Consider the following 144,179-nt stretch of genomic DNA (forward strand, 5'->3'; position numbering starts at 1 on the left):
CGGCAGACATTGGAGACAGATGGCCTAATTCATCATCCACCAGAAATGAAAAAAAACCCAAACTGTTCCAAGCATTACACACAGAGCAATGATTGTAAATTCCACAACTGTGGAGACCTGCCAAGCCATTATGCACACACCCATACTGCAGTCACTGCGCATAGCTCCTGAAAGGTGAAATCAGGAGAAACTACAAAGCATAAAGGGTGGTCGGCTCTCAGGAAATTGGTTCATAAAATGATTATCCAAGCCCTGGTGGAAAGAAAAACATGTAGAAGTTAGGGACTGACCGGATATTAGTTTATTCATAAACAATGCATTTATGCAACATGTAACTAAGTCATCCGTGTATGTGATTCTAGATATTCTTTACCTAACTAGCTTCTTTCAACACCTTTTTTTTTTTTCCCCCTCTCTCAATAGTTTCCCCCAATTGGACCTGCTTGATTGCGTGTCCTGCTAAATAAAGTTCTGTAGTCACCAAGCAGAGTACCTCACAGAACCAGCAATGCTGGTGATGCTGCTTGGGAGGGATTGCATGCAGACCTAACAGAGGTTTCCCTAGACCACGTTCTTTGGTTTCTCTGCAAAGAGAATGAAGGAGCATCCTGGATCCTGCCTTGGATTTTTTTGGCACCTAGAAATTCACAGAGAGCAAGGATACAGAGTGGCATCAGTAATGCTGTTTGTAGCACAGGCTGAGTGCTTTAAGTGGTTTTGGGAACACAACTTCCCTACAAAGACAACAGCAGCCATTGAGTTGCTGAATGTCACCAAGCAAGTGCCAGAGAGCTTGATCGCAGCCTTTGTCCAGCTCTTTAGCTCTCTTTCTACAGAGGCCAACATCTATGCACTACACAACAAAGAGTTATTAATACAACCTTCACAATCAGCCAGTGTAAAAACCCACACGTAGATCCTAGGGCTCCATTCAGGGATTCCTTACGAGCACATGGTATGAATAACTCTGCAAATTCTTGTCACCAATCTGAAACTGCAACCCACTGAGCAGTCCTTCCTTTTACTGCCAGGTGACCTCAGAAGGATCAGATGGGAGAAGGGGCTTGTTCTGTGCAAGCAGGTTCAATAAGCAAACACACTTGACAATATAAGTGTCCTTATCTGACTGCCAGTCTCCAAGTTTGCGATTCTAGAAGCTCGCGGTATGCCAGAGAACCAGCACAACACATCCTTCTGCTACCTCACAGCCCCCAGAGTGAAGCCGCTTCTCTTGAACTCTTACATAGTAAAGATAAAAAAAACACCCTGAATGCCTGGCTGTCCTGGGAACCTCCTCCCCAGTTTTATTGCGCCAGCTGTAACCATCCATGCTTTCCCCTCGTCTCGCTGCACATACCAGAAATCAGCCCAAGCCACTTCACTCAGCAACTCAAAAAAAAGGAGGAATTAGACAAAGCAGAAGTGTACTGCGCTGAATATCGCTAGCCAATCCCTGTTCTGACAGGGAACATTTTACTCGCTGTTGGAAGAAGTACTCTACATCCAGAGAGTGCTCCAGCCTCCTGAGAAAGCGGTAAAAGAGAAGGAACTAAAAAGCAGTAAGCAAGCATTCTCCTGTTTTCCCTGCTTACTCCAGCTACCCATCAGACTATTCATGAAAACAAAGTCCTCCTCCTCCATCCAGTTTGTGGTCTCCTTGCTTTACCTTTACACTGGACACTGAGGGAATATTTAGATGATCTACCATGAGCATCTAATCTAGGTGTGATCCTCTTACAACTTGGACCCTTGATGTCTTATGTTGCAGATGGAGGTATCTCCCCTAGGAGACAACTCCAAATGGTCATTAGGGGTTCAAGTGACTCGCACTAGTACAACCCCAGTTATTTTACCTCCCCACACCTTTTGCAGGAGCACAACTGTGTGGATTCCCTTCTCTTATTTACCCTGAAATTTGCAAGAGACCTTTTGCAGACTTAATCTAAATACACACACCATTGTGCATGAAAGCTTTTACATATATTCCATAAGTACAGTTGTGACCACACCTTTTAGTGTCTCTTATTAAACAAGGGATTTGAATGTTGCCATGCTTCAGAGTTGTACATCCATCTACCTAACTAGGTACCCACCTGAATCTCTTTCTTTAGCATCAGAGCCATCTTAGAAACTTCAGCATAACTATCTTTGTGGGTGAGAGTATTCACAACAGCAAAGAGGCCGAGTGATTTAAAACTTGGGCTCAGGAACACTGCCTGGTCCACCAGAGCATTTTTCTTTTAGAAATTTGTTCTCTGAATGAACCGGAGAACAAACCCAATAACGTCCAGGATCTGGCACCTATCAAGGAAGATCAACTTGAACCCCATCCTCAGGCTATGTCACCTTGGGTAAAGCCCAGGGGAAATCCTGAGGACCAAAAACACTGCAGCACTGACTCAAAAAGTGGTCAAAGAATTGTCATGCATAAAACAAAGAGGCTTGGCAAAATACTGCGTTTTTTTGAAAGGGGCTGTAACCATAATGGTGATGGGTGACTTGGTATTTTTTCAAGATAAATAATCAACACTGTAATCCATCAAATACCCCAAAACTGTTATCTAGTGACGAATCTACATGATAGTGCTGTAGGCAAGTGCAACTGGGAAAAAACAACGTTAGGACTCCAGAAGTGTCACGGTCCATGTTTTCTGAGCATTTTAAAAAAAATTAAAGGGTGGATTTCAAAATAGGTATTAGATACCACCACTGCGCATTATAGTAACTGTGTAAATGCTCCCTCTACATTACAGTGCTTTTGTCATCTAAGCAAGAAAACCCCACGCTGTTCAGTCCCAGTTCAGACAAAATATTGAATACAGCACTAGGCTAAAGTGAAGAAGAATATTTCCTTAATATACATCTTTATATATTCTAAATATATTTATATGTATTATATATTATTTTAATATATTGTAATATATGCTATCACATATAATATACATATATATTCTAAAATTTATAAAGCCCTCCTAGCTGTTATGGCAGCAACCCTAGTAGAGTTTTGGTCTCTGCAGTATCTCTCAGTCTGGAGGTAATTACAAAGCAGTGGGAATGCAATTTATTCCTAAGTAGCTGGTGTTGCAAACTACAGCTGTACTTGAGAGATTCCAGCTACTCAGTATTTACAAGTTTGAATTCTAAACCTGACTAGAAATTCACTTACAAGCTCAGGCTTCCCTGCAATTTAAGCAAGGGGGTGAAGTGTTTTCCCCTGCACTATGAGGGCCTGTATCCAGCTGGCCAGATGCTGTTCGGGTGATCTGAACACTGAATATCATGGATGCATTTTTATCCTTAAATTTTTAAGTAGAAAAAGTTGAGCTCTTCTGGAGAGATAGAGGCAGTTTTTCATTGTGCTCCAAGATCCAGCAGCATCTGCCTACAACCTTTAGTCGTATCAACAGCAATTAGATGACGTACTTCTGACTCACATGCTCTCTCTGGAATGCCTCCTATTTAAAGCATAGTATGCGCAGGTGCTATATCATTGAGGTCCTGCAACCCCACAAACATCTTACCAATACATCCTCTCAGGCATGGCTGCAGAATTGGATTCTAAATGCTGATCCTACCCGACGTAAATCTCATTTCTAGAATGGCGGGAACTGTCAAGCATCAGAACCCGAGAACTTGCATGTTAATTCTCATCTTTACATTTCCACACAGAGGAATGAAGCTCTCTCAAATGCAAGCCATGACTACAGTAAGAAGTAACAAGTTCTTCTTTGTCTTAGCCAATAGAAGTTTGGAGGTATTTCAGAAGAATAATGTAATTCTCCTAGAAGTGAAGTGCAACATGAAGTGGCTGCTGATTCAGTAGCACTGAAAACTGATGCTCGGCTCAGCATTGTTACAAGAATTCTTAGGCTAAGTGTATCCTCTCCGAACACAGTTAACAGCTCAAACTACAGCAAGAGAGGAATGCAAGGACTACTGAATAATGATTTTGTCCATCGTTGTTGCTGCATTATAGAATAAATGTTTGAGACAAAATACATAGGCAGAAAACTAAAACGCTGAACTTGAGGCAATCAAGGCTAACAAAAGCAAGAGATGCCTCCTCGTGGTTGCAGTGAAAGGTAGCAAACGACAACAACCAGAGAAGGAAAGAGTAAAAACTGCACTTAAGTAAGAGCAAGGCAGAGTAACTAGAAATAAGGATCTCAGCCTAACTGCCTTCTCTCTGCACTTCAGCTGACTGTAGGAGGGAGAAGAGACATCATGCCAGGACCGAGGTGTAAAATGCCTCCAATTAAAATAACCCCCGAATATGCTTATAACCGCACTAAAAGGAAATGTTACGCATTTGCTTTTCTATAAAACCAAATCCACTCTTTTATAACCCTCTTTGAAAAGTAAGATAGTATCACTAGTGAAATGAACTTAAGCGCACATGTGAATAGATTTAATTTTGTTACTGCAAATGCTTTTATTGACTATTAGGGAAATAGTAGAAACATCCATTGTGTCTAATAAGGAATGAAAGCAGATGCTGGAAATAAAGACCTTCCAGGGTCTAAGGTTACCTTTCCCTAGGAAAATATTTTGAAACAATATCTGAAGACTCTTAGCTTATAAAAATCAGCATGGCTCCACTAAGAGTAAATAAAAAAATGCCATCCCCCCCCAGGTGAAGAGCTGTTACCTATTAGAACCTGGTGCTCCAAAAGCAGAGCAGCTGTTCCTCTGCAGTGCTCTCATGTGCCTTATAGATCAGTACAGGCAGATGAGAGCAGCTGAGAGGATCCTAACAGTTCCCACCTTCAGCAGTCTGGGTAACTCATTCCATACTTCCAATTTGAGGGAAGAATTTTATCAGAAGCAACTCGTCCCCTCTGTTCATCCCTGCCTTGGGAATCATCACCTCCCACACCCATAGGTTCAGCTGCAAGGAGAGAATGATGACATCATGCACTACAAAGAATTATTAGTCATTTCTCATAGATGAACCAGATTCTTATATTTTTGTGATAATTTTTCAGATTTTTGGGGTTTTTTTACTTTATCTGTACAGTGTTTATTATTTACATAAATTTACACATACATTTTTCTGGAATGGTATAGTTCTACCCAATAAGAAAATTTTAACAAATTATTAAAATCTTAAAGGCTTCTACAAATTTTTAAGCAAAAAATGTGATTTATTCCCATTTACTTACATTCTTGTCCATGTAAAACTATTTGCAATTTGCATTTCTCTATTTGTTCAGGATCCTCATGACCACTGTAACAGTATCCGGAATTTAAAAAAAAAAAAAAAAATCCACAAAAGCTTTGATTTTACCCTCAACCTAAACAATAAAGCAAATTTCCTTTTTGCATTTAGTCCAGTTTGGCTCCATCTCCTGCCCAAAGTTACAAACTACATCTTTGTAATATTTACATAAGATTAAAAATATGAAACTCAAAGGTGTTAATCTTACAAAGTACTTGAATGTCTCTAAAGATGAAAACTACCATATCAGAAACTATCAGTGATTCAGCTGATGAGTTTCACATATTGATAATTAAGAAAATGAACAGTTGAACACCTACACTGGAGACATTCAGCAGCTACATTACATCAATATTTCCCAGATGACTTTCAAGCTTACAGTAGGAAACACAGCCCCAGGTGGATATCCAGAAAACAACACTTGTGTTCAATTGGAAGGACAAGTATAAGCAGAAAAATAGAAAAGAAAAAAAAAAGGTAACATTCTCGAGTTTCCTACTTCTGGATCATACCACCAGTGATTTTTTTTTTTTTCCCCAGTGCACTAGGGCAATAGAAGTTGTTCTCCTGATACCAACCCAGAATACAACCACCAGCCCTGCATTGTCATGTTTCTGAGAAACATCTGCCAGAGACGCTATGCGAATCCTGCAGTCAATACATCTAAGCCCAGGCTCCCTGGGCACAAACAGTAAGTGCACCCAGGATTTCTACAATTTCTGGGATGTCCTACAGTTCAGAGCAAATGTATAGTTTCACTGAATTCTGCCTTAAACTTCCAGGTGGAAAAATCAAGACACCCATGAAGAAACTCACTGACACTAACTCTCAACAAAGCGTATTATTAAGACTCCACCAATAATTTAAAGCACTAGCAGATAGGAAAGGTAATTGTAACCTACAGCCATGAGTGGATGAGATGAACCATCACAAGCAGAACACAACAAACACATACACCCTAGAAACCTATCACTCTTATTGCTGCATTTTGCATCACATCTTCAGATTTATGCAGCAATCTGAAGTTATTAGGGGGCAGACAGCAAAGAAAACTTTTCTGCCACTCCTGACCTGCGATGGCGTGCTCCTGCCCCCCCCAACCTGACCTTTACTTCTCATAACCCTGCTCAAGTGAGAACCACCAGTGGCGGTGGCAATGCATGCACCTGGTCAGGATGGCTGCATCCCTCTCAAAATGGATTTGGAGACAGATAATGACACAATAGCCAAGGGCTCATCTGAGCAACGCACCCACCTAACCACAGTGCTGGTCAATGTCCGACTCAAGCCAAATTTGGAAGAAATCAACGTCTGCAGTTGGTACGCAGATACGGCTATTAGTCAATCTCCCACACAGCAGCGGGCTGCATGCCAGGATGTCCCCTTGAGTAAGCACACCTCTCAAGGTTACTCCTCCAGGTTGAGAGAATCCTTATTGCATCAGATACTCGTTAAGTGAATTGGGAATAAGCACGCCAAAACCCTGTGAAGATCTTAGCCAAGTGATATAAAGGATGATTGTGCACATATAATCCTTTAGACATGAACTGTTGGCCAAGTCTGGGACTAGGATTGGATCCAGCCGCATCTAGGCTCCTCTCTGAGGAGGAGTTCAGAAATCAAAAGGGTCCTCTCAGAACTGCAGAACTCAGCAGGAGGGTCTTCCTGGCAGTTTTGTCTGACCCCATCCTTTATGCAGTAAATTATCAAGTGTACCTTGCCATTGAGTTTTGTTAAACCATTGCCACATTTACCATTGAACTTTGTTAACTTTGTTATTAATGAAATACATTGTTGCTTCTCTCTTGCAAGTGAAGTGCATCTCTATCACTCCATCCACGGCCAAAACCAGGCTGGGAAAACCAAAATCCTCCTTTAAGCTGTATGTACTAGCATTTTTTTCAAGATAATTCTTCCTCCTTTGCACAAGGAATTTCCTTAAAACATACAGCAAGGGATGAGGTTCTGGTTTCCCTACTTTCATGCAGTTCTCTCTCATGCAACTTATTTTCCAATATAGTGAACTGGTATGGATTTTGCTAAATAATCCACCTTACTCCATCCCTCTTTGAGGCCCTCTTCAATTCTAATAATTTAGCAACCTGAGCTTGCTGTACAGCATCCACAGCACCACACAAAGGCTGTGCTTTGACATCTGGAGATGGTAGAGGTGCCATTATTTCAGCCTTTCCCATTCCAGTCCCATGCATGCCAGCACTACTGCTAACACCCTCAGCTCAGTGAATCAGATGAAAGAACCAATGCCATTATGTTTTTTTCACTCTAGCAGTATGTGGCTGCACAACAGAGGCATCACAGCATTGAAAATGAGCATGTGGGATGGGGTATGCTCATAGGAAAAGAAGGTATCAGTTTAGAAAGCCTCTCCAGAAATGCCACTTCTGAAGGACAGAATAAAGTTTAGTAATCATTTAGGTTTAAACAACAACAACAACAAAATAACCACCATCCCCCCAAACTTACCTTGAAAAGGGATTCTGAAAGTCTTGATAAATCTCCCAAGTCTTGTGCAAGTAGTTCTAAACCTTGGTCTTCAGCAGACAAGAAACCGAAGCAATAGCTAAAGGCTTGTCTATTCTTAACCTGCATAGTATCCACCCAGTGATCAGTTGTGTTTCCACCAGCTTGCTAGTTACCCCTTCTCCTACTGCACTTGATAACCAATGTAAATGCTACTCAACCTAAAGGAAAATTCCTAACGCAGCTGAAATTACTGAAGTTATCCAGCTGCATTTAGCCTGTTATGCTGAGCACTGTACACACAAAAAACCATCCTCTGCTCTACTAATCTACTCCTACTTTAATGAGATTATTTGATAAAACTAATGATCAGTCTTAAATGGATTTTAGTATGACACTTCTTAATAAGCACAGTAATCAGCTTCATGGCCTCTAAACTGCTTATCTCTTCCAAAATTCAAACAACTGTCAAGCTGATGCCTTAGCACCGGCAAGCCTGATGAGTTAGCTAAGAGCACAGCCTGCTATTACCACAGGCAAGTTATGTATCTTATGATTGTCACAGATTACAGACACTTCAAGTGTGTCCTTACATGTACTGGATCAAACGGCATGAAATAAGTAACCTTAGCTATGAATAATCCATGGCTAGGTTCTTTAGGTCCTTCTCTGGACTCGTTTCACCTATAAGCAATTCAGGAACGCTTTGCTCTGCAGTCACCCTAAACGCAAATTCAGAGCTCTGCATGCAGAGGACAACTTCCAAATTCTTCAGGGTTCTCAAATATAAAGTCTATTCACATGCTAAAATTTTTAGAGGTGTTGGGGTTACTGTGGCTTCAAGAGTTTGTTTCATGTTTTGTACCCTATCCTCTCTTCACTGAGAGAAGTCTAATATGTGGCTAGTGAGTCCCTAGAACTATAGGAAGCTTTGTGTAAGGTACAACATCCTTCTGGTTTAAGGCTTACTGCAGGTAGTAATTTACTACACGATTGTAATTCCCTGGGGAAGTTACACCATATCAACTTTCGTATTTTTCTCTTACCCTGCCTTATTTGGCAAGTATATGCACTCCTCAGCTCAGGAGACTTGCAATTAGTTCACGCTCTCCTTCCTGCCCTGCACTTCCTCAAGTTCTCAGTGGGGAGCAAGGGTGCTTGCAGATGAAAACCTATCAGACAGCTTATTCTTCTGCTTCGTTGAAAGTGCCCTACAGAGTAAATGCAGTATACTAAGTTCACTATTTCGCACTGTACTATTTAAATTTACATAAGGTACTGTTTAAGGTTATTTTTATGTATATACACTATTGCAATACCAACTGATTTTTTTTACAGCTGCTTTGCTATTTGAGAAAATGGTAACACCTTACATTTTCCACAATAACACATTGAATTATTCAATACCCCTTTGCCAAAAGCCAGACAGTAGGAAAAGATTCAGAGTTTGATGGCTCTCGGTTGAAGTTACGCTGATCCTTCAGTCTGACGGGATATGACTGAGGAATTGTTACACTAGCCAGGGTGCCAGGAAGAAAAAAAGAAAAAAAAAGAGAAAGGGCTGTGATTTGTCTTGATACAGTTTTAGGGTCTTTTCAGACTTCTCAGAATCTCCTGATATTTACATTTTTTCAATTCAATAACCATAGCACTAGGAATTTGGACAAGTGCAGATCTGGGGTGGTTTTCTGCTGGCATTGGCAATATGCAAAAAAGTGACATGGGCTTTAAAGAATTGCTTTGTCTCATACTTCTGAAATATGCAGTCCCAGCATGACCAAATAGTATTTACTCCACCTGAGTGGACTCCTCTAAGACAATACAAACATAAAAAAGTATACAAGTTACAGCGATAAAACCAATCATTTTAATTGAAGCCATTTAAAAAAACCATGTGAGGGAATATAAATGGTAAAATTATACTTAAGGAGGAATAGCTAGCACTTTCTGAAAAGCTTTAAAACAGCAACAGACACTTTACAAAAGATTTGAGGGAAGAGAATAAAATTTCCAAACTACAGGTACTGTATAAAGGTAACATTAACAATTATCTTATAAAATACAGCAACAGAGACAAAATGGATACTCAAGCTCCTTTGAAACTAAGCTTTCTGGGGTCTTGGTTAAAATGTATGTTCAAAAACTATTTTAAACAAGGACTAAATACTTCATATTATAAATTTACAGGTCCCTGGCATAAACAGCACTATAAACATCTTCCAAACAGCAGTTAAGTACAATTTCATTTAACCATGCGTGGTATCATCTTCTACAAAATCTTTGGCCATTTCTGCTGTGATCACATCAATATGACTAACCTGGTGGAACAAAAAGAAGTATACAGTTATTACAGTATCATTTGCACAGTAAGACAGACTTATTTCTGAAGACTCCAAGACTCAGGAACAGGCCTATAATCAATTGCTAATTTCCTTTAAAGAACATGACAAGTGACATCTGTAGATATTTAAATTCTTTTTCAGGAAGGAGAGAACTTTTACACAAGACTGCAATGTAACTAGAAATCCATCACTGACATAAGACTGATTCACTTTGAACTCTTGTTAAGTCAAGTCTCAAATGCACAACCTGATAAGATTCTCAGTAAATGCCGTAACTAAAACATATTTACCTTGTTTCTGAATTTTACACCATAGAACTTGTCAGCTGACTCAAGCAGTTCAGGCCTAAAAGTTGTTGTAATAAACTGAGCATGTTCAGCTAGTTCCATAATCATATCTAAAAAAAGAACACAAAAATTCTTTATTAACGTAATCTTTTCAGTAAAGCAGGAAAGGTCTTAATATGAGATGGGCAAAGAGTTTGCTATTCCTTAATTCAAAATGAGGGTTTGGTTAATAAAACAAAAACCCCACAAACCAAGACAGGATCCATTCCAGTATCAACTCTGACAAATCCAGCCACTCAGCAAAATCAGCGGGGTATTAAACTTCTATGATGAAAAACAGGAGTAAGCACTTCAACAATGAAATTAAAAAGTTCTTTTAAAAATCAAACAACACTTCAAAATAGGACTATTTGCACCAGACTGAAGTGTAATAACAAGACCCTTTGACACAGTCAACACAGTGCTTCTACCTAAAACCAAGTTCACGAAAGCTTTGGAAAGAACATAGTTAAATTCTAACACACGTTGGGATATTTAAAAACGTGCCTTTATGATTAAAAGCTTTTATCTTAAGCATCGGGGATGAGAAGACAGACTATCACTTCAACCACAATGAAAATTAATAAAGGTAGACAGTTACCTGAAACAGCTTTTCTGTGCTGAGCATCCAAGGCTTGGTCAATTTCATCAAACAAGTAAAATGGAGCTGGATCACATTTCTGGATAGCAAATATCAGAGCTAGGGCCACTAAAGATTTCTGGCCACCTGAAAGTTGCTGCATTTCTCTCATTTCACCCTGCTTCCCTGTGAATGATACCTAAGAAAACAATGCAACAGCAAGATGATCTCAAAATATTAAACCACAACATCACTTGCTATTATAGTAAATAAACAGGACTAATTAAACACTGCCTTTTAAAAATATCATTAGAGGGCAATCTAAATGAATGTTCAGAGTGCTGAAACACAAATATTTTTCTTTACCCTTATGCCAACTCCAGTGAACTGGTCTACAGATGGAACACTGCTCTGAGATCCAGATCCTCGTTCGCTCTCAGTGCTGCCTTCGCCTTCATCCTGGGACTGACTGCCCTCCACATCTCCTTTCTTCATCACTAATGTGGCCTTGCCACCAGGGACTAACTTCTGGAATACTTCACTGAAATTTTTTGACACCTGAAAAGGAAACAGTCCATACACCAGCTCATTTTTACATAGTGAAATCAGACACAGACAACAGCTGTTTCTGCATGATCACACCAAGGGTCTGCTTCAAAGCAGAGATTCATGTTCATTCTTAAGTAGAAGTGAGACACCTACGCTATACAGACCTTGGTTTAAAAACACCTAAGCCAACTGTTCTTGTAGTATGAGAGTTTTCGCAATTTTCCCCCCCCCAAAAAAGGGTAGAATTGAATCATAAACCAGCAGCAAAAGTAAGTATGATTTATTTCAGTAAACTTCAGATTAGATCTCAGTTAAGCAAATGATCTTTTAACAGAAGACTTCACACACTTGGTAGTTTAGATACTGTGTTAACATTAGGAATTACTTCCACTAAATCTGGAGAATGGATTTAGTGCACAGGTTTTTTACCAGGCATTCCCCAGAAAGGGTTGTAGGTAATACAAAGAGATTCACCAGAAAGGAAGTATTTAAGAGGTTTAAAGCAAAACTAGAGTTACAGTACAACCAAGATGAGCACCTATTTAAAAATGTTACCCTATTTCTTTTTCAGTACTTAAAACACCCCACAAACCTCAAGTTACATGATAGTGCCCTTCTATTATCAATGCTTCTTCCCATACAATTGCTACATAATGGGACAATTTGATTTCTGCACCAGTGTCTTTACAAATGTTGCCATTTTGTTACCTGTTTGAAAGTCAGCTGAATAGCCTCATATTTCCTGAGCTCAAGGACATTCATCAGCTCCATGATGGATTTGTACCCTCTGTCCAGTTCCTCTTGTCTTTTTATCAATTTTTCCTTCTGTTCTGAGAAATTCACAAACTGATCTAAAGCTTTTTTATTAACATGACTGTATTTCTTCAGTTCCGTATTGCACTGCTCCAGTTTGCGGAATAACTGTAAATGGAAAAATTAACATATCAAAGCGACTTGCAATTCTACCCACATTTGACCCTCAAGATGTACATGACACCAATGTTTCAGGTCATGAAACCAAGCACACTTATTACCTGCTTTAAACTTAAAGTCTGATACTTTTCAAAAGCCTCCTGTGGAAGTGAACCCAACTCTCTGATTTTCTTCATACATTCCTCTTTCTTTTTAAGAAGCATGCCTTGCCTGTTAGTCATTTTTTCGAGTTCTTTTGTATCATGGTTAATGGCATCCATATGCTCCTTTTCCATGTTCTTCCAGCGTTCCATGCTCTTTTGAAGCTCTTTAATTCCTGCTTCTGTTTTGTCAATGGAATTATCCAGATCTATTGGGTGAAAGCACAAAACCCAAAGCGGTAAGCCTTACATGCCTGCATAAAATCAGCAATTATCCAGTCAAGTATTTATGAAACAAAAAGATAATCTAAAGAAAAAAATCTATTAAGGAGTAGAAAGTTAGTTTTAAGACAAAAAAGCTGAAAATCTCTCTTTTCTTCCCCATGAGTATACAGTTTTTAAAATCCCTAACACACTAACATCATGTTGTTAAAATCTAGAAAGAGAAGCAAAAAAAGTTTAAGCCATATAGATATTTCCAGTTTGACAGCAACTTACATTTTAGATAAGTTAGACAAAATTCAAGAACAACTATAGAAGATCATGCTTGTATGAAGGTTGCTTCAAAAGCACTATGCCCCAAAGTCAGAAGGCTGTTATCATCAACACATACTATTGGTATTACAGTATGCAATTGTGGACACTTTCTCCTGCACAGGATGTGCACAAAATTTTGTTTATCTTTGGGACTAAGTGTTGAAAATCTGTTACCTACTATGTAACTACCACAGCATATTTGAAATTAATTACTTCTCATATTATGGTCTATTTCTAAACCAAAATATGGTATGTGTGAACTTTCAAAACCCTGGAGAATTTTCTTTCAAAAAACCGATGCTACTAACCATCTGATCGTGCCAGTGTATCTTTCACTCGTTTGTTGATGGCCTCAAGCTCCGACGTTGTGGCAGTAAGAACTGTGCCACCTTCTGTTTCTCGAAGCTCATTCAGCTCCTATGGGACAAAGTAAATGCCAGCAAGCTTCAGCATGGAGTGGAACAAAAGTATAAGCAAGTTTTCTTCTGCTACTCTACACATAACTGTATTAAATATTTTAGTAAAGGTTTAGAGAATAGTTAGATTTTTGAACAAAACTGTCATTATGACGGTCCTATTTATACATAGGCTGTGTATTTGGAGTAGAATTTTTGTCAAAAATTCACATGCCTAAAATACTGTGTTGAAATTTAATAAGACACCTAGCTTGTACATAGGGAAGCAAAACCTATCACAGATAATGCAGGGTAATGAATGAGTATTTATCAAATATGCTAAAGCCCTGGAAATAAACCAGAAACAGATTGCAAAAGTACATTTAAGAGAAAATCCTTACTTGTTCCACTTGGTCTAAGCGTTTTCTCAGATTCTCATTGAGGTATGTTTCAACTCTTGTGATAATACCTTCTAGCTTAATCCTCTCATTCAAAAGCTGTCTGTTTTCCTGGGAGAGAGAGGGGTGGGGGGAAAAGTATATTAATTGCTTTAACTGACTCCTAAACAACTGTTGTTTCCTTGTTTAAAAAAAAAAAAATTGGGATAAAAATACCACTCTTACACAATGCTATGAATTAAAACATCACACAACTCTTTGGACTGTAGTTCTAATTTTAACAGCTAGAAAGAACAAAATGGTAAGTATTTTTGCAGCTGTCTAGTGTAAAAATCGACCATACAAATCAGTTTAAGAAACTAAACTGTACTAGCATTTGAATCCAATTCTTAAACCCAGAAGAGCTTTACAGTATACTTTAGTAGAATTTTTTCAACAACATGGGTATCAGACCAAACCTTAGTGTTTGTCTCATCTACCATGTGCTTAAAGGCATTGTTTTATTTTCCCCATACTGTGCATCATTCCTTTCAGATGATACCTATTTGTATTTATTGTTGTAAAGTCCAAGAGCAGGAACAAGGAAATTGTGATGACTGCAACACAAATAGCCATAATTCTCAGACAATACAGCTAGTACAGTTGACCCAGCATTTGAGGAAAACATGCAAATAAACTTTGCAGATGAGAAAACTCCAAATGTGCCTACCTACTACTGATGAAACACTACATTCAGAAGTGACTTTTCATACAAAAGGACAAAAATAAGTTTATTGGGAAGAAAGGTACCACATTTAATGGTAACACATTTCCATTTCCTTACTTGCTGTAGTTGTCGAATTTCATCATTAAGAGCATCCACACGTTTCTGATCTTCAAGACTGAGCTGAGACAACAAGTCAGTCCCCAATTCTGCTTTTAGTGATTCTCTAGTTGACTCCATAGCGTGTAAACTGGCCTCCAAGCTCTGCAAACTGCGTTGCTATGGAACAGATATTAGACAGAATCATTCCTCGAAGCAATCTGTAGATTTACATGAATTTCACTTTTCTATTTAAACATATTTTTATGATATATCTCTAATCATCTCTTCATATTTCATATTATGTTAACCCAAAAGGAATGCAAGTTTATCAGTTATATTAATGAAACAACATAAAACCAGTAACAGATTTCAATATCCCCATACTATACCTTCGGCATAAATGTCTTTTCAGACTGCTGCCTTTTCTCCTTCAGCATTTTCATCTCTGACAAAATACTGTCTCGAGAGGCTTTGAACTTTCTCTGCTGTGTCTCAATTTGCTGCATTTGGTTCATTAGCTGATCAATCTCATTATTAATCCATACTGTGGGCTAAGGAAAACTCTGTCCTTGTTTTAGAAGGCATTTTATACCTACTAGTACCTTCAATTTTTATTCTATTTCGCATATTCAGTTGCTGTCAAAATAAAAAACAAACAAAACCCCCTAGAAAACAAAAATATTTAGTTGTACAGGAGAAATCAGGAACCATCAACAAAAGTAACTTCAGCACCATCATCAACACCAAGAACAAACGAGGAAAGCATCATTTAGCTGTTAATTTTACAAACACAGCACTCAGAACACGTTTGAAACAGTAAGGAAGACTCAGACCTCACAAAATATAGAACAGATGCTTACATCTAAAAAGAAATATCAGAACAATACAATTATCCCTTACTCAATTTTGAGGCAGAGAGTGTAATTTGTTGATGCTGATTTTGATATAATGGCTTAAGTCATGATGCAGAGCTCACAGAAGATTCTGTTTTAATTTATGTTGAATCTCTAACATGTTACTCGTACTCCAATGTATGTTTTAACACAGCATCAACTTAAATGCCCTAAAAATTAAATAATTCCCCTAAGCACTTCAGTATGTACTTAAACATTTTGGCAAAACTGAATGAGCTACAGAACAGTAAGTTAGTGGGAATGGATATTTTACTTTCAAAACAACTGAGGTCTGTGTGTGTTACGTACTAAAAGTTACTGTCAGACTGCAGTAACAGCTCTTATTACAGTCACTGATCTACCACAGCTGAAGGGTATGCCACAGAGCACCCTATCCACATCCCCTATAGATCCCTCGTCAAAAAGAAACCCAGGCCTAAAGATTCTGACTTAAATGATAGCAAGAAAGATTTCCCAGTTCCAAAATAGCAATCCTGTTAAATTTTAAGTTATACTGAAACAAAAGGGTCTAACAGGTAATTGAGGAATTTAACTACAAGCAGCAGGAATTGGAGTTTCCGTTCCTAGTTACAAAAAGCAGACTACCTCTACAATGCACACTGGGATTAGTGTTAAAATTAGGTTCTGCACAAATCCTTTTAAAACCATATGCCTATGTATCTGTGGTTTAAAAAATAAAGATATAAGGAAGGCGAAAATGCCATGCTTAATAAATACTTAATTATAGATACACAAACTGAGTCCTGCACCTTGCTTACAGGTGATTCATTCCTGCTGATGCATGTAAAGCCAGTTAGCAAATTCAGTCCAAAAGTCACATTTAACAGACCATTTTGAGTTTCTTCCAACGAGTTAACAAGACATAGGTACATACTTTTAAAGTTTTGCTAATCAGCTGTGGATCTAAGCACAAGCTTCAAGTGTTCTGCTTATCTGCTGCCCCAAAAATGTCTCATGCATTGCTGCAGGCCAAAAAACCAAAGTAGTTCAATTCAAAGGACAGAATAACCTCAATAATGGAGAAGAAAATTGTACAGACCTCCCTTGCCCCTGAATTCTTAATATTAGATCTCAAAAGGACACTGTAGCATTAAAGGGATTAGAGAAAAAGGTGACAGTTATTTGAATTTCTATACAAAGAGACTGAAAAGACCAAGACTGTCAAGCAAGTCAGAGCTTAATTATAATGTAATGCTCTCCATCTCCTCCCCACAGCATAAGTGGACAACGTAACACATCCATTCAGGATATAAGTACTAAAAATAAAGCATGAGTCAGAAGAAGCAGTGAAGATTAGAGATAACAATAATATCTGGTTATAGCAGTTACAACAACAAACTCTAGAAGGAATAGAAAGCCTCATAATTGAGAGTTAATTTCATCTCTAAGCTTTAAAGATCAATATTAAATTTTAACAGGGACAGATTAGTGAAGCTCCCTTTTCCTGGAAGCCTACAGTGCCAGCCACTCTCTGAAGCAAACTATTGCACAAGGTGCTCTTTGATTACTGTTTTTCAGTCAAGTTTTCCCATTATGGAAGTTTTACCAAAAAATTAATAGTAGTGGTATAGAAACTATTTCTTAACTAGCTGCATTATTTTTACAAGAGAATGCAATTCAGACAGATAAACAATGGATATGTTTTCAAATCTGTTATTTTCACTGCTTGTATACAGATTTCCATGTACAGAGTTTTGTGCTTCTGTTTTGCCACTGCCTTCTTTGTTACTAAAATACCTACAGTAACATATAGAACCAGGTTGCACTAGCAACAGTTGAAACAAGTGTGACAATTAATATGTAACATTAACAAAAGTTAGTCTCCTGTTTTTCATCTATTACTGTAACCACAAAACAAAATCTTTATCATCACACAACCTTTCCCCAAGAACAAAAGGATATTTTCAATGTTTCTGCGTAAGTTTTCATTGAGTTTTGCTTCAAGTTCACCAAGTTCTTCTTCCGCCTTTCTAACATCTTTTTGCAATTCAAGCCGAGACTTCCTTGTGTCATAATAACCTCCTGTCAAAGCACCACGATGGCTGACTTGATCACCTAAGAGCATAACAGAACAAGACTATAAACTGCACGCTACATGCTCTCCATAATGTTCAGAGCAGTCTCTATAATACAAATTAGCGGATTAACTATAACACTACTATATATACACTATGTATAATAGTGTGTGTGTGTATATATATATACACACTAACTATAACACTAACCTACAGAAGCACTGCATCAGTATCAGGAATCATGTATGCATGTTTACAGTAATTATGGAAATGTTTATTTCTGTATTCAATTTAAAGTGCATTTCCTTTCTCAAGGCCAACACAGACTGCTATGATCACCTTTAAGCATCAGCTAATTTTTGTTTGTTCTTAATTAACTTCTGAAACCATGCACCTTGAAGGAAAAAAAATACTTATAGTAAGGGAAAAATGCAAATGCCTAGCACCACCAGTTTAAGAAGAAAAAATCTCAGATGATCTGTGAGTGAGGAAACAAAAGAGAGGCTGAGTAATTAGCAGCATCTGTGGCTTGTAAAGTATGCTGTTGGTGAAAAATTAATCACTTTCTCCTCAGACAGCCTTAGGAATTTTTTCAGATTGACTTTAAGAGACAAAAAGACAACAATAAGCCTGCAGGGAATCCGCCCTCCAAGAACTCACAAGTAGCAAGAGATATAGATTATTTTAGAGAACATAACATTCCAGAATGCAGAAGAGTTCACCTTGCACTTATCAGTAATTTAGGCCATATGTACACACTGTAAACACTGGTTTAAGTTTGTGGAAAACATCATAAATACTCCAAGAAAACAAATGCCTGTTAAATTGGATAAAACAAATTGGATGAATACAAACCTGATTTGCTTTATAATTCTCAGGATGGAGATACATACCTATTAACTTCTAGATCATATAAAAATTCCATGGCTTATGAAGAAATTCTGTATTTTTAAGCACTGTACTTAACCAAGTGCAACCTTATACATTTCAGTCAAGTATACTATTATTGAAAATAATCTTACTTTGACAACACTAACAGACCATGTTTAATGAGCCTCGCATTCCAGGGATCCTTTTTCAGAATAACTTATGAAATAGCAATATTTACCTTCCAGAGTAATACAATCCATAGTGAAAGCTCTGGCCAGCTGAGTAGACACTTCCATGCTACGACAAATTAGTGTCTTTCCAAAAACGTGTTTGAAAGCTTTGTCAAATCTTGGATTGTATCTCAGTTTGCTGATCATAGGAATAGCATCCTGAAGAGACAGTGATTTTAATAAGAACACATTAATACAAATATGGCAATTATATTGCAACAAATTTATCCACAGAATTCAAGAGAGCCCTGGGGAAAAAAAAAAAAAGAACTACCATCAAAAGTAAAAATAAAATACATGCTAGCCTTATAACAAGAATTTCTAAAAGTTTAGCACATCTCAAATTCACTGAATATTAACATTGGCTTCTCAATCAGTAAACTTCTGGAATGAAAACTTCTGGAGTTGTGTATGTAATTATTTACATACAGGATGTCAAACTCTGAACTCAAAAGCACAATATTGTTAATGGTACTTTGGAAATAAACAGCTGTCAGTTGGTAGAAGGGTGACACATGACTGAACATTCCTAAGACAAACATATAAACACTCTATGGAAATCAAGTGCAAGATTTGGCAGTTTTAGCTTTTCATAGCTAGGCTTGAGCCTTAAGTCAACTAAAAGTCTAGCAGCAATCTCATCTGAGTATTAAACTGTTACTGAAACAAGTTGAGTAAATATCATAAATTGGCAGTAAATTTTTTTCCTCCAAAAAAATTATTCCTTTTTGTAGAGAGCACCCAAACATTAACCCAGTTTTACTAGTAAAGCCCTCCCAACATAAGCACGCTAGAAGTCTGATTGTTGTTTCCTATTTCTTTTTCCCTATATTTATCTGAGGAAAAAAGAAAAAAAATCTATTTTTAAAGAACTTATTCTACCATGATTACTGTAGGAAGCAGTTAACTTGTATACAATTAGTTCACTAATAAAATTTCAAGTAAGAGCAGATACTTTCTTGAGATATATTTCAGAACTACTTTTTAAATGGTTGTCACTGAAGGTTTATTTATGCACTTTTAATTATAAAAATACAACTCATTTCCAGTAACTTCGAGGAAAAAGAAGTAGAATTTTACAGCCTTGGCTGTAACATGTAACACAGCTCTTCAGCTTTTGTCCATGGCAGCACTTCAGCTTAAAGAATTACAATTGAGTAATTCAGGTAATTATCAATTATCAGGTTACAATAAAATTCTACTTCTTTTTAGGATCATCTATTTATTTGTAAGGTGAAGTTAAACTTTAAAGAGCAAATACCTGGTAGGAAAATATTTTCCTGTAACAGTTGGGTTTTTTTAATGTTGAGAAGCATACATTAGAAGCAGTATTTACTTGCAGACATTCAATAGCAAAGCAAGTGGTGGGCAATAAACAATATACACAATTCAAAATATGAGGTTTTGTAATTACAAAGTAGAGGAAGGTTCAAAAGGAACTCTTAACTCACATTAGTCTCAGGATAAGCAGTATCTCTAACATCCAGCTTGTTCAGAGGGAGGAAAGTAACTTCTCCAGGAAGGTTCATTTTGTTAAATTCCATTAGGATCTTTGTACTGACCTCATCAGAATCCACAATGTGATAAAACAATCTAATTGAAGCACAACAACAAATAAGCAAAACTTCACTGTGCTAAAAGCACTAACATGTTTGTATGAGAACAGCAAGCATGCAGATACCATTAAATAACATATCAATATAAAGCTGCATTGCATTTTCTCTTCAAGTCTGTGCCTTAGAATAAGCAAGCAGATATACTCTATTCACTTCCATTAAAATGGGATCAGCCAAGAATCTTACATTCCACCCTCCAGTCACAGGAGCAGCTCAATACGCATACAGCGTCACTGCGTACACGGCCTTTTTTTGGTTCAACTGCAAACCTCTGTCCCACATGCTATTTCAATATACAATACACAGCCCTCTTAGCATGGATTTACAGAGTTTGCATCTTATGCCTTTGTACACAATCAAGAGAGAGACCACATCTATCTCCCTGTGCATGATTGGGACTAGCAGCAGAGGGATTGAAATAAGGGATCTTTTTTTGCAAACTGAACTACAGTTTGCTTGTTACTGCTTTTTCCTGTGTCGTGCCTTTTTACTATGGGACACGACAGGATTCAGAGAGAAGTGTGAAGTACTTTGAAGAGATACCCTTGTTCACACAGACGGGGACGTTTCAGATGAGAGGCTGCTTTTCAAGTTGTGGTAGCATCAACATTTCTATGTGATAGTTTGCAAGATCGTGTCACCTCTGTCCTCTTTCCTGCCCTTATGCTACCACCTACATTTCATTATAACAAGGATTTGTATGTCTACTCATGAATTGGAATAGGGGACTGAACACACAAAAAGACAATTTAATTTGAATTGTCAGATACCGCAGGAAGTGCATAGTAAGTGCCCCAACAGGCACTTATTTCTAGAACACACATTGCACACAGACTCATTAATGCTCAACATCTTTTCAGATAGCTTTTAAATAGCAGGTTTTGACAGTTCAGAGACCATCCTCACCCATGAGATTTTCTAGTGTCAGTGAAATAATTTTTATTGATTGTTATCATAGAAACATCAGCATTGCTTACTGTAGAATTCTCCACACCAGGAACCACCCATTTTATTCAATATAGCATAGCGTCACCACCAATCCATCTGGTAAATCTCAGGAGTGTGGGTCTGGGGCCTTTTTGGGGGGGTGTTTGTGTGGGTTTGTTTTAGGGTTTTTTAGACAAGATCGAGAACAGCTAGGATTAATTTTTAAATAGGTAGAATTCTTCTTAGTTCCTTCTCAAAGGAGCAGCAGTTTGAACATGCTGTATGTCCTGGTTTCTGCTAGGATAGAGTTAATTTTCTTCCTAGCAGCTGGTATAGTGCTGTGGTTTGGATTTAGGATGAGAATGATGTTGATACCACACTGATGTTTTAGTTGCTGCCAAGCAGTCCAGATCTTTTCAGCTTCTCATATTGCCCTGCCAATGAAAAGGTGGAGGGTGCCCAAGAAGCCAGAAGGGGACACAGCCAGGACAGCTGACCCAAATTGGCTAAAGGGATATTCCATACCATATAACATCACGCTCAGCATATAAATGGAGAGTTAGCCAGGAGGCAGGGCAGCTAAGGAACTAGCTGAGCATTAGCTCCAGGTGGTGAGCAACTATGTGGTGCATCGCCTCTTTTGTATATTCTTTTAACATCACCATCATCATTATTCTCTTCCTCTTTTGTGCCATTAAACTGTCTTTATCTCAGCTGACAAGTTTTACCTTTTTCTTTTCGAAATTCTCCACCATCTCACTGGGGGAGGGGGGTAGCGAGCTGCTCTTTGGGGCTGTATGGTTGTTTTAGCTGCCTGCCAGGTTAAACCACAACACTGTAATAGAAGGCACTTTGACCAAAAAAAGGACAAGAGCTCAAGTTCAAAAGAATAAAACTTTCAGTAGCAACTGGCACCAACAACTAAGTTTTAATGCAGCAGCTGCTTTAACTTAAGTAACACTTAAAAGCATGTCATTACCTGTTCCCTGCAGTAACTTCAACACAGGTGTAGAAAGCTGGCTCGCATTCAAAGTTATTCATCACAATGCCATGATAGCCATTTAGAACATGCTGGTTAATGCCTTTTCGACGAAAGTGCTCCAAAACTTTGTTTATGCTGTCTATACCATTCAAAATGGCCTGTTAAAATATAACTCATTATTGTACTGCAATTAAAAGATATAGGAGTAATATCCATTTTACCTTTAACTTTGTGAAGTCATAACCTTTTTTACCAAGTTCCTGCTAACTAACTTACAGCTCTAACAGAACATACCTAACTAAATACTTGAGTCTGCCACTTTTTTAATTAAAAAAAAAAAAAAAAAAAGATATCAGAAGATATTTTAAAAGTATTCAATTTCTACCTGGTCCTGTTACCTCCCCTCAATTACCTTGAGCTTTACAAAACTAATTTCCAAATAGTTCTACAGCTATAAATATTTGAAAAATTTAGCTTACAAAATATAATTAGTCCATCTTAATTATGACAGTAAGACCATAACCAAAAGTATCTTTCAGATATTACTATGACTTGTCCTTTAAGAATGAGAAGAAATCTTCCACAACGAATTCTCAAATACAAGGTATCTTACCTTTCCTGTTGCTGCTCTGAGAAGCTGCTGTTTCTTTTCTAAATCCTCCCGCTTTGCAGCAAGAGCTTGTTGTTCTGCATTCTCTTCTCTCCACAGATAACTACAGAATGAAAAAAATTAAAATATTTCAAGTGTGAATGAAGTCTGAAGATTTTAATTATTACTGTTCTCAAAGACTGCTAAACTAACAGGCAGGTGAAGTGCAGGAGTTCATACATGGCTATATTTAAAAAAACATACCTACATGCCATGTTAACAACTACACAGTTGGGGTCCTTCACATTAAGTGAGATTCAGACATATTTCAATTAATTACTAACTTTCTTTCGCTCTGTAGTTCATCCTTTTTATTTTTCACTTCATAGTATTTTCTGTCCAGTTCTTCAACACGAGCCTTCACTTCATTAAGATCCTGGTCCAGTTTCTAACACAAAGAAAAGAACAGCATGAAACTACAGCTGTCTAAGTTCAAAAAATTTCTTTTATTTAATACTGCATTACTACTTACTGTTCAGAAACAATTCCTAAAAGCATTATTACTAATTTACAATGAACTGCAGAAGCACTAAGAATAAATACATCTTTGTAAGGGAGCAGTAACAAGGTGAAGTTATCAAGTAGACTGCAAGGCAGGCATCGAGTTGAACTGTGCATCCAGGTATTACAGTGAAATGGCTTACTAAGTCACAGTAAGAAACAATCAAAACAGTAACTATCATACACATAACTATTGGCAATTGTGCTCTGAAATAACATTTGTGATAAGAACATACAGACTAGTCTTGCATACCATGCCGTACAGCTATCAGTCAAAAAACCTTGGCCAGCTCTCTAGCAGTACCAGTACTTTACCACAGCTGCTGTCAACAGCATGCTGTTTAAGCCAATGTGCAGACATCATCCCCTTGCTCTTTCAACACTTGCTATTTTCAAAGCAGCTCAGGGCTAGCACTCAGACAGTGTTTTCATAGTTATCTGTGCACAGGAGGACTAGCTGTGTTCTCAAAACATAGCCAAGTCTTTCCAACCTAACTTTCCAAGCTCTCCATCATGTTCACCCATGACGCTTCCCCTTTGAACAAGAAAAAGCTATACAACTCTTAGCCTAAGTCAACCTTCCTTAAGGAGAAAAAGAAAATCAAGGTATGTTTATAGAAGGAATCAAAGGCCACCTCAAATTTAACCTCTTCAATTCCTACTGAGCAGTACAATACAAACAGTCAGTGGTAAAGGCCATTTCTTTCATTAACCAACTCAGAGAATCATTACTTTGCTAATGTGGGCCCCATCCAAACAGTATTTTAGCAGAACACCATTGCCTTGTACAACTACATTCCTAGGTTTTGGTCAGACTGATCCTCAATTTCGGTAGATATATCACACAAAGATCAAGAACACTGTCTATCAGCACAAGCACAGTAGCAGCATTGGCACTGGATGCTCTCCTACCATGAGTGCAGGGGTTTTCACTCCTGTAGCTCCTAGCAGGAGTAGTATTTTTGGATTGTACTGCTGTATTTGCAGTGTAAAAGCTGTTCTGAATGGCAATTAAAATCTGAAAGATTTGCAGATAATACTGAGGCAGATTAATCTTCTAATGTGGATAGAGATGCAACTTGTAACCAGCTGCAATCGTGGTGCAAAGATGCAGTTTAAAAGACAGTCTCTTTAGGGAAAGAAAGAGAAGAATGAAAACAACCAACACAGACCATAAATTATTACCTACATAAAAAGGCCATGTTCAACAGACAAAGGCAGATCTAAGCCTCTTCCTGAAAACTCAGGCTAAACACTTTGGGGTAAGTACTAGAAAGTAAGTCAACATATAGAGTGAAGTTAGATACAGTGCTAAAGGGAGCTTAGCGTTTATCTGTAGGTATTTTCAATAACACATTATTGAAAGACCACATCCAACCACAAGGTCTCAGATTCCTTATAAATAGAAGTATACTTCTCAGTTTAACCCTTCTCTCAAAAATACTGAGAAGTATAAGCTGAAAACTTACACTGTACTGTTCCAAGTTTTTCTCCTTGTTTGCCTCTGTATCCTCTAAATCCTTGTGTATCGCTGCAATCTGCCGCTTCTTGTCATTGATGGCTTGATCCAAAGACTTCAGTTCTTTCTTTATCCACTTATCCCTTTCTTCTTTGGAAGTAAACTGGCTTCCTCGACCTTGTTTTGCATAAAGATCTGTTCTTTCCTGTGTAGCCTGTGCAAGTCTATTTTGAGAAGGCAAAGACATGCTGTATTATAAAGAAATCTTTTATTTATTAAGAGCAAGTATTAAGAACTACCGTAAGAATTTTCAGGAAGCATCAAACCAGGCTTTACAATTTAAGCACCAAATCAGTAACAAAGGATGATGTTACAAACAATAAAAATCACCCAGACTTCACAAAACAAAGTTGACAATAGCCCACAAAAGTGGTTAAGCTTAAAAATTAATTTCACCAAATACTGTTCTCCCCCAACAATAAAATAGGCTTTTTACAGACCATCTGTAAGTACATATAGCTACCCCATTCTCAAGCAAGGAGTACAACTCTGAGTTAATTGCACATATGGATAGTATTGATAGTATCTTAGGTGTTTGTTGTTTTGGGGTTTTTAGTGCTTTGAATCCCTGTTGTAGAATGCCACAGACCTGGCAATTCCCCTCTCTTCTTTTTCTTTTACACTGTTGAATTTCGGCTCCGTTTCTGCTAATTCTTTCTGCTTCTCCTCAATTTTCTCAAGAAGCTTTTGCCTCTCTTTTAACAGTCTTTTCTGAAAGTCAAACAAAGCAGTATTTGAAGTTAGGTAATATCAGGAACTGTATTATTAGATAAATACACACTTTGAAAGAATAATTTAATTGTAAGATTGCAAGATGCCATCTGATACTTATGTTATCTGACACTATGCTGTTTCAACACTTAACAGAAGTTAACTCAGTTCCAATTGGGACAGCCAAGAGGGATGAAATGAAGCATTCTCAAGAAGATAAACTATGCAAGCAAGGAAGGTCTGTACAGGCCAAACAACCTAGTTCAAATTAGTGTTACAAACAAACAAAACCCTCCTTCCCAATATTTGCAGCAATCAAGATCAAGAGAATTATAGGTGCTTGATTTTGCAACAAGCAAGATAATAAATAAAGGATCATAAGACAGGAGTTTATGTTTACATCCCCTAGAATCACACTAAAGATATCACAAAAAACTAAGAATCTGCCTAGCAAATCTTAGAAAATCGAAAGGCCGCAGTCTAAACCCAAAACTTTGATGTATGAGTATACTAGCTTGTGTCAATGACATTTTAAGACTTCATCACTGTTAACATACCCTTTGTTCACTGTTGCCAGCCAATTCATCTTGCAGGTCTTTAGCTTTCAGCTCTAATTTAGTCCTCTGTTTAATCTGCTCCTGTCTTTCAGCACTAAGTTGTTCTTTCTCTTCTTTCATTGCCGAAATCTTTGTCTTCAGTTCTCGAACCTGACGTTCTATCTCCTGTGCAAGTTTAAGTATGTAGTATCTCAAACACTGCATGCACATTTCAGTATCTATCGAAACTTACAAGACTGTTATGTAGATCAAGATACACTAAAAGTGTGAAAAACTCCTGTTTCCAAAACAGGAGGAAAGCATAAAATAGAATTTAACACAGTTTTAGACCACCACACCTCACCCCCGCAAGAAAAAAAAAACCCACAAAGCAAAACATACGTCTGAAGAGCCCTTGTTAAAACTATTTTTACCTCCATTTTATCTCTAGCATCTTGCTGTGCATCTCTTAGCTGCCTGGATTTCTCTCCACTTGTCTCTCGTTTGGCAGAAAGCTGTATGGAAATATCACCAATAGCTTAAGTAGCAAGATTCTGTTTTAGCACTAGTTCCAGAAAGAAAATAATTTGTTACATTAGTGAAGAACATTGACAGGATTCTATCAAGGAATGCAAGATGACGTTGGCAAAAAGGAAATCAACGGCTCATGTAATATTTTGTATTAGCCAAGATATTTTACCTCATCAAGCTTAGCTCGGGTTTCATTAAGCTCCTGATTATAAATGGTGTATTCTAATGCTCTCCTCATTTTATCCCATTTCTGGTACTGAGCCAACTCTTCTTTCTCCTCTTCTAGGGTATGCAGTCGCTCTTCAATGTATTTCAACAACTCATTGATCTTCTCTCGCTTGCCCTCTTTAGAAAAGATGACAAGATTGAAGTTCAATTAAACACTGTAATACATTCCTACACCTTTGAAGGTACTGAATCTCCTCCAGTGATTAACTATTTGTCAACAGTTATGAAATGTGAAAATGAGAACCCATGCGCAGAAGTTCCTCAAAAAGACATCCTAACAGCAGAACTGTTGATACTAGTTATGTAAGGCAACACAAGTGTGTACTCTCTTGGCTCACACACTTAGAATAATTAAAGACTGTACTACATAAACTTTAATGTTTGCATAGCAGCAGGTATTCTGATTTTTGGATCACTGCCAGCTGACATCACTCATGTGTTTTGAATAGTACAAATATCCCCATTAGCCTAGCTAAAAAGTTTTATTACTAAAAGCACATATGAAGTCTCTTAGTAAACCTTCTGAGAATTTAGAATTTAAGGAAGAAATATGACATGCTCTGTATCGTCTAATATACCATAAATAAAATCTATCAAACAATTAGCTTTAGTGAAAAAGCCATAAAACTTTAGAGTTACAGAATTACCATGGCATAAACCACTCACTTCTTAAACTACTTTTACCTGTTTCTTTCATTAGTGAAATACTCTCTTCTTTACGTTCATCATATACTCTGGTACCAGCTACTTCTCTTAGTAACTTCAGCCTTTGAGAGTCAGGAGCTGTGGCCATCTGGTTGATCTGAAAATTCAAGATCTATAATTTCAATAGCCTGCTCTGGATGTATGGCTAGCCACAACAGATCAAAGATTGCACTTTTTTTTTTTTTTTTTTTTTTTTTTTTGCGCTGTGCCTGCTTGCCTGAGGTTTTGGCAGGAAGATTCAGATACCTAGTATATACCACACTGCTTTCCTTTTGAGACAATTACTTTAGGATGGCAAATATTCTGCTTGTAATGAATTTTGTTGGTTTTCAAATGCTACCAGTTATTGATAAATGTCAAGATACTAGCATTACATAAACAAAAGAAATCATTACCCACTCAAAATTATGTTAAGAAAAACTCCAAGTTTGGGCTTTTAAGTCCTGGTGCTAAACCAAATAGTTTAAACACCCCCATAAAGCCACACCAAAATGTAGTGGTTATAAATCTCAGAATAATTCAGGTCATGAAACACTCATTAATCCAACATTAAATCAGTCATATAATTAAACCCAATGCAAAACTCACTTTCGTTCAACAGAATTTCAGTGGTGGCATCGTATTTGTAAGGTAACTGTTTCTAATTTGTACTATATTAAAACCAGTATGTGTATTTTGGCTGTAAGACTCATGTACCAATCCCCACTATAAAACACAAAGGACTTTCCAGCTGAAGTTGTTTCTTCCAAATACACACACATTCAGCCGCTTAGGAAAATGTATCTTGATAAACACTTCAGACACTGCACTGCTGGGTCAGCCTTTCTGCCATCTAGCACTCCTTGACTGTCCTGCATTCCCCTTTTAAGTACACCTTTCAGTAACCTTTTGGAGCCAGAGGGTTATCAGTGTCTCCACGGTGTCCCACCCGTGAGCCATTACAAGTAATCTGTCCTTTGTCTCCAGACCTGGGTGTCCTTTGAGAGCTCTGGTAAGCGCTTTTAATACAGACCATGCTGTGAGTTCTTTCCACGCTGTGTATTCACTTTTGGTGCTTCCACATGTTTTCATTCATCCTTCATTGACATTATTTTAGCTTCTCAAAATTCTCTACTATTACTTTACTGCCTCATCTTAAGGCCCAGAAATCTTTGAATTTACACTGAAACGGTCATAGGAATTAAGTAGCCTTTGTATTTAAGCATGCAGAAAAGCATGTGATTGCAAAGATTACCATGAAAAAAAAACTTTTCTAAGTATCATCATTACAGACTTTAAAACTTTTTTTCTTAAAATTGACATCAGCTACCGAAACAGTGATATTTGCAAAAGCGGCATCTACAAGAACTGTTTCAAACTAAAATGGATTTAGGTTTTGGCTTACTTCTGCAATAATTGAACTAAGTTTGGCATTGAGAAAACATGATACTCTTGATAGTAATTTCTTCCACTTTGTAAAAACTAATCTTACCTTTCCTTGTTTGACAATATAGTAGGGATTACTACGGGAAAACCCAGCACTTTCAAGAAGATTCATCACATCATTTTTCCTGAAATGTTATTGTGAATATATTAAAAACACTTAAAGTGACAGCTGTAAAAATTCAATGAAGTATCACAATACGTCACATACTATAATCAGTGTGCAAAGCATGCTCTGTTTGAAGAAGCTTTATTTGATAATTGCTAATTCTAAAATGAAAGAGGAGAATAAAAATGGAAAATATCTAAAATACTATAGCATTAGAAAGATATTAAGAAAGAAGCACCCTGAAGCAAAGAGGAGGCAAATAGAGGTAAAGGTATCACAGGAAAGATATGAAACAACCTGGAGTCTGGTAAGTGCTCTATTTTTAAAAGCCCTGAAAAAAATATTATATAAACAGTTAAACATCACATTAATGAATGGATTAAATTGTAAATTCAAAGTCTGCAGTCTATTTAACAAGGACTGATGTTCTTGCTGTCAAACTACTAGCACTCGATATTACACAGCTAAATTAGTATTGCTTATGGAACTCATGAGAATTAATTTACTTCAGGCTAGAGATGCAAGTGTATGGTGTGACTAGAGAATTTTACAGCAATACCACTAGTCTCATTCAGCTAAGGAAAAGAAGTACCTACGTCACCATTTTCTTGTCCAAGAAATATTGGTCCTTCTTGGCTCCGATGACTCTGCGAAGTGAGACTTCCTCTTTATCAATCTTAAGAAAACAAACTCCAGTAAATTTAACTGCTTGCAGTAGGTATGTATAACTAATCCAGAATGTTTACGAAACTTTTTACCAGAACTGACAAAAAGCAGTTACTGTACTGAAGATTTCTATAATACTGAGATACTAGAGTCTGAACCGATCGTCTATTTCTGAAGTAGTATATTCAACTTACCGGTAACCTGTTGTCCGAGTTGTCAAAAATAATTTCCACAAAAGCTGAAATAACACGAGGACCTGTACCTTCCTAAGAAAGGAGATATTTTGGTTAGGTAATTCCCACCTTAGAAGAATTTTGAGCTCATTCATCTCCCCCTTTCCCTGACAATCCCGCTTCCCCTTTCCTTCCAAGGATTTGCAAGTCAAGAGCATATGTATGATCCAGTACATGTATTTTTATTTCTGGCAATCTTGGAGACACATTCACTGATGTGCATTATCAGCATAATGTATTACTTTATAATAAATTCCCTTTTGCTAAAGGGAAGCAAAAAATGTTTAAGGATGCTTCCAAAATAATTGGCTTAAAAATATTGTGCTGGGTTTGGCTGCAATAGTTAATTTTCTTCATAGTCACTAGTAGGAGGCTATGTTTTGGATTTGTGCTGAAAAACAGTGTTGATAAGACAGGAATGTTTTAGCTATCACTGAGCAGTGCTTAACACAGCCAAGGCCTTTTCTGCCTCTCACCCCACCCCACCAGTGAACAGGCTGAGAGGGGACACAGCCAGGACAGCTGACCCCAACTAATCAAAGGGATATTCCATATTGTATGTCATCATCTCAGCATATAAAGATGGGGGAAGAAGAAGCGGGGGGGGGGGGGAGACAGGGGGACGGGGAACATTTGAAGCAATGGCATTTGTCTTCCCAAGTAACCATTATGTGCGACAGAGCCCTGCTTTCCTGGAGATGGCCAAACACTTGCCTGGCGATAGGAAGTGGTGAATTAATTCCCTATTTTGCTTTGCTTGTGTGCACGGCTTTTGCTTTACCTATTAAACTGGCTTTATCTCAACCCATGAGTTTTCTCACTTGTACTCTTCTCATTCTTCCCTCCATCTCACTTGGAGGCGAAGGGTGAGTGAGTGGCTGTGTGGTGCTTAGTTGCTGGCTGGGGTTAAACCACAACAAATATCCATAGCCCAGCAATTTACCATTTTTGTAGTAACATTCTATGCATTAAGGTCATTCTTTAGTCTTGTTGTTATACACCTTGACTTACATGCAACAAAGCCAGTCTCTGCTCTGGGCGAAGATGACTAAACTCATCACTGAGGACAAACTGAATTGCTGTAATAAAATAAAGGAACAGAAGATTTATTTCCTTCCTTTAGGGAGATATGCAGCAGTTTAACTCAAAACATACTGTTTTACTGTTGTACAGTACAGTCATGCCACTGCTAATATCTTACATGTTTCTTCATTAAAAACCTTCATCTGCTGATCTTTATCACTCAGCCTGCTGTACACTAGAATTTCTCTGAAGAAGTCTCACTGTCACCACCTTACTACTTCACTGCATAACCATTAACAACACTGCACAAATTGGGATTCATGATATTTCCTCTACAAATACATAGCACACAGGCTAGGTTAAAAATATGGCTACAATACTTAACATTTGGCAATTTATAAAGACCACCATCACAAAGGCCACTCACACTTTTGACCAGCATCTTTGTTCCTCCACTGACGCTCCCACCCGACAAAATCCCCCTCATACAACCTTTTAACGTATGGTTAAGCTGTGCCATACTGCTATGGAATCAGCTTAGAATTTAGCCTCTAAGAATGTTTAAAGTAATTGCAAATATCACAATCGGCTTTCAAGAAGGGTGACTTTTAGAATCAGCTTCCTCCTGTAAATACTTTTTTGCTACTTAAAAATCTTAGAAGGCCCTTAGTAAAAGAAGCCAAATACTGGGGAAAAACCTGAAGGTAAGTATTAAACAAGTGCATTGAGACCTGCCTTTCATAGTTGTTAAGTAATGACCAATCTGCCAGTTCTTGAGGAGGAACATTTGGTACACCAACTTCTGGCAAAAACAAACAAACCTAGTATCATCAGCATCTCCATGCTATTATATTAAGAAATCCATGCTTACCATAAAAAAAGTTGCTTTTTCCAGATCCGTTTCTTCCCACTGAAAATTAAACCAGAAAATAGAACCTCAAGTTAACATGAGTTAACATAGCAATGTACATTAAATTTTGCATACAAATATTCAAGAACAGAACCCAAATATAACACAGCCAAACAAAATCTCAAGGGAATGAGGCAAACTTATTAGGTGGATCGCTTAGTCATTGCCTCTGAACAAGAGAGCTGTCTTTTCCCTACTCAAACATATTACAATGACTTATGAACTCCAACACTATTCCACAATGAGAATAATGGTTAAACCAATAACATTGCCATCCTTTTCAATACTGATCCCCTGGTGGGATAAAAACAGTAGACATAAATCAATTTTTTTCTGCTCCCACCAATTATTTTTTATATTTAACCAAAGAAAATCACTTGCCCGTACATTCACGTTGACTGTATGAACTTCAGGTAGAGGAAGAACTCAGTACTCCACTTGCTAATTCAGCAATGTTTTGTTTTAAAGAGACTGGAAGAAGTACTATTTCTATTTAAAAAACAAAGGTATAAGAACACTGCACTACACTAAGATACAGCAATCTTAGCGTTCATTCTGGTGTGTTTCAGCAAGGCTCAGTGTCTTATCTTTAAGATCATCAGTATTAATTTCAAAACTGCTTGCCTTCCAGCAGCAAGCAATGAGCACCGCAGGCTTTTCATCCCTTCCTGCCTACATGCCCTCCAGATTCACCTCATCCTCAAAACTACTTGGGATTGCTATGAGGTCTTGAAAAAGGCAAAAAACAGCAAAGTTGAATTTCTCCCCCTTTCAAAAACACTAATACCTGGACAAAGTTTTAGCTCCTGCTAAATTAACATTACATAATAGGACATGCTATTCAAGTCACATGCATGTTTGGTTTTTTTCCAGTCCCAGAGTAAGTCCTGGCTACTAAATTTATGTCCAAAATTCACTGTTTTCAGCAGTCTCAATGCTGCTGCACAATCACCAAAATCAATGCAAATGAAAAGACAGGACCAGGCATCCATGAGCAAAAACAGGAAGAGGTGTGAGAATGGTGGACAACAACATGCTGTTAGATGAGGTGTTATTTATGAAACTATACTTTGAAATTAATATTATACTTTTTGACAGTCCACACTCCAGAAATTCATTTCTCCCGAGCTGGAAGAAAGAGGATCGTCAGCAGTTTATAGTAGCTAGTGTGCTTACTTATCAAAATAATCACACTTGCATACAAAAAAAACCCATCTCATACAAATTCTCTCCAAGGATAGCCTTTAAAGGGGGTCTGACTGATACGGAGATCTGCACATACAAAGGAGTTTACAGACCTCGTGCAATTTCTGAAGACTTGGACATACTATTGTCACAGTAATACTGAACGATAGCATTACTTTGCTGTAAGTGGAATATGTCCCGTGACATGTTACAGACGACTGAAGAAGTTTCCAAAACAGAAAATATAGTCATAAAATGTAGGCAGAATATTAAAAACTATAAAGGACTTTAATGTGAACATCATCTGAAATAACAGTGCAACTCTAGTCAGTGTTAAAAGACAAGTATCAGAACTTACCAATGACATTGTGTTTTGAGCTGAATGGGTCCACAATGGTTTGGTCCCTGTAGCTTCGAAAGCCCTGAATGATTACCTAATGAGAAGAGTAAGTTATTCTAACAAAGTTCTCTCTGTTCTTGAGCAGTTTTTGAACTATAACATTTTCCAGAATATTTACATCAATTATAATATACTTGATCTCCCTTGACCTTCCTGCACACACTTCAACCTTCCAGCTCGAGATCAGCAACTTACATCATAAAACTTGCCCCTCACCTAAGCATCACTTTAGGGGCAGATTTATCTAGGCCAAAGCACAGTGAACAAGAGAGATCCAAGAGTATTTTTGTAACAAACTACAGAAAAAGATGCATTTACATCAAATATTACATACAGGAAAGAAGACCCCAATATAACAAGCACTTTTCCTAGTAGGGCCAAATTTATATGTAATTTATTATGCAATCCACATTCAGCTTAATTCTATTTGCAAATTCTCCAAGCGGAGCAATTGCAGACTGCAAAAACTGTATCAGACACTACCTATTTTACATGCAATACAGTCTTATATCGTTTTACTGTGCAACCTAAAGGGAAAAGTAAAAAAGCAAGCTATCTTGGTTGTAGAGAATTCACTTCCTAAATAGACAAAATACAAACCTACGCAATTAACCTCCGAAGCCACACAGCAATCATCTAGAAGCAGCATATCAAATTTCAACTACTCAATTTCAGTAGTAATTTGAGGTTTGCCAGGCCCAGTAACATACAAGGTACAGAATGACAATATCCCAATACTTCACAGCAGCAAAACTGATGCAACTTCCAGCAGGCACATTCCAGCATTAAACAACTTTTTCCAAACATTAAAGCTGTGCTGAAAGACTTCACAGCAGCTCTGCTCGGTAAGACATCAGAAAGACAGCAGCCACCTGAAAAGTTTTGATGTTTGCAGATCTTTAAGCAGGAACGCTTACAAAAGGACTAGAGTTGACATTTAATCATTGTGTCCTGTGCCCAGCTCTTCCTCAGCAGAAACAAGACATTGTTAAAATAATGCCAGTGTTTCACCATGATAGCTATCAAACTAAGAACTTCTTGTTAGGAAGACAGCAAAATGTCTTACAAGATACTTCTCAATATTATTGCTGAAGTTTAGAATGTAAAATTATTTAACTTTCTTTTGTTTGTAACGTCTATGGTCCCATCACCATTTTCTATTTTTCTGAACATGTCATCCCTTCTCTCATATCTTCAATATTAAAACAGCCCATATTCCAGAAGATGAGCATACCAGAAGCATACCAAGATGAGCTTCTTGGTATCCAAGAAGCACACACAAAGCTTCAGCAAAAAGCCTAGAAGTAGTGCTGTGGACATTAAAGCAAGCCTTTTCCCCCTGCTACAAAAGCCTACATTAACTGTACACCGGAGCAATTCAAGAAACAGTTACCTTCAGAACCACATTCATATTCTGTAATAGTCTAGTAGCACACTATACAAACGGTGGGGAAAAATCCTGTCCATAAAATTTACTAGACAAAAGACTGGTACAAGAAAGTACCCTAATTTATTCATGTCAAGTTCGGTCTTAAGTCCTTCTCCCACTATGTGACAGCCCATTATCAAGGATTATCACAGAAAACTCCTCTTACCATCTGTTTATACTAATAGATTAAAAGCATCTCAGGAATAATGAATGAAAATGTCATACCAGACAGCAAATCAAAACACTTGAGTTTATAAAAATTGAAATAAAATGAAACTCAAAAGGCATTAACTAACTTTTAGTCAGAAATCACAGAATCATTCTCTTCCTGGGCACTACATCTTCCTTGTCAAATCCTCTTTGCAAAATTATTTCATAACTGGAATCTGAAGCTAAGAATACAGGTAGGCAGAAAATTACTAATCCTTGACCATCAAACATAAAATCTAAGCAACAGCAGCTATTCTGGAAAAGGAATAGTTTACCACTTCCTGCAATACTTTGCCTATCTAAACCTTTTTTGAATTGCAGCTGTCTATGCACCCTCTCCTTGGGCAAGATACATTTCTCACTAAGTATCCGCACTGCATTCAGATCTAAATCCAAAACAACTGTAATGGAAGTAATTAAAGATTTCAGAATGTAATGGACCAAACTATAGAAAGCAAGTTTAAGACAGTGTATTAACTGAAGACTATCCAGTCACTGTGACTGTGAACACAGACCTGACCCCACCTCCCCTAAAAAACCAGTCTGCCTCATGGAGGCAGATGGAGGCTTTGGCAGTTACAGCAAGCTCTGCTCACTTCCAGTGGCTTTCAAAGGAAAAACAGGAACAGCAAATCTTACTCTAGTCTTGTCACCAATTCTAGGCCAGAGCAACTATGTTCACTCATTCTGATTTTGAAAAAGAAATTTATTTTTAAACAAAAAAGGCAAACAACACTGCTTCCCAATTCAGCAGACTTAAAGAAAAGAATGAAAAGAATGGCAAAAAAAAAAAATCGGTCCCCATTACTTTTACAGTTTACCTATAATATTCTAAAAACATACAGATTCAAATAACTAAGGTACTTTATTCTCATAAGAACCTGAAAGCATCTACAAAAGGTAAAAACAACCAATCACGATTTCTTGGATATTACTGTCAAAGCACAAACTTTTACCACCCACATACCCGGGCACCACAACAGTATGATACAGGTAGACACTGAACATCACTTTGCCCCACTTTCGAAGTTTTTTCCTAGATGGCTTCTCACTTCACCCATCCCACAATTCTGAAACATCATAACTTCTTTATTGCCTTGTATAGCTTCAGATTAAGATTTAAAATAATTTTAATCTTGAAAGTCTAGGAATTATTTCTGGGAAGCAACACAGTAAGGGACATTGGTCGAACTAAATTCACCCTCATCCGTTTTATTCTCATGTCTACACCTTGTTGTGCTCTCTTCTATAGCTCCGAGAAGAGCACTGGTTATTGACCACCTCCATTTCTTTTTTTCCAGATGAAACTTCTCCTGTTCCGACTTAATTTCCACTTCTTACTCTATGTATCTTCACTACTGTTTACTTTTGTGCAATTCAAATCTGGAGAACACGATTTCTTAGTCAAAGACTTTAAAGCAACGTGTACACCTGCAACGATAGTGATTTACTAAAACATGATCAAAAGGCATTTGCAACACTCCCTAGTCAGCCAAACCGTTGATGAAAACATTATTTCTATGTAGAACATGCACTTTCAAACATGATGAAGTATTCTTCTTCATAAAGACAATCGTAGGGTCTCAGAAAGCCAGGTAAATTTTGAGTCCACTGAGAAATGAGAATCCTAGTAGGCTTTGTATGAACACCCATAGGCAGCGGTACGAAGGCAGCCATAAAAATTCTATGCTGTGCAACACAATGCACAATACGACTGCAGGGATATACTACAGAAGTAACATTAATGATCGCCTCAATCTTAAAAACTGTTTGAAAAGGGTCCATACAAGGCCCTTCTTAACTGCACGTTAGCAGCAGATTGCTTGTGAAGGATGAAGTATAATAGGTTAAATGGCCCATGCCCGGGGGCCTAAAGCATCACCCCAATACAAACAGTAACTGCCCGGAGCAAGGGGCAGACAGAACCTGTTTGAATTGAAACCCCCAATAGTCCCATCTCTCCACTGAAACCGCACGCAGATTTAAAAAAAAAAAAAAAAATGAGAGCGAACCCACAACTTAACAGCTGAAAGATACCGCCTGACAGCTGAGGAGTGCCCCTTGTTTGTGTACGAACCCCGCGTGGGTACGAGCCTCCCGGCCTTGGGTCGGCCGTCGCCTGGGGGGCGGGGACACCAGGTCCAAAGGGTCCCCACAGAGCCGGCGAACAAGTCCCGGGTCCAAGAGGGCCTTCCCCCAACACCACTGCACACCTGCAATGAATGAAACCAGCCGCGGGACCCGGGGGAAGAAAGGCACCTGCCAGCCTACACGGCGGACTTGCTCCGCGGCTGGGCCGGGGACGCTGACCGTCCCCCTCATCAAGGGCCGCGGTCTCCCCCCCCCACGCCCCCGGGACAGCGACGAACCAAGCAAAGGCCTTCTTCGGACCCGCCAGGAGCCAGCGGGCCTTTTGCTACGGGTCGGGACCGAAGTCTGCCGCTCGCCCGGAGGTTAAAGATCCCTCAGCGGCAGGGCAAAGCAGGCCGGGCCAAACCGACCCAGCCAGGCCCAGGCCGCACCGCAGAAGGCGGGAGGCTTGAACCCCGCGGGCTTACCTGCTTGATGTACATGTCTGCGAAGGATGGGGGAAGCTCCCGCCCCGGTGCTTCCTGCCGTCGCTCAGCCCGCCCTCACGTCTCTTCCCGGCACAACTGCTCAGCGTGGCCCACAGGTCTCCGCCGCCACCTCCTCCCGCCCCTTCAGCCTCCCCGGGCTTCCCAGCACAGCGCCCCGCTCACCCCTCACGCAAACAAAATGGCGGCGGAGCCTCCCCCATCCCGACCCGGCGCGAACCATTCAGCACCAGGTGGAGGGGGAGATGAGGAGCAGAGAACACGTCCCTGCTCCGCCAGAGAAGGGACACCGCAAGGGACAGTCCGAATTCCTCTTTTTTGAGCTTCTAAAGTGCCTCACTGACCTTTTTGGAGGTGCTCTGCAGCGGGGAAGGCGGGGGACACTGCCTCCCGTAGCAGTAGGAGTCCCCCCAGGGAGTTGGCAAAAGTGGTTTCTCCCACCGAGGGGCGGGTTGGGCGCCAAAGGCAAGTGTGAGCCCAGCGGGAGAAAGTGGCGGGGCGGGAGGGGCTGTGGTGCTGTGTGCCTGCAGGGGGCGCTGCCGGGGGCCGTTTGGCCCCAGGGAGAAAGGAGCTGTAACCGTGTGGTGTCCTTTCCCGAGGCGGAGGGGCACTACAAGTGGTCACACAAAATGTAAAATAAAACCTTCATCTTAAATGCTTTTATTCCAGGATTTTTAAAAAAACAAAACAAAACATTAATTAGTAGCATTAGGACCTGTGGCTGGGCCCCAGCATGCCCCCTGCCCCCGTGTGCCCCCTTGCCCACCAGGCCGGAGGCTCCTGGCCTGCCCCAGTGGCTGGCGGGGCTGGCGGCATAGGGCCCTGGGTTGTGGATTTCAGTCCCTTCTCCAATTTTTAGCTTATTTACATCCGCTTTTGCTTTCTGTTCCCACCATGCCGACTGCAGTCCCTCCAGCAAGGCAAGACGAAGTCATGTGGGACAGGGCCGAGCAGCCTGCAGGTGCGGGGGCGCGGGGCCCTGCAGGCCTGGACGCCTCCGAGAGTCGAGCGCTGCGTCCCCATGAAAAGCCTGGACGAAGCCATGGACGAGCCCAGGGTTAGCTGAGTAACAGGAATGGTGCAAAATAGTCTAAGGAAACCAGCAAGATTAGCTTGAATCTGTACCCACTCCTTTATCTCACAGAGAGCCACTATTCAGCTCCCCAAAGGAGCTGTCAAACACACAAAATAAGCAAAATGAAGAGAAACATTAATTTTCTTCTAATCTCTTTCAGTTACAGTAATTTCAAGTGTTATTGTGACAACAGTAGGGGCACGATGTCTCAGAGAAAATGCAATTTTCAATTTGAAGGTACTCCAAAAACACATCTGTAGCCAACATTTCTATACATGTGATAGAATTCCTGTACTGATCCTCTTAACACTAATAAAAATTAGATTTAAACAGAACCTTTTAGTTCCTGTCTCTCCTAGAATAATAGGTGGATTAATTACTTTCCTTGCTCCCCAATCCCAACCATTCTTAACTGCCATGTAATTAAATGGTTTTACTAAAGGCCCATCAGGAGGCTATTGTAACATATTTCACCTGCACCTTTAAAGAAATGGTTCATTGTTTCTTCAGAAAACATAGTGCTTAAAAAAACTAATGCGTTTAATGATTGCTCCACAAACAAATTCAGAATGAAAATTTCCTGCCTGATTGTTCTGTGTTTACTTTTAAATAGCTCAGTTCAGTGGCACTTGGGGGGGGGGGGGGAATATTTTCTCCATTTGCGTTTTTAAAATCCCCTTCATTTTAGGATTTTGGGGAATTTTAAATCCTTAAATGAGTCTCACAACATCTCTCTGGGATTGGTTTGTATAAGGGAATTTACTTTTCACTTTTTCCCAGGCAAAGTGAATTACAGATGCCAGTACTTCGGGTCCCAGCTGCCTGGCCCATCCAAGGGGACTCACTGGCAAGGGGAGAAGAGAGTTATAAAAAAAAAGGGAAGTCGAATTCCCCACTTTTCCTCACAAAACACTCAATCAATCCTATACCTGGTTAAAAGAATTATTTACATCAATTTTTGTTTTAATATTTACATGTAAATAAATTGCACAGGTTTACACATTCTAGATAAACTTGTAATTTTCAGAATCACCCCGTGAAGCACTGAAGCGAGAGAAAACAGCGATATGTTTTATGGGTTTGAGACTGCATCGGCACCACATGGCAGGCAGTACAGTCTGACCTCTGCTGAAACACCTCAGCGAAGGTTTTGTCCCAACAAGCAGCTGGGATGTCCCCTCACTAACAACCTTCTCCTCCTGCTAAATACCAAGGGTAGAAGGACCATCCTGTGTTACTCATCCCTGTTTCCAGGTCAGTAATAGGCATAGAAACATTTTAAAATTGTCAGGTTTTAAAGTTCATTTCTCTTTGTCTTCTGCTTTTAGAGGTACAGGATGCCTTGAGTCATGTTTTTGAGCTTTCCTTTGTAGTTCAGAAACTTGTTTTCACTTAATCATAGACTCCCAGAGCAAGGATTTAATCTTCCTCCCCTAAAGAGAGGAGCTCAGAGTCACCAGGGTGGTCATCACCTGAGGAAAATTTTGCCTTTTCTCTTGACTGCTGCACTGACGTCATTGTCCCTGGATGCACGAAGTCCCCTTGAGAACCCTGGCTCCAGTCAGAGCTCTAAGAGCCAAGATCCCACAATCTGCTGGTCCATGTCTGGTGCCTCAGGCAGCTTGCTGTTGTGGCGCACCAAGAAGTGCATCACCCTCTATGTGATCCAAAGGACTTTGGATATACAGCATACTCCTGCAGTTTGGAGATGACTTATGTGTGTGTACAGATGTGCACAGACGCCAGGTTATATTTATTCATATGAATAAAATCATGTCTCACCGATATTTCGTCAACAAACACGCCCACCAGTGTGACGTGCTTGCAAAAATAGCAACTGTACTCATTAAGGATTAAGTGGCAAATGATTGTCTAGTTCAAAGAGTGTTTCAAATGCATTTATGGGCCCCTGCATACAGGTTTTGTCACATAGTTTTTAGAGATTTGTATTTGAGGGAATGGAGGGGTGGGGTAGGTGTTAGATTTTTTGTTATTCTTTTGATTTTGTAGTCCATGATGAAAATATGCACCCAACCCAAGGGTGATGTGTGTCATTTTTATTCTGTCAAGCTGCCTTGGCTGTAGGAGTGCAGAAAGCTGGCAGCTAGTAAAACAGCGCTTTATTCAGAACCTGCAAACATATAATCAGTGCTCGCTACGCGGGGAGTGCACCTCGCTTCAGTAGGTGCTGCAGAGCTTTTTATATGGGCCTGTTTTATAAGCAGTGTTTTGCTATAAATGCACTGGAATTAAACAGTAGCATTAGAAAGGAGAAACTGGGAACACTGCTTTAATTCATCTTGGCTTTATCAGCATAAAAATACATCAGGCATTTCTTTCATTAAGCTTAACGGGAACATATAGATGGGATTTCAAGTCTAGTGTGGGGTGGTTTTTTTTTTCTCTTCTCAAATAGTAAAATTTCTCTTAGAAAAGACAGGTTAAACCTATTGTGGCAAGAAAAAAAAAACCTTTTAAGTGTACTATTAACCTCTTCTATTGGCACTTTCAGTTGTTAACCAACTTGTGTATAGGCTGCTTTCATTCATGAATGGCTGCAATCAGTGAGGTATTTACTGCCATTTTTAAATTACTATAGAAATCAGTAGGCTCATCACAACATCAATCACTTGTACTTCATCACTTGAAGTCGGTATCAAGTGGCAGGGGACGCTTCTCCTTTGTGTTGGTTGTGCAGCAGAATCTCAGGAGCAAACCAGAGACCTGGGCTTTGGTTAAACACTTTGCCTAGACCCTGCAGAAACCAGTGTTTGATGGCACTCCGAACACAGGACCAGATACTCTGATACTCTTAATTTCAGCTTGCGAAACAAAGGCAGTGAGAAAGTATCTTGCCCAAGGTTATGCAGGGTAGCTGTGGGAGAGCCAAAAATACCTCTCCTCCTACCCAGGTCAAGCACGAATCCTAAGGCAGCAAGGCCATAGCACATCTTTCGCCTATGAATTCAGTGGAGATTTTAGCAGGTGAAGTGAGAGAAACCAGCCCTTTTCTCGATAGACCTGGGCATGCACATCGGTCCCATTGCGCTCAACCCACCGGGCTTTCGAGGAACAAGGAGCACTTATTCTGAAAAATATGCAAGCCAGCCACACATAGGTTTCCTTTCCAATATATTTTTTTCTCTTGAGCAAAGTTACTGAGCTCTTTTGCTCTCAAGCCCTGTAGATCCTGTGCCTTGCAATGCAAGAGTCTGACCCCTCACTAAAACCTGCAGAAATGCCTGTATCTTTGCGAGGGGACAACTTCCTGTCAAAAAACTTAGAAGAGGAAGCCTCAAGCCTGCAAGATCCTTAAAAAGCTCTATTTGATAAAGGGTGGATGTAATTACAGGTTCAGACGCTGGCTGTACAGCGTTAGCTGGTTATATCTGCATCGCAATGGCGGGCACCCGTTCCCACCACCTGCAGACCCTTTTCTTGCTCTTTTTTGTCCCTTTTCCCTGGCTGCAGCCGCAGTGGCCCCAGAGGGGTGCCGGGGGTGATATGCTATAAGGCTTCTATATACAAAGTGCAATAACGGCACTTGTTTCTGTGATTTGGGAGCAATCTGGTGCTGCTGGCTGCAGCTCCCTTCAGAGGAGGAGAGCAGAGTTCCGCAGTCGCTCCCGCCAGCCCAGCCCCGGGAGGCAGCCGGGCAGCGGGCAGCTGTATGCCTCCGCTGCCCGGTGCCGTCTGCCCATCATTAGCTCTTCTCTGCGAGGCGGCTGCCATGCGTTTTATAAGCTGCTGGGGGTGGCAGGGCAGCCGTCCCGCCAGGCCCCAGGAGACCTGCCAAGCTCTCCCGTTATTTCCTCACAGTGGGTGCCCTGCCGACCATGAAAAGCACCGGAGTCTTTTTTTAGGTTTTTTTTTCCTGACTCTGTTTCTATTCACTATAAACAACTCAAGAGAGTCAGGCAGTTTCTTTTTTAAAATAATTTAAAAAAAGTTTCTCTTTATGATCCTTTGAATTTATAAAGGTAAATAATTATTGTTGACTGTTGAGTATTCATCCATAAATCCATTAATCCAACAACATTTTAAGAAAGCTAACATGCTTGTCAAGGAGAGAGTGGCAGGGTAAAACAGCAGAGTAAAATGAACCATAGAAAAAGGTCCCTTTTAAAAAAGATGTATTTTATTATGAATTAATCTGCTACAGGCTTATTAAAGGAAAGCAGTTGTTCTGTTCATAGTCTTTCAGCCAAGCCTCTCTATGAATAAAATGTGGTTGTGGTTGAATTAATTTCACTTGGTTCACTAATTTTATAAAGCAAGCCATCACACACACACACACACACGAAATGAATTACACCCCTGGGTGCCACGGCAGGGCCGTGCTGGCAGCTCTGCCGGCAGGCGGCGTGGGCCAGGCCAGCTCCCGCCATGGGGCGAGAGGGGCCACATCCTGCCGAAGGGTAGAAACCATCAATGTTTTTTCTTTGCTCTGATGCAAAGAGCTTTGTTGCACTTGGAAACTTTGTGAAAGAAACTATTGCTCTGCATTTTTTTCTTGTTTAACCCCCAGACAAGGGGGGCCCTTGCAGTGGGCTGTTTATGGGCTTAGCAGTGCTAGAGGGCACCCCCAGATGCACCCCCCAGACCTGTTTTCAGATGGGTCACGAGAAAGGAGAAGCGAATCGGGGATGTTGGACCCCACAGAGCCGTTGCACGTGGTGGCTGCCCCAGCAGCGAGGGTGGCAGCCCACAGCACCCCTTGGCTTCGGTGGGGGCTGCCCTGGAGCGGGGCTGGGTCAGCACCAGCTCACCGGCATCGGGGCAGCAGGGTGGCTGCTTTCCGGGCATGCACGACATTCCCTGGGGGTGGGGGGACACCTGCCCACTTACAAGCAGGGCTCAGGGACAGCCCTGGGAGGACAGGATCAACTGGTTCTCATCAAAGTAAATCATAAGCAAGGGTGATCTCTGAAGACCTGCCTAATCCCAAACAGCAGGTGAAAGATCACCAGCTCAGAGAGCAGCATGAGCCTGGGAGATCAGGAGATGAATTAACAACAGTCAATTTTACTTTCAAAGAATCTCCTTGTGTTCAAGCGAGCAGTAAATGCAATCTTGGCAGTAAGAGAGCCACGCAGACATAAACGTATACATCCCATCTGCTGGAATGGCTGCTTGCTCTGAAGCTGCATCCACAGAAAGACTGATTATTTGCTGTTATGAAAGAGTGGGTGAAGGACCGAGGGGAAGCGGTGGTGCCTGTCCCAGCCGCAGAGGTGTTGCTGGTTGGATGATATCATTGACCAAAGGGATATTTTGCAACCCCTTCCCAGCAGTGCCAGGACACAGACTAACCAAGGGCCACAGGGACTCCTTGGGGGAATTGGCGGGCGGATGCAGAGAAGTGGCTGAATGTCTGCGCCCAGCGTTCATGGTGAGCCAGGCTGCAGGGCAAAGGGCAGAGAGAGCTCATGTGGGTCTGCGACCCATGCCACCGTGTTTCAGGGCAGCTTTTTCAGTCTTTTTGGCTGGTAGAAACAAAATTATGTTGACAGAGATGCCAGACTGGACATCTGACTTCCACAGAGCATCCTGAAATACCAAAAAATCCCTTTCCTCCTGCCTCTGCTCATTAGTACCCTGGAAGGAGGCGGCTGTGGTAAATTTGTAATTAGATTAGAACAAAAATCATGATTTTGGCTGATTGCATCCATCCAACAAAGTAATATGCATCCAAACTGATGAATCACATCAGTATCACATTGCCTGGATTTTACCCCCATTCGTCTGCAGCCTCTGGATCCACAAACAAATGTGATTTTCTAACTGGGGCACCAAAACGAGCCTCAGGAAAAGGCAGACTCCTTTCTGCAAGGCATTTTCACACTAAGGCAGGTGAGCTGCTGGCCTTATGGCATCTGACCAACTTTCACATGCTGCAGCAACTTCACCTGACACCGGGTGGCCTCCCTTAAGTGTGAAATTTCCTCCTGTCCTTTGAAGATCAAAGGACAGCAAAGATAACTTCCAGCTTTATCATGGAAACTAAAACCACTGCCCCAGGGATTATCTTGGACCTCCCTCGGGCTCAGCGTTAGCACTCATAATTTCTCAGGCTCTTCCCAGGCTGAGCCCAGAGGCAGCAGGACATCCTTCTCCTGTCACACCCAAGCTGGCAGCTTTTCACAGTTTGATCCAGATAATGGACATATTTTTTTATCTTTTCCAGCCCTTCAATGAAGCATCTTGCTGTTTATTCTACACGACCTCCCCTGGGCCCACTGTGCCCGCTCTCCTCTGTGTCCTCAGCTTCCTCCTGGAGGGGGGCGGAAGAGAAGGAAATGGAAAGAGAAACCGAGATGGGAACACTGAAGCGTCTCAGCATCCTCCTCTGCTGTCTGCAGACATCTCCCACTTCTCCCGATGACCTTTCCCCAGGATCCCGCAAGCCAGCGCATCGAGCAGGGCAGTAGTCAGTTATGCAGAAGCCTTGTGCTTCTCCCTCCCTCCTCACACACACAACCAAGGTGTTTCCCCATCAGATGTCACATTCAAGTCCAGAAAAGCTCCTCACAGCTGGGTTTGGTAATCAGAACCGCCAGGAGCCACTTTAGCACTTAGTAGCACAGAAAACAACATACCCTCCCCTTCTCCCTTCTCCCCACCCGTGGCCCCTGATCAATTCTCTCGAGCATATCTGCCTGCATATGTCACACTGACTGCCAGAAAACCAGCTGCTCGTCACAGCTGGATTTCCTAAACTGAACCATGTCAATGCTTTAGCTCCCGGTAGCACACAGATTTCTTGCCACCCACCCAGGGCTCCCATTGCCTGCTTCCTGGCAGAGCGGTTGCTCTGCCCCACGGTGGTTGTCTGAAAGCACTGCCCGATTGGTTTTGTTTTTTAACTAACTAAAACGTTATATCCGGGGGGGGGGGGGGGGGGGGGGGGAGAAACCCACTCAACAAACTCCCTCGTGTAACATGGAACATATGGCCTTACAAACACAGTACAATAAATACATCATGATAACGAGATTTTGTGCTTAGACTAGCCCTTGTCCATGGGTCTAATGTGCATTGCAAACATATGAAAAAAACCTCATGCCTTTGTCAGAATGAGATCGATATCATTATCCCTGATGCAAGGCAGGATGCAGAAACATACGGATAAGCCTGCGAGAAACATTTAGAGAGAAATTCAGGTCCACTCTAGCAGCAAAATGCTTCTTGCGTGAGCAAAGCCACATCAGCAAAGCTTTGCTTTGTACTAACAGAGCAGAAACATCCTCTGCAGGAGAAATGAGCTGTGCTGTGAAAAACACACTTTTGCTGCTACAATCCTTTTCTATATATTCAAGGGATCTGTCTGGCCAGCTCAGTCAGTCCAGGCCTCACTCACTTCCTTTATGCTTTTGACAAACGCGACTGTGCCAGCAGGATTGTACAGAGCAGCTGCATTGCTTGCCCTGGAAAGCCAAGGGCAGAGCCCACGATCGATCCCGGGCTGCCTGACCCCCTCACCGGGCTCTCCCTTAGCCACAGTAATTACACAGGGCAACGCGGGCATCTCTAGGGAGATTGCGGCGGGTTGAAAGCATCTCTAGGACAACGAACATGCACAGTTCTGCTCTATGCCTGTTAGAAATCTGCTTCATCTTGGCCAGCCTCGTGGGGCCCAGCCGGATGGCAGTTAATGGTCACGCTGGAATTCGTGTCAATTGATTTTCCATTTAACTTGACTTAACATGATTGGAGGCATTACAGCAGAGAGGATATATATACCCATTGTTCCAGTTTGAGTCCTGTAGACTTCATATTCCATTTCAATGCAGCAGCAAGTTTAGTTCCAATTAGAACAAACAGTTCCTTAAAATAAAGATTTAACGTAAAGTTTCATCCAGGGCCTGATCCAAAGCCCATTGTGTTCTGGAGTCGTCCTCCCCACTGAAGGCAATAGGCTTTGGATCAGGGCCTGGAGGCAGCTTGCAATGGATGGCTAATTTAATAACGAGAGATGACTCACTATCAAACGCCGTCTACTTTACAAAGGAGTCTCAGAAATGGAGTATCTGTGTGACAGAAATAAACCACTATTCACACACACGCAAAAAAAAGAGAGCCCATGAAAAACTACATTATCATTTCTCTCAGGAGACTTAAGCCTTGTCCGATGAATTGCTTACTCATGTGAGTAACTTTACTAACATGAGTAGCTCAGTAAAGCCAAGCCTGGAAAAATGGTTATGCCAAAGGGGTTTGAGGTCTTTATCAATTTTCCTATCATTTCTGAGCATCTAACAGTCCCAGCAGATCAGACACCTTTATGTGCTGCCTGTCCTGAAATCCTAGTCGTGACCGCAGCGAGCCTGGGCTGGGGCAGGGACCCCTGTGTAATGCAGCTGTAGGCGTTTCCCACTTCTGCTCATATATAGCACGTCAAATGGGTCCCATGGATCCCATTCATGCTTGTCTCCTAGAGGTGCTTTCCACCCGTGGTCTCCCTACCGTGTGTCCTATTCTGACGTATGGAAAAAACCCCTGACAGAAATATGAGACTCCCTTTGGGGCTTTGTGCTTCTTTCTCCCTTTCTGTCTACCACAGTCACTCTTGGTCTTGAGTTACTAACTTTCTGGGTTTGTTTGGTGTTTGTATAGCTCCTAGCGTAACAGGTAGGATTCTCAGGAGCTACAAATAACAGCCACTGACTTCCATGGGGTAGGCTAGTACTTGAAAGGGATATCTGGGGGCCATAGATCCTCTTTAATAACTAGACAAAGCTGGAAGAAGTGCTGAGCATTTCAGCTATAACCACAGAAGCCATTTCTCTTGGTAACCTTTACATTCCCTGCAAGTGTTCATAGGTGGGATGCATAGGGATGCAGCACCGCTGCTAATAGAAAAATGAACCCATTTGGTAAGCCTTACTGAGATGTCAGAGTACTTTGAATTTTGAGCTGAAATAAACAGATTGAAATGACCCCATAGTTTATAATGCAATGGTAAAACACAGTAGGACTTTACAACTGAGGCCCCGGTGTCAGAACTTAATTTGATTTTCTCTGATGACTCAACCTATTTCACAAGCTATTTTCATATTCCTTATATAGGGAACTTACTCATGTCTCGGTAAAAGCCTACGATGCGATAAAGCCAAGGAACTGTAATGTGTGGTACTGGTAACACCTCCCACGCCAAAAAAAATTCTACTTCCATATTTATGTGGCTTTGCGAATTGGTTCCTGCCTTTTTCTCCCCAGAGAGTGAGCTGGCAGCATGTCTCCTCTCCAATTAACATGAAGCTGTGAAAAGTAGAGATGGAGGGTCAAATTCACCGTGCCTGGAGCCTCACTTTTGCCACGTTACAGGCACATTTGGACTTTTGACTTCCTGGCAAGGCAAGTGTTGTTTTTAGCATACAAATAACAACGCTTGCAGAATACCTTGTTCATTCACACTTTGTCTCCTGAAAAAAGCAGCTCGCCACCAGAAGGCAAGAAGAGCTACCTACCTTGTGTTGCTCAGGGACAAGGGATGGATACCACAGTATAAACTCCCCATGGAGCAGGTGAATTTTACCTGGGTTTTACTGGTCAGGATGTAATTTCTGCCTTTTGGAAAGTCCTTTAATCAGAGAAGCAGGAGAAGCCTTTGTAACTAGCACAGGCTGCACATCGCACCAGCAAGTGTATGGACTAAAAGAACACATAGGGACACTTAAGGACAACACCCACACATCCACCCCCACCACAGATCCCTTCACAATCTGATTTGCAACCATGTAAAGACATGTATTTTTTGTGGCAGTTTTTTGAAGAGTTTGTCTGTCTTGGAGGCAGAAATGAAAGGCAGCCTGTGCAAAGCAGAGATGGGCTGAGCAACAGCACTCACACTTGCAACATGACTGCTCTTTGCACGCCTAAAAGCTATGTGACACAAGCCCTCTTCAGTCCCACACCAGGATCTGAAACAGCTCCTGAGTGACACCAAGGAGTCCAGGACATAAGAGTACACCATCAGGAGCGTCAATGGAGATAGATGTTCGTGTCCCAGGGCAGTCCTGAACCAGCACTTCCATGGGCAGCAGAACCTGCAAAATCCCCTTTCTGTGACATTTCCTCTCATCTTCTTTGGATTCAGGCATCATAAGGGATAAGCTCTAATCAAAGTTTTGCCTAAGGGCAAAAGATCTTTCCCTCACTTGCATTTTCTGATGTCTGAAAGCATCCTGCTTTCCCCTTGCTGTTACAGCTGCGTAGGTCTCTACTTTCCATCAGAACTTTGGTTTTGAGATCCCTACTCCTCCACCAAGCTTAGCTGGCAGATGGACACAGGCACATTGAACCAGCCACTTCAGCCCCCATCACTGTCAACCCCCATCCTTCAGCTCTGACAGTACCCACAGGTTCAAACTCACACATCTCATCTCCTAGCTAGGTGCCATCGTGATTTGTCACCCTTACCTTCACACGTTGGTGCTTGGGTCCTCAGCTCTTCCTTGCCCGCAGGAGCAGCATGGCCAGGGAGGGAGGAGAGCACCTACTCTCACCTCAGAACCCTGCAATCAGATGGCTGTGATATCCCCTCAGAAAGGTGGGATCTGAGCTGGTGGCAGAGGTCTTACGTTAGCACTGAAACAGCAAAGCAGGCACGGGCCCAAGCATGGGAGCTCATCCCTCTGGGAGGCAGCATTTACATCCTGCTTTGCCCTGGATGCTGGGGCTTCCTTCAGCCTGCAGGGAGGAGAAGCAGGTTGGAACCAGCCAAGCAGAGGGGAATGGTGCCCAGGGCAGCAGCACAAACCTCAGGCTTCTGTGCCCAGGTGTGACAACAAACCCCTTTACAGGCTCCCACAGGGCTCTGGCCCTCCATCCTTGCTGAATCTCAGCTCAGTGTCTCCCCCAGCCAACAGTATCCACCAACACTCTGTGCTAAAGCCCAGGATCAGAGCTCCTCTCCAAAACCAGAGCAGCTGCCTTCCCTCTCTGCTAAATACCTGGCTCCTCTGCCTGGCCTGTGATCTTTTTCCAGCTGCTGTAGTCAAATCTGCCAAGGCCAGCAGTCCCTGCGTTAACCCCTTCAGCCCATTGCCTTGCGCTTTGCGGGTTCCCGTGGCAAACATCATCGGCTCTGCAGAGGTTTCAGCTTCTTCATCCTTGAGAAACAAAGCTGGTCATTCCCCCAGTTTTATGCTGTTTTAATGAGACTTGTTGGCTGCTCTATTTCTGTCAATGTTGTAGGTCTCTGTGGTCAGGATGTGGCCCCTCTTGCTAAGCCTACCAGCCTTTCTGCTTGGAGGAGCTTGTGGGGGCTGAGATGCCTTTTTACTGCAACCAGCCATGGGTTTCCAGAGAGCACTTTCCAGAGCAATCAGATTTCTTAGCAAATTAATTGTTCTGCTCTTATTAGATCACCTGCCTCACCTCCCCAGCTGCTGGTTCCCATGTTCAGGCTTCTCAGACTACAGGCAGGGCTGCTGCCATGCCCCCTTGACACAGGGAAGAAATCTAAGGCTCATCTCCAAGGTCAACTTTTCACATGTCTCACCTGTAACTTTGTAAGAAGTTACAAATGGGTGAACCCCACAGGGCATAGATGCTTTGTAGTCGGACATCTACCATGAATTTTTCAACTCAATAACTTGGAAATGCAGATAAGTATGCAGCAGTGATGAGCCAGAAAGAGCCCCAAAACTTTCAGCTGAAAAGGTGTATAAAAAGGCTCAGAGATGTCAGCACCTCAAATTATTTTTTTTTTTTCATTAAAAAAGTGAAAAAATTAGCATTCCCCATATACCCTGGTCCTTGGTGTGACACTTGCAGGTGGCCCATGGCACCCTCCTGTCACGCCAGGGACCAGGGCATGCAGCATCCCATGGCACATGCTCAGGAAGGAAGTGGGGGCCATGCCTAGTTCAGATTTTCATCTTCAGCAAGATGGCAAATCTTATACAAAACACACATGAATAAAAACAAAAGTGCCTGCCTGGCTGCTGGGAAGTGACACCACCATGACTCATGTCATTTGGTTTAAAATAATCCTCCCCCTCACCTTCTCCCCTGCATAGAGATGTACCTTGGAGGCTTACAGCACAGAACCCAGTGATGCTTACCCCCCCTCTTCTACCTCCTTACACAACTTTTCAACCATGGAGTTTCTCAGGTGACCTCTTCTGCCACCGAGTTCTGCCAAAGCACTTTTGCAGCTCACTCCAAGTACAACAAACAGCTTTCTTTTCCTGGCATTTTTTGTCCTTTATTATTTTTTACACTCCATAAAAACCATTGCAGGTTTTCTTTCACATTCACGAGATCTCCTGGAAATTATTGCCATTTCCCATACATATTACATATTAAAAAAATAAAAAGGTCAACAAAGAGCCAGCCACTCATCCCAAACTCCCTGCAGACACAGAAGCCAATATAAGCAAGAGAAACTGTTTCTCATGGACAAAGGCTGACTAGAGGTGACCACACACACTTAAGCAAGCCACGTAACACTGAACAAGACCACTTGACCACACACGTACACATCGTAAACACTTGGGAACGGATGGAGAAAGAACTGGCTTGGAGCTGAGCTTGTCAGGTTTTTTTTGGTGTAAAACCCAGCAGTTACAGTGTTATCTGATGGGAAGTAACTGTGATGAGGATTGTGGAGACATTCAAGTATTCTAGGGCTGTTCTTAAATAACAGATGGGAGGATAATAGCTCAGCAGGGTAGCCTGATAGCTTGGTTAAGTCCCCTGCTTTAGTTAAAAGCACATCCAGTACAAAGGCAAATGCAGAAGTACAGGAAATGCCACACCTGAATGGATCCATGTCTGGTTTGGTATCCAGTTACACTGTGGTCAATGGACACTTCACAGGCTGGAGCAGGAGAGGGGATTTTCACCTGGTTGTGCAACAGTGTCCCAGGAAAGGAGCTCCCTCCTGCCACCCCAGCCCTTTGCTCCCTGAAACATGACACGGGAGGGGAGGAGGAAAACCGGAGGAAAAAAGCTTAAAACATTCACTCCATCCATCTCTGCAGTTGCAAAGGTGGTGCTTTTCGGTTTGCTTTCTTCCCCACTGCTGCTGCTTATTGCTTGAAACTTTAAATAAGGTCTTTTAAAAAAAATAAGAAGGGAAGGAGATGGGAACTGAGAACATACTAAATGGATTTCTCATTGCTCCCTAGGAATCTGGAAATACAGTAGTGGGCGCACACTGTGGATAAAAACCTAAAAAAGCACTTTTTTTAAAAAAAAGGACAATAAAAGTTCAGAGAAACCTGCCACACTTAGAGCACTTGTGTCTTACAGTCACAGCATACAGGAAGTATGACCCATGACAACCACGCCATCTCAGACTAAGTTGATGAGGTTTCTCTATTGCACATTCATGAAATGTTCTTGTTGGGGTCACAGTTCAGACCAGAGGACTGTGCCAGCTCCAGTCTCCCCAGGGTGTTCAGCAGGATGAAGATGCCGTCATTGGGCCGAGTTTCAGCTGGTGGACAGGAGAGTGGATGGGCACAGAACTCAACACTGAGGTAGGAAAGGCGAAACACGAGCCTTCAAAGTTTTTGCCTAATGTCAGTTCTTCTGCAAAGAAAGATGCAGCTTCTCTTTTGCATGAGGTGACAGGGGGGCTGGGAGTGGAAGACAGGATCTCTGACTCGTATTGTAGCAACTGGCCCATGAAACCAAAGTTTGGTGAGATCAGGCTCCGGCGCTGCTTGATGTAATCGAAGGCTTCCTCCAGGCGGAGCTTCTTTGTCTTCATTAGATACGCCATACAGATGGTGGGAGAGCGTGAAATCCCTGCTTCGCAGTGCACCAGGATCTTGCCCCCCGTTCGTCTGACATAATCTAGGGGGAAAAAAGTCATTGCAGACGTCAGTCGTCATTGAGGATGGAAAGGATGATGTGACATGCACCCAGAGCTGGAGGTGGAGTATGGCACACAGCCACTCCACTGGCAAGGAGAGACTTGGTCTTCTGTTGGGTACTAAGGGTAACACAGAGATTAAAAGGGAAGGAGGACATAACTCAGCCTGAGATGGAGCTGAGCTGCAGATGACACTTTGTTTCAGAATCTGTGGATTCTGATTTGGTTCTTTTCACATTTTTTAGGAAAGTCCTTCCCAGTCTCCTTTCCACATGCCTATTTCTCTTTTGAAACAACTGACTTTTCAGAGCACTGTGAGACAGGGATCAGGTATCTTGGCAATCCTTGTGTCTGCTGTACCTGCATTTCTCTGCCTGTGGCTCGGAGTGCTGACCCAAGTCCAGCCTGGCCAGCCCTTCTGCTGTCAGGTCTTTCAAAAGCTGCAGGGCTGCCTTTCTCTCATCACCTTTGCTAGAAAAACAGGACTTTTCTTTCAAGTCTGAACCTAACTCCCTGCTTGGCTAGTAGCAGCAAGTGGTGGTACCAGGAGCTGAGCCCCTGGTGGGTACCCTTGGGTGGAGAGGCTGAGCTCATTCCCTGGGGCCTCACCACAAAACACACAAGGACTGGGAGGCAGTTGCTAATTACAGCCTGGTTAAAGGATGCTTGGGCTTAAGTCAGGATATAAAAGGCTTATGCAAAGCACCCGTTTTACACAACAGGAGCCACTGTGGTTACTCACACAACACAATGATTGTTATTAGATTAAAGAGAACATGCTTAAAATAAGCCCTTTCCACACAAAAATACAGTTCAAAAATAGACATTCTCTGCCCTGTTGCCTTGAGCAATATGTTCAAGCTCCAATTTATGGAGAACTGCGTTGAGTGTAGTGCTCAGTGCCATGCACTGAAACAACACAGAGCTGAGCAAGTTATCATTTGCCTGTCTTCGATTGTCTGCCAGGAGACCGGTGCCACCACGATCGGTTATATTTAACTACTGCACAAAATAAGGAAGACATGGATTTGAGTCATCCCCAGCATCTACACCACACGCCCAGTTTTAAAAGAAAGTGAAAACTAAGTCATCAAAATCTGGGAAATTTCCAGACTCAAGTATCAGAAGGGGTTGGGGGTGGGACAGAAGAGTGAAATAGCATTTCCCTGAAAACTGTGAGAAGTCCCTTACCAGGAAGGGGAAAGGCTCCCCTCAGATCAGGTTTTTGTAATTCTGCCTGCACTGTTGAAGGACTCAAACTCAGCTGAGCTATGAGTCCAGCGAGTCTGTTACTAGGGTTTTATCCAGTTTCCTCTTGAATGTTCCTGGAGAGCAACAGCACCGATTTCACCACCACACCCACCCAGGCTCAGGCTGCTCCACCTCACTAAACCACCCTGTGCCTCTCAGGGGTGAGCCTCTCCCTTGTGCTACCTGGCACGGTTGGTGTGCTGCTCACCTACCCAGCCTAGTGTAGGAAGATTTGGGAGGGGATGGCCCAAAGTTTTCTACAGGTCTTTTTTTTTATTGGGGTATTTGATTAAAGCATGAGATACCGGCATAATCAAAAGGAGAAATGGAAAGAGCTCTGTGGTAAGGAGAAATGCTGAATTTCTAAGACCCTGGCTTTGGGATCTCTCAGCACAGCAAGGCAATAAGCTGACTCTGCTTCACCTGGCTTTTACAGGGTCTGGCATCCAAGTCCAAGGAATCAATATGGTTTTTTCCCCTTTACAAAAATCAATAGACTTTGGTGTTATTCAACCATACGTCTTTGCTCCCTGTAATGCTGAAGTTATGCCTACACTTGCCTTGAAAAGCAAATAACACTAACCAGCTCACTCGCCTTGTCTGCCTGATGGCAGTCAAGAGGAGTCATTTTCCTTCCTCAGCCTCCCGGCTTGGAGAGGAGGAGAGACCTTGTTCTGAATGTCCCTCTTCCTTCCTTGTGAAAATTCGTCTGCCAGGAGAGGTGCTGGGGAAGGGTTAAAGCTTGAACTTTTGCTGTGACATCTAGGAACATGTAGAAAATAATGTGTCCTTCCCACTAATACATAAATGGATCTAAAATACATGAAGATCTGGAAATTTTTTAATTTGGTCCTACCAATGAAGTCAATGGCTTCCTGGAAATGCGAGCTGATGTCCGCTGTGTGACTGTCTTCCACCGGGATCCACTTGTAGCAATACTGGTCTTTGAAGGACTCCGAGCTTTTCCTGGAGACGTTGAGCAGGGCTGTGATGTGCAGGTTGGCAAGAAACTCACACTTGGAGGCGTGGTAGGCACTACCAAGGTAGAGAAAAGGCAGGATTTCAACTGGACCACCCTGGAAGAGAAGGAACAGAAACATGTAATTCCTTTTCAAGGGTATTTGAGTCCTGATTCCCGAGACAGAGACAAGGGAGCCTGCGTGGGTGCCTGCTCCCTCCCTTGCTGGCATTTCTGGACCCCAGTGCTGCCGGCCAGCGAATCACTGCAATGGCAAAGCCCACGCAGGAAAAAGGTTTTCATTTTCTTGTCCATATCTGTGAGGTACCAAGCCAGATCCAGCCCACTCGCATGCAGGGTGTTTCTGGCTTTGTTTGAAGCACTGCCCCTCAGGATGCACCCAAAGCACTTTCATATGTGAGGCCTGTTCCCTCTGAGGCTTTACTGAAATCCCCGTGAGGTGGGGAGCCACATCCAAGCAAGGAAGAAGAGGAGGATGGAGGGAGTGGCTACTCTAGCTCAGCCCCTCCACTTATACCTCCAAAGGTGAAGCAAAAAGAAAGAAAAAAGAGCAAGGCTTTCTGTATCCCCAGACCTCCCGGGGGCACAGCACCCACTGTGTCACCCGCCCCAAGATGTCATCTCGATTCCTCCTTCCTGAGTGCAAGCAAAGGCTGGGTGACGAGATTGTGAAAGAAAAAAGCCACCATCTGACACAAGAGTGTCGGATCACAGGTAACTTTCCATGATGCACAAGAGCTGCTGCCAGCCCCCAGCTGCTAAAAACCAGCTTTCCAGCCCCCGAAGCTGCCCACCTAGAGGGTCCCACGCACTGGGGACAGCCAAGAGTCGCCGGTGGTGGAGGAACAGAGCCAGGGACAGGAGGTGCCCCCAGGGGAGCAGAGAGGCATCACACAGGGGCTTCCCCCCCGCCAGGAAACGCACGCCCCAGCGGAAGCAGCCCGACCACAGGGTGACATCAGGGTGACATCTCGGAGAAAATGTATTCCCCAGGCTGGGCAGGCATGGGGGGTGTGACGACTTCCCCTGTGGAAACCCCACTCCCCCGGCCCAAGGGCAGCTCAAGAGCCACCGACTCTTCTCAGAAATGGCCCCAGGGCCCCCCTCTGCCAGCACCCTCCTGGGATCTTGGAGGAGGCGTGGGCAAAGCATGCTCCTTCGTCTGCCAGAAAAATGACACTTCTGGCAGCATCTCCCCTGTCTGTTTTAAGTCTCCTGGAGAGGCATGAGCTGCTCGTGGCTCATGCTGCCTGGCTGTGTTATAAAGACAGGTTGCAAATACAGTTTTAGGGCTAGACAGGTTTTTTTTTTTCCTTCTGCTGCCAGGTTTTGAAGCCAGGCAGAGGTGATGCTGACCAGCAGCACGCACAGGCTGCCAACCTGGACTGCGACAACTTATTGACAGCCCGTGGCAGCATGAGGGACCCCGGCACGCTGCCAGCCTCCAGCAGAGCCCAGTGGCAGGAGGGAGAAGACTCAAGGGGAAGGTCAGCTGCTCTGGCCGTGACACACACCTGGTCGTAAGCGGGTTTGTGGTTGGCACTCTGCTTCTCACAGTGGCTGGCTAGGTTTCTCTCCGCCTCCGTCCTCTCTGGGGAAATGAGTTTTCCATCCACGCAGCACTCAGGATATTGCGAGTTAAAGGTTTCATATCCTCCTAGGGAAGGGGAAAAAAGAAAAAAAGAAAAAAGATAAACATGAATGCTTGTGCTTCCAAAAACTGATTTAAAGTGGAGGAGAAATGAAGCTCAGGCACTTGCAATGTGTTGGGATAGCGACGCACGGCAACAGGCCCTGGGGGGTTACTGAGGGGTAGCCCTCCCCTGGGCAAGCAGGTTTGTTTAAAAGGCTTTCGGCACCGGAAGAAAAACCTCCGATACCTCTGACAATCATTAACTTGCCAAAAGCTGGTGGATCCAGATTAAAACTGTTAGCGAATGTAATTCTGTTGAGTCTAGCAACCATTAACTCCAGTATAGCGAGGACAAAACTCCCTCTCCCAGGTTTTATATATGAGCACTATTTCCAGCGTTTGAGATGGGGATTTCTATACTCAGTAGATACCATCTCTACATCTGTTATTACTATATATGCTGTGACAACATAAGAAATGTTTTATTTGCATTTTTGAATGGACATAAGCACAAGAGGAGGATGCTTGCAACTGTGTCATTAATCACCACAAGACAGCAAGGTAATGAAGACAGTCCCACTGAAACCAATCTATTAAATAACAGCTATAAAACTTAATGAAATCCTGTGACAACAATTGACAACTGAATAGCCCCACATGAGCTATTCCGCATGGTTAAGTACTGCATTTGTTTCATTCAGTGCGCTGCTAATGAAAAGGAATTAATCCTATTATTACATTGTTACTCAAAGTTTGTCATCAGCTAAATCATTGCTTGTTTCCAGACTGGGAATATGCTGCACAGAAGAGCACACAATCTCCAAAATAAGTGTGAACAAGTCAGGTAGCAGAAGTAGCCTGGAAATGTCAGTGGCATGCCACACGTCTGCCACCTGTGCTTTTTCAGAACAAAAATGAACAAAGTCTCTCAAACAGCTAGATTCAATAATCCTTCAGAGTGAGGCCCTTGAGTAAACAAGGCTCAGAAAGCAAACCCTCTGATGTGATTCATTCACCTGCAACTGTTTTGCCCTGATAAGCGGTGTCAATGTGGGTGCCCTGGTGCAAGGAAGGGTTTCGAAACAAAGGAAGCACTGAAGATCTGAGCGGCCACAGGGCCCCCACCGCCTTCGCTGCCAGGGCTGCCCGGTACAGCTACCTCTGACATTTCAGCCCTGTAATGCCGGTGTCTCATTTGTTTGCAATGTTTGAGCAGATGTGTGCTCAAATTCATGACGTGCTACTGGCGCCCACTCATTCCTGCCGTGGGGTCCTCATGTTGCAAGCGGCTGGCATGATCCAAAGCCCACTAATGTGATGAAAGTCTGTTTTCCATGACGGAGGGCAGGAGGGTGACTTTGCAGTCAACTGGCACTCAGCACCTGCACCTTTTTTCCTGCTTCCTGGGCCCCAGCCACATTCAGCCAACCCACTCCAGAGCTTTCAGTGCAAGGCAGGTGGGTCAAGCACCCGAGTGACTGTGGAGACCACAAAGAGGGGGTTAATAAAATGATATCCACAACAACTGGCAATGTGAAAAGCCAACAAACACAAGCAGCTCTCTAGATTCCTCTGCTCTCTATCTGCCCTTCATGGGGTGGACTTTTAATCCTCTTGTTTTGCATAACTGACCTCATCTCCCCTCTGCCCCCAAACTACTGCCATCCCATAGGAAAAAATATGTCCAGTTAATATAAATAGCCATTATCCCTATTTACGCCCCATGTTGTTGTTTTTACTCTTGAATGAACACAGAAATCTGCCCCAGCCAAATCAGCGTGTGTGTTCGAACAGACAAGCATGTCTCATGTCTCTGGGGCAGCTAACACATGCAGCTGGTGAATGGTTAATTACAAGCCTTGGGGATCAGGATATTTGCAGGCCAATTCTTACAGTGAGTCATCTTCTCATCCCATCCTCCAGCAATCTCCTCTCTTTACCCTCCCCACTCAACCTAGCTTCCCTGAGGTCATTTCTGCAAATACTAGATTGCTCATCACAGACAGCTGAGCTGCGCTTCGGTTTTAATCAATAAATAATAGAATCCTTGTCAGCACCAAGGGAGGATCTGTTACTTTATCTTTCTGCAAGTTCTTCCCCTGCCACACAACTGCTCTCGCCCTACTGGGCCTGAGCTCAGAATGAAACTGCACCTACACAGATGAAAGATGTGACACTCAACCCCTAGAAGCCAGAAAGCGAGGGAAGAAACAGGGCCAGCACACAACTTGGCATGCAATTGCTCTGCAGTAACTGCCCTGCTTGGGGCTGGATCCCCAGGACGCTTGGGTGACCACCTTACCCCTTAAGTAGCCAATACCTCCTCTCAGCTCCCCCACACCTAAGGAAAATAGGAATATAACAGGGGGAAACCTCAAGGGGTTTTTTTTCCTGGTGGTTTTACAGCCCCTTATTTGCACGGTCGGTGCTATAGACTCCCAAAGGATCCTTTCTTCTGAGCAGCGCCCAGAGTGCTTCAGGATGATTTATCCCCCCACTGTTCCAGAGCTCTTCCACCGAGCTACAACAGCTTCCTGGGGGTCCGTGGCCCCAGTGAATCAGCAGCACTGCCCACTGAGTCACTGGCTCCTCGGGCCACACCAGATCTGAAATGGAGCTACAGACTTTACGGGCCCGATCCCGCAACCCCGAGCACTTCCAGTGAAGCCAAGGGGAACAGCAGCGTGAAAAGGGAGAAACTTTCTCATCCACTGAGAGGAAATCTTTCTAGCTTCAAGTCAACAGGCTCTCAAAAAAAGGCACTTTGCAATACACACAAGATACAAACAGAGCCTACATCAAAACCCCACCCCAGATAAACTGCCCACAGCCACAGTCACCACTTCAAAGCGTGGGGCTGGTACGTGAAGGGGGAAGGACGATCCTGTGGCTGAACGAGCAGGCAGAACTCACAGTCAGCAGAGCTTAATTCAGCCCCTGCTTTGTCACAGTGTGACCCTGGAGATGTTTTTTCATCCCTAGTTTAATGGGGTCCCTAAGGATTTGCCTGGCCCAGCACAGTGCAAGTATCCCTGCAGAACTGGTGCTTTTGGGGCGACTGTCAGACCGGCGGTGCCCGGACGGAGCCAGGGTGGTGGCAAACCGCCCTGGGAGTCTCCCTCCCGCTCGGTCCCGGGCAACACGCGGGCTGGAGGTGCCTCTGTCCCGGCGGGGATGCCCTCCGGGCGCTGCTCGTTATAGGAGGCACAAACTAGGCACATCAGGACACGTATCAGTGTGATAAAAGGCTTAATAAAAGCGCACTAACCCTGGCCGGTGAGGACACAGGGGCAGAGTTTATTCAAGAAACATGGCCTGGTTTGCCCCTCTATTTATGACCACCCCATGGCCTCAGGATATGGCAAGGGGCTTGTTTGGGAACTCCTGCTTCGGCGTGGCCCCGGCAGCCGGGTATGCGGTCTATGGGCGGGAGCGTCCCCGGCCGGCCAGTCCCCGGAGGGAGGGAGGGGGCTGAGAAAACAGAGAGGACAAAAGGACAAAGGCACTGCTAGGAGAAGTGCAGGGTAGGCAGGGGTGGGAGGACAGAGAAAGGGCGGGCTGATTATTTTCTTTTTTATCGTTTTATTATCCCCGGGTTACACAGAAGGAAAACAAAGAACTGCAATCAAAGGGCTGTAACACACGTGGGGGGAGGAGGCATTTCTGTCCCCTGACAAGCCCTGGAGTTTCGGCTATGGGTTTCCCCTGCCAGCCCCGATATGTCTGATGGAGAGATAAGCCTCTCCGCCCCGGGTGGAGGAGCGGGCACCGACCTCCGGGTTTCGGGCGCCCAACAAAAACCGCCCAGTGTCACCGGATGGAGAGCGGAGCCGTGGCCTCGGCTCTCCTCTTACCCACGGGGCTGATTTTATTTTCCACACAGCCCCGATCTTTCTCGTCCCTCTCTCCCTTTGATAATCTGCAACTTTTGCTCTTCTTCCCTAATATTCGTCACTTTTCATCAGCCTCTTAAACGCGCGGCGGGGGTGAGCGGAAAGGTATTTGGGCTCAGCCCGCAGAGTCTATCCGGGATTTATTTCCAGTGGGTGGAAAAGAAACGAAATCCCGGCGTTACCTCCCTGCCCTCCACCAATAATCAGGTTAACTGCGGGGCGAGGGAGGAGAGGGGACGGGAGCATCGCAGGGGCCACCGCCGCCCGGGGGGAAGTTTCGAGGGTCGATCCAAGCCGCTCCCCCCCAGCCCCTGCCCCCCCTTTCCCCGCCACTCCCTCTCACCTTTTAGGAAGCAGACCCTGGCCCCGGCCTCCGGCAGGCTGGAGAGCAGGGCGTTGAGGACGATCTGAGCCGTGCTGTCCTTCTTCAGTTTCTGCCAGTGCCCCGTGCCCTGGTCCAGCACCACCACGGCTGCCAGGCGGGCGGTCCCCGCCGCCCCCTCGCCGCCGCCCAGCAGCAGCCGAGCACGGGCCGCCGCGTCGGGCACCACGAAGTGGAGCGGCACGGCCCCGCCGCGGGCCCGGCGCATCACCACCGAGTTGAGGTTGACGTTGAGCGAACCGCGGAGGCAGGAGGCCGAGTAGGACAGGTAGGGCCGGCAGTCCAGCACCAGGCAGCGGGAGGGCTCCTTCCGCAGGAGCTTCCTCAGCTGGCGACAGTCGAGGGATGTGACTTTCATACCGGCCGTGGGTCACGACCCGCCGTAGCCGGGGGCAGGAGCGGGGAGAGCGGCAGGAGGAACCCCCTGGGGAGTCCCGGTGCTAGCGCGGGAGCTGCGAGGGAGCGCGGAGCCGCAGGGGCTCGGCCGGCTGCGACAGGACGGGGGAAGACGGACAGAGGCACCGCGGCACCGCGCCGAGCCCGGGCAGGGAATCCCAGCCGCCGCCACCGGGCATTTATATGAATGGGAGGCCGGGCTCTGACGACACTGCCCATATAAGGGGAGTGACGCGCCCGCCTTCCAAACATGGGCATCTCCCGCCCCGTGCCATCCTTCGCACCGCCCCCTGGTGGGGATCCCCTCCCTCCCCGGCAGCGGGCGGGGGTTGCGGCCGCGCAGGCAGCGTTAGTCAGGCTCGGAGGCAGAGGAAGCTGAAAAACGCCGCAAAAATTCTCCAGTCATCGGCCTGAGGCTCATCCCAGCATCACCGCTCCCCCTCCCCAGTCAGCGAGGAGAGCCGGGAAGCGTGCCGGGGGGGGTGTGGGGGGGGGAGAAGGAGGGGGGAGAGGAAGAAGATCGGCGCTGGGGTGGGTTTCTCACACCAGGTTGCAAAGCGGGTTTCAATTCCCTTTATCTCCTCACCCCCAGCAAAGCCTGAGCACAGGCAGGCCTGCCTGCGAGGGCACTGCTGCTCAGGAGCTGGGAGCTGCCTGCTCCTAGACCCCCTCGGAAAGAGCTGGGTCCCCTGCCTGGGCTGCAGTTTGCATCAGGGCAGCTCTGGTAACTGAGGGTAAGTGTGAGCTGCCTGGGGAACATCCTCGAGGATGCGGTTGCCTGGCCCAAGGTTTACAGCCTGGCATCAAAGGGGGAAACAAAGAGTAACAGCCTGGGACAAAGCAAGATGTGCCATTCCTGCCGAGTGAACGGATGCTAAGGAGGCACGGGTCAGGGATGGGATGGCCACCTGCAACAGAAACGTTGCTGGCAGGGCTGTTTGGTAGGGTCTTATGTCCCTTTCCTTGGGGCAAACTTCTGAGCTGCAAGACTGTGCCTCAAGACCTGCAAGACTGACACTGCAGACCTCAGTCTGCACCTGTGCCCAGAAGTTACGACAGTGAGACGCACAGGAATTAGGAAATTTGGCACTTGTCCTTTCCTTGTAGATAAGTTTTGCAAAGTGACGAAAAAGAGAACTGGAAATCCCTGGAAGAAGTTAGGCAAAAGGATGAGCTCCAGCCATGCTCATCACAGCCCCAGCAGATTACAGTGGAGCTCTCAGAGCAGGGTGTCATTTATTCTGATGGTGCCCTGAAAGTATGTTCACCTCAACAGCAGGCAGGAAGTGCCGTCCCTGCCTCAAATTGCCTGCAGCTGAAACAGAGAAGCATGAAAGAGACTGCGAGAGGAAAATGTCTAAGCTGATTGAAAGAATAGCAACTCCTAGTTTCGAAGCACCTCCTCCTCTTCCTCTTTCAAAGCCCCTGCAGCCACCAGCTGGCTCCTTCGAACGTGGCCCCCCTCGATCTCCTCCTCTGAGTCAGTCGGGGTATGAAATAGAGCAAAAATAGAAATAGCTTGTGGGTAGGGGCAGATGTCACAGAGCGTCTTAGCGTGGATGTCGTCTTCACCTGGCCACCGCTGTCATGACAGCCCGGCTCCTTCCCTTCTTCTGCACCCACCCTGGGAAGCAGCTGGGCATTGCCTTCGCTGGGTTAGATGTCCCCACGTGCCAGCGTGGTCCCTGCCAGAACTGGTTCCCCTCTATGAGAAGCATCACCACAGCCATGCCAAAACCCTTCAGAACATCCCATGGGCAGGCCAGGTGCCCCCCTTCATTTTTCACTAGGTGGGCAATCTGGCACGGGCAGGGGCACAGTGACTTATTCCCACTCGCACAGGAAACCTCTGGCACCGCCAGAACACAACCTGCCTTTCCTGCCTCCCAGCCCCCAGTTTCAGGAGCCACTTCTTCCTCCCCAAGAAGCAGCCCGGCTTCCTCGGGGCTCGGCCCCCAGTAACAGCCCAGCTGGCAAACTGGTCCCAGTCCCACTGCGGCACAGGGAGGGGAAAAGGGGCTGTGGACAGATGCTGGCGTGCTCCTCCCTCTGGGGAGGAAGGAGGGGGCCAGTGCAGTCACACCACGGCATCATTTCCTCTCAGGAAACTCAAGTGCAATGTGGAGGGGTGGGAGAGAGAGTGTCCCCCCCGCCCCACTCCTGGCTGAAGTGCTAGTCTGAAGGAGGGGGCACATCATACCAGTCCAGAAGACAAACTCTCTGGGGAATACCCTAAGTTTGGCCTGTACCGATGGCAGGGTGTATATCACCAGACCTGACCTGCAGCTGACCTTCCTCTTAGTACACACCTAATGCTGAGCATCCAAACAACTGCCTCTCAGTAGATTACAGCTCTGCTTTTGTTTCTTAATGGAGTGAGTCATGACCACCTTTTTATTAGAAGAAAATAACAAGGCTAACAACAGCAGTACTAATGCTTCCTCCGCTGCAGGGTGCTGGATGCAGAGTGTCCCTGACTTCTCTGCCCACCAGCGAAATGACTCGGTTGTACTTGGAAATAGATGAGCAATCGGGGCTGATGCTGTCAGGGCTGTGGGGTGGACACGGATACTTTTCCCCGCTGGAGCGAGTCCTTCGTTTGTCAGGTGCTCCCAGCCCGAAGGGAGAAAGGAGCTCGATTCCTGTAAATGGAGGGGGTTGAGAAATTTAAACCACCCTCTGCTTTAGGTAGGAAACTCCCCTCCTCCCTGCAGCACTTTGCATCAATCCCCCTTAGGTTCTGCTGCATCTTTCTGCTCCTCCTCCCGCTTCCCCTTGATAATGTCCCAGGGTCTTTCGTCCTTTGTCTCGGGCTTTTATCGGGGCTTTCAGATCAGCTGGTCCTTTCCTTTTCTTCCAGGCTGTTATTTCCCCTAACCTAGCTCATTCTTCCCTTCTCCCCTCCCCACCTCCTCCGGCTCTTTGTTTCTGCCTGTTCTCAGTGCCGCAAAGGGAAACTTTCTCGCTGCAGCTGGGGAGGGGTGGCCCCAGCTCCTGGGGGGCACAGCTGGACCCCCACCCCAGATAAAAGCTCCCAGGGCACAACATCCATGGGGTAGCAACTAGCAGGCATTGCTCAAGATCAAAATGCTGCCTTTTGGAGAGAATAAAACTCAAAAGGAGCTTTAAAAAGGGGCTTAGGTGAATAAACGAATGCCATTTCTTCGGAAGCAAAAGAGGCAGGATCAGCCAAGTTTCTAGGGCTCGAGTTGCCCGAGCTGAGACAAGGGACACCCTGTGCCGGGTGCTACAAGTGTGCTTGTCACCCCAAAGGGTTAACCCCAAATCTCAGCAAGACCAAATGTAAGAGAAGGCCAGTGAGCTCTCTCGCTGCTGGAAAGGAGACTGTGGGGAAGGCAGATGAAGGGTCACACGGGAGCTGGGTCAGGGAGGTGGCATAGAGAGTAACCTAAATGCCATGGTGTCCTAGTCTGGGGCTTGAGCTGCATCATTTCCCTGCTGGGGCACAATCCTGAACCCGCATCCTCCAGTCGGTTGTGAAATGCAAGAAATTCCTCAGATGAACAAAGCATAGCACAACACAGCAGAGAACACGGGTTGGCATTTCTTTAACGTTATTAAGTTTTCCGTAACATCGGTTTCTAAATTTGGAGTGGCTGATGTCAAAACACTTGCAGCACAAGCAGTGAGATAAGTTTGTGCAGGCAAATGGAGAGCTGGAAGACAGGTAAATTTATACCCAGGGCTAAGGACAGTTGAGCAGCAGCAATAGGAGACTGTCAAGCTGAGGACACATCGGTGTCATGGCTTGGTCACTCTTGACAAAGTCTAACAAAACAGATCAGATCATGAACTAACATAGCCTGGTTACGAATTTGTCTCAACAGAATAACCCATTGTGAAAAGTTGATTCTAGAGGGTGAAAAGCACTATCAGACACAGACTCTGTGGCAGGACAGCCACCCCCCCCTCACTTTATGGCGCCATAGATGTGATTTGATGGTGAACTGGACAGCCCACCCCACCCCAAAAACCTAATAAAAGGTTTAGGAACTGCTTGGGCATTTTCAGCAAAAAAGACTTCATGCGGTTTTCACTTTAAATCTACATTCTCTAACAAATCCATAATAATAAGTGACTATTCCCAAAGAAATAGAGAAAAATGAATGCCACAAACTATACAATTAGGAAGAACCAACCGAATTTCAGTTTATTGTGGCCCCAGTGTCTCTCAGACCTATTTTATATTCCCAGCTCTGCTGCTGTAAACCAGAATTAAGCTAAATGGTGCGTTGGCTTGAATGGGAATTGCCTGCACTCAGCAATTCTGCAAATCAGGCTGAAAGGGAATCTCAGACTTATGTCTAATTCTTACCTGACTCATGTCTACGTGACTTCACTGACTGCTGCAGGCTGCTGTCAACAGCCGCTGTCAGGAGTGAAAGAGGAATAAACCAAACTTCCCATCTCCTTTTAGAAGCCGCTGTTCTTTCTGTTCCACCAGCTGATGACTTACTCCCGTGTACAGATGGACAGGCAATTTTTAAAACCGGGATTCCTGCTATCTGCACAATCAAGTTTCAATTGCTCCGCTTGCCTGACGTGGCCCAGAGCATCATGAGCTGTATTGATGGAGCACTTGCCAGACACAGTTATGAATGTAAAGAACCCGTCTTCCCATTTGCAACCACGTACTATCCCTGGGGTAGCTGCAGTAATTGCTTACATGGGAAAATGATTTGTGTAGTTAGCTGCCTTTAATGTGAGACAAAGCCCTTTTGTTCTTTTATCAACTTGCCAGTTCTCATTTTTTCCTCTCTCATTCTTTCCTCTTCCTGCTGCTGTTTGCCTGCACGCATTTCTTGCCTTCTCATCCTGTCTCTTCCCTTTTCCTGGATGTATTTCCCAGGAACCTGCTCCTCTTCCACGCTGGCAGATCTCCCCCCACTAACACAGCCGTTGTCAGCCTGGCTGGGTTTTCTCCTGGCCATTGCTCCCCATCGGTACCCAGCCAGCCTCCCATGCTGCAAATCCTAGTCCTTGTATGTGGTTACTGCTGCTATAGACTGTTGGGAGCCATCACATGACATAAAATAGTCCCACACACGTCATTTAATTGACTATTAGGACAAGCATATCTTGGAAAAATGCTGGTTACTTTGGTCCAGATCTTTTGGAAAGCAAATCTTATCATTGCTGAATCCGATTGTCTCTGCCTCGGTCTTTCTGACTGACTCATTTCTTAAGCACCAGGTTGTTGCCTAGAGGGTATAATCACATAAATGTAATCCGCTGCACAGTGCGTGTTACTATGCCCACTCCACCGAGAATAAGTACAGCTCCTGGGTACAGAAATGACTTTTTAAGCTCAAAATGGAGCAGCTCCTGCTTTTAGCTGAGAATGTTTTGGAGTCATTTCAGTGGACTACACAGATATAAGCAAACAAAACAAACAGATTCATTAAATCCACTACACCTCTGTTTTCTATAGCATTGCCAGTAGCAGAAAAACCCCACCCCACAGTCTCCGTCCCCAAGCACAGAAAGGCCAACCAGTGTGTCATGACGCAGGCTACAAACTCCCTCTCTCACTCCAGTGCAAGCACGGCAGTGCACATCCCACGCCTGAAAAGCTCTTTGTCTCACCTTTGCAATAAGAAAACAAACAAAAAGTAGATTTAGGCTTTGGTCTACCCTCTGGATATCACCCTAGGTGGTATTTCTGAATGGTGTTTGGGTCTGCTGCAGGGTATCTAGAAGGCAGCTGCCGGGCTGCAGGGGGGAAGAGGAAACAGCTGGAGCCGGTGGGCTGGGGGCGGCTGCGGTGCTAGCAGCCTGCAAACATGCCACCCAGAGCTGCAAAGAGGAAGGAGATAAACCAGAGCTCCTCTTTCACTGAGGGGGTAACACAAGACGTAATGGGCTTCAAGTGAGGGAAGGCACATCTGCTGTAGATGGAGGGAAGCTTCTCGGTGGCAGAGAGTGCCGGTGCTGGGGTTGCTCGCTGCCGCAGGCTGCGGTTCTCCACCGCTGAGGGCTCCGAAAATAGACTGAACAAATGTCTGTCCGGAAAGACTTACGCAGAGTCGATCCTGCCCTGGGGTACGGGTGGGCTGGATGACCTTTCAAGGAGTCTTCCTACAAATCCTTGTTTTACAGGCTTGTGTGGATCACATTCAGGCACACAAGTCTGTGAGTTAGTAAATATCTTAAAATCCGTTAAATGACAATGTAACCCAAATTAATAACTTAATTTCTTTCTTTTCACTGAGTGTCCTTTCTGCTGAAGTTGCTCTATGGTTACTTCAAGTGTTGTCTCCCTCTCCTGACATCTGAATCATACAGAGAAGAAAAAAATAATTTTAATTAAATATTTTTTCCCAAAATAAAACCAATGAAATAAACTTGTAAAAGAGAAGAAATAATTTACGTCTTTTATGTTCATTTCTCCTAGGCTCCTACTTACTTAACCCCATTTAAACTTTGTATCAGCTTACGACATCCGGTGAAAGTACACTACAGCTTATTAAAATTTAAAGCTGTTACTCCAAGGGAAAACAATGAAAGCTCTTTTATGGATTAGCCAAGTCGGCAGGATGTGGCTTCAACTTTGTATCCTTTTGATGGCATAGCCCACTTGAACATCTTTATGAAACAGACTTTCCCCATCACTTTCAGCCCGTTATAGTTTTCATTCTGCGCACCAGACTGTTTTGTGCCAGTAGGACTATGTTCCACCTCTGTATTTCACAGGCAAAATAAGAGGGTGGCATACGCAAACCCTGCAAGATACATAGCTGTATTTAAGCTGAAGTAAATGTGGAAGTAAATACTAACAAAAATGCCATTCATTTAAAACCAGGAGAGTTAGTTAGTTAAAAAAATTGGATGACACCTGCCATGCATTTACTCACCTTTGTCCTGTAGGAAGGGCATGATCTGAGACCAGCAGGACCTGAGTGATGATTTGTACTGGTATTATCAAAACCACTACTGAACCAGTGCAGTGCCTTGGCTTCGTTTAAGTCAAATTTGTATCGGAAGCTCTTCCCAATACAATGCTGCTGCTTATAGTGTGAGCCTTCGGCACAGTTTTCTACCAGCAGAAAAGAGCCCATGGGGTGACATAGCCGATTTCCTCTGTAGATATGGCAAACAGCCTGTTGCACAGGAACTCTTGCAACAGAAGCTGCCTTGCTGCTAGCTTTGCAGACTGCACCCCCAGCAAGCTCTTGTAGGTGCAGACAAAGTCACCTTTCATTTAGCTCCCATTCCCGGGAAAGAGGCTGTTCCTGTATGGGCTTACTTTCAAATGAGGTCCTTCAGTTGATGCTTCGGCTTAACAAGCGCAGACAGGCCTTGGGTCCCCGTCTCTCTGGTCCCTCAACTACAAGTACATTTAATCTCACTTCCTATGACTTCCTCCCCAAGGGCTTGGGGGCCTGGAAGAGGCTGCAGTATCAAATTTAAAAGGGGGATTTCCAGGTTTATTAAGATTCTCTTGTTTAATTAAAAAGAAAAAAATTCAAAGCCAGGCTTTTCCTCTAGCCATTCTCAAGTTTCTCCTGGGAAATGCCCCTTCTGACAGGGACTGCTCATGGTGAAGGATCTCTAGGGCTACCTCATAGCCTATGGCTACCAGATGGTCCCATCCTACAGCTCTGATCAAGCGAGTAACAGCCAGTCCTCCAGAGCAGGATGAAACCACTAACCCTATAAACTGCTGCTTGCTCCATCCCTCCTGCACCCAGACGGTTCTGCTTCACTTCCCTTTGCTACGTTACCTGCAGAAAGGTCCCAGCTGAGCCAGGGATCATCGTGCTGGAGGGGCTGGACCATCCTGCACCAGCCCTTCCTCCAGCTCTGGGGTGTGGAGTGTAACCTCTGGCTGAAGATCAGCAAGAGGCCATCACGTTTCACACCAGTGCACATGTTTGCTGCATTAATGTGTGCTGGAGCTCTTACAAAACACAGCTTTGGGAATCTTTATTATTCATGAACTGTGACCAGGGACTTCAGTCATACAGCATCCCACTGGTCTCTGCCTACACACAGGAAAATCTAGAAATCCAGCGGAAGAAAGTGTGTTCAGCACAACTTCACCATCCCATCAGCACACAATGAAGAGGGCATTCAGGCTGGTCTGGAAGCATCACAGGGGAAAAGGGGTGGGAAGGGAACAGGGATGAGCTGGGAAACAATTTGTGACTTGCCAGAACGTTTGTCCAGCATTGCTTGCGGTGATACTGGAAGCCCAGTTTAGGAGGAGGTGGTGAAGTGACTCTATGACTGATGCTCAGCTCTTGTTCCCACCACCCTCCTCCTCATGGTACAGACATGCACATTTCCTTTCCTGCACCCCCAGGACCTTTCAGGAGCCCCCTGAGAGGCAATGCTCTGGGAAGCAGTGCTGTAGTGGGAGTGTGACCTGAGGGGCAGCTTCCTGGTCAGGAAGGCTGGTCGCTGGGACACGCCATCACGCAGACCTTAGTGGTGATACTTTGGGAATCGGGACATCTGACACATATTCCACTGGCTGAATCACTGACAGTTTTCAGTTGTTTACAATACATCTCTTATCTACCAGGAAAGGGAAAAAATATTTATTTGGACTGATTTGGAAAGATCTTAGGCACCTGAACCCATAGGGCTTAGAGATACATGAAACAGCTTTGTCTTTAGAAACTGTTTCACCAAGGGAGATCAGTCCTAGAGAAATAGGTCACTGTGCAGCCGTGGCATTCCCGTTGTACCACTTGAGCCTATAGACAACAGGCTGCTGAAGCTGCTGCTCCTTTTTTTATCCTAACAGCCCCAGGAACTGACTACCCATGAAGAACTAAAGCTTTTCCGGGAATAAAACACATTTGTGATATTGCTAGCCTGCTTCTGGGGCTGTGCCTGGCACTGCGATGAGCTTCGAATGCATGGTGACAGGGGGTCTCTTTTCTATACCTATCCCCCGTGGATCGCAGCAGCACCCTCCGTGCGTCACGCGCTGCTAGCTAGCCAGAAATACCATCAGACCATATAGGTGTCCCACCAAGAAGCACACACGTGGTGTGAGACCTCTGAACATAAACCTCCAGAGGCAGGGAGGGAAGGAAGGCAGCCAGGGAGGCGGAAACGATGGAGTTTCTCCGGGGTTCCCTCCGTCCACTCCCTTCTTGTGGTGGGGTGGCCAAGGGAGAGGAAAGTCGTAGCCACAGAAGTGCAGCAGCAGGATGAGACAGGCCTGGAGAGTCACAGCTCGGCGTGTATTTCCCATATGGAGGCACCATGTGGTGACTCCATCTTGTCATAAGGTCAGCGTGACAAAACTGCCGGTGCATTTTCTACTGATGTGTTTAAAGAGGGGAGAAAGCACCCTCACTGCAGCAGGGACACCGCAGAAGAGCTATTTGCACATTTTGGCAATACCTCAATGTCGTTCCTAAAGGCAGGTTAAGTATCTGCTCCCCTTTCCCCCCACCTGCCCAAGCCCTCTCCTCAAGGTGGCCATGGCACAGAGCTCCTTGCAGGGGCCATGAGCAGAGATACGAGTCCTCCCTGCCTAGGGCGGATGTACAGTAAGTTTGGGACAAGAAAGACATTTCACTGTGGGATTTTACTCTGATCGACACAGGTTAGACTTTAATTTCCAGAGGGCTCAGCGTGACTAGCTCACACTTTGGACCATCTTTGCCCTTTCCATGCTGCAGCTTTAAGCCCAGGGAGATGAAACGGTGCGTCTGTTTTGTGCTGGCCATCCACCTCGGCATGGCGTAGGTGGCTCTATTTTAAGATAATACCCAGGTTGTTAAAAAAAATACCAGGTGAAAGGTAGATGTGTCTGCTTCTGCTGCTCTTGCTGTGGGGACAGAAACCTGCAAGAGGGAGATGGTGCGGATACCAGGGGGCAGTGACTCCCCCAAAGAAGCAGCAGGTAGGCATCCTGCCCTCAGTTAACACTCACCTTCCCACTATTTAGCTCAGGCCCAAGGGGCTGGTGTTGGAAGGTGTTGGGAAGCTCAGCCTCCTCCCTCCAGCCTTATTCCTTAACAAGAGGGCATTGTCCCTGCCGCGGGAAGCCGGGCCTCATGATGCTGAGCAGGACAAAGGCTCGATTTACCCTGTGAAAGAGCTGGAAACCAGGAAGGGGCCGGAGGCAGCCAAAGCCCACTTTCCTGTCTGAGACACTCTGGATTTTGATGCAATGGGGTGATCAGCTGCGGGCACAAGTGACGGGGCTCAGTGCTGCCAGCCTTCAGCAGGAAGCGCTCTGGGGCAGCATGGAAATGGGAGGCGTCGGGGCTTCATTGCTCTGATCCTCTCAGTTTCCCGTGGCATAAATCAACAAAAGAAGCGCCCCGGGTACTCTGCAGCCAGATTGGACATACTCATTTTGTGTTTCACTTGATATTTAAGTTAAAGCCTCCTGCATTGCACATCCACTCTAGTGCACAAGAAGAACAATGGTGCCTGATGTTTGGAAAAGCCACCTGTGATCCTCCAGCCCTTTGATGCTGGCAACGTTCTGCTTGTTACAGAGGACAATGTACAGTGTGTTGCTCTTCCCAAATGGTTTCTGCACTCCAAAAGAGTCCAGAAACTCCTGCATCCTGCTGTGCAGCAAGATAACCAAGAAAGGAATTACAGGGGACATTCAAACATCCCTCTGAATGCAGGTGAGGACCTGCAGGGAGAGAGGAGGGATCCCATGCCCAAAACCATCAGGTACCTGTGGCCAGACCCAGGACTGTCTCTCCCAGGACAAGTTGTGTTGGTCAGTGACAGTAGCAAGGCTCTTTGACTGCACTCCTGGATGGTGAAAGGGCCCCTTGTTCCACCACTTCTGAGTTAAAAGAGCTGAAAAGAGTTGAAATTAAGAAGATAAGGGAAAAAATGTGGCATTGTCTGAGGTAAGGTGGCAACATGGAGCCACAGAGAACTTTGTACATCTCACAGAGGGAGGAGCTCGAGGCAGGCAGTGATGGGGACCACATAGGCATCTGACCTGGAGTGAGTCTTGAAACTCTTGTGAGAAATGCCTTCCTCCAGCCATAAATGGGGCATTTTTCTAGCTCACCAGATAATGACTTGGGCAGGTTGATCCTGACATCCTCTAGGCTGCTGTATCTAGACATAAGCACACAGACATGCAAAAAATCTCCCAAACCCAAACAAAACCCCTCCCAAATCCCAAAGCACTTACTTGGGGCCAGAATTGAACACTCACCATTTTTCACAGTGGGCAATTTTTCCATTTATGCAGCTTCCATTGTCTGCAGATCCAGTAGCTGGGTAGGAGGCATTTCTCCAGTCCAGTCACAATGGATGGGATCATTACAATACATATTTATTGCTGTCTATTGTAGCTGTCAGCTTAAATACTATCACTTTGGACACCCTGGCAGAAGCTACAGTGTCTGTCACGTTGGCTACCATGCAGCCGTGGAGGCAGGAGGTGATGTGACATGCTGAGCTCACTCAGTGCAGAAGGAAGTGGCCACTCAGCCAGAAATAAACCCTGTCTTGTGGTGGACACTCATTAAATACTTTGCTGCAAATGATTCCCTCCCTCCCTTCCAGGCGGTTCAGGAACCTGTGTCAGCTGGATACGTTAGAGACAAACCAGAGGAATGATTGACATGAGTTTTGACCCTGACATTTGGGATTACGAGACATTACAAGTGCATTGCTGTCACATCAAATACCATCCCATTAATTCTCCAGTGAGCACAGGTCAGTGGGAGACGAAGCCCATCAGCAAGCAGCAATTGTGTTGGTATCTCCTTGCTGTTAAATGCTAATAGCTTCAGCTTGTAACTTCATCCTCATTACCACACTGCAAAAACATCCAGATATGGGAATTCTCTCTTCCAGCTCCTTAAGCATTTTTTCTTCTCTTTTTAGATCAGAGTTCAAGAAAGGATAAGGAAGTAGAGATAGATTTGATGGCAGGTTTTGGTTATAGCAGGCTTCTGTCTACGGGATTAATTGCAAGATTGTTTTAGCTGAAATGTGCATTGCATAGGATGTATAAAAACAACTGTAATTAAACTCATATTGAGGCATTTTCTTTTGCTCTCACACATAAGAACTGGATTGCATCTGTACAGCAAGCTGTCAGCCAGCTTATTCTGCAGGACTAAAAAAGATGGTCTTGCTGTGAGTTGCTGTGGGCCTGATTTATGAAAGGTTCCTCCTAACAGTGCAATCCCAGCTTTATTAGCTACATAGTGCCTATTCCTGAAAAGAGATTTTTCTATTTCTGTTTCTTCTTCCAGTGGGGGATTCCCTCTTAATTAGCTGCAGGAGAAAAATTGGAACAGAAGTGGAGGCAGAGAGGGACGAGAGTGTGGAGGTCAATTCTTTCAAGTCAGAAGGGTTATTTCTCACCAGCTGCTGCAGAATATTTTGTCCATTGCTTCCTTGGAGGCAATAAGTTGCAGTCCTATAGAAAATTTGGCAAGATTACTAGAATTTGAACTTGAAATGCTCTCAGTCATCTGGCTTATGTCCACTGCACACGGTGGATGAGACCAGCACAAAAAGGCAGGGATGGGAAGCAAAGATCAACCAAGTTCATGTAAGAAATGAGACTCATATTTTTAGCAGTGAGAATGATTAACCACCGGAACAGGCTACCAAAGGAAGTGGTGGAGTTTCCCTCTCTTGATGTTTTCAAATCAAAAAATGCTGTAGTCAAGTAGAAGTTACAGGATTTGGCTTGGGAATCGCTGGATCAGGTTGTCACGCCTCAAAACTGATGAAACCGTGTAGATGATGTGAAGACGCAGGGATCACATGGCTGTCCCATGTTCACACATAGTGGTTGAAACCTATTAAGAACTCGCTGTTTTGTACCTACAAATAAGCCATGTTTGTAATAGTTGAGACTGGCCCTTTTGTTGCTGTGAAATGAGTAGGCAGGAGAGCGCATCCTTTAATGGGTGAGCGGGTGTGCTCTTCTAGGAAAGCAGATATTTTACAGCTATAAGTGTTTAAAAGCTGACAAGGACGTCTTCCTGCGTGCTTGCAGCACCATCCACTAAACTAAATCAATATTTTGAAGACAAACTTGTAACATGTCATCAAAGCAACTGAGTTTTGCAACGGCAAGTGAATAAAAGGTATATGGGGAACACCCAGCTTTTGCACTGAATCACAGAGAGATCCAGCACTTACAGAAGGGAAATAGAGAAGGAAAAAGATGCCATTCTGCAGAAAGAGAGGGAGGACCAGAGCTGCCTAGTGTGATCGTGTGTGGGGCTGGAGACTGGGATCCCACAGCTCCTGGTCCCCAGGCCAGGGTCTGCACCAAGTGGTGCAGCGGGACGGTGCCACTAGCCCACTTCTAGAAGGGACCTGACCTCCCCGGCTCTCATGGTGGGAATGGTGGTCCCTGAAGCCATCACACAGTCAGGATCCACCTCACTATGGGCACTGTCACCTAAAGGATGAGGTTCACACACAGCTGACCCAAGAGACTTTCTTGCAGCAAGATGCTTCCACAGCTCTTCCTCCTCCATCCCTCAACGGCCAACCTCCACGCTGGGATCCAGCCCCCCCATGAAAAGCAATACACATGCTAAATCTGCCTGGGATGGAAGCACATGGCCCACGGCCCCAGGGCCACTGTGCTCTGTGTCACCTGGCTAGTCAGCAGCAAAGCTTGTGACTTGCTCCGGCTGCATGCTGAGCACGGGGGAAACACATCCCCGAGGGGAGCAGCGTGTGGGTCCTCCAGTGCCTGCAGCTTTGATAGCACATCTTCCAATTCAGGCCATGACTGATACTTCAGTTACCTTTGACTTCACTCAAGCAAATTTAGAAGGATTTCATTGTTCATCCAGTGCTCAGCGTTACTTGAAGAGCTGTATCAGCCTCCCAGGCCATATTTGAGGTTGTTTGCAAACGCCAATCCTTCCCGCTTTAATTCAGGGTGCCTATCAGCAGGGGAGACATGCCCCCCCGGGCAGGGGAAACGTTTCATTTTCCCCAAGGCTGCAGCTTGCAGGAAGGCTGGAGGCTGAGCAGTGTACATGGGTCATGCTTCCCACATGAGGCTTTGGGCAACCTGGTCTAGTGGTCAGAGGGTGTCCCTGCCTATGGCAGGGGGGTTGGAACTAGATGATCTCTGAGGTCCCTTCCAACCCAAACCATTCTATGATTCTATGATTCTTCTGGATGCACAGGAGGAGAGACAAATTCACTCTGCCATCCGCTGGGAAAGAACCAGAGTAGCTCAACCTGCAGAGATCCAGGGTGCTGTGACTGGCACTGCGGGAAGTCCTAGCAGGGCATGACAGCAGGAGCAGCAGCAATCATATAAACACTTGAATTGGCTAAACAGACTTGATAAGAGTTCTTCAGCATGTAATCCCTACAGGGTCTTGTCAAGAATGGGGTCTCAAAGGTGTTAATGAAGGTCGTCTCCAAACAAAGGCAATCTCCAGGACATCTTAGTGCAAGGGTTCCCTGGCCCCCCCTGTCCACATGCTGCTGCAGAGCCCACCTCCTCCTGCTCCTAACTACACCATCCAGCAACTGCTTGCCCAGGGTAATGGCAGCAAGACGTTACATGGATTTGGGCATCTTCTAATCCAATTTAATTGCAGAAACAAAGCGGAAGAGTGTTTTCCCTATAAGCTCAGAGTTTCCAGGGATCATGTGCATTTTAGAGCTCTCCAGCAGGCTCTCCTTACACTTTGAGAGCGCAGAATGAAACATCGCAAGTAGTGGAAAGAGACAGAGAGAGAGAGAAGCAGTGCCAGAGATAATGAGATAAGAAAAGCAGGGTGTCATCACGCGCCTGATCCTGCAATCATTATCTTGGATGGCAATTCCCATTGCTTTCATCAGGATCTCAAGTAAGCGGAGGAATGTCGGATCCGGCCCAGCATGTGTGATGATATCAGTGGTTCATTGTCACGGAGCCGGGAATTACTGCCAGCATGTTAACATCCCTTGACACCCACGCTTTTATTCTATACCATCACACACTCGAAAGAGTTGCTAGCTGCTGCTACACTCTGCTTGAAACACTGTGGCTATAAAGCTTTGGTGAAGGGTCTCCAGCTTTGGGTTTCCTCCTGCCATTCAAGCCACTCTTAGCTCCTAACAAACCAAATCAAACCAAACCACACCACAGGGCTCATCCATGCCAAAAGCCCACAGCAGTGCTCAGCAGCCAGGGGCGTGGGGAGGGGAGATTAGTCAGCAGGCAGAACTGCTGGGCTCCCCAGCCCATCGATTTGTTTGTTTGATTTCAAGTATGATGCAACCTGACAGTGGTGCGAGGGTGCAGGGTTTCATTATACACCCACTCGCCACCTACATTTTCTGCCCCTGACCCACTGAGGTGCAGCACACCTGCAGCACCAACAAACATCAGCAGGTTTGGGAGCATTCGACACCCACAGCTGTATCTCTTGGTGCTATGCAGATCTGCAGTCAGACAGTCAGATTGCATTTATTTTTTTTTTTAAAGCTATATAAGAAACAGGAAAGAGCTTGCATCTTCTATCACTATTCATACCTGGGCTTTATATCTCTCAAGGCAGAGGAAAATTGGTTCTTGCTCTCCCTTGCCTGGGGAGTCACAGCACTTGCTGGGAAGCGACGCACAGGGTCGGGGCTCTGGTTGCGTGTGTGCACTCAGGACACGCACACACATAGGATGAGCCTGCGCATCGCTGGTTTTGCTGTTGCAGCTCAGGCCTAGAAACATTCCCCACACCTGTTTATTAACAGAGTCTGCCAGCCTCTCAGCTCCCGGGACTTTGCTCCTGTTACCAGTGAGAAGAGATGCGGTAACATTGCCGGTGCAGACACGGAGTTCTTGGTGAGCACCGCTAGCGTGGGAGGGAGCCATCCACGTTGCTCCTCTCCCCAGCTTTCAGCAATGCTCCCAGCTACTCTGCAGTGAGCAAACAGCCCTCAGCATTTGCCCCTCAACATCAAAGTGAGGAGGAAAGAACATAACCTGATTGAATTTTCTTGTGGTCAACAGCAAACTTTACCTCTCACTACTGCTCTTTATGTGTTAATCTACCCTTCATTTTCTCCTCCACTCTCCCTGAGATGGACTCCTTCCTGGATCTGATAAGAGCCTCACCCTCATTAGGGCAATTAATTAGCCAGAGAAACACAGCACCAAAACCCCAGTAGGCCTTATGTTACCTTTCAGTAATTCCTGTATCAGGCTTTGCTGAGATCTGTGTTTTCCTGTTGTGTCTGTGACTCTCCACTGCTGGTTCCCTCCCCTGCCCACTGATCCTCCATGGATGTACCTAAAAACAAGGGTGAGAAGTGACGTTGCTTTAGGCCAGATCATCTGTGAGGACTTTCTGAATCCTCTTCCATTCAAGCCCCTGTGAAGCCCCAAGTGGACTTCACCAGCTGCACAGCATGAGAGGATGTTCCTTGTACACAGGGGCCTTACACAAAGCAGAGGTATCATCTACCATGGGACCCCCCTTCTGCTGGCCCATGACCACTCTGCCCAAGGGTGCTTGAACTCAGAGAAATGTACTGCAAAGGTTGTCTTTCCCTAATTCATCAAGACTATGATGTTGCCACTTGACCATCGCTCAGGCACTACAAAGTTTAATGCACATCTGTCTCTTTGACACCTCAGGACCTTCCCTGATCTGTAGGATCTCTCCCCGTTCTTCCCCCTCCTCAGTATAGCATAGAGGACAGGGCAGATGGTACACCATAAAAGCCATGTCCCTCCAAGAAGCTCTCCTTCACAAAGCTGCAAGGAGAAATAAGATGGTTTTGGCCCCTTTCCATTGCACTGATAGCTCTCCAGGGTAGCACTTGGACCAGTAAGGGCAGCCTGCCCATCTCCTGGGTGGCCTAGCCTTTTGTGTGCCCTGATTTCGTAAAGAATGAAATCAGGGGAGCGAAACCACAGATGAGTCAACACTTACTAGCTGAATACGACCCAGGGGAGCTGAACTGGGGACTTGACCCTGAAAGCAGATATGATGGGGTAAACGAGTGGCTGCAGAAGAACGGCTGCCTTGGCAGAGCGAGGGGCAGCCTGCCAGGGGACAAGTCTGTCACCTGGAGACTGGCAGGTCAAGATGAACTAAATACAGGCTCTTGGAGCTAGAAGAATGTGGTAGGTCAACAGAAGCTGGAAATAAGTACAAAGCCATGGGTTGCCTTTCAAACTCGGCATCCAAAATGAACAACAAAGCAAAGTCAACAAGCTGCTGGGGGTACCTGGTTTCCAGGCAGTTGGGTCTACAAACTCATAATGCACTCAGAGGCACGCCGGGAGAGCTGAACGCTAATTTAGGTCAGCGCTGTGCAAACACTGCAGGGTTTGGGTAGCAAAAGGCTTCAGAAACTGAACCCCACCATTTGCTTTACAGTGGGAGGAAGCAAACCCACAGCTGCAGCTCTCCATCTGCTGAGCACAAGGCTTGGATGGGCACCCCACACTGACCCTTCCATCGCACATGATGCCAGGTTGCCTCGGCAGGGCGGACAGGGGACATGGAGTGGCAGTTGTCCACCAAATCCTGCCCACCACCTGAAGATATTCTGCTTTCCACACAGCTCTGGCTCTGAGAGCCATCCTGCAGTTGCACATCCAGCCGTGCAGCGTGCGGCTGCCTGGCTCCCTCCTCACCCTCAGCAGGAGCACAGCCAGTGACACGCTGTGCAGGATTACAACCACTTCAGAGGAGGTTTCCCCGGGAGACTCACAGAAGATTGAATTTATTATACGTTTCCTGTTTGGCGAGTCCTCGGCGCTCTTTCACGCCGAGAGGTTACGGCCACCCTCTCACCGCAGGACTGCCAGCGGCCCAAAACCCAAACATGAGTTGGTCTCATTTATGCCCAAACTACCCCAAGGGCTCTGCTCTTCAGGATGCTGGCGGAGGGAGCGTGTGGGGGCAGACTCCCCGCAGACAGGGCACCACAGGAGGGACATGGTCTGCTCTCTCCCGCTGGCTAGCCGATGTCCTGTTTCCTATTTCAAGGCTGTTTTAATACCCCTGAGGAAAACAGATTTAAGAAGTGCAATAATGTGCCCTCATCCGTGTGTGCATGGGAAGCCCTAATTCAGACCAGCACTGAGCTGAATGATGCCCAGTCCTTTCTCCGCATCCTGATCGTTCCATGGCCACCGATGGGCTTTGGCAGCTTCTCCTTGCGGTGGAGCTTTCTGTGCTCCGGCATTGCCCCCAGGCACGGCCCTGAAGGTGGGCAGCGAGGTCGGCGAGCAGCAAACACCCGGGGCCTCTGCGCTGCCCCATGGCTCTAATTGGCAACAGATGAAGCCAGACTATTTCCTGAGAGACAAGAGTTTTAACAATCCCTAAAGCCTCTTAGGCAGCAGCAATATCCTAAATGGGAGCTTTATTCTCTACACCACTCAACAGAGCCTGTATTCAGACACGAAATTCTGAAATACTCACTCGGGGGGATTGGAAACCTTCCCCGCAGGCCTGGGGTGTCCTGGATCACCCCTGGGGAACTGCAGAAAACACTCTCACATCGATGAGCTGTAAAGGCCAGGGCGAATGGGATGCCCCAAACCAGAAAGCTCCTTGCTGGATTCAGAGGTGCCCTGTGAGTTCTGGGCTCCTAAACCCCAGAGTTTCCCTGTTCATGGGGGCAGCTTTTGTGTCCTGACCCATCCCCTGTGCAGCGGGACAGTGGCACATGGACGTTTTCAGCGCCGGTGGTGAAATCCAAGAGCGCGACACTTGCTTTCTGGGAAGCTAGAGGCTTCCCCTGCGCTTGCAAACCAGGAAGATGGAGGGCGAAGCACCCCACTCGTCCCATCCCATGCACAGGAGTGGAGAGTGTATAGCCAGTGAGGGCGGTGGGAATGAATCTGGGGTCACTGCAGCTACCTCCGCTATGGTTTCATGCACCTCATGCCACTGTCCCCCGGCCTCCTCCCAGCCAGGGATGCACAGCCCCTGCTGCCAAAGGGTGAGGGAGCCAGCAGCTGCCAAGGGTTCACGTGAGCTCGCAGCATTCCTCCAGAAGCTCCTCTAATCTCGGTGACCTCGGTGGGTGGACAGCAGCCAATTGCCATCACTGCATCCTAAGCAAAGCTGCTTGCAAAGCCAAGGCAGTGTTACCACTGGGGGAGTTAAAAGGGGAAGGAAAAAAAAAAAAAAAGAAGAAAATAAAAAAAAGTCGCCTGGCCAGTCTAACTGCATTTGGTTGATCTGATTTCAGGCGCCTGATAAGACACAGCATGCCTATTTATCATAATCAGCTTACTGCACCAGGACAGTGTTAACTAGGCTTTACTGGATTAAAATCCGCCAACTAATTCATAGCACCTACCCAACCAGCACAAGTGGACTGACTCTCTGTACTTTGTTTGAAATATTTTAGCTGGCATTAAATAAAGGGGAGCACCTGGGGAAGGTGGAAGGGTACAAAGGCTCTATTGATCCATCAGCATTGCGAGCGATCTCTCAATGAAAGGGCATGGGAAACAGAGAGGCTCATGGTCCAAGTGCAGACAGGTTAACACAGAGCAGAGCGGTAAAAGCACTGAGCACAAAGGCTGTATCTTGACAGGTTCCCTCTCATCAAACTGCTTAAGGCTCTTTCTGAAATCACCAGTGATATGGCTTAGCGTCAGCTGCAAAATTCAGACTAAACTGGAACTTTCATTGCGTTGTTAAACCAGCCTGGAGGTGCTAATATAGATGGATATGTTGAGGGGCTGGGGGATAAAGTAATGCAATATTTATTTTAAAAGTCCCAAAGAGCAAACGTTCACTGCAGTGGAGCCACAACAGATAATACTGGTGTGAGCAAAAATGGCATTTCACCAGTCCTACAAAAAGAAATGCAAAAATAAAGTTGTACTTATAAAAAAAACATAAGAGAAATCCCCACAGTGGAGTATGGCTGGAAACCCTCAGCATCCATGACAACACCCCGGGGCAAACCCAAGTCCCTCTGTCACCCGGGCCCTGAGGCATCGCACATGCTATAACCTCTCGTCTAAGACTTGTCTGTCTCCCTGTAAAGCACAAGACATCCAATTTAAATATTTAAGGTGCTCCCTGTGAAGGTGATTGCTCTGTAGAAAATTGCTCCACATTACAGTAAACTTCTGCTGGTCATTTATCAAAGGGGTCCCTTCGATCATTTGAGAAAGGTTTCTGACCAGGACCAGACATTCCTGAATGCTAGGAATCCTTGCTTAGGAAAAAACCCAACACATCCAAATCCAGATGCCTTCCTGCCATCATTCCCATGGGTATTATCTCATCCATCCTCCTCAGGAAAGCAGTGGCCAGGCCATGAAGTGGAAGAGGCTGCAGCCTTAACAGTGAGTTGTTCAGAGCCGTATTGAACCCACTGCCCAACACTCTCATCATCACATCTCTACTTGTGCGCAGTGCTTTGCCCCCACTCCTCTTGTTGTTGTGGGGTTCCGTATTTAACCACAAAATCCCAGCAACCCACCTGGCAGGGCCTGACCCTGAGTTTTTGATTAGCTTGCAAGGTGTTCTCCAAGCCCAGCTCCTGTGGTCCTACAGGTTACCTCAAGGCAGATGCTTTCATTAGACAAATGCAAATCATGTCCCCTGAAGGATTTGACATAAGAAGGAAACAAGAACCCCAGTGTATTCTCTTTGCATGGAAATCCCACACTGCAAGACAAGGGGAAGTGGGTTGACTCAGGATTTTTGCATGTTTCAGGTCAGCAGAGCAGATATTTGTGCATTGACACTGTAGATGATTAAACACAGGCAGAGTCAGGTGTTGGCTGTAAGCTTCTCCTTCCTCCATTCAAGCCTCCACCTCCTAAAGTAGGGGATGACCTCTGATTACCCAGTGACACCCACATCCTTGTATAAAGATAGGAGCCGCTCCTCACCAGGGTGGACAGAGAGCTACTGCAGCTGCTCTGGTTTGGCTGTGGCTCCTACCCACATCCCGTAAGACAACGCCTGGTGACTTCCCCCAATGGGCTCTGCTCCCTGCGCTATAGAAATCCCCAGATACTGGAAGAGAGAAGTGGATGTAGATGAACTAGAGTGAAATGGTGCACAATGGCAAAAAAATAGTCCCAGGAATGTATCAAGCCACTCTAAGGACCTGCAAGATGACCAAAGGCTTCATCCATCAACATCCCTGTTCAGCTAGCTCAGTCCTTACAGTGGTCAGTGCTGCTTGTCTTGGTCCAGACACACCCCAGAAGGAGGTGTAGGAAATAGTAAATGGGAGGACCATAACCAGGCATTAAGGCTGATATTACACCGACTCCATTAACCCAAACTAGCAAGCTGCACATTCCAGGCTGAGTCCCTTGGCAGGAGTTGCCAGACGGCCGACTCAAGGACAGAGCATTTATCACCCGGCTCCCACTCTGTCTGGTGGGACTCTGTCCCAGCAGATAAAGCACATTTACTGCCGCCTCCCTGTTTATGCTGCTGCTTAATTTGCACATGAGCAATGTGTTGAGGTAAAGCCTCCCAACTGCTTCCCCTTGGCAGCAGTCGAGCAGCCTTTGCTGTGGTTGGGAGGAATGGGGGGAGGCGACGGGGCTGGGCCAGAGCAGGAGGTGGAAGGCACCAACCCCAAATACTTTTTGTCTCCCACCCACTCATGCTACCACTGGCACGTTTATTCCTGCAAGCACTGATCCTTCGTGACTCAAGCAACACAAACCAGAGCCAGCTCCTCTGCAACACCCACATCAAGGACTCCCTCCTACAAGAAAGTCAGTCCATGTGTAGGGCTTTTCCAACAACAAGCCTCTTCTCTCATCCCTTAAGTCTTCAAACTCACCATTGACATCTCTGCTGCCAGCATGGCCAATGGGGTCTTACCAGCTGGGGCAACGCAGCAACAGGGGAGTCAGTCCTGACACCTCCAGGAGGACATGTCCAGGAGGACACATCCTGCTACCCAGCGCACTTCACTTGCAGCAGCAGATAAGGGCTATGTTACACCCAGCTCAAGGCAGCTTGCAAAACTATACTTGGGAGGCTTCCAGGACACAGGACACCATGATGGGGAGCTGCAGGGCAGCCAGCATGATCTGATAGGAGCATAAAGGTCCAAACAGAGATTTTTTTTTTTTCCCCCTCTCTTGCTGGCCAGTTATAGTCTTTTCCCAACCCTGCATCTCAGTTTCCCCATCTGCACAAAAGGGCCAGTGATGCCCAGAGCACAAACCACTCTGCATTGGCAAAGAGCTTCTTGTGGAAAGCCTGAGCACTGCATAGGAGTCGGCTTACTGCAGTTTAAAAGTGGCACGATACCCAATGCTTAATGTGCACGAAAAATGTTGGTGGACTTTTTGTACTGGGGCACTGTAAAGTCATATCCTGCTGATGGGTCTCCTGTATGCACTGGTCCTACAGAGGTTGGGGAAGGAGTCATCACCTAGACATGCAAGAGGCTGAGGATTGTCATGATTACTCTTTCTCTGTGACGTGGAGGTACTGGGGGGCTCTAGCCTTTTGCCAGGCTGACAGGAAGCCAGATACTGGATAGACACAGATCCAAAAGACCATTTCTGTCTCAAGGCATTTTATACGCTAAGATGCTCAACAGGAATCTTATGCACCGCAGTGGAGAATCCAAAGGGAAGGTGTAATAGTTACATGTGAATGTAGAAAATATAGCAGGCTATTGCCAAGTCAATGTTGCATACTATGGTGAAGAATTTTGGGGTGATAAAGCTAACGCCTACGTAGGATGGATCCAGCATCCTTCCCAAGCTGGGGCAATGCACTCCAGGATTCCCAGGGTACTCAGAATAGCTCTAGTTCACCCTTCAGTAAACTCTGGTTAACATCTACCTCTTGCAGAACATGCTCAGCCAGGCAATCTGCCCTCCCACTGCCCCAGCCAGCCTGAGCTCTGGGCTAAGCTCAGAGCCATCCTTCCCACCCAGGAGGCTGCTGATGCAGGAGATGGACACCTCAGGAGGCAGTTTTGCAGCTGCACTGATTTAACAGCTATCTGCTTCCCTCCAGTGCAGCAAATATACGGACCCAACCCCTGCATAGCTGAGCAGAGTGAACCGAACTCTTAGTCCACATGCCAAAGCAGATGGACAAAGATGGGCCCTATATGCCCCTGCCAGCTCCTGTTCACACCAGCAGTATGTGAGCCACGCTGGTAAACCAGGCAGCTACCTACCAGAAATAAATATGTACGGCAGTGAAATTGTACAGATGGAAAGCTCCTATTTCATCTGCGGCATCGTCTGGGGTTGTTCAGCATCAGACACACCAGAGATTGGTTGTTGTTAGGTTCTTTTTGGTGTGCTCTCTTTAGAAATCCCTTAATTACATCCTAAATTAGACTATAGACAGGAAGGTTTCAAAGTAGGAGAATCCAAACCACTTCTGCTTCTCAGTTCTCAGAGGAACTCTTAAAAATCTCTTAGACTCTAAAAAACCCCGGAACCAGTGCACTGTCCACCTCTCACGCTCTCTGCTTGCAGGTTATTTCAGGTGTTTGAGTACCGATTCCCTCTCTTTTTGTCACGTGGGGCTTTCCCAGGATTAAGCAGGCAAGCTCAAAATCCAGTCAATCACTCCATCACTGCTGTGAGATTTCTTACAAAACAATGATTCATGAGAATAATTTTGTTACTTGATGAATAATATTTGCAGAGAGGGTGGACTGGCTGTCAGGAGACCAGTGCTTTGTTCCTGAATCTGCTTGTGATTTGGTATAATTTTTATCTCCCTGTCAGCAAGTCACTTTTTACCTCGCTCTTTCTGTCACCTTTTCCTAATTTGTCTTTTTAGATGGGTTAAATTGTCTCACGCTATCTCCTCTGCAATGGGGCTGGACTGTGGTTCCTGGAAACTGCTCTGCTGCTTTCCCTTTTCAAATGAAAGGTGGAACTGGGAGCACAATTTAAGGTCCTTCCCTTTAAAATGTCACAAAGCCTCTTAGTTCTCCTTTCAGAGCCGGGTGCTGTTTTTTGTAAAAAAAATCATAAAATAAGTACAGTGAGAGGATAAGTTGGTAAAAATTGTTGCTAAAATCAGAGAGACGTGGTTTTGTAGTGGCTCAGAAAGGCTGCGTAAGATCACTTGTCCCCAGAGTGAGGGATCAAACCTCTCCAAGCACAGACTAGCAGTGCTCCAAACATCCTCTGTTCAGAGGAAACCCTGTTCATTAATATCTTATACAACATAAAAGCCTTTTGCTTTTCATTTGGTGGGGTAGAGAACAAAAGTTATTCCAGTTATATAAGCAGGATCCCAAGATAGCTATTTTTTTTCCATAAGGAAATATGTGAGTTCAAGGCTTGTATTTTTAATACAGAAGGAGTCTTGGACTATCTAACAGAACACAACACGAAAACAGCTACTCTGGGAGAGACCAAAGATCCCTCTAACCCAGTATCCTGTCTCCAGCGGTTGCCCACAGCAGATGCCTAAGGGAAAAGTGTGAGGTCGAACAGGCGGCAAAGCTTCCCCAGCACGCTCTCCCCTTCCGCGGCCAAAGGTTTCCTGAGCCAGAGACACCGTGCTTATGTCTAACCACCCTTGGTAACTCTTTTTTTGCCCTGCACCTACATCTCTGCAGGCCCTGAGCTGATGTGACGCGGGACGCAGGGAGGTAAGAGCACGAGGGCAAACCTTTCGTGCGGGCGCAGGACCACTCCTCCCATCGGTGAGATGCTGCTCAGCCTCTGCTGTGACAAACCTCCCTCTCACACCTTCCCCCTCCCGACCCCCTTCTGACATGAGCAAGTGCCCGACAACCGTAATTCATCCAAGATTTCCCTTCCTGAGGGCCTCCCTCTCCAGCTGCTACCTTCGATAGGAACGGAAATAGGTCGATACAGAGCAACTAATGAAAATCCCACCCTTCATTAACAGTTGCTTATGATATTGGCTCATCCTGAGTCATGACATAACTCTACCCAGTAACCCACATATTGTGCACAGGATATGTTTGCACTGCAATCAAAGAAATAATCGTTGAGATGTTTACTGCAACCAGACGTTATATAATAGTTGTGGCTAGTCTTACTGGCTACATTGGTCACATAATTTAATAATATTTTCATGCTGATAACATAAGAGTAACAGGAAACAAACAAAGCAAAATACCCACAGAAATCCAGTCAACAAAAACCTCTCCAAACAAATTTACACTGATGTTCCATCTCAAAACTTCTTCCCTTGTATCTCACTAGAGAATTCAGAGCACTCGCTAGGACCACCTCTGACCAGATTTGAAAAACATTTAGGCACCGAAAGCCAGAGCAGGCTGTCTGGTCAGGGTTTCTAAAGCACTTGGCTATTTCAGGTTAAGAAATTGATACAGAAATGTTAAGCTTGGGCTGAGTTCCCAGAGAAGCTATGTCATTAGGGTGGGATTCCTCTTCTGCCCATGCCTGTTTGATGTTTAGGAGTTTGGTCTTTCCCAGATATCTAAGCTCCTAAGCAAAGGTACCTTCAGAGAATGACTGATCCCATCTTAAGATGGCAGCTGAGAGCGTAAGGTGAACAAACTGACTTTCACAGCCTCTTCTCTCCTTTAACTATAGGGGGAATTACACAACTAGTTTACACCTCGTGTTTGGTTGATTAATACTAGGTGAGAAGAATTTCATTACTAGGTGCCCACATTTGTGTTTCAGATGTGATTTAAGTACTGAGGACTTCAGAAGTGCTTCCAGGTAACAGGACTCTGGGTTTAAGATGCTTTTGGAAATAGTCGTCTCAATATGTCTTAACTGTGACCACAACAAGGGACAGGAAGCAGCAGAGCAACGTTCCCTTCCTAGTTCTGCCCAGGAGCTCTTTGTGTGTGTTCTAGCAAACTGCACGAACACCTGATGCCTCGGTCTCCTGATGTTCTCGTGCAGCACTGAGCTACTTCCCTCCAGCTCGGTCACTGTCAGGGTGGCAGGTCCTCACTGGGACAGGTTTCTGCAGAGACTCCTGCTGCAACTGCAGGCGATGCTACAAGAGCTCTGACAGGGCACACAGCATCTCAGGAGGTCTCTCAAGGTCTCATACCCCTCTCAAAACAGGGATAATTTTGCATTTTGGGGCCTTCTCCAGTTCAGTTTTGAGTATCCTCAGTGACGGCAACTGAACAACCTCTCTGGGAGCCTGTCCCTGACCACCTGCGTGGTATAAAACGCCTGTGTCTGCACGAGAGGGCTGCCCTGACGTGCAGGGGTCTGCCTCGGTTATTCTTCGCCACCATAACCTTGCTGAATAAGATCACTTCATATCCCTCTTTATAAAAACCTAATTATGTTAAGGCCTAGACAGATGATAATTCAAAACTGCTGGGCAGATTAAAAGCTTCATGTTCCATCTTTGCCCATCTAAGTACTCTGTGAAAACACTCTACCTGCTAATTATGGGTACGCACAGAGGCCCCCGGGTTTGTTTTTGCTATGTTGTACCTGGCAGGGTGAGCTGAGAGGTCAGGGCTGCAGATCAGTAAACAGGAACAAACTGGGAAATCTTGAAGACAACTGTAAAGCAGAGTTTTTCCACTCAAAGTTTGATCTATTATTGTAATGAATGTTGCATCCTGCAACAGGAAGATAGAAAAATAACAGGAAGGATTCCAAAGTGAAGAGGACAAACCTGCAGTCAGAGCTGGGCAAAGAAAGTCTTTGCAAGCTCATCAGCTTTGGCTGAAAAATGGCTTTCAGCTCAGGCTGCATAATGTGATTTGTACGCTGTTCAGAGCGATCATTAGACGAGGTAGTTAACTGGCTCTGTTATCTGTTACGCTACAGGTGCAAGGTCTGGGATCCCACATAATTACTGCAGAGATCTAGATTTAGCTTATCATAATTTTTTACATGAGCTTTCAAAAGAACAGAAAGAGCTTTGCAGTTGCCCTGTGCTGGGCTGTGAAGCCAGAGTCGCTCTCTCAGCTTTACTGGCGATCCCCCGGTCAGGGGAAGGGCTGTGGGCTGGCAAGCCCCGAGAAAGGGATGCACAGCTCACGCACGGGCAGTGCTGCATCCAGCTGCAACAACTGGCCAGCTGGGTCCAGTATTTAGAGGAAGAAAATGAGCCAGGAAACAGATAAGGACCACCTACTAGCTACCCCTGTGAGTACACACGGGGCACCTTCCCCTCGGGGAACCCCAGAAGGCTGCCCAGCCTCCTGACCCCCTCATAACCAGACCCAACAGTGTCCATGTGGAGGCTGATGCATGGAGAGGCTAAGGGGTTTGCCCAAGATTGCTCAGAAGGCAGCAGCAGCAGGGATGGTACCGCATGAACCCCTGTCCTGTGCTTTAGCCACAAAACCCTCACCGTTCTGTAGTTGGGCTGCCTTGGCAAGGGGAGATGGGTTTAGACGCTTCCAGGAAAGCCATGCCCTTGAGTACATCTCAGGCAGCTGCAGCCCGTGCGAGGGGCAGACAGACGTACCCGGTGCTCAGCCAGGCTCTTGGGCCATGCCCCAGCTTTGCCAGCGCTGCCCTGGCACAGCTTGGCACCCACAGCCATGCCAAATCCTGCCGGCCACTGCTCGGGGCAGTGTGTCACAACGTCCCAGTAACCAGGGCTCACCTGCCCGGGCAGAGTGACCCACACCAGTCTAATCTGTAAGTCGTTCAGCCTAACGCAATCCCCGCTGGGACGGCCGGTAATTAACACCATGCTAACCACTATCGGGGTGGGGCGCCGGGTGGAACCACGGGACGGACAAATAAAACCAGGACACTGAAACCAGGCTGGTGCTCTTCTAGCAGTGTCACCTCTGCAGACAGCAGCCTGCTTTCCCCATCAGGACCCACAGACACCCCGAGAGCACAGCTGTGACTCACGTGAGCCAGGCACACCGACGTGCCTGCTGCGCAGGAGGGCTGACGCAGTGCAACGCCAAGAGCGGGTGAACATCAGCCATGGTGGTGCTGCTCCTTTGGCTGGGTGCTTGCTAGCAGGGAGCAGCCTGGGCAGATGAAAAGGGGGAGCACAGGAGGTCAATGCTGCAGCCCCACTGCTCGGCTTTCTCTCACCTGGTGGGAGTGAAACACCCGCTGTGGAGAAGAGCTTTGTGCTCTGAGTTCAGGCAACTCCCTGATGCTCTGACACCAATGGCGTAGCACTGCTGCCTCCGTGGGACTGCTGTCCTCGCTCTTCACCCAGGATCTCAAAGGGATTCCCCTTTTTACTCCATGTATGTGGGAGATACAAGGCACAAGTTATTTTTTTGTCACTGTTGTATCACCCATCCACATTTAAGACAATATTTTTGTCTCTTTTTATAGGAAGAAGAGATGAAAACCTCTGGCCATGGGAAACCAGGGCTATCCTTCCTCAGGAAATCCTTTGATTAGAAGCTGAAATTTCAGATTCATTTACTCGTCTGATTATTTGCCGTGAGGTAACGAGGACTTGACCTTTACTGCAGGGAGGCAACTTCCCCAAGCAGCCAACTGACTCTGCAGCCCTGAAATATAAATCACCTGTTACCAGATGTAGGGCTTGAACACAGCTGGGGACCCTCTGTCCTCAGACTTTTCAGGTGCAGAAGAAACAGAAAGCCCCTGTCTCAATAAGCTTACGGTTTAGGGCAAAAAGACAACAGACGGATGCAGACAGATGCCCCAGGAGGCAATAAGAATCACTAGATGAGTTTCAGAGTGTTAGAGGTACCTTGGGAGAGAGGTCATGTACTGCTAGTTTACGGATTTAACAACTGAGTAATGGGATCACCAGTTAAGGAGGGTAGGAGCTGACATCCCTGGCAGGAGAGATGAGGGAGAGTGGGGATGTGCCTCAAAAATGAGCTTGAGCAGTCCACATTCGATGTGGTAACGAAAGCAGCATGGGAAGGAATCACAGAGAAGATTGACCTGACCAAAGCAATAGGCTTTGACCCCAGCCCAGGCAGCAGCAGCATTTTCAACCAGCTTTGTGTTCTTTCATAGAACAATTTGGGTTGGAAGGGACCTTAAAGATCACCTGCTTCCAACCTCCCTGCTATGGGCAGGGACACCCTAAGCTAGACCAGGTTGCTCAAAGCCCCACCCAACCTGGCCTTGAACACTTAACACTTGTGTAGTTTCTTCCTCTGATGTGGGTTCCTGACATGTGACATTCCCAGGGAACTTATGCAGTGTGGGAGAGCCAACAACCAACCCGCCAGAGGCTGAAATTACCTGATGGCCTCTTCAGTGGTCAACCACTTCATCTTTTCCAGTGTCACTCAGTGTGGGAGAGCCAGGGGTAGAAGGGACCTGAACAAACCTGTTTCTTTCCTCAGCAGGGTAAATCCATCACATTTCTGCAACAAACTGCGCTGTTAGGCCAAAATCTTCCAGGGAGCACAAGCCCCTCCCAGCCAAAGTGACTCCTGCCATGGTGGCAGGACTCTGAGCCTGCCCTTCTTCATCCCTTCCTCACCTAGTCCTCCCCTCCCTCCCCACCCCTGCCAGGAGGCCAGCTCGGCTCCTCGCCATGCCCTACCTGCACTCCCAGTGCTGGAGGAGAGCTGACTGTGACGGGCTGAGTGCTCATTTCCATTTTCACAGCGGATAAGGACTCTCTCACAGCAGCATTAAACACAGCAGCAGGCCTGTATTAAGCGACTTGAAGTTCATCTTCTGCATAGAGGCCTAAGGAGCCTCTTATTTCCTCTGTAAATAATCAGGGGGAGTTTGCTGAGGTCTCATCAGGTTGCTCGTGGCTGCAGCTTGAACTGCTCCTGCATTTCCACCCCAGAGCACTCAGGGCATGGGGGGCAGAGAGCAGGAGGGCTCAGAGGCATCATTTAGCACAAAAGAATCTGCAAAGACACAGCCAGGTTTCCTGTTGCAGTTGCACGTTCAGAAAGTGTTTGACTTATGAGAGGAAGGGGAAGGAGACCTGTCCTCTCTGCCCTCCATAGCCACCCAGGTGGGCTTTGAAGGGACAGGGCTGTGGCTTGTTGCGACGTACCAGATACCTGTGGATGGAGGGAGGCCAGGTACGATGAGCCACCAGCATGAACCCAGTTATGTTGCTACCACCACTATGAACCCACACCTCTGCCAGTGCCACCCCTCCGTGCCACACTCACCTTAACTCCGCTCACTTCCCAAACCCTTGCAGAACTTCTGGGGAAGGGAGCACTTGACTGCCCAAAGGAACCCCCTCACAGCTCCCTCCTTGGCTCACACATCCCTGCGCTGATCAGCCATCACGCTTACACAGCGTCAGTAACGACCCATCAGCTCATCTACGCTCAGCTCACCCAGAAGTCCACTCCATGGCTCTGTGCAACCAATGATGGTGCAAAGCAGCTGCTGCTGCTCCTCGGGCAATACCAGAAGCTGCTGTTGGCAGTGGAACAGCTCATTTCCTCTTCAAAAGCCCATATTTTAGGAGTCCCAAAATGCAGGGGAGTGGTGAGGGAGGCTGGGGGTATCAAATCAATCTTGAGAGCCTGTGAAGAACTGAGATGTCAGAGAAATCCAGGAGAAACAATCACGTTAGAAGGGATGTGGTGCTGATGCCAAATTTGTGTTTATGTGCACTGAACTGTCCCATCTGAATCCAAAACCATGATGGCGCAGGAGAGTTTGGGTTTATACCATGGGACACACAGTTTCCCCAGTGATTGAGTCTTTCCTGGTTGTAATTAGTCTTCTTGTAAAAGGAAAATTATTTCTAGATTACCTACGGAATTACTTATTGTCCTATTGCTGCTCCAGAAATAAAATTTTCGTGGAGTAAAGCAACAGTCCTGAGCCGCAGCTTTGAGAGCCTGGAGCAGAAATCAAAATGAAATATCACCAAGAAGAGTTCTCAGTTCTTTAAAGCACTAATGTTGCTCCCTGGGGAAGAGTATTCAACTGCAATGAAAACCATATTGCTTACATTTTTATGGCTGCACAACTCATCTTCTGTGAGGTTGACTCACCTCTGATGCCTCCCAACCATCCCACTCCAACAGCATGAAGATCTCAGTGAGGGATGGGCTTCCTTGCCACAACTGAGCAAAATTCTGCACTGAAAACTTCCGCCCCAGCAGAGAATTGCAAACGAGGTAGGGGAAGATGGTGATTTTTGAAGCGGGGTGTTGTACCTGTGTCAGGGACAGGCTGTTCCGAGGGCAGCCAACCTGTCTGGTTGTCATAGCCAGGCATCCTGTCTCTGACAGCAGCCCGCAACAGATGCCTAGGGAAGATATAAATGCCAGGAAAGCCTGTAGTGACATTTTCCCAGAAATACCAGAGACTTCCTGGACCAAAGATAGTATCTCTGTATTTAATAGCTCTCAGTGGATTTTTCATTCACCCCTGTGTGCAAGACAAACTGTGTGAAAAAGCATATTCGATTGTTATAAAAACTGCTGATATTTTCATCTGATTCTCCCTAATATAATGACTGCTCCCTCCTCATCATCATCTACGTGCCACCCCAGATGTGACAGGTCCTGGAGCCCCATCCAAGCTGGTTGGACCTTGCCTACTTGGCCTTTTGTACATTAGCTGCTTTGAGCACTCTCCTCACCTTTGCCAGTTCTGCTATAAGCCAACAAGTGACACCCCAAAACCTTCATAGAGCCAAGAGCCTTGTGGCGTATCTCAGCAGCAAGGTGAGAGATGGCTCCAGGAGTGACTCAGGTCCAAGATGACAGTGGCTTCGGTCATGGATGGAGTGGTAGAGATACGCTTCACTTGCAAGAGAGAAGCAACAATGTACTTCATTAATAACAAAGTTAACAAAGTTAATAAATTTCAATGGTAAATGCGGCAATGGTTTAACAAAATTCAATGGCAAGGTACACTTGATAATTTACTGCATAAAGGATGGGGTCAGACAAAACTGCCAGGGAGACCCTTCTGCTGAGTCCTGCAGTTCCGAGAGGACCCTTTTGATTTCTGAACTCCTCCTCAGAGAGGAGCCTAGATGCGGCTGGATCCAATCCTAGTCCCAGACTTGGCCAACAGTTCATGTCTAAAGGATTATATGTGCACAATCATCCTTTATATCACTTGGCTAAGATTTTCAGCCCATTATTCCAATAGACCTGTATCGATTATTAAATTGATGGAGTACTTCGGGAAGTTGTGTATCCCATTGAGCCTCATGTGGTTTGAGATTCTTTTTCAATAAGCCATTAGCTCTTTCCACCATCCCATTTGACTGAAGGTAGTGTGGGGTGCAGAATACCCATTTAATTCTCTCTCATTTTGCCCAATCTTGCATTTACTTATATGAAAAGAATAAGCCATTAGAACTTTGGATAATATCAGGAGTAGGTAGATTTGAGAACCAAAATGATAGCCCTCACACTGTATTTCACCCATCGGCTTTCCGACACTTAGTTGCCATAAGCAAGATGGAGGCTACTTCCACTCCTGGGAGGACGCATCGATATCCCACAGAGGATTTAAATGGTCTGATAGAATCAATTTGCCAGGTAGACCATAAAGGTTTCCCTTCACTGATCTGTACAGGTGGTGCTTTAGCAGGATGATCTGCTTGTCATTTCAATATACACTGGGGACATTCTGTAAGAATAGTTTCACAGGTTTTTCTATTTATAGGCCAGCTTTTACTATGTGCAACAAAGCAAAGTGCTTCTTCATATGTGTGACTTAAGTTTTGATGTAACTATTCTCCTAATCGATACCAATCAGGATTTAAGGTGATTTTCCTAATTTTAGTTAGCTCACCTACCACTTTGTGGCTGATTGATTATCCTTAGCATGAACTTTTACCCACCCCATCTTGAAAGGTGTTTTTTCGGCTATATTTAGTAATAACTCCCAATCTTTGCTTCTCCAAACCAGGGATCTATTTACTTCCCAATCCAAAGTTTCCCACTGGCACCAACCCACACAGCATAAGAGTCTACATAGACGAGTTTTGCTCCATTCTGTGCTGCCAAAAGAACTGCTTTTATTTCTTCTACTTGTGCATTGCCTTCACCTTCTTCTATTACTTGTTTGCCAGTGGTAATACCTAATGCAACAGCCTTATGTTGCCATTTACTGTTTATTCTTTTTAGCTGAAGCCAAACCAAATGTTTTCTGTTGGTGTACTGCCAGTGAGGGGCAGTGCATCCAGAATGGGTAAAGGTTAAAAGGTTGTTGTAACGCTAAAGGGTCTGTGGTGATGGGCATCTGCAATTTGGAAGCCTTAGTGTGTCCTTCAGTTAATTGTGTATTTTTTTCTGACTGGTTTTTTTTTTGCGCAACTCCTTCTAGGGGAACAGTCCCCTTTAGGATTGCTTCTAGTAAATTAAATGCTCCTCTAGTTTGCACAGGTTGTCCCTGATGTATTTTCTCAACTTGTTTAACTGCTTGGATTAAAGATAAAAGTCCTTTTTCCCATGCAGAGTATCGTTGTTCTGTTTCTTTAAATGCAGTTGAGCTAAACAATAAAGGTCTTTTTGGCGTGTTTGGCGAAACCCCATTGGGCTATAACAGGGGCGTGGGGGTGTACTGGTATCAGTGACTGGTACATTTTTAATTCTTCAGTTAGAGTTTTGATCGCATCTTTATGTTCTAATTTCCACTCCCAGTATTTGCCTTTCCATAAGAGTGAGTTTAATGGATGGGAAATGATAGAAAATCCAGGTACATACTTCCTCCCATATCCTAAAGTCCCCATTAATTGTTGTAACTCCTTCCTTGATTGGGGCATTTGCAGCTCTTCGATTTTTCTTAAGGTATCTGGAGGAATCACTGCACTGCCTGCCAGCCACCAAGTACCTCACAATTGTACTTCTTTACTCGGTCCCCGACATTTCCGGGGTGGAATCTCAATTTCTGCTCTGTTTAGTTCTTGCCATACTGCTGCTGCCGCTTCCCCCACCTTCTCAGGGGAAGTTCCTCCAGTCAGAATATCATCTATACATTGGTGCAGTTTCACACCTTGGGGGAGTGAGACTGTAAGAGCAATTGTGGGTGAATGTTCATACCCCTGGGGCACTCTGTTGAAGATATATTGTTTTCCCCCCCAGGTGAAAGCAAACTTCTCTTTACCATTTTCCTGTAAGGGGACCATGCAGAACATATCTTTTATATCTTTTACATGGGGGTGCGGCTGCTCGCAAAGTAGCAGTGAAGCGTGGAATGTTCGGCGTAGCAGCCGATAGTGGGGCTGTATTCGCATTGAGTCGCCGATAATCGATTGCTAAATGCCACTTCCCATCTGGTTTCCGAACTGGCCAGGCAGGTGAGATAGATGGGGAGTGGGTTCTGGAGAGAATTTGTCCTTTCCTCACATTAGCAAGGACTTTGGACATTCTGTTTCATGCCGCAGCAGAGATCCAATATTGCGGTATACGAGTCATTTTTGACTCAGGGAGCACAGAGGTGTGCGGATTACACTCCCCCCTGATGTCACCAGGGTGCAATGGGTATCCAAGCCGAAGGACCCCATGCTGCATTGGGTGGGCGCCAGGTTCCTCCGGTTAAAACATTGAAACCTAAAACATTTTCATGATGATCTTTAATTGCAAGGCAAGTAGTCGCCGTGGCTTCTCGCCCAGGAGCCATCAATTGACCTTGGCCATTTGACACAACGCTGGCTCCGTTCACACCAATAATCTTAACTTTTTGCTGTCAGGATTGCACGCCCAGCTTCTCGGCATCTTGTTGTGTTAGTATTCAAATCTGTGCTCCCACAGCTATTAAAAACTTCACCAATTGTCCTTGAAGACTAGCTGGAATTAAAATATATGGGCCATCATCACTTATCCGCTGATAACCTCCGCTTTCCAGGCAGGCAGGCCCAATTGCCTTCCGGACACTACTCGTTTTTTGACTTCATGTCCTGCAAGTCCTCCCTAAGGGGGAGGAAGGGGTTGTCTGCCTTTCAGGGGAGGTGGGACTGGTGCTGAAGGAGTTGAAATACCTCCTTCCTTTTGCTGTTATCTCGTCTCTGGAATGCTTCCATCAGTCTCAAGATAACGCTGGCAGGCTGACCTGGAACCCCGTTCTGGGAACGCCTGGGGCTAATGCATTCTTCCATAATTCATTCCTCCGTTCTCAAGATTCTGTTTGCGGGTTTTTAAATTTGCTTCTCTTTGATTTAGTTTCTGTTCCCTGTTTTACAGGTCTTACTTTGTGATCTCCTCCCCGGGGCTTCAGGTTTTGTTTTTCAGCTGGTGCATGGTCCCAGCCCGTTTTGTGGCTGCAGGTAACCGTGCCCCATGTCTGCCCACGCAGGGAGATGTTTGTGGGCATTTTGAGCATTATCACCTAGTCCCTCATTGTGTTCTGTGTCTGTCTTGATCTTACCTCGTTCTGCAACTAGATGGGTTTTAAGAATTGCTGGGGCTCCTCTAATCAGTGGTTTTAACATTGTGAAATTTGCTGTACCAGGTAGTGGGACATCCCAGGTCCTCGCTGGTATACAAACAGCTTTTGTGACAGCTGCAGAGAGCTCACTTAGAGATTTAATGGTGATTATGGAGGGTTCGCCTCTCTCTATGGTGTCTGTTCCTCCAGCCCAATAAGCTACCCGGCTGGTGACAGAATGGGGGGTATTTGTTGGGTCAGGTCCTAAATTTAAGAAAACTCAATAGCTGTTGGCTTCATTCCCTCTCAACATTATTCGGTCACTGCCACTTAGGCACACTCGCGACAAGTATTCAGTCTTGGTTTCACTTGGGTTTCTGCTATATTTCTCTTGCAAATTTGTCAATTGCAATGGATCCCAGGGGATGGTTCGTGCAGGTGGCCACCCCGAGGTCCCACGTTTCTGTTTTAACAATGACTCTGGCTTCATATTCAGGAGCATTTCTGGAGAAAAAGGGATCATTTACTTCTGGCTCGCTATCACGGGGATCACCCCGGATATCTCCATACCAGTCTTCAGGGGATACTATTAATTTCCTAATCTGTACGATATTAGGGGGTGAGGAGCCTGTATAAGCATCATTTTGACCTTTTCTCCCAACTTTTGTCTTTTTTCCTTTTCTTCCTGTAATTGTTTTTGCAGCTGTTCATTTGTTAAAGACAGTAATACTCAGTTGCCTTTCTACCTTCTATTTCTTTCTCTAGGTCCTGCTCCTTTCTATTTCTATCCTCCCTTTCGTGATATGCAGCTTCTAAACAGGTACCTCGCATCATGCAGATAACTCCTTTCCCTTTTCCATCCTTGGCATGGGGCCCTGATTGCTTTTAAGTGTTCTTCAATGACTTCCCATTGTGCCAACTCTCACAGGCCCACTCTTCTGAGAATTTGGGACTGGATTGACTCCCTGCCTCCATAAATGATCACTGATACTACTTGCCTTCCTGCCAACTGTGCCAATTCACAAATGGAGTGATAGAGATACACTTCACTTGCAAGAGAGAAGCAGCAGTGTATTTCATTAACAAAGTTCAATGGTAAATGTGGCAATGGTTTAACAAAATTCAATGGCAAGGTACACTTGATAATTTACTGCATAAAGGACAGGGTCAGACAAAACTGCCAGGAAGACCCTCCTGCTGAGTCCTGCAGTTCCTAGAGGACCCTTTTGATTTCTGAACTCCTCCTCAGAGAGGAGCCTAGATGCGGCTGGATCCAATCCTAGTCCCAGACTTGGCCAACAGTTCATGTCTAAAGGATTATATGTGCACAATCATCCTTTATATCACTTGGCTAAGATCTTCAGAGTTTCACCGTGCTTATTCCCAAGTCACTTAACAAGTATCTGATGTGCTAAGGATTCTCTCAACCTGGAGGAATAACCTTGAGAGGTGTGCTTACTCAAGGAGACATCCTGGCCTGCAGTCTGCTGCTGTGCAGGACAGCTCAAAGGGCTCCTGGGCTGCTCACTGTTTATGGGGGTAAGATGATTGACTAATAGTCATATTTGCATACTGACCACAGATGTTGGTTTCTTCCAAATCGGGCTTGAGTCGGACATTGACCAGCACTGTGGTTAGATGGGTGCGTTGCTCAGATGAGCCCTTGGCTATTGTGTCGTTATCTGTCTCCAGACCCATTTTGAGAGGGATGCAGCCATCCCGACCAGGCGCAGGCATTGCCACTGCCGCTGGTGGTTCTCGCTTGAGCAGGGTTATGAGAAGTAAAGGTCAGGTTGGGGGTTGGGGGGAGAGCTCCCCAGGACTCCTTCAGTTGTTTCAAAAGCCAGGACGGCCCTGACCAGCCCCTTACCAGACAATTTAACTTAAACATAGAAGAAGGTGAGCAGACGGACCAGCAGAAATGCTTCTTTGTCCTTTTGTGCTCTCAAATCTGGTAAACTGTGGAAGAGACCCTCCAAAAGAAGTGAAGGGAGGACCATGGCCAGTAATGTCTTGCACCAGGTGCACAAAGCAGGAGGGAATATGCTATAGATCAATGCTTCTCAAACCAGTTGTTGCTAAGGCTGTGCACAGCAAATTCTGTGTTACCACATATACTGCTGAATACTGAGCATGTTTGTCTATGATGACTGCAAATGAAGTTTCGGATAGTGATGCTCATGAAGGTCAACCTCTAAAAAGACCTACCAATTTTGTATCATTATGATTGAAACAGTTACATCAAGTCACTAATGTCCGAAATTATAGATGGCCCCAAGCATCCCCCACAAGAGAAGAGTGCTGCCTGTTGTAACCACTGCAATACGTGACTCAGACGCAGGTAACCATCTTTTGTTTCTTCTGACTTTGATCAGGCCTTAAAAACATTGAGTCAGGATTCAAATCAGCATAACCTCTTGCCATCTTTTTTCAGCAACTGAAGATACAATCACTCGGCACCAGAACGATGACACAGAAATCTGCAGCAGACGATCAAATTTGCAATAATAAATTGACACTGGAGCCTTCTCCCACAATTGATAGCTGCTTAGTCATTCCTCCCTCCACCTCCTGTGATCAGCCCCACCTCTGCTGCCCCTTCCACGGCTTCTTTCCTCAGGACACCCCTAACACAGGTTAAAAACACCTGGTTGTGCTCTCAGGATACTGCAGAAACAAGGGAAAGCGTGTCTTGTTGCTGAGCCCGCTCTGCGTGCGCTAGTGTTATTTTTACACTATGGTGCAAAAGGATGCAGTTGCCATCAGCCAGGGCATGTCTGACCTTCTGAGACAAGGCTTTGCCTTTCAAAAGGCAGAAAACGTGGCATGTGCTACTGCTGTTGCTGTGGCAATACCCATGCGCAGTGAATGCTGTAGCATTAAGTCCCGTGTTAAATAAACACGCAGCTACAACACAAATTAAACTAGCTCAGAGCAGCTGTTATTTAGATGGTGGACATTTTCTTAAATTAAATGGTTTTTTTTTCCCAATATTGCTATGAGGAGGCAGAGTATGCTCAGTCAATCTCAGCTCACCAGAGACTGACCTAACTGCTCTCTCTCCTGCTCTGCATGGCTGGGGCATACATCAGCAGCTGAATCATCTAGACCCAGAAGAATGGAGCTTCTGCTTGCGCTAGCACGAAGGATCTGACTTGTTCCTCATGCTCACAGGTAGGGATGCAGGGGCCAACAGTGAAACCGGAATGAAGAACTGTTGCTGATTCAAGGTCTCCACACCCCTCTCACCCCTTCTTGGCTTTCTTAAATAAGGGAGAATACTTACTTTGAAACTTGCCAAATTATTTCTGTGGAAAAAGAAAAATTCCTAAAAGAAAGGCTGTGTCAGTATCAGTGAAGTTTAAGTGTTAAGTTTCAACATTCTCAGATTAACTTTCTCTTAACTTTAAAACTTTTGTCATCCATTGATGTATTTTTAATGTGAGTGATCTCTTAATGTTTCCAGTTATTAAAACAAACTATTTAATTTTAATTTTTCCATAACAAGCAAATCTAAAATAGATTGCCGTTAAATTTGTTGCTGTTTAAAAAAAAAAAAGCAGATGTCAGTGGAATGGAATCTGATTTTTCTTTATCCCTACTACAAAGCATGTCAAACCCCAGCGTGGCCAGCCAGCTCCTTTCCTTTAGGACGTGCCTCACTCTTGCTTTGCATGTATCGGATGAGACCATCTACAGTTCTGCCTGCACAGATCGCTGGGTTACAGAGGCACTGCCTAAAGTCTGGGGACTGGGTGGAAAGGAGGGTGTTGTACCGCTAAGGAAGAGAAACTCTCTTCCACAAGGAAAAGACATTTGGTTCAAGAGTTACACCCCTTACACTTCCCCATGCTCACAAATGGCTCTGGTTTCCTTACACAGCATTACTGGTCTCTCACCAGCCTGGCTCTTCCTCTTCTGAAATCGTCCCATGGCGTCTCTCTCCAGCCGTCTTACCTTGAATGGCATCCAAAAGTATTTCCCTTCCCTTCCCTTCCTGTCAGCCTCTTCATTTCCAACAGCACCTGCCCTGTAGCTTTGCATTTGTTCTGCTCAGCATGGGGATTTTCAAGGATCCCACACAACATGGCATGTCTCTGCAATATGTGAAATCCCAAAGGCACCTCTGGATGTCACAGCTATGCAAGCAGGTGCCCGGGATAAGACACCAAGAGCCAAACAAGTCAATATTTGCTTTGTATTTTACAGGAAAAAAGGCTAACAGGCTCTCCCTTGCTAACAGGTCCTAAAAAGAGGCCTAAATCACAACCTCAGCCTGTCTCCTTCACACCAGCACAGGCATTACGTCATCAGCTTTGTCCTGCCAATAATTGCTAACTGCCTGCAAACCCCTGCCGAAACAGGTTGGAGAGCTTTAGGAGCTAAATCCTCCTCCAGGGTTTCGAACAAGTTTCACAAGACGGTTCAAAGCCTCAGCAGCTGGAACAGTGATATGATGTCACGTGCTGCAGATGAAGTGCTAATACTTGTCCATAATGGATTTGCTGGGATGCGTTTCATGTTTCCTCCACCTGTTGCCCCTCTTGTGGAATCCTCCCGTCCCCAGGGCCTTGTCTTCATAACTTCAGATATCTGTTTGTGGGGAAGCAGAGCTTGGTTGACCTCACTCTTTTTCACCTTACCTTCTCGTCTCATGCTGACACGAGAGCTCAGTGGTTCCCAGGAGTGGGATACACGGTCTGGGGAGAAGGAAAACAGGCACAGGCTCCTCTGAAGCTGTTAGCTAACCAGCTAATTAATAGCTTGCTGACTGCACTCTTAAAAGTACGGTTAAAGGAGGACACGCAGTGTGTATCTTGTTTGCCTTAAGAGATGGTTGTAAATGAATTCACATATTACACAAAGCGGGATTACTTGGATTGATACGTTATGTAATTACCCAGACCAGCTGGTGGGGAGAAATCATAACCAAAATCAAGCTCCTGAACAGATGGGTTTTCTCTTCCCATACCCACACGTCCAGTCCTGGTCCCAACGTTTTGTCTACATACACAAAGTGGGTATATTAAATAATGTGACTTTCCTGCCAAGCATATAGGGACCACCTAGAAGTTTACTCTTGCGAGGAGAGAAAAATAAAGGTCTGCATTGTATCTAAACAGGCATCCTTACAAGCAGGCTCTCTCAGAAAGGTTTGGGGGTAGGGGAAGAAAGGTTAAATCGTTAGAGGTCAGGCAACCTGGGCCCTCTCTCCTATTTGGACCACAAATTTCCTGAGAAAGTTTGGCTTCTGACCTCAATTTTTTCCCCTAAGAACACAAAAAAGTATCTGAAGCTTTGTCCAAGGTGCCCATATACCACTAAAAACTGCCTGGGATCCTAGGTCCTTAGATTAACTCAGTGAGAGTTTGGTACCTTAAACTATATGTAGGCACTTAAGCCCAGATTAAAAACCAAACACACACATGTAAACAAGGTGACAAAGCATGTCTGTGGTCAAGCAGGGATCTAGACCCAGGCCTCTAGTTAATGGCCAAATTATTTCTGAAATGGTCTGGCTGTGCCTCCATCCCCTAAGCTATCAAATGGGGTGAATAGGACTCCACTGTCTCATGAGCACGAGGCAAAGCTAAACACGTTCAGATTAGCCATGGCTCAGGTATTGCACTGATGTATAGAAGACCAGGGACTGGCAGCAGTAACAAGAATCACAAATTAGGAATTAAAATTACTTTTAATAGCAAAATAAGCCCCAGTACAAGTAGGGCCAAATCTCCTCATAGTTGCATCAAGGCCTGGACTGCAATGAGGGCAGTGAGAGAAACATTTTGGGGACAGTTCATTATGGAAACTAGCAGTGAAATGAAAACCAAACTTGCTCCCACATTACAGTTGAAGGCCAGTGGACTACTGCATCACTTAGTCTGACCTCCTAAAAGGTGTAAGTTTTAATGCGTCACCCAGTGCTACCTCTCAAGCCTTACAGCTTGAGACTGACTAAAGCACAACCTCCAGAAAGTCTTGGCTTAATCGGCTGAAGGAGACCCTACCACCAGTCCCAAACGTCATTCCCCGTTCATGCGAGTGGGAGGAGGCCTGGCTCAGGTCACCACACTTGTCACTGGAGGTGGAGGAGGAGGTGATTACCTCCACTTTCCAGAGGAAGTCACACGCTGGGTTTTGCAGCCCTGCTCACATCAGCGCCGACGTTGTCTTTGTCACAGCAACAGCAGAGGAGATCTGTCAGACAGGCGTGTGCAGAGGGCTCCTGATGGCAGCATCCTGCAGCGGGGACGGAGCAGCACGACTGGTCTGGGAGAACATGCCGACTGCGTCAGACTTCGGAGAGAAACCACGTATGGCCCCAGTGAGAGCGGGGCGAGGCAGGCTGCACGCTTCTGTGGCAGGAAAAGAAAGCAAGAGGTGGGCTGTATGACACGGCTGATGTCACGATTGACTGAGAGGAGGTTTAAGGAATCCCCCTTCCTCTCCTGGCAGCTCAACACCCCCCTCACCAGCTCTCTCCCTCCCCCTTTGCTTCCCACATCCCCAGATCACTTCCTTTGCTGGGACCAGCACAAGCAGCGGTGGGGCTGTGCTCTGGAGCTGATCCAAGTTTGCACACACAAAACCCCATCCGAACCCAAACCACAGCCTGTTTTTTTTTTTAGCAGGGCTATTTTCAACCCCAACGGCACAACAGAGGGTGAAAAGACACGTCATGGTGGAGCTGTTGTGACCAAAAGCGGGAAATACTTTTCCTCCTCCCATCCCTGCCCATCCCTGTCTCCATCCCTGCTCCCAGAAGTTCCCATTGCCTCCTTTCTGTTGGCTTTGGGGCTCGTAAGACCTGCTTCAGCTCATTAATCCAGCAGAAAATGATCTGGTTTGACTTGCTAGCTTATTTCTTTCACTAGGGTGCTCTGTGAACCCAGGTTAAACCACGCTTTGTAACCTCCTAAAAAACCCCTCCAGTGATTTCCATGATCGGGGTCACAGCACAGGCCACCCATGGCTACCCTGGGTGGGGTGGGACAGCATGCAGCAGCGGGTGGGCAGGACGGGACCAGGGCTCGGGACGGGGGAACCCTCTCAAATCAGCTTCATCTCCAAAGGAACTGGTGGCAAACAGCAGCCTGGGCACAACACCAGCCGTAATGATCCCAAATAAGCTTTTGTTTTCTGCAGCAAATAAGATGTGTTTTGTTCTTAATAACAGAAGAAAACCAGACCTAGAAAAGCATAGACAACATAGCAAAGCAACCTGATTTCTAAAAACCTACTTAAATTACTGCCTAAATATGTGCATTTAGGTGCTGCATGTGGCTTTCCCAGTAAGTCAGTGATTCCTTCGCTATTTGACTCTAGGGACCTTTGCCCACCTTCAAATTTTCATGAAAAAACAACCCCTTTTTCACTTCTAAGACCGCCAAAGAGCAGAGTCCATGGGGAAAAGGTCTGAAAATTCTCAAGACTTGGGAGCGGGGTTAAATAGTATGACAAGATGATCCACGGGGAGACTTGCAATGCTGTGAGAAAAGGGGACCTACATTTTTCACAGTTCCCAAAGCAACATTAAAATACAGAGTTTTTTCAACAAGGTCAAGGATAAAGTTCATGACTGAGAGTTAAATAACTGATCAGGCCCAGTGGTTTTCACAGCTTGCTCCCATAGCGAAAGGAGTGCAGCACACACACAGCTGGGATTTGTGCCCTGGCCATTTTGCACAGGGGATGCACCAACTGACCTGATTTCCCCGCTGCAGCTCTGTTGCCCACAAATATTCTGTGACCCAGCTGGGCTGCCAGAGCAATGATGTTTCCCAATTGTCTGATCATCTCTCTGGGTTATTTCTGAACCAGAGAGCTGCTAAACATACGCAGCCTCTGCAACACGTTCACACGGTTGTCACATCTCTGCTTGCCCCAGCAGAGCACGCGACACATACCTGCACCGGAGCACAGCTAGCCCCATGGATACCACGTTGGGATGCCCACCAGTACACACTTCAATCTCCTGTAGGTGCCTCCTGGTATTTGGGTTCTGGAAAAAAAAACAAACGAAAACTAGCTGTTGAGGCAAAAGCCCTATCTTCCCACAGATCTTGGTCCTTGATTCTTACTTTGGCTTCTTTTGTACTGCAGGAGTCCATTTGCCCTCCTCCCCTAAACACCACAAAGCCTCCTCCATTACAAAGTTGAAACCTCTGTGCAAACCCCTGGTGTTTATTTGCTTTAGTCCCATTGATAATCATTGAATAATTAACAAATAAACCTTAAGAATGTTGAGTGCTTCTTTCTCCCTTCCTCTCCTTCCCAATTATACAACACATTGATAAGATCATTAGTAATCATTTAACATCTGATTTTCATGTTTGTTGTTGTAGTTGCTGTAATATTTTTGCCTTTTAAAATTCCAGAACTTGGCTTTTCAAGAGTGACTGAGGTTGTGTGGGAGAGAAGTTTGCATCCTTGCCAGGGCCCCAAGGATATGCTTTATATCTGGACTGCTTAAAATCTCCCTCATCGTCAAGGCTCCTGTTGCAGCTACCATAATTTCTGTTTTGTTATTGTGTAGGACCTTCTGTTTTGTCATTGTGAATGACCTTCTTAGTCTAGAAATGCCACTCTAAGATAGAGTGGTACTGCTTGCTTTCTCTTCCTGTTGGAAAACTTTGGTTAGTAACTTTAATTCAAAGGTCTCTTCTGCACTTGAGATGTGTGAACTGGGACCAAATTTCCTACATAACCCAGACCAGAAAATTTCACCAAGTGGCTAATAACAAAATAAGAGAGGATATAGGATGCAAATTGCTGTGACTTTGAGGAGCTCCTGCTTGCTCTTTATTTTAAACACTAGGAAACAGATTTCCAAGTGCCTGGACAGCACAGCAGTAGCACTCTTACTCTGCTACTGCAGAGCATGCCTGGAGCGGTGCTGAACATGCTTTGCTGTTCTGAAAGTGCCTTAATGCAAAACAAGAGTATGTTGAGGATCAACATCTATATATACCAGACATGAACAGCAAACACAACTGTGCAGGCAGGACCCTGTTTGAATTCTGTACTGGGGTGCCCATTTGTCAGAGTCATACTTTGATCATCTGATGACTCAGTGAGGTCTTCTTCATACAGCAATACCAATTGTCTTTAAGATCTGCGATGCTCTTTGCTGACGCGACCACTGCCAGATATCCTGGGGACAGACTGCATCACGGAAAAGCTGCACAAATTCCAAAAAGCCTCCTCGAAAACCTGATTGAAAGTCATCTAAAAGCCCGGTACAAGCGTAGAGCTTTCCCAGGAATCCCTTCAGGACAGCAATCTTTCTCAGGAGGATTACACTAAACCACTTACTCAGCTATACTGGACTTTGTGGTACAGCACTGTGCTAATCCTCACCCAGGAGATAAACACCTCATGCTACGGCAAGTAGATGTGATGGTGATGTGAGTACTCCATGTGTAATAAAACCTGCAGTAAAACAACACTGCCAATGCACTGCAAAGTCCTATTATGGATCAGTCCTACAGCTGCCTCTCTGGTAGAGCTGTTATCTAAGGTGACTGACTTAAATTTGAACAAGCTGCAGTTAGACACCCACAGAACACCAGCTCAGGACCTCTTTGTTTTTGAAACAGATCCTTCTTTATCTGTGCATGGCCAGCATTCATAGCAGAGGTCCTCTGCTGCTGTCATTTCTGGCATGTGACAGACTGAAAAGTCCCAGCTATGATGTCCCAAGCAGGGCTGCCCAGGCAATGTAGAGATCCAGTCCCTTTTCATCGTAGTGGAGACGAGTCATCCTGCTCCCCCAGCCGAGCTTGAAAAATCTCACCTTTCATTTTATTATTCAAAACATTTTCAGTTTTGTGGAGGAGGGTTTGCTGATATTTCAGAAATGAGAAGACAGCTCCTTCGTGAGCTTGTAACTAGGGAGCAAATGAGAGCTCGTTAGAAAATGGGAAAGGATTGCGGGGGGAGTTACACATTTCCCACCTAACTCCTGTGGTTTTTTGCATTACAATTGAGTAGCTTAACAAGGCTTCTACCACAGATCTTATGATATAAGGTCTTTTCCAGGAAGCTCAACTTCTTGGGAGTCAGAGCAATAGCTAAGACCCTCAAGAGATAATACCAAAAGTAAAAGCACAGGTTTCTGTTTCACAGGACTGAAAACAAAGGCAGCAGGAAGCCTCAAAATTCAGAAACAGGCCACCCATCAAAGACAACCACCCTGAAATCTCGTCTTTTTGTTGTTGTTTTTGGAGGGTGTATCTAAGGGCTTTTTATTGCTTGTGCTTTAACCCCCAAGCACAGTGAGCAGTGTTACAGTGAGTACTAACCAACTTCCCTGCATGCTGCCTTGGGAAAGAAAAACAGAAATAATTGTCCATTGTGGGATAAATTAGCACATACCTCTAAAGATAATGCTTCCTGGTCCATATATTGTAAGGCCAGGCACAACCATAAAATTCATGTAGCCATTCTAGCCAAGCTGTGTTTGAGGTATACAGGCAATAGCAGACCAGAGAGCCTGTCACTTCTTGTCATACTAACATCAGCGCTTTGCTTCAGCAGGAGTCACTGGACTCTTTCTCAGGCAGTGGCATCTCCTCTGGGGAAATCCCCCCCAACTCTGTTTGTATCTTGTTCCTTGCAGCATGCTGGGTTTTGCTTTGCAGTCCCTCTATCAGTTGAGGGGCTGGCACTTTTGTTGGACCCAGTTGGTCTCTTTCAGCTAGGCATAAGGCAGAGTAACAAATAAATAAATATGCAGCTGATGTTTTGTCGTAGAATTTAGAGCTTCCTTTCCTCCCCCTTCTTTCAGCATTTCATATAGAAAAAAGCTGTCAGAGATAGGTGATGGAATCTAGTCACTCTATCCAGCATGTACAGTTCTTTTCTGCTGTAATATTGCTACATTTCATCTACTCAGGGGCTTCAGAAGAACAGGGTGCCTAAAATATTTATCATAGAATCATAGAATGGTTTGGGTTGGAAGGGACCTTGGGTTGGAAGTTCTAACCGCCCTGCCATGGGCACGGACACCCTCCACTAGACCACGTTGCCCAAAGCCCCATCCAACTTGGCCCTGAACACTTCCAGGGAGGGACCATCTACAACTTCTCTGGGCAACCTGTTCCAGTGCCTCACCACCCTCACAGAGAAGAATTTCTTCCTAATATCTGATCTAAATCTACCCTCCTTCAGCTTAAGGCCATTACCCCTCATCCTATCACTCCATGCCCTTATAACAGCCCCTCTCCAGCTTTCTTGTAGGCCCGTTTAGGTACTGGGAGGCTGCTTATAAGGTCTCCCCAGAGCCTTCTCTTCTCCAGGTTGAACAACCCCAACTCTCTCAGCCTGTCTCCATAGGAGAGGTGCTTCAGCCCTCTGATCATCTTTGTGGCCTCCTCTGGACTCGCTCCAACAGGTCCATGTCTTTCTTGTACTGTATTTATACTTGGAGCAACAAAAATAAAGTAAAAACCCCAGTTGTAGACAGTTCTCTACAAAGTTCACTATGAGCTTTGGATATGCTCTTTGTTAGGGAGTTACTTTCCTCTTAAGGGAAACAGAAGAAGCACAAGGCCTATTAAATAAACCTTTTCTGTCTAAATTGTCTGAGATTTCTCCTAGTGACAAAGCTGCACTGAACTGGTTACAAATTCCATTATAAGGAGACAATTGTAAATAGTCACTCTGAAAGTAATTAATCTTATCTAAGTCTTTAATTGTAAATGCATGAAATGATAATATGCTAAGCTTAAGGGTGCTTCATTTGCTGCTGAATACTGGTAATAGGATAGGATTCGTGTCGCCTTATTGATCGGTGTTTACACAACACCACTGAGCAGACAAGCTTGAGGAAAGGAGCACATTTCCTTTGACAGGGGATGGGCCAACTACCTCCCAAGGCATGACAACAGGGAGGAAGGGAATGAACTTGCTCCCTATGATTCAGGGGTGTGGGCTGTGCACAGGTCTCCATTTCATTTCAGACAGAAGATTTACAGGCAATATCCTCCTCCTTGATATTCTCCCTCAGGAGTGTCTGGAGGGGGAGAGCCCATCTGAGCAAAGACTAGGGTGCCATCTTCTCCTTAGCCCTGGCCACAGCTAGCTGTGTTCCTCCAGAAGACAAGTCTATAGGGAATTAATTGCTTTTTTCTCATAGCATTACTTTTCTCCCAGCTCAGTTTCCCAATGTGACTCGCTTTCCAGCTACACCAATGCTAGTGCTGGCTCGAAGGAGGGAACAAGACCACAGCAGCCCTGCACGATGATGCTGTGATGCTGGATGTCCCATTGTTGTGTCTGTTAAGGCTGTGCCCATTTCAGGTACCCAGATGCCCCAGGACAGAGATAAGCTCATCAGCAGGAAGGGTGGCATTGCCTCGCATGAATGGGTGAGCAAAGCACACTGTGAGCAGCCCAGGAATACAAACCAGAAGCCATCGCTGCTCTGGCTAGCAAACAACGTGGTGAGGGCCAGTCAGTCCTTTCTAACTGAACAGTGGGGGGGACCTGCAGTGTAAGTCCATTCATCCACACACATTCTCTCTCTCCCCTCCCTCTCCCAAGAAAGTAAATGCCACATCTTTTGTATTTCTTAAAATATCCCTTGTTAACATAATGAGGCCATTGACAGTAACCTCAAGTCAGCATCCTACCGCAATTCTGACAATTCAGCAGCATCCTCACTGCTCCAAGGAACTGGAAAACACAAGCAGTGCGGAAAACACAATCATCAATGTGCAAAACAAACACATCTGATGTACCAGAGCAGCAACAAAGAGCCTCCAAAGACTGCAGGGAAAGCACCTATTTGTTGGGGAGAGCGAACCCAGGGACCATAATGAGCTGGTGAGGCATGGTTCAGCTTCTTGGGATTCAGAAGGTAATTAAAGAAGGTAGAAGTCAGCAGAACAGCATATTACACTGTGACTTCGTTAAAGTCATCAGCACTCACTCCCTACTGAGAAGTCTTCTCTTTCCCTCTCCCCCTGCCCCCGGCACATTTTATTACTAAAACCAGAGTAATCTCACAGAAATGGAGAAGTTAATTTTAAAACTTTCTCAAAATGCAACTTGGAATCTTAGACATTCTGTATGGGAAACATATAGAGGAAATAAATGAAAATGAATAAGAAGAAGGTTACTCAGACAGTGAAATGAAATGAAACTACAGCTGCAAAACTTAATGGATTTTTATGGCTGGGGGAGCCCACACCAACATTTTGGTCTCCTGCCAGCATAGGCAGCAGCACGAAACCCACAACCATATGGTTAGATCAGTACGTATCTGCCACAAGCTCTACTGAAATTGGGCACCAATACCCGGCACCAATACAGCTCTGTCTCGAGTTCAAAACAAGTGGTTGTTTTAAAACATCAATAAAAGAAAAAACTGTCTACAGCTGGTTGCCACAATATACTGACTGGAATGGGATAAACCTGACACTGAAGAGTATGCAGGGATAAAGGTTGCTTTCAAGCTAGTATGGTTACATACTTCCACATTTTAAAGTCCTTGGAGATGGAGTTTTGGTGGGAGACCTTGTTCTCTCTCATTTGCTTTTTCATTTTCACTCACAGCTAAATATCCCATCTGTGGCTGAAACTGGACACAAAACCACTGTTATGAGAAGGAGTGATGTCACAGCATTTCCGAGCAGGCAGGGTACCTGGGCATTGCAGAAGTGTGTTGTCATTACTGCAGTAACCAGAATATTAGGAAACTTTTCCAGAATGACACAGTATGGAGAACAGCAGGCTTGCCTATGCTGCTTTGCAAGGCCAGCACCACATGGCCCAGTACATCATCCCAGATGAGGCCAGACCCTCTTTGCAAGCTTACATTTCCAGAAAAGAGGAAAAGATCAAAGCTGTGGGAGTACTTTTAAATACAGAGAGAACTGCCTCACTCTGCTCTGCTGCATGAGAGAGGGACTTTGTTGGAGAATTAATTGCTTTTATGTCGAGTAACCTTGCACTGCCTCCACCCCATTCCCAGCCACACTGACCTTCATTACACCTTGACTCTTTCAGTCCATCTGGCTACAAATTAGGACAGACGAGTTACGCCCTTTCCTTCTCCTGTAATGCACATGAACATCTCAGCAGTGCTGTTGGCACACAAAAGCTTTTGCCCTGTTTCCCTCCCTAGATAATGAGCCCTCTATTAAGAAGGCAGATGCAGTTTTAGCTGGTGATAGCTTATGTAATTATGTGGGTGAACAACAGAGACAGAAGATGGTGGAAACCAAGAAAAGCCAAACAGGCAGACTTTCCAGAGCCCCAAGAGCTGTAACGTCACCAGTGGTCTTCTCCTTCATTATGTCCCTGTTGCTGGAGCCTGCAGTAAAAGGTTTGCTCCCCACAACTCCCAAGCAGCTCTTTTCCGCACCTGTACTGTATTGGGCTCATTTTAAATAAACCTTGAAGTCCCGCCTATCCCACCAGTCTCAAGTTTAGGACAGCTTAGGACAGCTGGACATCAACCGGTCCAGTCTTAGGCCTGGACTCCCCGAGGAACACTTAACTGTCAGCCAAATAATATCCTTCCACTCAGTTGATTTCTTTGGTACAAGGCCCACCATATGTTTGCGTGCTGTTCATTACCTTGTGCCTACATTCACCTGGACTTCCAGATGCTCTCCCGTCAAAACTGGTGTGACCAAGGCTGCACCCTTACTCAGCCAGCAAATACTGCAGAAGCAGTCTTCTGAACAGGAAAACAGTAATCCTGGAACCAAACAGGGAACAAGTGGGTAAGAACTACAAAAAGCTAAAAACATTTTTCAGACCTCAGGGAAGTACAGGTAGAATGAACAGTCACAGGTGGCAGCTGGATTTGGGCCCCGAACGTTGCTTTGCCTCAGTGCAGATCTGTGAGTTGTTCTAGATGTGAGTGCTAATCCACCCCAAGTCTCACAGCCTTCTGATCTGAATGGTGAGTTTGGCCTTGGGATGAAAAGAAAAGATTTTGGTTTAAGTTTTGGGCAAACTGCTACTGATTTTACCATTTTGTTATTTTTACTCCAGTTACTCACCCATCCCTACCCTAATGCTGACATAAGCTTGGCTCACAGACCTCTCCTGTGGGATCCACTTACAGCTGCCAGCCCTGCACGCACACAGACTTTAAATCTTACCTAATGAATAATTACCAGGGGACTGGGACATTTAATTCGCCTGATAACAGCACACACCTCAGGGAATGAAATAACATTTCGAGGCTTGACACAAATGCACGTAACACAAAGATGTCACGGTTTACCCCACGTGGTCAGTCATTGCAAACCCCAGACGTGACATGAAGAAACAGGTAGGAGAAAAAGTGCCCTGTAGGGCTAGACTTTGTATATTAACCTGGGAATAGGCATTTTTTCCTTGGAAGATTTTATAATTTAGCACAACAGTGCATGGGTGAGATGAAGTGCTGCTATTTTCATATCACAGATTGGAAATGGATGCACAGATGTGAGAAATTATTTGCACAAGATTGCACAAGAACTTGGTGGCAGAATCAGAGACCCTTTCTCCTTTGCACCCATTTCTTGATGCTTTACCTACATCTTCCCTGTAGTGGTATGTGAACCAAACAAAGTTAAGAGTGGGAAGCTTTGCTTGCACAGGTGTAGCAGGAGCGCTAAAAGTCACCCAGACTTTCAAACAGAAGCTGGAAATCTTGCACGGATGTGCTTGCTCTCTCTGGCTTGAGGCTATGTCTGAGCTCCCAGCCCCAAGAAAACAGGTGCTCTCCTGGGATACTCACTCCAGAGAGCTCTCACACTGCCTCCTCTTCTGCAGCAAAAGTAGATAGGATCACCTGTCCATTACATAGCCACAGACAGCCTTTAGATGAAATTTAGCTGTTTCTCCGTTCTCCTCATTTTTATTTCATACTGGTGAAAAACACTGGGCTGATTGCTTTGGCCTCTATTTACCCACGTGCCAGAGTGACGAAATCTCTCTACCTCACCCTGCCAACTCACTTGCATTAGGATGTACTAGACTTGGACCAGCTTGAGGGCTGGAGGGGCAGTTTGGTTTTCATTGTTCACTCCCACATTGGCCTCTCAGAGAAAAATGCAAAGAAAAGTCTGCCAAGTAGAAGAGGTCAGGGAGGCAGGCTTACACTTGTTGAACTGGATTTGCAGTGACACTGTGTTTCTAACCCACAGCAAGCACTCTGCTGCTGGTGCAAGGTTGTGTTTCCTCCTGCCAAACGGATCTAGATTTGTGTTCGTAACAGATTTGCATTCAGTAACATGCCGTAGAGTCTTTGCTTTTAATTTCTTGCATGGCTGACTCCTTTGCCCACCGTGTTAGAAGCTAATTTAGGTGCAAAACGTGAAAGAGCATCATGCAGGAGGCAGAATGATACTGGGGAAAATAAAATAGCACAGGATCCTGTAAATAAAGACTACATGGGAAAAAGCATTCAGAAAAGGTTCTGAATTAATATGTGATAGACAACTTTAAATTTGGATGCAATTTAAATAGGTACACAGAACACAGAAGTGAATATGTTTTCTGATCTCTAAAAGCGATAGTCTATAAACAGAATAGTCTATAAACAGACTTCTAAGTCTATTAAAATATCTTTTAAGACCCATGAAAGTGTTCAGTGAAGACATCAAATTACATTTATCCCTAAAACTCACCACAAAATTGCTACAGCCTTTCCCTTCCCCCTTTCCCCCCCTTAGAAAAATAATAGGAAACAAACTGGTTTATCTTACTGTACCTGTTGTAAATACCTTTATGGCAAGGTAGTTGCTAAGTGCACTGTGTTGAACAATTCGTTACTTTGTTAGAGGAACATTTGTTATGCCCTTTGGACAGCAGAAGAGAATTCCCCTGTGACCTTTGGAAAATGAAATCAGTGGCATTACTCAGAAGCCAAAGTCGAGAAGTTTAAAAACAATCTTAAGAAGGGCTTCCCATGCCTCCTGAAAAAGACACAATCCGCACTTCCACTGGAGCCGAGCTAACTTATTCCAGCCCTTTTAGACCATTAATGATTTGTGCCTAACTAGCATTCAGGGTGGGTGATTCACCGATGAAAGCACTACAGGGGTCCCTGTCCTGTGCATAGAGCCGCTCTCGTCATCCCAGCAGTACAGGACATAACACCGTGGGCTGCCTGTACTGGAGAGAAGATCGTGAGCTCGATTGTGTGCTACAAACAAAGGGAGAACCATTATCAGACGCTACTTTGCCAGGCTGCATGAAAAACCGCCTCTGCAAATTGCATAATGCCCCTAGATGTTCCCAGCAGTGCCATGGCAGGCCCACAGGGCTGGCACTCGGACAGGGAGGAAGCTGGATCTCCTCCCTCCCACTCTCCCTCCCAGCACGGGAAAGCTCAGGAGAGCTGTTGTGTAGGCAAAAAAACCCCTCACTTATCTCCTGGGAAAGAGCTGTGCTGCTCTAGAGTGACGTCTGACACACTGAGTTGTGGGCATGGATCACAGGGAGTGTGGCATGGGAGCAAGATGCGGTGCAGAGCTTTGGGGAGCACCTAGAGAGGGTAACGGGAGAGATGTCACGCTTGTTCTCCTTGTGCGTATATCACATCCCTGTCCCTCAGCCTGTGCTCATCTTGTTCACTGAGACAGTGCACCCCAGTTTTGGTCAGTCCCTGTGCATTACGATAGGAAACTAAGGGACAAGAAAACACTAAATACAAAGTCTGTGTATGCTGAATACCCCATCTCACACTCAGCCTGCAAGAAGTGTAGTTGAACAACACAGCAAGGCTGATGTGATACCTTGTTCTTTGCTGTTCGTGGGTCGGATGAGTATCTGTGCCCACACCGACAAGGGATGGGAAGAAAAGTGCAGCTGGGGCAGAGGGAGGGGGCTGCCCCATTGCCTCAGAGTCCAAATGCAGCATGAGGCTGAAATCTCCAAAGAGCACAAAATTCCCACCGGAACAGCAAATGGCGACATTCCTAGCCAATGTTGAGTGGGCAAGATTTCACCATGAGTGAATGTGACCGCGATAAGCAGTGTGTGTGACCTACCCGGCTTTATTTCACTTGCCTGAGAGTCCATATGCTTGGAATGCCTCCTCCTCTGCCTCTCCTCCTCTGCCTCCTCCTTCTCCTCCACTGTTACTGGTGGCACCAGGGATTTACGAGGCAGCAGGGAGCATTTCCTAATATTGGTTGGGTGTAACTTTCCAGTGTGACTGATTGTGTTATTATCTGTGGCAAAGGGAAGAGCACAAGTGGGCAGGCAAGGGAGAGTGCTTCAAACCCTAGAGATGAATGATAAGTGGTATTAAATAGTTTTATGTATGCAGAATAAATGTTTGAAGCTTGCAAGGCTATTGTTACAGACATTGCTGGGTTTATTGGAAAAGGGGAAAGCTCTTTAGAAAAGTGGAGCCTACGTAGAAAAAACAAGATCTATGTAAACAAGAGAGAAAGGAGTTCGGAGTTAATGGAGTTAAGAGTTGCAGGAGAGTTTTAAATTAAAGATTGGGGGCAAGGGAGAGATGTGGAAGAACACACAGTTTGGTTGAAGCTCTCAAATCGCTTTGTTAAGAAAAAGGATAGGACAGAAGGCAGTGGAGGTAAGTGGAAAACAGAGAAGACTAGTCTCTACAAATGAAGCCCCAATTAAGTAAGGTGCACGGTGCACTCACCCCTCCCCCCCAAGACACACAAAAATAGGTAGCTAGCTCATGACCACATTTAAAACCATTTCTGTACAAATGGCAGCAATCTGAAAATAAAGGAAGATGAAATAGAATGCCTGGCTTTAAATATGGATATTGGCAACATACGTATCTGGGAAACTTTCTAGAAAGAACTAATTAGTAAAATACTATTATACCAGGTTTAAACAGTATAAATGTCAGAACAGTTCATGTCAGGGAGGGAAAGATAAATAAGTGACTCAAGTTCTCAGATCTACATAGACTGAATGTACCAAATTAGCTTTAAAAAGGAGAACCACATAAAAGTGAGGAAATTCATTGAAATCAGCAGCTAAAACAGTAAAGCACTTGTAGATGATATAAGATTGCTTAAAGACACTCTACAGCAGGCTCAGCATCAAATAAAAAATATCCAAAGGAAAAGAAAAAGTAAGCCAACGTGATTAAACCATGTAACACTTCTGAGATGTAAAAATAAATTCTTTAAAAAATAGGGAATTATGGAAGATGGAAAAGAACACAAAGTCTGACAAAGTGGATGTGAAACTACAATAAAGTACAAGGAAATGAAAAGCAACTTGCTAAAGGCATAAAACTGAAGATAAGATTTTTTCAAAAGCAGGAGGCTGCCAGAGAGTTCGTGGGGTCCATGGATGATCCGTCTGTAAAAGGAGCACTTGAGAGAGACAGGCCATAGTAGAAAACCAAATTTGTTGTGTGGGTGTTCCTGGTGGAACTCCCACGCTGGATTACTCTTTAAGGAGGATCAGTCTTAGGGGGCAGTTTCATGACATCTTCAACAGGACCAGGCTGAGGCCGCTGTGACTTCTCCCTTCTCCTTGGTCAGGGTCTTCTGCCCCATTCCTTGTGTCAGCGCTGGTCGTTGCCGAATCCCATGGTGAGCCGGCTCAGGCACTGAAGGCAGAGCCATGTGAGACACTGAGGGTACGGGCAATGCTGCACACAACCTGGGATGCCAGGCAGCAGTGACAGGCTCCAGAGCCAAAGACTCCTCACCTCAGTGGTAGGAACTACCAGCTTTCCAAGGGAGAAATTTGATGAGGGACTTCCAAGACAGGGGGATGCAGAGCGAAAAGTCACCAGCTGGAAGCTCAGCCCAGCATGCAACAACAAAAAGACATTATGCAGGAGCTGTGAGAGGGGCTGAGACCTTGGACATTAATGTAAGTATGTTCCCAGGTCTTCTCCTTCCCAGAAAATGGGCATGTGTTGGCGGAACACCAGGACTATGCCATAAACATACTTGGGTCCACTGCTGCACGCAGGAGCCAACAAATCTCACCCCGCTGAGCACAGAGCCAGCGCAGCCCATCAGGTTTCCTCACCACACTGGGTCTGGGTAGGAGGCAAGGAGGGGCAATGTGTTGAGGATGTGAATATGACATTTCTGAGCTGTATGGTTCAGAGACAAAGCAGGTGGACATTAGTCAGCCCACTGAGGTGATTCATGGAGGCTGGTAAGGGCTGGTGTCCTTTACCTGACACAGAACTGACACAAAGCAAAACATTCACTCTCCAAGCCTCATTGAAATCCAATATAAACTACGATAATACTCACCTCATGATGTTGCTTCAAGAATTGATATGGCCAAAGCCATATCCTTAGATGCACATACAAATTATTTAAACAGCTTTTAAGCAGTTTTCTTTTAAATGTGAAACAGACATGGTTATGTCAAGATCCTTTCAGTTGGATATGTGACCAAGATGAAAGTGAGAGTCTGGAGCTGATCATCTTCACAGGGGGAAAGCCTGGGGTGGCTGCTCTGTGTGGATGCCAAGCACCGCACAGGCACTGGAAATTCAAAACATTCCAGCTGGTGATTTGTTACACCCACATTTTTCATCTGTGTTGGATCAGGCTGTGAATCAACATGGCACAGATTTCCTGCGATGGACAGAACCATTTAAATGACCATGGTCATTTAAAGAAGTGGCATACTCAAGTTGTATCCTTCTCCTTTCTGAGCATTTCTGCTTATCCAATAATTAAGCAATTTAAAAACTTTCAGCTTTCCCATAAACATCTGCCACAAGCAATTACATTTAGTCATATCTCGGCAGGTCTTATTCCATGATCATTTCTATTTTTTTAATGGTAGCTCTCCAAGATTTTTTTTGGAACCACATTGTGTTATCTGAAGCAGAAGGAGAGACTTTGTGCTTTATCCAGACCCAAGAGCAGGACTCTCTGAAACCAAGCACAGACAGAAATACAAATAGATGATACTGACAGTATCTCACCTGCTAACACTAATTAAAACAAAAGTAAATGAAGATAACGGGCCTTTGACAATTGCCTCTTTTCCTTAAATTTGTTTATTTGCAATTTCCTAGCCACATGGATCTTCCAAACTGAAAATTCAAGTGTTCCTCTTCTTCTCCAAGTGTCAGCATGCTCTGTCTGAGGGCACTAGAGACTTCTCAGGGAGGTGTGGTTGGAAACCCTGTCTCCTATCTGTCCCAGCCACGCTCCTGAGCCATGCTGGTATGGAGGGCAGGCAAGGTCGGTGTTCAGATTCTTCTGAGTGAAGCTGGAAATCTTGGCAAATCCTTTGGATGTATTGGGTGCTTTATTCCTTACATCCCTACCTGAAACATCACATGTTCCAGTCATGCCATACATCTAACAAACAGGCTTAAGGTTTGGGCTGTTGTTGCTTTTTTCAATCAGACCTTAGGTCACCATCCATTAGGCCTTAGGCACTTCAAAGCTCATGCATGTAATTCAATCCAGTTAAAAAAAGGCTAAAATCCATCTTGTCTTTATACCATCTTAAGTGCTGACCTGAAATAAGCTGATGTTATGTTTGCACTTTTCAGCACTCTGCAGTGGAGATCAAACACATCCCATTTCTCATGCTCGGATTAAAAGTGACTCCTGGCTAACTGAACCTCTCAGCTTCCATGACACCAATTCATCCACCACTCTCATTTCCAACTATTTTGCCACTTTCATGGTTGCCATTACTGCAGTCTCTGATCAGCCTCATAGTCTCAAATGCATATATACCTATCCCATCTCTGTGACTGACAGCTGCTCTTTTGCCAAGAGTACAGATGGAGATCTCCTGGCCAGAGAAAAGAATACGTATCCCACACCATGGCAGACATTTTCCAGCTCCTTGGAGCCCTCAGCAGCCAGCACAATCACCGCACCAGCTTTTTTTTCCCCTTTTCCCTCCAGCAAAAGGCATGGACCAAATCCCACTGGCATCTACAAGCATCTTACCGTGGACTTCACAGACCTACTACTGACTTCAGCAAACTTGGCTCAAATCTCATTGCTCCTGCCAGCCTTCCTGTATTCCTGGACTTTGCAGGGTAACTGCTAAGGACAGAAATAAATCCTTTGTTTACTCTGGTAACTGGAGAGCTGCTTTAACCTCTGGCTAAAAACAGGTGCATTTTCCTATCAGGTTCATGAGTCACTCATCCTAGGAAAGATCGGTGGGCTTGGAAAGCCCAGCGCTCACTGAACAACAGGAAAGGATGACTTTTTAATTGAATGGTGGCAAATTTAATCATCTGGTTTTCCTGGGTGGCTTTTTTCTTTTTAAGTCATGTTAAATCATTGGTTTAACACAGCTCAGGCCTGTTCCTCACAAATGCCTTTTTTGTGTGGTATTTCAGCATCATATCCAGTTTGGGATGGAAAACACTACCGGTGTTAGACTCCTACAGGAAATAGCAGGTGTAATGTGTGACTACATAAACAGTGCAGGCAATTAATACCTCTGTAATAGATTTTGTGCTTGGTCCAGCATAATCAGACCTTTCAGCACAGCGACTTTATTATTTTTTTTTGATGTGAAAACAAAGTGCTCCCTTTCTGCAGAGCTGTTTTCACAGAAAACAGTATTGCTTCTCACATACTGTCTGGCCAGGAACAGCCAAGGAATTCTTAAAAGGTGACCTTCAAAGGTGACTTTTTTTGATAAATAAAAAACCCCCAAACCTGCAATATCTTTCCTTTCCAATTTTAACACTAGAAATTCAGGTCTCATCACCCTGTTTTTCCACAACTGAAGACTTATGACGAGATGCTACTCTGGGGAAATTTCTCCACTTATGTTCTGACTCAAAATCAATGGCTCTTGTTGTACACAGAGAAGAAACCTCTTACCTGGCCAGGGCGTGCTCCCAGTCCAGACCAGCTTACCTGGTTGGCAGTAGGGGTCAGAACCTGGGACTAGACCCTACCTGTTTTGCACTGTGATTGCAGACAGGAAAGCTAAATAAAAATCACTTGAATTCTGGTGGTTTTCCAATGCACCTCCTTTAGCTCCTTTGTGACAGCCAAGTGCCTGCAAAGGAATTCTACAGTCTCTGAGGACCAGAAAAGTCTGGCTGCATAGCCAGATACACATAGATTAGCACAGCATCAACAAGGTCACAGAAATACAGGCAGCTCTGTGGTTGAGATTGGGCCAGGTTAACCTCGCAGTGAAAATGAAGCTTGGTGGGGGAACTGATTTTTGTGTTAAATCTCTGACAGTTTTCCTAGCACTTCACTAAGTTAAGTGTCTTTGAAATAAGGAGAAGTCACCTGGTCTCTGCATGGCAGGGATATTCAAAAGAGTCTCCCCTTCATGTCTACATCCTTCGGGGAAGATCAGTGCATGAATAGTGAAGAGAAGGCTTGACATTGTTGGCACTGCAAATGAAGCAGGTAAGTATATCTTTGGTGTAATGGAGGAAAACATATATAAATCCCTCTCTACAGAGCTATACAGAGGCACATGAGCAAAGCATCTCCCCCTTTACAAAAATCAAAGGCTTTCTTCTTTGTTTTATACCATAAAGCACAGATATTTTCGGTTCCTGCCCATCCCCACCCCATTCCTCCCTCTCCCCCTGTCCTGCCCCACTTCAGGTTGCTTGGAATGACACCAGCACTACTTAAAAAAACAACAGAAAGTCAGTTACCCACATATATTATTGTGGGGTTAATTTTTAACCTCTTCTAGCCACACAGTCAGCTGGCTTGGTAGGACGTGTTCCTCCAGCCAGTGATCAAGTGACAGCTTTCCATTCCTGTTGTGCATGATTTGGAGGCTCCTGCATGAAGGCAGAGTCCTGCAGAGCTGCACCGCATGCTCACCTCCCTGGCCCGAGCCCACACCAGGACAAGAAAAAGAGGCCAGAGGACTGCAGAAGCCACACATGCCCAGAGGGCTGCAGGGATGGATATATAAGAGGGAAGATGAGATGAGTGCGACACATACATCTGAGAAAAGTGATGTAGCTGCTAAAATGCCTTGCACCATGGCAAGAGCAACATCTTTAGGCTACATTGGGGGAAAAGCCACTTGAAACTGCAGATATGTGCGCTGAAGCAAGACAGGCAGTGCCTGCCCTCTCCCTGGCTCCCTTCTTCAGCCTTCCCTGCAGCGGTACCCTGTGTGCCCATGGCCACAGGACTGCTCCAAGAGTAGTGCTGGCATGGGGGATAACAGATTTACACCGGATCCAAGTGCTCGTGTGCCCACGTGGTTATGGCAGGAGTCTAACAGCAACAAGGAAGAAAGATTTACACCTTGCTGAGAAACACTTTTTAAAACTGTGGGAAGTTTTGCTGAGCCTCTTTCTGGAGCTATGTCCATGGACTTTTCAATTGAAAAGCAATTTTCTGCTTTTTAGTTGAAGAAAATGTATGACCAGCTCTGTGAAACACCCCTAACTGAGGAAAGCCTCAAGTACAATACTTTCCCCATAGGCGTAGGTTGGAACAGAACAGAATCAGAAAAGCATGAAGAAAGAAGAGTTCAAAACAACCAAGTTGGTGATGCCTGTGCAGGCAGCACAAAGCCTCAGCCTCTAGCCCCACTTCCAGTGGCCAAGCTCGTGCATGAGAGTAACCCTCTCAGCAACATAAGGCTGGAAGGGGAGTTTTTGACAATAAACCTGCCTAAAGAATAGCCCCAGCACTGCTGGCCCAAACTGTGTGAGAAGTCACAGGCAAAATTCAGCAGAGTGGGTGAAACAGAAGTGGCAATGGAACCGCACTCAGACATAAAAGTGACATATGTTCTACTTAAAAATAATTACTCTCATCTTAGCTGTCATTAATACCACTAGTAAGGAAAGTGGTTATGTTACTATGTTTTTTTATTAAAAAAAAAGGAATACTACTTCTACTACTAAAACTACTTCCACCTCAGTGACAATTTAATCAAGGCTTCTCAATTCTCCTCCACACTCCTGAGCCCTGTGGGATGAGACCACCTTTAGGGCAGCCGGTGTAACATGCCAGTGTAATAGCACAAACACAATTATTTCTAGTTGCCTGCTTGGAGGCCAATATATTCAGAAGCCAGCTCAGCCTGCTACGAGTCTGATCTGCCCCAGATGCTATAAACCAGGAGTGAGAATCCACTTCTGCGTCTACCACCCTTGCTGTTAAGCCAGCACTATCTCTCCTAACAGCAGAGAAAAGGGACCGGTCAAAAGCAGGGTGAAAAAGGATCCTTCTGCCCTGCCAACATTACAGATTGAAAGCACAAGAGAATGGGAAGGTGATGGTTCAGTATGTTTTCACAGCAGAGAGGGGAAGGACGTCAATAATACTGAAAAATGTGCCCTGCAGCTCTCGTGGTACCAGTGCTATAACACACATGCATTTCTGGGCCACCTAATAATAGCAGATTATTGATAAATGGAGGGCTGGGACTAGGGTGGACAGTAAGTGGGAGAAGTAATGACGACAAAGGAAAAGCTGACGGGAGAGGAGGCAGGAATTGATTAATATGAGAAAATTAGGAGCGTGTAGTTAGCTCTACTATCAGCTGCCCACGTGCAGGTGAAGGACATAAGTGGGCAGGCTGGCCAAGGTGACAGCCTGGCTGCAGGAGGTATGGGGTGTTCATCACCATGGAGTGTCAGGTGAGGGACCACAGTTTGACGGAAGGCAATGGCTTTTGTTTCTACACTGCTCAGCTTAACCCAAACCAGCCTGAAACAGCACAGCCCCACATGCCCATCAGCTGCTGGGCTGCAATGCAAATCAACCTGATGCTCTGCGGTCCAGCTCCCAGCAGAGAGAGAGAAAACAGCTTTCTCAGCGCCACAGACCACCCCCCCGCACGATAGCCAGGGCCTGGCTTTTACACAAGTGCTGACTTAACAGGATTCTCCACCTTTTGCAGAATCTGGTCCTTCAGAGGTCCACACTATGAGGCCATGACATAAGGGAGCACTTTGCAGTGAGAGAGAGAAAATCCAGCAATGGGGAATCCTTCCCCACCCCCCCACCCCAGCTAGGAGAAGCACCACAGCCTCTCTGCATGCCCATAAGTGCTTCTTCCTGGGAAGGAAATTGCTAATAAATAAACGAACACATACTTCAAAGCTTGTTTTTTCCAACTTTTTCAAGCACTTCACAGCTGTGAAGAGGGACGGGAGGATCTAGTTTTGGTAAGGAATTAGCGCAATCTCACAGTTTTTGTTTATGTGTCAGGCTTTGAGGAGCCAGTGCTGAGCCCGGGCTGCGCACAGCCATGCGCAGGCCACGAGCAAGCTGTGTCTTTAACCACGGCAGGGGAGAGCGAGTCGGAAAAAAATCCCTTGTGGGTTCCCAAAATGGCCACTGGCTGATGTGGTCCTGAGGTGACTAATAACAATTTGGACAGACTTGATCCTCTGTGGCTTTACTGGAAAGTTAACTTCTCCCCCCAGCATCAAGAGGCTCCATCCCCTTGCTGGGTTCCAGGGAAAGACACAGGAAGCTCGAACAAAATAACAATTTACTTCAATGCTGCAAATGCTACAGCAATGCTCATGGGAGGGAAGTGGGGAATTTCATTTGATCTGTGCTAAAATGTCCTAACTAGATGGTGTTCAGATCTGGCATCTCAAACAGGCCCCACACTAAAGAGGGCCAAGAGCAGAGAACAAAAACGCACACTGAAGAGGAGAAATTTAAGCCAGTCTCTGTCAAAATGTAGTGCAAGTGGGGCCTCACACCTTGCTCTTGTTCAGCTTTGCTAATTATCCTTCTTGGGTGAGTTGTTTGTTTGCTTGGCTTTAAAGTATTATTTCCCTGGTCTCTGGTTGAAACCTATTACTCCTGCTTTCCAGGCTTCATGGAAGCATTATCAGCCTCAAAAACCTCCTGCGTTCCTCCTTCATGCTCCTGTTCCTGCATCACATCATCCTCTGCCAGCCCAGAGGTGTCAATTAGAGGATGATCCCAGGACACTCAGAGGATGCCATCAAAAAGCCGCCATGTCACCAACTCACACAATTTCCTTGGCATTCGTTCCTACAATTCCCATTTTGCTGGAAGGGAGGAGCAGGAAAACATATCTGAGCTGAGCTTCTCCAGGACATAGTTGCAGAAGCTCTTTCTGTCAAATTAGTAAAAGGAACTGGCAGAAAGGAGCCTGTTATTCCAGTTCTGCCGGCTACCTGATGACAGAAGCAATTGATCCCAAATGTAAATAAAAATGTTATGAAATGAGTAAGAGTCAGTTGTCCTTAAAAAAAGTTTGCAATCAGAAAACGGCATTTTTTCTTTTCTTAGTAACAAGTTCAGAAAACAGAAATAAATTCCTCAGCTGAATCATCTGGAGGTGCTTAGTCTGCAGGTTTCTCGAAACAATACTGAAGGATCAGGTTTTTATAAGTTGGAGAAAAGGGATACAACTGAGTTGGCTCCTTCTTCCCCTTTTCTAAGCATCCTTACTTGCATTATCAGGAGAGGTACAGAAAACACATCAGAGGAAATTCAAGAAACTCAGAAATGTTACATTTTTTCTATCAAGTTCTGAATTTTCCAACATGATGCTTTTCAAGTGGGATGAAGAGAAATTTCTATTTTTTTCTTAAAAAACAAATAAACAAAGAAGCCACCCACAAAGCATAACACCACAAGCCATCCAAGTCGTGGTTTCAAAGTGAGCATTTTATGTAAACCTAATGTCTAGTTTTGTGAAATTGCTCCTGAGAAAAGCTCTAAGCCACAAATAACTCAATTGTAACATTTTCAGACCTGAAGTTCTCAGGATTCATACTGCTTTGGGGCATTTGCATTTTCCCCCTCCCTCACTTCCTACTTCACTAGAGCAAATATTTCAGGGAAGTGTTTAAATGCAAGTAAAAATCTGCTTTCAGTGCTGACTGTAATTTTCAAGAACACAGTATTAAATAGGGAGGGGAGGAGAATCTATCTTGACTTTTTTGTGGCTTTGTCCTGAATCACAAAGACCAGATGGGTGATTTCAAGCAGAAAGATTTTTATGTCTGAATGGGAAACACACAGAACAAATGAGAGCAAAAGCCAAGCCTCCTGTGTAGCAGGTCCCTCCTATGGCATTCCTCAGAATGAAGCATGAAAAGCATCCATGCCCCTGAAGACCCCTCAGAGATGGAAAGCTTCAGAGCACTGCAGTGCCTTTTTAAAAGACACTTCACAGTGATATGCACCAAATTTATAAACTTGTCTATTCCTTCACAGATGATATAGGATGGGTAAACAGTAAAAGGTAAAGCTCTTTTTCACTCAATTAATAAACTACAGCCAGTTCTTTTGTTCTTGTGCAGAGACTCTTGTGTGCATGTACCTGGTGTGCAAATAAGACAGTTCAATGTTATTCTGACTCGGTCTTTACCTCTTGCCAAATGGCTATAATAGAATACAAACATTTCTATGAGTTTATCTTGCTCCACTCTCCAGTACTTCTTCCCGTCGCTTTGCTATGACTTACTCAAACAATTATTTCTATACTTATACAATCCTGATGCTGACTCACTTGTACTGATTAAACCATTGTAAAGGGATTATCTCCATTTAATCCTTGTTGTCCTACTTGTACAAATTAGAGCAGCATTTGAAATGCACACAAGCGAACTCAACCTTTGTGTTTAACTTAGTTTTCTTGCTTGTTGAAGTGTCTGTGGCCTTCCTTGCCTTAACAAATACCTTCCTATTGCTTCCCTTTCCAAAACTCAAACATCACATCTGCACCTATACAATTCATCTGTTCTGTTACTGTGACCCTCCACATTCCCTTCTCCACCTGCGTCTACTCTTTTACCAGCTACCCAGACTCCACCACCCTTTCACTGTGCAAATACCTCTGAGCATCTCATGCACTGAAGCTGGACTGGGGTCATACCTGTCCCTTCAGTATAACCAGAAGAGCATCCCTGCTCCATGAGCTGCTGCTCTGCTGAACACCCACTCCAACGAGGGCACAGAGAGGAAATAATCAGTCCACAATGGCAAGACCTCTTTTGACTGTTAGTATTTCTTGCAAATTTGCATATTTAGGAACTAAAGACAAGCCTGAAGCTGTATGACCATGGCTCCCTCTTCTATGGCTCTTCCTCTTTAATATGTTACAGGTCATGTATTAGATTGCAAACTCATTGCTCTGTGCAACGTCTCTGTTCCCAGTTTTGTAGTTTAACACGATAAGCCTCCAACCTTGATTTCAGTCTGAGTGACATGATAATAAATAAACCAGTATCAAATAAACCATAACCAATTTCCACGTTTACTGTGTATATCTGAAGGATATAGGCTGCACAACAGCATCCCTTTTGATTGCTCGGCGGATCTAATACTCCACGACTTCTCCAAGCCTGGAAGTAAACAACCTCTCCATGGCACCACCCTGCGCTCCACCCACTAACTCTGCTTTCCAAAAATAATGGGTGGTGAGTGAAAATGAAAGGGTTAATTTCTCTCTGTCTCTGGTTAACCTTTCCAGGCTATTCAGTTTCCTTTCAGACTCCAGCCCATTGGAGGCATAAGAGGTGAAGGATAGAATTACACACGGGCATATTTCCTGTACTTAGTGGGTGGATAGAGCACAACTTCCGCACTAATAATGTCAAGGTAATTAGGACATCCTGCAAAACCTGTAACAGGGAAGAAATAACCATTGTTTATTGTCATTTCTACTGCTGAGGTGGTGGGCTCCCCTCACAACTCTTCTTGCCTTTCGTTTTGAGCCCATTTCTACTTGAGCAGAGACACAATTGGGCCAAATACAAGAACCCCAGGATTCGCAATACAGACTTGGGCTACAATTTGATTTTTTCTTCCAGCTCAACCACTCCTCCTAGCCCTGAAGCAATCACTGAAACTGGCACCTCTGTCCCTCATGCGAACCTCTAAGCCATTGGGGCTGCAGAAGCACATCTCTGGCTCAGCAGTGAATTGGTTTATGCAGTGTGACACACTCCCAACAAGATGGATCAAGAGCACATCTCACACAGCCCCTTCTTCCACAAAGCAGACTCTAGCTTGGTGGTCAGCAGAACCCCTGGGCAGACGAGGCAGGGCTCTAGAAAGGCATCTCCCCTCTTGAGAAGAACCCAGTGTGCAACAGCTTCATACAGGAGCCGCTTCTTCTCCCGGCTTCTGCTGGAAAGAAATGCTTCTTGCTCGGCTCTGGAAAGAAAAGGCATGAGCTCTGACCTTCAAGTGTTATGAAGTCCAGCAGCCCCCTTCCAGGCCATGGGGGCCACAGAAGTGGGGTAAGATTTAAATAATTCTGCTCAGTGTTTCCTACTGGCTCCCTTAAAAAGCTTCTTTCTTTGATGCAGGCTTTGGTGGATGGTGTTTGGAGGAGTGGAGCTCTTCCCCTGCCCTTTGGGAAGCCACATTTTGGAGAGAGGACACAAACTTTCATTGGGGCCACAGAATGTAGCTCAAAAAAAAAGCAGACAAGCTTTGGGTAACTGAAACTATTTTTAGATCTCTGTTCCACAAGAGTTTTAGCAGCAGACAACTGACCCTACAGGTTTGCTATGAACTGCCTCTCCTCTCACTAAAAATATGCCAAGGATGATATGGTTGCATGGGCATGATACTAGGAACCAGTTGGATGTGTAGCCCAGGACCCCAGCCCAGGGCTCTGCATTTAGTGAGGGGGATGGATGGGAAATGAGACAACTGTGAGACAATGCACAAGCCTTTGTCTCTCTCTCAAAAAAAAAAAAAAAAAAAGATCCTTTGCTTGTCTTTTCTGGCTGCAGTCATCACAGCATGTGCATGCACACAGATGCCAGCACAACCCGTCCCGTATCACAGGAAGCGTCTACGTGGTCAGATGCAGACAGTCATATGGTGGCTCAGCCTCGCCAGAGAGCTGGGGGCTGCTGGGTTCCTGAAGCCATTTCAATGCATTAGCAAGGACCATCTCAGTATCACTTAAGCCCTGGCGAGGGAACATGACTGTGCAGATGGACCCTTGACTGGGGTCACTAGGTACTAATTCGTGTATATGCTGCCCAGCTAAATGGGCCTTTTGATCTGTTAAATTATTGCTCTTTCCTTTCATAAGGTTTCCTGGCTGCTGGGTGCTCATGTTTGTAAGCACTTCAAGGAAAGCAACATTGATTTTTTCTCAGGTGGAGGATTTCAGGATGCCTCATGTCTCTTGTTTGCTCTGCCAAACATACTTCCGAGAGCTGTGGTTTTGCACACATTGGAAGCACAGCCTGCATCAGTATCCTGGAGAGGATTGTGTTCTAATTAACACAGAGTCCTTCTAAAGGTGTCTTTATTAGTATGTAAGGGCAGTCTGCTAGGCAATTTTGCTTCCCTCTCACGTGGCAGAAGCTGTTGCCATCTGCAAAAGATATGGACAATAATGCTGAATCTAAATTGTTAAGAGCACTGCTGCTGGGCTTGTGGGGAGAGCCACATGTTGTACAAGCCCTGTCTGAAGGGGCTTGTGTGTAATGAAATTCTGCACTTGCTTTTCAGAACTGCCAGGTTTTCAAATTGCACTTGTGATTGTCATCAAATTCAGCCTGTAAAAGAAAGCTGTGCATTTCAGATGTGAGGGAGAGGCAGGAGAAAAGGATCTCGGGTCCTGAAATAATTAAAGATGACTCTGAAAGAGTCTGAAAAAATGAGATTGCGAAAATAAGTAACAGCATAAGTCAACACATGATTGCTAGCAATCAGAAGATAATGGGTGTTTGTAACAATGCTTTTCACCCTACAAAATAACATCGGTGTCTAAAGGCTGGTTTCCACTCAGAATTTACTAGCATAATTATACTGTTAAGAATACCAATATAGCTCTGTTTGGACACACTTATTTCAAAATAAGAACATTCATATAGGGTGGAAATACGGTGTAACATAAAGTATGATTATTCTGGTAAACTTCCCTAAGGAAAAAAACCAAACTTGTCTGGTTCATTGTATGCACTGAGTTTAGAAGCAATCTCTGACTTGCCGACGAAAGAAAGAGCACACCCACCCAAAAAACAGGTCCCACAGCCTGTGTGCTTCTCTATCTGCCAGGCTAGAACCAGAAAGCTGAGACTTACAGAAAAATCCACCTTTCCACAAAAGTCTGGAAGAAGGAGGTTGGTGGCCAAAGTGACTAAGTAACAGCAATGCCTTTGGTCTAGCTCACTGTTTCCTCTTTGCTGCTACAACGTGGGAATGAAGCTGTGGGATAACTGGGGGTGGGAGAGCTGCAATGGCTGGTCTGGGCAATGCCTCAGAGACTGAGAATGTCATATACAAAGCAGCCTGTGCCTCAGCCTCTGGAGGAGCGCGGGCCAGCAGAGGTTAACAATCGACCTTAGCCCTTGTGCCTGGGAGTGGGTTGAACTGAGGCAGAGGCAGCAGAAATTCCTGCTGACGGGTCCAGAAGGGTCACCTAGTGATAGACTTAAGCTCTATGCAAACTCTGAAGAATGTCCCTGCCTGCCAATCTTGCTAGGCCACTGAAAAGGTGAGGATTTCATGTGGCTGCTCAGCTGTAGGATTTTCTGTCGTTTTCTTCTGGAAAGGAATTTCACAGCCTCTGGACTTGGGCACTGTAATCCTGAAGGTAATCTGTGAGCAGTCCATGACCATTCCCTGCCTCAGGGCTCTGCACAACTCAGCCTGCCGTGACACAAGTTTCATGGGTTTCAACCACTTCCTTCACAATGCTGCCTTATAGATATCCCCACGAGGAATGCCATTTCCTTTTGCTCAGCTTTTCATGCTATTTCTAGTCAGTCCCAAGCAGCTATTCTGCTGTCCGATTTAGCCTTTGAAGACACACAGGTCCTAAGAGAGGCAGGTGCCAGAAAGCGCTGTTAGAAGGAGTCCAGCATTAGGACATGAACACTTAATTGCTGCTGGCCTTCAAGTGCCAAGCATGTTGCACCAAATCCACTAGCAACTATTAATAGCAATGAAAGAAATGCTGTCTTTTGCCCTAGAGACTCTCTGCTACTTGTTTGTAGCAGAGGGCTTTTGAAACAAAGCAGAGCTGTCATGGCCTGGATACAGACCAGAATCAGTTCTGCTCATTGACCTCTCCACCGAGGCTTTTGGTTCCTCCCTTGGTCAACTGTCTAACAGAGAGAAGCAGCTGCCCAAGACTCAAAGTTCTTCAGATGTTCATTTAATCTGTGCTCAGAGCTGTGTCCGCCCACAGGAACTCAGAGATGTTGAATAGGTATAAGGAGGAGCTTCTGGTGGAGGGAATTTGGAGCAGCTCTGCTGTCTGCTCACAGCTGCTGGAAAACAGAGTGCAGCAGGACACGGCGAGTGAGAGACCTACAAAATGATACTGGTTGTAGTCACTTTGAACAAAATGTTGTGAATTTACCAGTGAAAACCCTTCACCAGTTCAGGACTGGTGACAAGCAAAGAAACTGAGACACCTTGCAAGGCTTCTGTAGAGGCCCTCTCACATTTTGCATGGCTTTATAGGATCCTGAATGGAGCACATTGCCTTATGTGATGCTGTCTGATGGAGGAGACCAGAGTTTCTGGAGCACTCAGAAACTACATGGGGCGTCACTGAGTGGCTGAGACCAGTGTAGATAGATAACCTGTGCTGGAGCTCAAGTACCAGATGGCATTAGGACTTTCATCAGACAATCAAAATGCCAAAAAAACATGTACATATTTTAAAATAATAATTTAACACCCTTAGAACAGAAGTGAAGAGTCTTCTCTACACAGTTATTATAGCTTTGTATAGCTCCAGTTGGTGAGAAAACCTTAAAAGTGCTCTTCTCATAAAAGCAAGCACAGAAGAAATATTTCCCATCTCAGCTATCAGTCTGTGAATGTCACAGAGCTCAGACTTTGCTTATGAGACACCCTGGATGTCAGGAGTGAAGTAAGTTCTTCAATTTTCTGAAATCATACCTCCTAGTTCTTCAAAGAAAACGGCAGTCTTACTAAAGACATATGGCTCATTGTCATTGAAACTTCTCACACAGAAGAGAAGTAAAGCCATTCCCCACCAAGTGACCCTGTAAGGGACATCTGTACAGACATGCTAACAGACCTCTATCCTTGCTCAACAGATAACTTGACTGATCATGAACCCCACAGGCGCCTTGTCCCAAGTCTAAGTGCTTGGAGGATATAAGAAAGGCAGAAATTCCCCCACCAGTTGTGCATGGGAGACTCATGAACTCATGTCTGCACTGAAAAGCAGCACCAGCAGCTTTTTTATCCTTAGTTCACCCTAAAACAATCCCTTGACTTGATCCTAAACCAGTCCCATTCCTGTCAGGACACAAGTATGTTCCAGCGCCATCTAGCCAACTTGCCTTAGAAACACACAGCAGCACCTGAAGCACAAAACCCAGTGCAGAAGTTGTCCCTAAAAGCACAAACCTGTCACCACCAAACCCAGTGCTGAAGGTCACACTGCCAGCTCTGGTGCTGATGTACAATTTGGCTTGGAAAGTTTGCTAAAGGCCTCTTGAACTAAATTGGCCTATAAGTTCAGTGCTACCCAAAGACCGAGTTTCATATGCCTTTGCTATCAAAAGAAAAAAGATAACAAGGGAGCTATCGTGGCTTCGACTAACTTTCGTTTCAGGTTTTGTAGTTCCTTTGAATGAGAAGCAAGAAATGAAACCTTCGGGTGAGGGTGCAGTGTAAATCCCCAGATAGATCTAATTAGATGAAAACTAGAGTCTCTGTGCAGCTCCGTAATTGGCTTGACCTACATCAAAGCTGGACCTTAGTGAGAGGGAAGACTTTGCAAACAACTCCGAGCAGGAAACCCAGCCAGCACGTGGAAGTAGGATAGCTATACATGCATGGAAGGAGAACCAGTGCTAACACAGACTAGCAGCTTTCATTAACGGAGCTGTTTTCACAATCAGTTTAAGCCAATCTGAGTCGGCTTCCTCTCTGCCACACACTGCCATCAGCTCTCTTGTGTAGGTACCGGTCATCACAGGGTTAAGTGCAGTGCCAGACTGGCCTGCTGATCCAGTCAAAAACCAAAACCCTGAAAAGGAAAAGTCTTCAGACATGTAGCAACTAATCCTTCTCCCCAGCCTAAGTGCCAGCACCACAAAGGGAGGTGGCAGGAAGATGTGTCCAGATGCTCAGGGGCAGACAGGACTGCTTCTTTTGGCCACACTGCAGACCTAAAGCATAAATCCACACTCCTAGCACTCTAGAGAAACCATTTAATTCATAACAGCTGGCTGGAATACATGCTGAGTACACCTAAAGAGTGTGAAACCTTAGAAGATGACATAGAGGAAACCATAAACTGAAGTGTAGTAGTAACATAATAGTACCACCTGTAAAGTGGCATGTCTGAATGCTGACCTTTTTTACTGAAAGTTCATTCTGCATGAAAAATGAGAATTTTCATGTAATGTCACAGAGAAAAATAAAAATTTGCTGGACAACCTGCTTTATGTGTACTGAGGATCTCCAGCATTGACATGATACAAATAAATAACAAAAAAAGACAAGTTAGATGGTTTACTTTTAAAAAACTGAGCCAATACTATTTGGCAATTAATTATATATATACACATATAAATATATATATAAAAAAGCAAATCACTACACTTCACAATTCCTTCTGGTTTCACGTGGGTAAAGGCCACTAAATTTTAGTGGAAGAGGATTCGTGATGGCAGTTTTTTCCTTTGTAGCAAACACTATGGCAGATGCCAGTGTGGGCAGTTCTGTGAAGCTGAGCCGATGTGAAGCACCGAACATCCCAGTAATGAGTTTCTGAGATTATGGATTTGTGAATGCGTAATTTTGGAGAATGTGGGAGTGGTACCCATATTCCACTCATCTGAGTGATGTCAATTTATCTCATGAGCCTTCTGTACTTCTGAAAGGAAATACCAACCTCAAGTTGGTCCAGCTTGGTTCACTGGTCACCAGAAACTGGCTGCGGAAGATTTTTGCCTAACGCTGCATGCCAAAACGAGACATACACTTGCTTCCCAAATGAGCAGTTCATCCTCTTTAGAAGGGAAATGTGCAGTGGAAACTCAACAGCTACTTTCTCCTGCCTTTTGAAACATAAAGAAATACTGTAAACGCTCAATTCAGAGGCTTGAGCCTGATGCACACTACCTATGGGGTTCTCTGTCCAGCAGTCTAAGTACTGGTTGAACATGGGGTGTCCTTTTAGTAAATACCTCAACCCTGATGCGATGGTCTCTCCCAGCAGAGACTTGGGTTAGGCAGGAGCCATTCAGACATTCCCTCCCAAGCCTCTAGCGCAGATGCCAGTCAGTGCAAAGGGCATGGGCGATTTCTGGTAGTGTGGAAATGCAGGTCCCAACTGACAAGTCATGAGTGACTTGAAATGGCCAGCTTTGCTTGTCCCTAGGGCCACAATTTCCTCACTGCAGCATGTGGAGGAGACTGCTTTTGCCGAATGTCTCTCCACAGAGACAAGGTAACAGTTCAACTTTCACCCATTGTCCGACTCACCCCATCCAGAAGATTCACTGGACTGGCAGAAAGCAATGGTGTGATACCCACTTACTTGGGTTATAACCCATCTCACATTTGAGAATTTGGCCTTTTGATTTGTGAGCAGTTTTTATTTTCATTTGAAAGGATTTTAGTGCAATTTAGAATCTGTGCTTTCCCAAACACTGGAAAAGCAAAAGGCTCAAAGCTTCAGTCCAGGCCTAACTCCAGGCCAGAACTTGGTGAGGAAACCACTGACAAGACCCAGTATTTCCAGTTTTTCAGATCTAAATACTGTCAACAAACCTTCTCCCTTCCCCAATGGTACATGAACTTTGATACAGCTGCTTCAAAAGGCACAAAGAAGTTGAGAGCTGAATTCCAGATCTTTCTGTGTCCCTCCTGCATCACCTGTGTCTGCATTAACCATGGTAGGGCTTGACTCTTCCATCTCTGGATTTTCTAAATGAAAACAAGGATGTATTTCTGAGGGATGTGCTTTAAAAAAAAAAAAAAAGCCAGAAGTTACTGAGCTCAGTGCAAGGATAAGCAAGATGAAATTCTCTCTAAAAGCATGTTTCAAATCTGAATAGTAGTGGATCATTTCTGTGTTATATACTAGGATAATGGGAACACAAATAGGGTTGCCTCTGAGAGTGATCCAAGTTTGTGCTACTGGAGTAGAAGGAGAAGTGCTGTACCCCTGATTTTACCATGAATATTGAGTCAGTCTGGTCTGCAACACCAAGAGAGCCAGGAAATCTCTCCTGGTCATCCATTTAGTTACCAACCTCCCCATATCATCACCTGAGGTAGCAACATGGCAAATGAAGGAATGATTTGGTGTCACACCTTCTACCATGAATCAGGTAGAAGTTTATTTAGGAGGCAGTTATTTACAGGTAGGCTACATCAGAGCAAGTCTATTAGGGACAGTTATTTGAAAGTTATGAAGAAGATCACTGAGCTGATGCAGAGGAGGGCTTATATTTGGGTAGATTCTCTCTATTTAGCAAAGTGAGATACAGAAGAGTTGGCTTGGCAGCAGTCTTTTTCTATATAATAACATCACAGTGACAGGAAATGCATGCTGTTTTCCGGCATTGAATTTCTAATTCTGGCATCTTGCTTCCCTCAAACAATTTGTTGTGTATGTAGCTGCACTAAAGCATTATTATCTTTTGAAAGCCTGGTTTGAAGCTTTTTGTCCTATAGTCGAACACGAGCATTTTTTTGGCTTTGTAAAGAGTAGTATATTATTGCTCTGTCATCGGGAAAAATTGAGGAATTTCTTTTGAGGCAGGGAGGAGTCGTGGAGGGAGAGAGAGAGAGGAAATGTAAGTCTGTAGTTTGTTATGGGCTTGATAGAGATGCTCTGCTGGTTTTGTCAGTAGCTGTACAGCTCATATCATATTTTTGGGCAATGGCCAGCTCAGCCTCACAGAACTGTTTTGGTCAATTTTTTTTGGAAAGTAGGAGAGGATTTGAATATATCTGATATCTATGGGTACTGGGATGAAAAACAAAGGTGATGCAGTTAAAGCTGCAGCCCACATACATGGCTTCTAAATGCAATTCTTGAGAAAGGGATTTTATCAACAACCCTTCCCTGGCTACATATGGTAAAAGTACAACTGAATGCTGTGATGTCTAAGAATCCTACAAAGTACCCAGGGCACCCCTAGACAGGGAGATGATACTCTGTGTTAACCAGCCCCCTGGTACTGCTGGTGGAGTCCCACCTGTAGCCAGCAGAGAGGCACAGTTTGCAGAGCAGGTAGGGAATAAGCATTGTGTTACATAGAAGATTCTTACTAGAACAGCAGCATAGTCCCAAGAAGCTCTCCTGGTTCAAAACAAACAGAAGCAACCCACACCCCTAATCAGTGCAGTTACACTACTACCACATCCCTCTGTACCTACAACAGGACACTAGGCTGGGTCAGATGAGCATCTTGCAGGAAGGCCAGTGATTTGACATGCCAAACAAAGTATTTGGAAATTACTGGATAGCAGGACTCCTGAGTTCAATGTATTCCAGCCACCAGAGAAAAAAACACCCCAGCATTACATAATATCTATAGCATTATTTATGGGGTACATATTTACCTAGGGGTAAAAGGGAATTACTTCTATTGTGAAATATTTTTCCTGCTTCAAAATTACCTCTGTCCCTGCAAACGCTGAAAGGCCACAGGCCACCCCGTTGATGCTCCACTCTGTTAAATCTGCTCTGGTCCAGTAACTGACTGTCACTGTGTCTAAAGGTGGTTACTCCCTTTGGTTGCCCATTCAGGCAAACTAAGCATATGGAACTGTAATTTTGGGCTGGCTGAGCAGACAACTGATTTGAATAGCCTGAAGTCTGTCTCAAATAACTGCAGCATCAGTGTCAAATTATACTATTCCTATGATTCCAGGATACACCTAAAGCAACCATCTGCTTCCTTGAATGGTGCCTTTCAACAGTACCTTCAACTCAATCCAGCACACTTGCCATCATTTCAGCTCCCTTATTTGAAGCTGGTGTGCTGATGTGTGCAGTGTCATTGGGGACTCCTCAGCCCCCAAAAGTACCAGCTGACATCAGGAAGGAGAAAGGAAGTGGTGAAAAGTCATCACTCCTGGTGGCATTAAACCTTGAGATTGCATCATGTGAACAAGAACAGCCTCATAAAACCCTTTGTGCCTGCCTGGGGATTTGCGATTTCAATTTTTCGTTTATGAGCTGTGGCCAAATTTAGTTTCAGCCTACGACATTCCTCTCTCATATTTGTTCCCATCTATATTCTTGGTTCATCCTAAATTAGCCTATGGCCCAATCTAGACTGTAACAGTCAAGGACTCAATTACAACTTGTGTTGCAATCAGGTCTGAGAACAAATTATTTCCATTTTGTGATGTTGATGGGAACTGGGCCCATGAAAACTTGAACCCAGAGAAAGCCAGATGGTCCCATCAACTCCCTTGATGGGAGAGAGAAGTGGTGCTGGCAGAGTTGCTTTTACACTGTTGTGCTGGACTATTATGAGAGCATATTTCTTTCTTCATCCTTTAACCCAAGCTCACATACACATTTTTGGTGGGTGGCACATCTGGCTCTCAAACTTATTGTTCCTCTGACTGACAGTTGGCAGAGGTTGGTGGGTGATTTTCCTGACAAAAAGGCTTTTGTTTGGCGCTTCTTTCCAGCTAGCAGATGAGAAGCAAAGACACACAGCAATATTCAAAAAACACAGCACAGCTCTTTCCAAGGATATTTTATTTTTGAGCCTTTTCTGTTATAAAAATAGCTTTTCCACTGAAGTCTACACATTTCTGGAGAATTTATATATATGTATGTGTATATATATGTATGTAAATATTACTGGTGTTACTCCTCCAGAATAAACATAGATATTTTATATTTTAGCTTATCTGCTGGAAAGACTATTCAGTTTGAACAGCCTCCCCAGAAGAATCTCAAAAATGAACTGAACAGTTTGAACTCAAGTCTCAACCTCAGATTCTTCTAACCAGTCTAAGCAAATTCAGGTTTGCTTAAAAAAACTCAGGTTTGAATCTTAAAAATGTGAACCAAATGAAATTCCCCATACCACTCTGAAATAGGGGATGACTGCCTGCATTATATAAAAGATTATTTCAGTCTTGCACAGAAATCTGTTTGCCCAAGGTCACAAGAATATTCTGTCAGAGGCAAGAATAAAAATCTTGATTTCTTGCCTCCCAATCTGCCCTTCAGGCAACTGAAACCAAGCAAGTACCCTGGGGTAGAAGATATGCAAGCACCATGCCAAATTTGGAATAGGAGGGGAAGAGAATTTGACATTGTGACAGGACAAATATTCTCCTCCTCATGGGAACTGTATCTCTAAGGCCCCTTCCAGCAGATGCTGGAGCTCAAAGAAAAGGCTGATCTTTCTTTGTTCTTGTACCTCGGAAGCGCTGGGAGTCCACAGACAAGCCGTAAAACCAGAGCACCGACATTTCCCATCCCTTTGCTTACATCCCAGGAGAGTTCACATCTGACACCAATTACTCCACTCGCTCCAGACGGTTTTCAAACACGTATCAGCAAATATTTAAGGTGTGTTTTTCCTTTTTAGCAACCACTTTTCTCTATGGCTTAAAGAAATGCCATTAATGAATGGGTAAGAGAGGAAATCGTCAGAGGAATGAGAGGAGTGTGTGATTTGCTCCCACACCTCACTTCCCAAGTCACTTAAGGACTTTAACTGGGAAATGATTCTTCAGCACAATAAAACGGATTAAAGCAAAGCTTCATTCTGGGCTTTAGCTGCCCAGTGGTGTCCCCTCAGGTCTCCCAGCCCACCAGCCCCAGCAGCTGGCACCCATCGTCCCAGGTTCTCCCATCATCTCTGGCCAGTGGCACCACACTGAGTCCCCATGCTGCCTTCCCTTTACTGCTGTACCTCACTGTGATACAGGCTGGTGCTAAAGGTGAGGCTGCCTTCGTGAGAAAGGCTGGATGAACAGAAGAGGATCTTCCCACCATTCAAACCCAGGAAGGCACACTGTCCCCACAACACACCTGGCTCTGTGCTCCTGTGACAACCCAGCCATCAACTACAGTCCATGAATCTTACTTTGTAGTGGGAGTCTTGCACTGGGCTGACTCCAGCACCGCAGCAGAGTCTGGATGATTTTTTTTTTTAACCTCCCTTTGTAAAAACCACCATGAAGTGACCAAGTAGCACCTGGCTGCTGAGAGGAAGACTGGGCTGGTAAACCTTAATAATACCGTGCTTGCCCAGAAGCACCCTTTGACAGAAGACTGACAGGCACTGACAGCACACAAGTATTTCAAGTCTGAATTTGGGTGGGGCTGAGGGTATGCAGTGGGAGGAAACAAGTGTCTAAACGTGGAAAAGGCATGTGAACTGTTAGACACCATGCTGTCAGGTGAGTAATCAAGACCATCCAGGGCTTGCCTGGATTACAACCATTGCAACAGTGCCTAGAAAGACCAGTCCTGGGCTGAGCCACCCCACACTCATCTCCTGGTGCAAACACAGAACAAAGACCGTCCTTATGCAAAGCGCTTAGCAGAGGACACCCAACCCATGGCACCACCAAAGCTGCTCACCTCCAGCTGCTGTCAGTCCACTGGCTTGTTCAGGCTAGGAATAAAAAAAATCCATCTGTAAAAGCCTGTTGGGATCTTTGGACAAGACCCAGACCCCTCCTACATGGCATCTGTAAGAAAAAATAGGTTATATTGCATTAGCCTCTGAGGATAAGACCTCATAATAAAGCCTGGGCCTGCTTAACTTAGCAGGCATTAATACTGACAAGAGTTCAGAGTTCATCAGTCAAACTAATTTGTTGAACATTACCCTGCTGTTGCTTATCTGGGATAATCTTTCCTGCTGGAGGAGGGCAGTGGCAGGCTAAGGCTCTTGGTCCCCCTTTGCATGAACTAGTTTTATTTTCCAGCCAGTGCTCCTGCTCTATTACAACATTTCTGTTAAAGGTGGCCACAAAGAGGGGAAAAATGCATATCAGTGTCCTTTTTGTTTCTATTTCATGGTGTGCCAAGGAAGGCTTATTTCATTATGAATACTGTATGTGTGCAATTTCAGCAGCAGAACCAGAGGGCTGATATCATAACAGGGTAAAACAGAGGGTTCGGGAGCAAATTGATTTTGAAAAACCTCTGTGAAACTTGTTTTTTATAACCCTGATTTTAATTTATTTTCCCAATATACACTTGGGAGAAAAAGCCGTGTGGGAGATACACCTGCCTCTCCCATCAGGAGCTGAGAAAACTTTTACTCATCAATTCACTTGTGAAATTCTTCAGCAAAAACAACTGCCTGAAACCTTTCAAAAACGTAGAACGTGCAATCTTAAAAGGAACACGAAAATAACCTTTCTCTTGACAAACCCTTCAATGAAGGCAGAGTAAATTGTGAGACCAGACCGCTTTAGCAGGGAACCGTCAATGGAATGGAGCAGGGGAAGGGCTGAGGGACCATGTGTGCACTGAAGCATATGGTTACCAATTTGCTGGACATATGTTGTATTCCCCACAGGGCACAGGAGGACTTTTGGATTAAAGGGTGTAAATCATTGGTTATCACCATAGAATTAAGTTCTATTCTAAATGTACAGAGTCTAAATATATATCTTTTTCTCCCCAGAGATCTCTTCCCCTAGTTGCAGCTCAAAAAAGCCACCAATCACACTGTGCATTGCTTTTAAGAAAGAAAATGAAAATAACTGTTCACATGGACTTTCTTCCCGTTATTATAATACTTTTTGGGGGGGAGGGAGGGACAGAAAAGGGTGAGGAGAAAGTAGAAAGACAGAAAAATGTCTTGGGACATTTTATCCCATAATTTCCAGAGGGAGCCATTGATCACAGATGTGTTTTTACACCACAGCAGCACCTAATTAGTTTTCAGAACTACTGCAATACATGTTTAGGAATCTCTGAATAATAGAACCATATGGTAACATTGTCAGAAGGAGAAAATAGGAACCCAGAAGGCATTAAAATGTGCTGGCTGTAAATAGAAAACAATTTGTCAAACAAAGAATGAGGAAAAAGCAGGAACATGAACTATTGAAGATAAAGATTTTCTTCACGTTCTCTGGAGAAGAATCCAAGAGCCTCATTCTTTGTTTCCCAGCCTTTTTGCTACAGTTGTTCCCTGAACATCTGCCCTGTGAGAATGGGTATGGTGGTGTCGCAAAATTTTTGGAGGACTGAGGAGGAGCTTGGAGACTTAATTTACACCATGGCAGGAGACCTGGACATGACATGCATGGGGAGTTCTGGATGTGCCATCAGTTGTGTGAGGTCTGATGCTTCTGTGAAAGCTTCTCCGGGTGTCCTGAAAGGTGCTGAAGCACAGGAGGCTTTGCCATGGAAGCTTTCCACTTGGAACAGTGTCTGTTTGGACAGAGGTTGTCCAGGCAATCCTGGTGTCTCCAGCTTCACAACCATACGAATGCAGACTTGAGGCACCCAGACTCTTTCCTGAAGAAGTTAAGCCAGGACCTGCTGAAGGGTTCGGCTCTCACAGGCACACTGAAAGAGCTCCTTTTAGGCCCAAGAATTTCCAGCTCTGCCCGGAGCATCTCGGAGAGAAATAGATGTGTATGTAATGGATAACACATACGGGAGGGGGTAGTCTGATATGTCCATGATGGTGTCAACTCTATTTTACATACACTATAGTTACAGTTCACCCAGAGCCCAGGACCTTCTGATGCTCCACACTAGCAGCTAGGCTGTGAGATATCCCAAATAAATACCCAGTCCTCAAAATCCCCCTGGATAAAATGCTCACTTAGAAAGAAGAGAGCTGCCTGAGGAAAACCCATGCCAAATAACCAGCAGGACCATGCTGGAACATTACCACAGCTGAGGTCCCTTCCCCTGACTTAACTACATCCCTACTGCAGAGTGGGCTCTGCAGGTCAGAGCTCAGCTTCAAAAGCAGCTCGGGCTCTAATCTGCCTCACCAGACGGACAAGAAAACACACGCTAAAAGTGTGTGCGCACTGGCATAATGGCTCCTCATCCAAGTGGTTACAGGACTGGGAGCTAAGGTAAGTTTCCAGGATAAACCTACAACGCAGCACCAAACACAGGAGAGACGCGTGCACACGCAAGAGGAGGCTTTTTCCACCACACAGCTTGAGGTGAAATGACTCCACATGCTACTCATCTACGTGGGTGCTGCAGTGCAGGAAATCCACCCAGCTGAAATCAAGGCATCAGAAGGTGACTGGGGCTGTGAATGGCCGTAGAAGAAGCCTCTCCTGAGCAAAAGGATGCCACCGCAGCGATCACAATGTCCCCAGCATGAGGCAGGGGCAGCCGTAATTGTGCAAAGTGCTCTTTATTCATTACCCTTTACTAAAGCTGTGTTCTTGATTGTGCCTCTCAAAAAAATCTTCAGGGACACTTCTTTCTTGTCCTCAGCAAGATGCAATTTCCTCTCTCCTCCTGGAGAGTACATTTAATCATCCTGCAAGGGACCAACAAGTTTAATTGGCCCAATGAGCTAATTTTAGATCTTCATTCCTGACTTCAGATTCACTTCAAATACACTCTATGAACAAGAGGTATAAAGACTAACAATTTTAGGGCCACATTTTTCCAAGGGGTCCAGAAATCCTCACTGCAGCTATGTTCTTTTGCATATATAAATAACTAAAGTCACAAATGATAATTGTTAATTATATGCCTAATGTGCAGAGAGTATCAGGTAGCTGGTCCTCCAGAGGGCATTCACTGCAACCACAGCTGATTGCATGAACAAAATCGGAAACTGCTTCCCACGCAGAGGCCCAGAATGTCACTGAAGGATTGGAAAGGGGAAGGAAATAAGAAGACCTATGTTCCTCCCCTCAAAAACCCCCAAACCTAAAGAACCCAAAGAAAAGCCAAGAGAACTAACTACCTAGCCTTTGACAAAACCAAAAATGACTACTTAGTCTATTAAAAAATAACTACAGATGACGTTACGATATGTTGTCATCATCCTTGCTTAAATAAGTAAGTTTCAAAGAAATAAGAACAAACTCTTCATGCTTATTTCTTTTATTTTCTTTAGCTAGCTAAAAAAGAACTAGCCTGGGCACAGGTAATAATCTCCCTACACACCAGGAAACTCTACAGGCTCGTTTACTCTGCTAAGACTCAGTTTACTGCTGATAATTAAAGCAGTGTAATGTTTTGCACTGACCTGTTGTTAATCTTGGCCCACACAAATCCGTCTGGATTTCCTCAGGTGCTGGCTAAGGAAGGTAGTGACCGTGTGTTAGCCAGGCCTAGACTCAACTGTTTCTCCCCATCGAGACCCAGACCTATCAGTCTTCCAAACACTTTCCAATTTGACATTAATCTTTCTGCTTTTGCTTACCATTGCCAGCTTGATCTCCCCATCCCTTCTGGCTTTCTTGAGCAATTACCATTTCTTAGACTTCTCTTTTTCACAACATGAGTTTTGGATTATTTTCTTCCCAGATTTAGAAGTCTGCCCAAGCCAATCAATGTTGATTTCTGCCCAGGTTTTTAATCCTCCTAAATCAATTTGCATCGTCTTTTGTCAACATTGGTTGTCACAAAACCTCTCATATCTTGCCATGATCAGCTTTTAAGTATTTTGTTAATCTTTTTTGCTCGGGGCAGAGGAGAAACATTTTAAATTTTCAGCTTGGCATCAGAAGAGCCCAACACACTGCTCAGGGGCTAATCCATTCCACAGGAAATATGTTCCCTATAGGCATTCCTAGATGATAGAGTGGAAGTTGCATGTGACAGACCAAACTCTGTTTTCTTAGTGATTCATAAATGATTTGCATCTACAACAGACACCCAACACAACAATAATTATATGCGTAAATCCTTAACAAACCACACCACTGAGAAAGACTTCCCAGATGCATTTATCAGAGAAAGGTTCAAGCAGTACCTTCTGCTGCTGCTGCGCTTATATATCTGACCTAGAGACACTGCTTCCAGACTGAAAGCAGAATTTCAGTTTTCATGGCTCATTTTACCATTGACTTATCACTTATTCTTTTATGAGGGGATCACAGCAAGTGCCAACAAAGAGGGTATTTTCTGCAGATGTCCATGGGAATAAGAAAAAGACCCAGATTATCCTATAAATCCCCCCCCCCCAACCCCAAACAAAAACCACCACCAACAAAAAGCCATGAACAAAGACTTGTTTCAATGGGGCAATAAAACCCCAACACTGTAGTCTGTAAGTCGAGAAATTCATTGGGTACTTCATCTTATTTAGGTTTCCCTATCTGCTTGCACAGATAGTCCCATTCTCTGAACAGCCAGTATACACAAGATCGCTTTAAACCGTGCAGCTATAACACAGCCACCTTAGATAAAAACGTGAGGCTTTCTGGATGGACAGCAGTCAGTGAGGGGAAGCCTTCTTAAAGATGATATGAATTTGAAAACACTAATTTCTTAAAATCGTGAAGGTGACAAGTAGATTCAATTAATTCAGCCTGTGATCTTCTATTAGCTGTCCTCGGCCTACACCTGCTATCAAAATTTTCTGGGTAAGAATAGCCTCCATGGAGCTGAGGCTGGGGTCTTGTACATGCTCCCTTGGGATGCCCATCTTGGAGTCCAACCATCCCTGAACCTACTCTTGTCCAGCACCTTTTGTGTCCCAAGAAGATAATTTGAAGCTCAACTTTAAAAAATGGCCACATAAAACTCTGTAGACAGGATGTATTTTCAGTCTCTGCCATAATGCTAGTCAGTAGTGAGTATGCAGCAACAGATTCACATTTCCATCATGTCAGCTCCGCTTAGCATCCTTTCACAGTTTCTTTTTTGTCCTACCACTGACTAACCTGGCAGACACTAACATAGCATGAAGCAAGGTAACGTGATTGAAGAGCTTGAGAAATACCACACCAAATACATTGCAATGAAATTCGTACCACTAACTGCTTTCCCTCCCTCCTCTTTTTTCTGGAAAAGAGCACAGGTGGGGAAATATGGTATTCAAAAGCAGAAACAGCCTTTAAAGCAAATCATGCAAATCCCTCAGTCCAGTAACTTGAAAGCTGGCCTTTATTTTGGAAAGTTTCCAGCAGTGTCAGTAAGCTGAGAGAGAGGGGAAGAGAGGACCTTGGTCCTAATCAGGGCCTTTCCCATAATGACGGTGTAGGTACTGTCACTGTTCAGTGGAGAATCCCTGCAGATGACTCAATGAGCTAGACAACATATATTAGTTACAACCTTCATTTTCTTCCCTTTTATACTAAACCTGAATCTGCTCTCTCCCCAGAACAAGGTCAGAGCTGGGCCCTTCCCTTCCTTTCATTTCCTCCTCTGACCGCTATTTTGAATATCGCTGTTAAAGTATGATGGCCTTCATTTGCACCCATAAAGGCATCCACATTTTGGGGCATCAGGAGGAACATGATGCTGCTATCCGCAGCTTTAAACCTTTTCCCCTGACTCAGGTTATCCAGTGCCATGACTCTCCACTTCTTTCTTGGCTCCTTGGCATCCTTGGGTGCTATACCCTGCGATGCAACCAAAGAACACTGGTTATGATATATTTCTGGTTTAAGTTACTCCAGTTTGCTTAGAAGGTCTTTTGCTGGGGAACAGCTAATTTCTTCAACCTTAGTGTCGTAATGATACTGTCTTCGTGAAAGACAGAAACAAAGGAAAGAAAGACAGAAATGATAGAAAGAAAGGAATACAAACAACTTGCTTAGCATTACCACTAAGGTCTACTTCAAAACTACAGAAATGTTCATAAACTCCAGCACTATAACCTAGCTATGATTAACCAAAACAAAGCTATTCTGTAGCATTATTAATGACAATAAGGGGTAAAATTACAATCAAGTTTCCACTGATTCCACAGTACTGCAGCTCCATTACGTTGGTATCTTAGTAAAGAAACCTTAGACATC

The 144,179-nt window shown here is 44.7% G+C and overlaps 2 protein-coding genes and 1 long non-coding RNA gene across 3 annotated transcripts; all 3 read right to left on the bottom strand.

Annotated features, from left to right (window-relative positions):
* Positions 1-9,543: 9,543 nt before the first annotated feature.
* On the bottom strand, positions 9,544-38,011 carry SMC3 (structural maintenance of chromosomes 3). Its single transcript, XM_075757949.1, has 29 exons — positions 37,784-38,011; positions 33,545-33,620; positions 31,963-32,001; positions 31,080-31,147; positions 30,030-30,101; positions 29,766-29,845; positions 29,110-29,188; positions 27,618-27,735; positions 26,875-27,050; positions 26,609-26,689; positions 26,196-26,360; positions 25,517-25,638; positions 24,878-25,091; positions 23,192-23,295; positions 22,872-22,971; positions 22,256-22,416; positions 20,185-20,326; positions 18,742-18,892; positions 17,521-17,673; positions 15,094-15,245; positions 14,723-14,881; positions 13,903-14,010; positions 13,415-13,523; positions 12,531-12,778; positions 12,205-12,417; positions 11,314-11,505; positions 10,969-11,146; positions 10,332-10,438; positions 9,544-10,017 (listed from the first exon to the last, which is right to left on the bottom strand). Exons 1-29 carry the CDS (start codon positions 37,796-37,798, stop codon positions 9,946-9,948), a joined length of 3,654 nt encoding a protein of 1,217 aa, XP_075614064.1. The 5' UTR covers positions 37,799-38,011; the 3' UTR covers positions 9,544-9,945.
* A 13,053-nt stretch (positions 38,012-51,064) lies between these two features.
* Positions 51,065-61,401, bottom strand: DUSP5 (dual specificity phosphatase 5). The gene is made up of 4 exons (XM_075757950.1): positions 60,807-61,401; positions 56,452-56,594; positions 54,815-55,034; positions 51,065-52,688 (listed from the first exon to the last, which is right to left on the bottom strand). Exons 1-4 carry the CDS (start codon positions 61,201-61,203, stop codon positions 52,288-52,290), a joined length of 1,161 nt encoding a protein of 386 aa, XP_075614065.1. The 5' UTR covers positions 61,204-61,401; the 3' UTR covers positions 51,065-52,287.
* A 40,671-nt stretch (positions 61,402-102,072) lies between these two features.
* LOC142602580 (uncharacterized) lies at positions 102,073-105,212 on the bottom strand. Its single transcript, XR_012836323.1, has 2 exons — positions 104,307-105,212; positions 102,073-102,755 (listed from the first exon to the last, which is right to left on the bottom strand). It is a non-coding gene; the product is annotated as an uncharacterized LOC142602580 (long non-coding RNA).
* Positions 105,213-144,179: the final 38,967 nt, after the last annotated feature.

The sequence above is a fragment of the Balearica regulorum genome, chromosome 7 (genome assembly GCF_011004875.1).
Source record: "Balearica regulorum gibbericeps isolate bBalReg1 chromosome 7, bBalReg1.pri, whole genome shotgun sequence".
Lineage (NCBI taxonomy): Eukaryota > Metazoa > Chordata > Aves > Gruiformes > Gruidae > Balearica > Balearica regulorum.

Excerpts from the sequence above, each read along its gene's own strand:
- DUSP5 (XM_075757950.1), bottom strand. The coding sequence starts at position 61,203 with ATGAAAGTCACATCCCTCGACTGTCGCCAGCTGAGGAAGCTCCTGCGG. Across the intron at positions 56,595-60,806 it reads CAGGGTCTGCTTCCTAAAAG|GAGGATATGAAACCTTTAAC; the intron begins GTGAGAGGGAGT and ends CCCCTTCCCTAG. Across the intron at positions 52,689-54,814 it reads GGAAGCCATTGACTTCATTG|ATTATGTCAGACGAACGGGG; the intron begins GTAGGACCAAAT and ends TTTTCCCCCTAG.
- SMC3 (XM_075757949.1), bottom strand. Across the intron at positions 22,972-23,191 it reads GAACTACAGAGCGAAAGAAA|TTATCTGTGGAGAGAAGAGA; the intron begins GTTAGTAATTAA and ends TTCATTCTGTAG. Across the intron at positions 11,147-11,313 it reads TCACTGGAGTTGGCATAAGG|GTATCATTCACAGGGAAGCA; the intron begins GTAAAGAAAAAT and ends TTGTTTTCTTAG.